At 49.2% G+C, this 136,482-nt stretch overlaps 39 protein-coding genes across 39 annotated transcripts; 17 read left to right on the top strand and 22 right to left on the bottom strand.

Annotated features, from left to right (window-relative positions):
* Positions 1-6,276: 6,276 nt before the first annotated feature.
* Positions 6,277-7,014, top strand: FTJAE_9704 (subunit of the Arp2 3 complex ARC15; the record flags this gene model as incomplete). The annotated part of the gene is made up of 3 exons (XM_037356652.1): positions 6,277-6,531; positions 6,611-6,738; positions 6,792-7,014. 3 exons carry the CDS (start codon positions 6,277-6,279, stop codon positions 7,012-7,014), a joined length of 606 nt encoding a protein of 201 aa, XP_037203175.1.
* A 140-nt stretch (positions 7,015-7,154) lies between these two features.
* Positions 7,155-8,280, bottom strand: FTJAE_9705 (methyltransferase; the record flags this gene model as incomplete). Its single annotated transcript, XM_037356653.1, has 2 exons — positions 7,155-7,976; positions 8,026-8,280. The coding sequence occupies 2 exons, from the start codon at positions 8,278-8,280 to the stop codon at positions 7,155-7,157; spliced, it is 1,077 nt and encodes a 358-aa protein (XP_037203176.1).
* Positions 8,281-9,110: 830 nt separating this feature from the next.
* FTJAE_9706 (ap-2 complex subunit alpha-2) lies at positions 9,111-12,226 on the top strand (the record flags this gene model as incomplete). Its single annotated transcript, XM_037356654.1, has 4 exons — positions 9,111-9,607; positions 9,663-9,997; positions 10,050-12,010; positions 12,062-12,226. The coding sequence occupies 4 exons, from the start codon at positions 9,111-9,113 to the stop codon at positions 12,224-12,226; spliced, it is 2,958 nt and encodes a 985-aa protein (XP_037203177.1).
* Positions 12,227-12,619: 393 nt separating this feature from the next.
* Positions 12,620-13,515, bottom strand: FTJAE_9707 (family pyridoxal phosphate enzyme; the record flags this gene model as incomplete). The annotated part of the gene is made up of 3 exons (XM_037356655.1): positions 12,620-13,128; positions 13,182-13,353; positions 13,426-13,515. The coding sequence occupies 3 exons, from the start codon at positions 13,513-13,515 to the stop codon at positions 12,620-12,622; spliced, it is 771 nt and encodes a 256-aa protein (XP_037203178.1).
* Positions 13,516-13,785: 270 nt separating this feature from the next.
* Positions 13,786-14,910, top strand: FTJAE_9708 (uncharacterized protein; the record flags this gene model as incomplete). Its single annotated transcript, XM_037356656.1, has 1 exon — positions 13,786-14,910. One exon carries the CDS (start codon positions 13,786-13,788, stop codon positions 14,908-14,910), a length of 1,125 nt encoding a protein of 374 aa, XP_037203179.1.
* A 670-nt stretch (positions 14,911-15,580) lies between these two features.
* On the top strand, positions 15,581-17,265 carry FTJAE_9709 (nif-specific regulatory; the record flags this gene model as incomplete). Its single annotated transcript, XM_037356657.1, has 2 exons — positions 15,581-15,988; positions 16,045-17,265. 2 exons carry the CDS (start codon positions 15,581-15,583, stop codon positions 17,263-17,265), a joined length of 1,629 nt encoding a protein of 542 aa, XP_037203180.1.
* A 378-nt stretch (positions 17,266-17,643) lies between these two features.
* FTJAE_9710 (7alpha-cephem-methoxylase P8 chain) lies at positions 17,644-18,492 on the bottom strand (the record flags this gene model as incomplete). The annotated part of the gene is made up of 1 exon (XM_037356659.1): positions 17,644-18,492. One exon carries the CDS (start codon positions 18,490-18,492, stop codon positions 17,644-17,646), a length of 849 nt encoding a protein of 282 aa, XP_037203181.1.
* A 1,102-nt stretch (positions 18,493-19,594) lies between these two features.
* On the top strand, positions 19,595-21,602 carry FTJAE_9711 (ars binding 2; the record flags this gene model as incomplete). Its single annotated transcript, XM_037356660.1, has 2 exons — positions 19,595-20,020; positions 20,076-21,602. The coding sequence occupies 2 exons, from the start codon at positions 19,595-19,597 to the stop codon at positions 21,600-21,602; spliced, it is 1,953 nt and encodes a 650-aa protein (XP_037203182.1).
* Positions 21,603-24,221: 2,619 nt separating this feature from the next.
* Positions 24,222-26,376, top strand: FTJAE_9712 (sorbitol transporter; the record flags this gene model as incomplete). The annotated part of the gene is made up of 4 exons (XM_037356661.1): positions 24,222-24,256; positions 24,350-24,418; positions 24,480-25,063; positions 25,136-26,376. 4 exons carry the CDS (start codon positions 24,222-24,224, stop codon positions 26,374-26,376), a joined length of 1,929 nt encoding a protein of 642 aa, XP_037203183.1.
* A 4,115-nt stretch (positions 26,377-30,491) lies between these two features.
* FTJAE_9713 (mechanosensitive ion channel family) lies at positions 30,492-33,245 on the top strand (the record flags this gene model as incomplete). The annotated part of the gene is made up of 2 exons (XM_037356662.1): positions 30,492-31,977; positions 32,029-33,245. The coding sequence occupies 2 exons, from the start codon at positions 30,492-30,494 to the stop codon at positions 33,243-33,245; spliced, it is 2,703 nt and encodes a 900-aa protein (XP_037203184.1).
* A 338-nt stretch (positions 33,246-33,583) lies between these two features.
* FTJAE_9714 (dienelactone hydrolase family) lies at positions 33,584-34,716 on the bottom strand (the record flags this gene model as incomplete). The annotated part of the gene is made up of 5 exons (XM_037356663.1): positions 33,584-34,009; positions 34,063-34,188; positions 34,246-34,397; positions 34,456-34,496; positions 34,628-34,716. The coding sequence occupies 5 exons, from the start codon at positions 34,714-34,716 to the stop codon at positions 33,584-33,586; spliced, it is 834 nt and encodes a 277-aa protein (XP_037203185.1).
* An 857-nt stretch (positions 34,717-35,573) lies between these two features.
* FTJAE_9715 (SEY1-like protein) lies at positions 35,574-38,347 on the top strand (the record flags this gene model as incomplete). The annotated part of the gene is made up of 4 exons (XM_037356664.1): positions 35,574-35,665; positions 35,745-36,188; positions 36,243-37,990; positions 38,049-38,347. 4 exons carry the CDS (start codon positions 35,574-35,576, stop codon positions 38,345-38,347), a joined length of 2,583 nt encoding a protein of 860 aa, XP_037203186.1.
* Positions 38,348-38,528: 181 nt separating this feature from the next.
* Positions 38,529-39,548, bottom strand: FTJAE_9716 (ribonuclease H2 subunit A; the record flags this gene model as incomplete). Its single annotated transcript, XM_037356665.1, has 1 exon — positions 38,529-39,548. The coding sequence occupies one exon, from the start codon at positions 39,546-39,548 to the stop codon at positions 38,529-38,531; it is 1,020 nt and encodes a 339-aa protein (XP_037203187.1).
* A 917-nt stretch (positions 39,549-40,465) lies between these two features.
* On the top strand, positions 40,466-42,597 carry FTJAE_9717 (centromere associated protein; the record flags this gene model as incomplete). The annotated part of the gene is made up of 4 exons (XM_037356666.1): positions 40,466-40,539; positions 40,617-40,822; positions 40,875-42,419; positions 42,476-42,597. The coding sequence occupies 4 exons, from the start codon at positions 40,466-40,468 to the stop codon at positions 42,595-42,597; spliced, it is 1,947 nt and encodes a 648-aa protein (XP_037203188.1).
* Positions 42,598-43,078: 481 nt separating this feature from the next.
* FTJAE_9718 (mitochondrial escape 2) lies at positions 43,079-45,807 on the bottom strand (the record flags this gene model as incomplete). The annotated part of the gene is made up of 3 exons (XM_037356667.1): positions 43,079-45,192; positions 45,239-45,484; positions 45,540-45,807. The coding sequence occupies 3 exons, from the start codon at positions 45,805-45,807 to the stop codon at positions 43,079-43,081; spliced, it is 2,628 nt and encodes an 875-aa protein (XP_037203189.1).
* Positions 45,808-46,894: 1,087 nt separating this feature from the next.
* Positions 46,895-47,551, top strand: FTJAE_9719 (early meiotic induction 1; the record flags this gene model as incomplete). The annotated part of the gene is made up of 1 exon (XM_037356668.1): positions 46,895-47,551. The coding sequence occupies one exon, from the start codon at positions 46,895-46,897 to the stop codon at positions 47,549-47,551; it is 657 nt and encodes a 218-aa protein (XP_037203190.1).
* Positions 47,552-48,434: 883 nt separating this feature from the next.
* On the bottom strand, positions 48,435-50,460 carry FTJAE_9720 (heat shock 70 kDa; the record flags this gene model as incomplete). The annotated part of the gene is made up of 2 exons (XM_037356670.1): positions 48,435-50,325; positions 50,393-50,460. 2 exons carry the CDS (start codon positions 50,458-50,460, stop codon positions 48,435-48,437), a joined length of 1,959 nt encoding a protein of 652 aa, XP_037203191.1.
* A 2,900-nt stretch (positions 50,461-53,360) lies between these two features.
* On the bottom strand, positions 53,361-54,176 carry FTJAE_9721 (uncharacterized protein; the record flags this gene model as incomplete). The annotated part of the gene is made up of 1 exon (XM_037356671.1): positions 53,361-54,176. One exon carries the CDS (start codon positions 54,174-54,176, stop codon positions 53,361-53,363), a length of 816 nt encoding a protein of 271 aa, XP_037203192.1.
* A 510-nt stretch (positions 54,177-54,686) lies between these two features.
* Positions 54,687-57,130, bottom strand: FTJAE_9722 (multidrug transporter; the record flags this gene model as incomplete). The annotated part of the gene is made up of 7 exons (XM_037356672.1): positions 54,687-54,701; positions 54,905-55,147; positions 55,201-55,652; positions 55,705-55,762; positions 55,812-55,850; positions 55,897-56,809; positions 56,859-57,130. 7 exons carry the CDS (start codon positions 57,128-57,130, stop codon positions 54,687-54,689), a joined length of 1,992 nt encoding a protein of 663 aa, XP_037203193.1.
* A 3,327-nt stretch (positions 57,131-60,457) lies between these two features.
* Positions 60,458-63,146, top strand: FTJAE_9723 (carnitine o-acetyltransferase; the record flags this gene model as incomplete). Its single annotated transcript, XM_037356673.1, has 3 exons — positions 60,458-60,893; positions 60,943-62,934; positions 62,995-63,146. The coding sequence occupies 3 exons, from the start codon at positions 60,458-60,460 to the stop codon at positions 63,144-63,146; spliced, it is 2,580 nt and encodes an 859-aa protein (XP_037203194.1).
* A 1,122-nt stretch (positions 63,147-64,268) lies between these two features.
* Positions 64,269-68,678, bottom strand: FTJAE_9724 (uncharacterized protein; the record flags this gene model as incomplete). The annotated part of the gene is made up of 5 exons (XM_037356674.1): positions 64,269-65,671; positions 65,726-66,623; positions 67,022-67,193; positions 67,688-68,136; positions 68,439-68,678. The coding sequence occupies 5 exons, from the start codon at positions 68,676-68,678 to the stop codon at positions 64,269-64,271; spliced, it is 3,162 nt and encodes a 1,053-aa protein (XP_037203195.1).
* A 5,545-nt stretch (positions 68,679-74,223) lies between these two features.
* Positions 74,224-77,860, top strand: FTJAE_9725 (DNA-directed rna polymerase iii subunit rpc2; the record flags this gene model as incomplete). The annotated part of the gene is made up of 4 exons (XM_037356675.1): positions 74,224-74,350; positions 74,400-74,412; positions 74,477-74,578; positions 74,629-77,860. 4 exons carry the CDS (start codon positions 74,224-74,226, stop codon positions 77,858-77,860), a joined length of 3,474 nt encoding a protein of 1,157 aa, XP_037203196.1.
* A 233-nt stretch (positions 77,861-78,093) lies between these two features.
* On the bottom strand, positions 78,094-79,413 carry FTJAE_9726 (DNA repair RAD57; the record flags this gene model as incomplete). Its single annotated transcript, XM_037356676.1, has 1 exon — positions 78,094-79,413. The coding sequence occupies one exon, from the start codon at positions 79,411-79,413 to the stop codon at positions 78,094-78,096; it is 1,320 nt and encodes a 439-aa protein (XP_037203197.1).
* Positions 79,414-80,257: 844 nt separating this feature from the next.
* Positions 80,258-82,547, bottom strand: FTJAE_9727 (60s ribosomal l15; the record flags this gene model as incomplete). The annotated part of the gene is made up of 7 exons (XM_037356677.1): positions 80,258-80,625; positions 80,688-80,844; positions 81,138-81,229; positions 81,341-81,575; positions 81,732-82,182; positions 82,233-82,455; positions 82,508-82,547. 7 exons carry the CDS (start codon positions 82,545-82,547, stop codon positions 80,258-80,260), a joined length of 1,566 nt encoding a protein of 521 aa, XP_037203198.1.
* Positions 82,548-83,527: 980 nt separating this feature from the next.
* Positions 83,528-86,333, bottom strand: FTJAE_9728 (suppressor PSP1; the record flags this gene model as incomplete). Its single annotated transcript, XM_037356678.1, has 3 exons — positions 83,528-84,158; positions 84,212-84,884; positions 84,944-86,333. The coding sequence occupies 3 exons, from the start codon at positions 86,331-86,333 to the stop codon at positions 83,528-83,530; spliced, it is 2,694 nt and encodes an 897-aa protein (XP_037203199.1).
* Positions 86,334-95,370: 9,037 nt separating this feature from the next.
* Positions 95,371-98,659, bottom strand: FTJAE_9729 (WD repeat WDR6; the record flags this gene model as incomplete). The annotated part of the gene is made up of 2 exons (XM_037356679.1): positions 95,371-98,595; positions 98,651-98,659. The coding sequence occupies 2 exons, from the start codon at positions 98,657-98,659 to the stop codon at positions 95,371-95,373; spliced, it is 3,234 nt and encodes a 1,077-aa protein (XP_037203200.1).
* A 602-nt stretch (positions 98,660-99,261) lies between these two features.
* Positions 99,262-100,281, bottom strand: FTJAE_9730 (uncharacterized protein; the record flags this gene model as incomplete). The annotated part of the gene is made up of 1 exon (XM_037356681.1): positions 99,262-100,281. One exon carries the CDS (start codon positions 100,279-100,281, stop codon positions 99,262-99,264), a length of 1,020 nt encoding a protein of 339 aa, XP_037203201.1.
* A 2,677-nt stretch (positions 100,282-102,958) lies between these two features.
* Positions 102,959-105,144, bottom strand: FTJAE_9731 (Hsp70 chaperone protein; the record flags this gene model as incomplete). Its single annotated transcript, XM_037356682.1, has 10 exons — positions 102,959-103,233; positions 103,377-103,570; positions 103,629-103,732; positions 103,787-103,889; positions 103,937-104,183; positions 104,246-104,312; positions 104,359-104,403; positions 104,461-104,822; positions 104,882-105,036; positions 105,086-105,144. The coding sequence occupies 10 exons, from the start codon at positions 105,142-105,144 to the stop codon at positions 102,959-102,961; spliced, it is 1,611 nt and encodes a 536-aa protein (XP_037203202.1).
* A 672-nt stretch (positions 105,145-105,816) lies between these two features.
* FTJAE_9732 (uncharacterized protein) lies at positions 105,817-106,541 on the top strand (the record flags this gene model as incomplete). Its single annotated transcript, XM_037356683.1, has 2 exons — positions 105,817-106,224; positions 106,491-106,541. The coding sequence occupies 2 exons, from the start codon at positions 105,817-105,819 to the stop codon at positions 106,539-106,541; spliced, it is 459 nt and encodes a 152-aa protein (XP_037203203.1).
* Positions 106,542-108,924: 2,383 nt separating this feature from the next.
* FTJAE_9733 (phosphatase) lies at positions 108,925-110,622 on the top strand (the record flags this gene model as incomplete). Its single annotated transcript, XM_037356684.1, has 3 exons — positions 108,925-110,340; positions 110,390-110,542; positions 110,593-110,622. 3 exons carry the CDS (start codon positions 108,925-108,927, stop codon positions 110,620-110,622), a joined length of 1,599 nt encoding a protein of 532 aa, XP_037203204.1.
* Positions 110,623-111,283: 661 nt separating this feature from the next.
* Positions 111,284-112,330, top strand: FTJAE_9734 (uncharacterized protein; the record flags this gene model as incomplete). The annotated part of the gene is made up of 1 exon (XM_037356685.1): positions 111,284-112,330. One exon carries the CDS (start codon positions 111,284-111,286, stop codon positions 112,328-112,330), a length of 1,047 nt encoding a protein of 348 aa, XP_037203205.1.
* An 85-nt stretch (positions 112,331-112,415) lies between these two features.
* FTJAE_9735 (uncharacterized protein) lies at positions 112,416-113,282 on the bottom strand (the record flags this gene model as incomplete). Its single annotated transcript, XM_037356686.1, has 1 exon — positions 112,416-113,282. The coding sequence occupies one exon, from the start codon at positions 113,280-113,282 to the stop codon at positions 112,416-112,418; it is 867 nt and encodes a 288-aa protein (XP_037203206.1).
* Positions 113,283-114,975: 1,693 nt separating this feature from the next.
* Positions 114,976-116,676, bottom strand: FTJAE_9736 (UDP-glucuronosyltransferase 2C1 microsomal; the record flags this gene model as incomplete). The annotated part of the gene is made up of 2 exons (XM_037356687.1): positions 114,976-116,577; positions 116,620-116,676. 2 exons carry the CDS (start codon positions 116,674-116,676, stop codon positions 114,976-114,978), a joined length of 1,659 nt encoding a protein of 552 aa, XP_037203207.1.
* A 796-nt stretch (positions 116,677-117,472) lies between these two features.
* On the bottom strand, positions 117,473-120,341 carry FTJAE_9737 (SPA2; the record flags this gene model as incomplete). The annotated part of the gene is made up of 3 exons (XM_037356688.1): positions 117,473-117,856; positions 117,908-119,254; positions 119,304-120,341. 3 exons carry the CDS (start codon positions 120,339-120,341, stop codon positions 117,473-117,475), a joined length of 2,769 nt encoding a protein of 922 aa, XP_037203208.1.
* A 2,018-nt stretch (positions 120,342-122,359) lies between these two features.
* On the bottom strand, positions 122,360-123,700 carry FTJAE_9738 (uncharacterized protein; the record flags this gene model as incomplete). The annotated part of the gene is made up of 1 exon (XM_037356689.1): positions 122,360-123,700. The coding sequence occupies one exon, from the start codon at positions 123,698-123,700 to the stop codon at positions 122,360-122,362; it is 1,341 nt and encodes a 446-aa protein (XP_037203209.1).
* Positions 123,701-125,391: 1,691 nt separating this feature from the next.
* FTJAE_9739 (RNA polymerase II subunit A domain protein) lies at positions 125,392-126,213 on the bottom strand (the record flags this gene model as incomplete). Its single annotated transcript, XM_037356690.1, has 2 exons — positions 125,392-126,049; positions 126,104-126,213. The coding sequence occupies 2 exons, from the start codon at positions 126,211-126,213 to the stop codon at positions 125,392-125,394; spliced, it is 768 nt and encodes a 255-aa protein (XP_037203210.1).
* Positions 126,214-129,666: 3,453 nt separating this feature from the next.
* Positions 129,667-131,178, top strand: FTJAE_9740 (NAP1-binding 2; the record flags this gene model as incomplete). Its single annotated transcript, XM_037356692.1, has 1 exon — positions 129,667-131,178. One exon carries the CDS (start codon positions 129,667-129,669, stop codon positions 131,176-131,178), a length of 1,512 nt encoding a protein of 503 aa, XP_037203211.1.
* An 894-nt stretch (positions 131,179-132,072) lies between these two features.
* Positions 132,073-133,241, top strand: FTJAE_9741 (NADH-cytochrome b5 reductase 2; the record flags this gene model as incomplete). The annotated part of the gene is made up of 3 exons (XM_037356693.1): positions 132,073-132,114; positions 132,236-132,623; positions 132,673-133,241. The coding sequence occupies 3 exons, from the start codon at positions 132,073-132,075 to the stop codon at positions 133,239-133,241; spliced, it is 999 nt and encodes a 332-aa protein (XP_037203212.1).
* Positions 133,242-133,738: 497 nt separating this feature from the next.
* Positions 133,739-136,416, bottom strand: FTJAE_9742 (glutamate carboxypeptidase II; the record flags this gene model as incomplete). The annotated part of the gene is made up of 5 exons (XM_037356694.1): positions 133,739-133,854; positions 133,905-135,280; positions 135,333-135,877; positions 135,931-136,285; positions 136,406-136,416. The coding sequence occupies 5 exons, from the start codon at positions 136,414-136,416 to the stop codon at positions 133,739-133,741; spliced, it is 2,403 nt and encodes an 800-aa protein (XP_037203213.1).
* Between the last annotated feature and the right edge of the window lie 66 nt (positions 136,417-136,482).

The following is a 136,482-nucleotide window of genomic DNA, read 5'->3' on the forward strand; positions in this document are numbered from 1 at the left end:
GAAGTTCTGAATGGAGGACGAAGTGCGAAGCAAGACGCTTTTGTACAGAGCACACCCGTCGTAGGAAGAGGTAATAGGGAAAATCTCAATACATACTCATCATCCATGACAAGGTGAGGCTTGCAGCGTAAAGCCAGACCAGGCAAGGGGTGTCCTCAATGTGCCATTCATTCAGTCAGTCAAATCAATCATTATGACCTTTAGCTACCTGAGAATGAACCTCATCAAAAAATTGCTGTGAAATTTCCCTAGTGGCCCACGCTCCAGGGGGCCAGGGGGGGCGTACCAGAAGGGGGTGACAAAATCCCATGAGCCACGTCCCCATCGTTCCAAAGCAAAAAAAGGAGGGAACAGAGCAATACCTGGCTGGACCATGTTTCATGGCTCTGCGTCCAGGGCCTGTGCCTATCTCCACGAGGGATCCGTCCGTGGCTGATTAGGGTCAAAGAGAGAGAGCTCGGGCTTCCAAAACTCAGGGCGCGCTTCTCTCAACCTTCTCTCGCTTGCTATCAGCATGGGTTCTACGAGTAGTCCTTCCGGCATCCAGGGCCTTGACTCCCCAAGAAGCGCTGATCCGAACAGCACCCACCCATGCGTTGGGCATGCATATTACGGTACCTTGCAGTGTACATACATCCATACATACCTTCACTTTGACAGCGACATTGACTCTCATTCTCGCCTCTCTGGGACACCCAGGCCACCGGGTCGCAGGGGTCGGAAGCCGCTGGGATCTGCCTTTTGCTGCAAGGCGTGCAATGTCTCCGGGTGGTTGGAAAGGCGTCGCAACTTAGCCGTGACCTCTCAGACCGTTTTCTCACACCCCAACTGTAATGCGCTCACCACACCCCCAGATCCTCTTGCCCATCCCTTGGCAGGCACCCACATCCATCTTGCAGTAAACAGTGCTCTCCTTCTGGAACTGGGCATGTTAGAGCGTTAGCTTGTTGGTCGTGACGTTGACACTTGACAGCCAGTTACCGTCCGCTTCAAACCTAGGGTACAAAAAATTGGGTGTCTGTAACCCATGTTTGCTGCTTTATGTATAGGTAGCTCCCAGCAAACCTTCTTCATCCAACGTCTTTTGCTACCGTAAGGCAAGGCAGGTAGCCACGCGCACGCTGAAATGGACGGGTAAGCCCTTCAAGGAATCAATGGTTTCCCGGCGCCCCGTACAGAGTAGTGGATCCGAAACTGTCCCCAATGCCCTTGCATGTGAGGACAATCCACGATGGTGGTAATTGGGAGGAGATGCGACTGGCGTCAAGCTCAGCGTCAAAACGGTACTCCGGGCCGTGTTTCTGCACTGTGTAATACCCTCCTGCTAAATCACGGGGTACCTCTTTTTAGTCAGGAACCAAGTTGTCGAATCGACCTCCTCTTCCATGACATGGCCAGGGCCCTCCATTCTCTCGGTTCCCCCAGTACCCTTTCGTCGTAGCTCCAGACCCCCGGCTTGACTGTTCCAGCAATTGCCATCCTGCCTACTGACATATTTGATTTCCCGTTGCAACCTGATGTTTGACTTGTTTCTTGTCCCTGCTTTCCTTCTGAGACAGTTAGACTCGGTGTCGTAGGGGCTATGGGGGGGGATTGTTGTAGACATGACACCAGTTGCATCGGACATCCTATTTCTTGACATCTATAATCTTTTGTTGGCCTCTGAGGCCTATAGGAGCTCCTCCGATAGAAGTTGATGGCCCTCAGAACAAGAAGGTCTTCATATCCCTCACGCTCGGTGTCTCATCCTGTTGGGGCATAACAAAGCAATATCAGAACGCAGCAACATAATGCGTCAATAAGCCCGATGACATCTTTAGGAGCGCATAGTCCCTCGACTTAGAATTCATTCCATGAAGGAATACATAACTCGATCCCAGTGTCGCAAACTCCTCGCGAGAGCTGAAGTATCGTCGATACTTATTGATAAATATCTTGTCAGATTGTGCTAGGGGCAGCTCAGCTGGCTCTCTGACCACTTCCCGCTTGTTCAAAGAATCTCAAGTTGTATGACATAGAATCAAGAGCTATAAATAGCCCAAGCATGTTATGAGTTAATCCCATCACTGCATGTGAAACTACACTGAAGCCTTCCCGCCCTTCTTGTTTGTTTCCGTGTCCTGGCAATGATTCTGCTAACAGCTGTCACTTGGTAAAATGAAGTGGTCCTTGTCTATATGACAAGGAGGCCTGATCTCGAACTATGCGCGATCCAGAATTAGCGATTGACGATTGAGTGGTGGGCTCAGTCATAGCCATAGTTCCGAAATGGTGGGTTCCCAAACCGGCAGCTGGCTACCGAGCTTGGGTTTAGTTGCTAGAGGACAAGTCGTTATCAGGGCTATGCTTTTCGTTTAGTATGTGGTAGTCTTGGGTACCGGAGCTCTCGCAGGCTTCTTGCTCACGTGCCGAAAGTGCATACTTGTAGTATCTCAGAAACAAACGAAGATGAGAGCGGGCATCGCTAGAGTAGCCCCATTGAACCAAAATAATTGATTGTCCTGTAAAATGGGAGTTCCTCAGCCCAAGTACACTGCCGCTTCTCAAGCTTAAAATCATGCCGCCCCGCTATGATATCGGATACCAATCCCAAGGACACGGAACCGCTGGGGCATCTCGGCTGATCAGTATCTTGCTTGAGCCTTGGGTCATATGTGGCAACAGCGAACGTTGCACAGTGATGGTACACACCCAAGGTATGGATCAGAGGCGCTCTGGTGAGTAACGAGGACAGTGTCTCTTGTTTGCCATTAGAAATCCCAGTCTCGTGTTTTTTTGCGAAATTATCAAAGGAAAAATGAAGCACAAAGCTAATAAAACTGTTTCATATTCAGCTCTTACCAAATGAGACGTCGTAAAGTGCTTGATTCCATCTTTAGGAAACCCTCTTGTCACGAGGAGCCCTATCCATGCGTGCTGCCCGTACATAATGCAACGGAAGTATTGCCGGGTTCGCCTAACACTGGGTCAACGTCTCTTAGATTGGCAGGTCGATGTTGTATGCCATATTACCGCAATTCGCCGAGAAGCCGTGTAAAGTATCGCCAGACTCTTTATCAACAAGTCAACAGACAATGATCAAGCTTTCGAATTTTACAGCCATAAGACAGTAAACACGAGTATTGCGAAGCGTGTCATGGATTCCGTTGCAGCTCAACGTCGGGGGACTTGCTTTAGACACCTGTGACGAACTTCTGGAATGTCACACCATAATTCTTGCGGCGAGTGTTTGGAGTCAAGGTGGGCCGGCCGATGGGGCTTCGTAGAAAGCTTCCAGAAGCCTGTCAACCGACGGAACTCCACATCACAAAGCTCTATGCACGATTCTTTCCCATGGTGTCAATGGCCACATGCGGTAATAGAACACTGTGCGTGAGACTTGAAGGCGTGCGTGTCATCTCTTGCAATATCTCCATCAGTATGTATACTCCTTCTCGTCCTAGCTCCACTTGACCGGGCAATGTTGTAAGCGTCGTCCTGTGGAGAGGTTGATGGATTGGGATGAACTGCCAACTCCCGTGCTGCAAGTTCAGGGGTATCGCTGCCACATCCGAGTTAGCGTGACCAGCTACACGTTGTGGCGGTTTGCGCATTGCGGTAGCGCCGCATAAAAGCCCCAGAACTTCGGTGTTCCTGCATTAGCCAAGTTCCAAACGCCATTGACATTTGAAACAGGGGTCGTTTACTCCGTACTGCTTGTTCCAGCCTTCGTCAACCACTAATAAGCATCCCTATAGCGCATCACCATGGATGATGACCTTTCCCAATGTCGGGTTGTCCCAGTTGATCGGTTTAGGTGCTCCCAAGCCAACCAAGGCATACTGGATGGATCATGTGACAATTCCAGCCTGCAAATGTCAGCTGAAAGGATTCTGACCAACACTGGCAACCATGTGGCAGCTAGGTAGCTTAGCTTCCGGCCATTTCGATCCCTTCCTCTTAGACATCTTTGGAAGCGAACAAATATCATGCGCCGTAGGCAACCCGCCTGGTTTGAGATGTGCCCTGTTTCCGGTCCTTTTTTTGATCCGCCTCAGATTCGTTAAAGCAACCCTGGCTCAGGAGCTTGTTTGCCATGCGACTGTGTACAAATGATGATGAGGCGAGACCACCACACATGTGCGAACATGACTGTGGCTCATGATGAAGCCGTAATCGTATGCTCAGACCAACTCGATGCCACAAGGAATGGTGCTATCGATTCATCCCATCGCACTATCACAACTGGCCTTGTCGAGCACGGCAGCTGCTTGTAGATCGGACTGCCACGTCTAAGCCAGTGACATCTGGTTCGAGACTATTGCAGCTAGTCAAGGAGCAAATGTCACCAGTATCTCAGTTTGATGCTGTTGCTGATACTTAGTACGTATCTGCCGGCAACGGATATGAGATTAGGACCCTTCGTGGCTGCATGTGTGGTGGGGCAGTATCAATATCCACCTATCGGATCCAAGGGATTTTCGCTTCGAAGACCACGCTAAACTGAATGATCGCTTCTTACCTTCCAGAAGCCTCAACGAACAGTTTTGCAGATCACAATTGGTCTCTTGCTTGTTGAGAAGACACCCCGACATGAGCTTGCGTAGAACACGCTGACACGCCATGTTAGGCAGAGGTCTTCAGTGCAAACTTGGGGGGTTTTCCTTTCTTGATCAAGCCTTCCATACCAAGGCTGAGTATATATCCGCAGTGCTACCCAAATATGCACCACAACACTCTGCCGATGTGGCCAGCCTTGGTGGCTGTCCATTTTCAACCTAGAGCTCTGTTGTCAGTTCAGACATCTCTGCTTGATTGAATCGTGTTCGTTGAGTTGATAGTATTCGTGTCACCGGGGAACCGCTTCCGCAATTGTAGTGCGTCCGTGCCGGATCCGCCAGGTAATTTCAAAATTTCGTCCCAAACGTTCATGGTTCCTGGGCTGTTTGTGTGGAGACATAAGAGGCCTCTCTTGACTAGACAAGGTAGGCAAGCTTCTGGAAGACCGATCTATGGGGCCAACGAGGAGTGTTTGTTGTGGTGTGTGTCGTTCGTGCCGGGTATGCTCCCCGAACGATAGACCAAGCAAGCCACGAGTCAAGCTTCTGGTGGGATGGATGCAAAGATCCATCGCCTTCCCACCGCGCTCCTCAATGTTGATCTTTATCGAAATAGTAGCTATTGTGCCCAACCGCACCAGCTCTTGCGTACAGGTCTGAAAGGGTCCCTGATCATGTGCCTCATCTCAGCCATGAGTCGTAGTCGTCTGGTTATTGATTGGAAAAAGCCAGAGCCTTAATAAACTGACTCGAACAGGCTGACCCTTAATACTCTATCATGGCGTCTTCTCAGTCTGGGGATGCATTGCGCGCCGCGACGTCTCCAGAACAACCGTCAGGCAGTTACTTCAGCCGCTTGATCGAGTGATGGTATACCGGGTAAGTGTCCGTGGTAGCTCAGGTAACGCAGAGCCAACTATTGCAATTGGTAGTTTTTTTTCTTTCATCTGAAATGGAGTAATATGCAAGGTCGCCTGTTGTTTATGATACCTTGAAATCTGTCTGTAGTTGTAAGGTAAGGTATACTTGGTGACCGAAGGAAGGTGAGCGGCGTCTAGTTGTTTAGGGTAGCTCGAATTTGACTTGATTATTTTGAACAGTCCTCTCCACTACCTACCTTGGATTTGATATTAATCGTTTACTTCCTGTACTATCAACTTGATTGATTTGAAGCTTTGAGTCTCCCGCATGGAAATCAGTACTTTGTTTCCCGGTGTACATGCCCTGTTTATTCTGGTCATTCGAAAGGATGTGCCAAGACAGTTGCGCCTGTAACAAGAGAGCAGGGCTAATTCAAAACACAGAAACAATTATTTGCAATTCAGTTTGCCTTGTCCAAGGGCGCGATTTCTTTTAAAATTACGCACCACTACATAGTAGCGATACAAAGGGTGTTGCATGAAACTGTGAAAACGAAGACATCAGTGTTGACGGAGAGGTTCATAAATGGCACACGATAGGTTAGTACCTTGAGCCAGTCGGGAGACAGCGAAACTTCACTATATTCCTAGGACGTAGGCAAGGTCAGGCCCGGGTGACTTATTGAAGGGCCCCAAATCAGGCAAGCTACTATTCCACAAGCCACAACTCCAGCCTCACCTCCACCCCGCCATCGCTGACGCAGCTTGAACGTCCACCAAAGCCGACACCGATATAGCTTCCAGTTAATACAGGAATACTGCAATACCTCGAGTCGCACGTAAAACCACCAGAACGATTGATAATAACGAATACAAAGATGTCAATTATCCAGCAGCATACGAGCGCGACGCTCGGTGACGCATGGCGCACCATCAACATTGACGCCCTGAACGAAGACTCCAGCGTCAACTTCGACACCTCGACTCTGCATCCCCCACAGCCCGAGATCGACGAGGCGGAAGTGCGCCAGCTTTCTGGGCAGATCAGGCAGCTTCTGAGAGGCGGTGATGCGGAGGGAGCTTTGAGGGGCAGCTTGGAGACCCCAGTATACAACGGAACGGATGCAGCCAAGGTATGTCAACAGAGAGTTGAGATGAGGCGACGTATATTGGCCCTGCACTTGTGGGATCTAACACGACGTTTCTTCTTAGGATGCTCATCTGCACACTATCATCGAGGTCCTCCAGTCGATTAAGGCAAGCGATATGTCACCCTTACTGAAGAGCATCTACGGATCTGAGGGAGGCCCTGAGTGCCTGGATGTCCTGATGAAGTATATGTACGTTTGATGATGGAACGGATGACAAGTGCGCAAACCTAACGATGTAATAGCTACAAAGGAATGGCTACGGTTCACCCTGGAACAGCTTCGCGATCACCAAACAAGGTTACACCTCAATCGACGGGAGGTTTCAGCCAGATCGCCGGGCGGCCTGGCTCGAATGAGCCCGCCACTGCAGCCATGAGTGTGCTCCTGAGCTGGCACGAGAAGGTCGTTGAGGTCGCTGGTCTGGGATGCATCGGCCGAACAATGACCGATTGGCGAAGGGTTTAGGGCACAGAGACGTGTTAGCGATGATGAGCGGTCAAGAATACATAGAATCATGAACCCAATTCATAACCCGCAGAGTGAACCTCCGTCCGCGAAACATAGCTCTGATGTTACATTATTTACACTATACAATCATCTGCCCTCTACTTTTGCTCCAAGACATGTTTCAAGTTTAGGTCACCACTTCCTCTGGCCAGAGGTTGTGGCTGGTTTTCACCTTCGCGCCATCCGATCATATATATGATTCGGAAAGTTGCGGGAATAGATCCATCTGGGTTACCGTGAAGTTCCTTATAGATAGCATCGCCAGCGAGGAGAACATCACGGGAAATGGCACCCATCTCTCTTCCGAGGACAGCATTACCCTCGCCCATGGCCTGAAGATCCTGCATCAAAGCAAATGTGTCAGGGTAATCAACGATGATATCATCGATGTCGACAGTCAGCATCTTGAAGCCAGCTTTTTGAAGCAGACCACCTATATCCTTGACATCAGCCAAAGGAGAGACACGAGGAGACATGCCACCTCGTCTTTCTGTCTCTGCCAGCTGCAGTGATGTTCTCAACTCGAATAATGTGTCTCCACCAAGCATAGCACCGATGAAAGGAGAGTCAGGTTTGAGGACATTGTTGATCTGAGTGAGGATACCGGGTAGATCGTTGATCCAATGGAGACTCAATGAGCTCATCACTAGGTCAAAAGAAGCAGGCTCGAAAGGGATCGTTTCTTCGTCGTCCACAACCGTTCGCGTGATGCTAAGTTTATTGTTGAACTCATGATCAGCATCACGGTGAAGCAGTGAATGAGACGAATCAACAGCAACCAATTCGTCAATACGAGTAGCCAGTGGTGGTGACTCAGGTGTGTTAGGGTCAGGGTCAGGATTCTCCTGGACCAAAGCTCGTGCGATGTTGCATGAATTTGCGCCGAGATCCAACACTCGAGGAAATCTGCGTTTGATGTCCTATTGGTATGTGAGAAGCGAGTGTTGCTCCAGGAACATGGTTACTTACTAGAAGTCTTTCTGATACTCGAATTGCAACCTCATCCTTGAGGTAATCAGCTTCCCGGCTTTGTTCAGAGTTGACTCCAGCTCGCTCCTTTTGTAACCATTTTGTGTGGCGATTGAAAACTTGGAAACGAGGTGCTCCAGCAGCTTGAACAGCATAAAACCGTTGATTTGAGATGTGACGATATAGATTGGCTGGCTGTGACAAAGTCCGTAGACTACAGCGCATTGCCAATCGTGAAACCGCGCAAGACGGCATTGCGAACTATATTCAATCAAGCTATCTTTGAGCTTGAAAAGGAATATGAAGTTTGTTTATGTAGAATAACGATAGCCCTCGAATATTGATGCAATTGAAGTCATGATGAATTTGATAGCTCCATGGAAGCAATCTGGCACTCTACTGGCTGCAATGTTAAAGTGCACGAAGCACGGACCATGCGCAACCATGAGCGGTTAAACCCTTTCTGGCCATTATTGCACCCGTAGGAGGCAGGAGGCAGGAGGCTTCTCAGAGGCTACAAGTTACTGGCCTCCACTGGTTATGGGATGACAGATGAACACGCTTCTCACCTCTTCCACCAATTTTGCTATTGATAAACATATCTTCCTTTTCTTCTTGTGCCCTTTTGTGTCACTCGCTGTAGGGACTCTCTAGTGCTCTCTCATCACCGTCACGCTTACAATACAATCCCCTCTCGCCTGTCGTAGCCCTTGTCATTCCCCGACTCATCCGTTCCCTAGCCCACGGGCCTCTTCCGCAACTCCTAACTAAACCATTAGGCCGCACCAACAGAGCACCGCCCACCACCGCATCTCCATCCGCATCTTCAGTCTAGCTCGCCCCTCCAGCGAGCAATCTCCCATCACATCGACATACAATCGATGTCTGGCGCGTGAGCCGTCTGGACAATTCGAGCCGACTATGCGATTCTTGCGATAAGGCGCGACCATACTCTGTCTTGGAGATATTTTGACATCACCTTCCACCGTACGAATCTATCTAAGCCGAATCCCCCATTTCGTTCCAAAAATCAGGGGTCTTCAACGACTTGACCGCACGAATACCTCCGCAGACCACCGCCCAAAATGTCGAGCTCAGGCACAGGCTTTCTCGGCCGCTCGAGTAGCAGCAATGCTAATATGCGTGGACTGGTTCAGTTCATTGCTGATCTCAGAAATGCGAGAGCGCGTGAACTCGAGGAAAAGCGAATCAATAAGGAGCTGGCCAATATTCGACAGAAGTTCAAGGACGGCAGTCTCAGCGGTTATCACAAGAAGAAATATGTCTGCAAGTTGCTCTATATTTACATACTGGGCTGGAATGTCGATTTTGGACACCTCGAGGCTGTGAATTTGATCTCAGCAAACAAATACTCAGAGAAGCAGATAGGTTATCTGGCCATGACACTCTTTCTCCATGAAAAGCACGAGCTTCTGCACCTTGTCGTCAACAGCATCCGCAAGGACCTACTCGACCATAATGAGCTTTTCAATTGTCTTGCTCTTCATGCGATTGCCAATGTTGGAAGTCGAGAGATGGGCGAGGCCTTGAATGGAGAGGTTCATAGACTCCTGATTTCGCCGTATGCGCTCATATCCCTTTAGTGCGATGGAACCACACTGACCGCTGTTACGCAGTACTTCAAAATCGTTCGTCAAGAAGAAGGCCGCTCTGACGCTCCTCCGATTATACCGCAAGCACCCAGATATCGTATCGCCGCAATGGGCGGAGCGCATTATCCACCTTATGGATGACTCTGACCTCGGCGTTGCACTTTCTGTCACATCACTGGTCATGACATTAGCTCAAGATAATCTAGAGCAATACAAGGGAGCGTATGCCAAAGCAGCAGCTCGTCTGAAGCGAATTCTTATCGACGGCGAATATACGACCGATTACCTTTACTACAAAGTCCCCTGCCCCTGGCTGCAGATCAAATTGCTTCGTCTTCTGCAGTACTTTCCACCTGCAGGTAAGTGTGGCAGCGCAGTTACACAGGAAGCAGTTACTGACACAATGTCCAGAGGATACTCATGTTCGGGAAATGATTCGCGAGTCCCTGCAAAAGATCCTGAACCTAGCCATGGAGACCAATAAGAACGTTCAACAGAACAACGCTCAAAATGCCGTGCTCTTTGAAGCCATCAACCTCATCATCCACCTAGACACTGAGCATGGTCTGATGAAGCAAATTTCAACGAGGCTGGGCAAATTTATCCAGAGCCGGGAGACCAATGTCAGATATCTGGGCTTGGAAGCTATGACACATCTGGCTGCACGCGCTGAAACTCTGGACCCCATTAAGCAACACCAGGAAATCATTCTTGGCTCGCTCAAAGATCGAGATATCAGTGTTCGTCGTAAGGGTCTGGACTTGCTCTACAGCATGTGTGACGCCACAAATGCTCAAGTCATCGTTGGTGAGCTACTGCACTACCTACAGAATGCCGACTTTGCTATCCGAGAAGAAATGGTCCTTAAGATTGCCATTCTTACGGAAAAGTACGCTACTGATGTGCAGTGGTACGTCGATATCTCCCTCAGACTTATCGCCATGGCTGGAGACCATGTCAGCGATGAGGTATGGCAGCGAGTCATTCAAATCGTGACGAACAACGAGGAGCTACAGGTTTACGCAGCTCAAAATGCGCTACAATATGTCAAGGGCGACCACTGCCACGAGACTCTGGTCAAAATTGGCGCCTATATATTGGGAGAGTTTGGTCATTTGGTTGCTGACCAGCCTCGCTGTAGCCCTATTGAGCAGTTTATGGCTCTTCAGGGCAAGCTGACGGCATGCTCTTCGAGTACCCGTGCCATGATTCTCTCATGCTTTGTCAAATATGTCAACTTGTTCCCGGAAATCAAGCCTCAGCTTATCCATGTGTTTGAGTTTCACAGCCACAATCTGGACTCCGAGCTTCAGCAGAGAGCTTGCGAATACTTGACTCTTGTGAATATGCCAACGGATGACCTCCTCCGAACAGTTTGCGACGAGATGCCTCCTTTCCCTGAACGGCAGTCTGCACTTCTCTCGAGACTACACCAGAAACATGCTAATACGAGTGACCGACGGACCTGGGTAGTGGGAGGAAAGGATGCCAACGCGGACGCTCGGGAACTCAGCATGGGTACTGGAGCACTCAAGAGGACTTTCAGCTCGAATGTCCCACTGAACGGCAAACCAAATGGCCAGGCTGCAACTGGTACAAATGGTCATGGCAATGGAGTTGCCGATTTGGCTGGGCTTGACCTCAACGCACCCACACCATCTGAGCCAAAGATGCTCAAGGCCCCTAACTTGGCCAGTGCAGCTCATTTGTCACCCGGATGGGAGCAAGGATTCAACAGACTTCTTGTTAGATCAGATGGCGTTCTATACGAAGATGGCCAGTTACAAATTGGTGTTCGATCGGAATATCGTGGCCAGATGGCTTGCTTGATCACATATTTTAAGAACAAGACACCAGCAACTATCAGTTCCTTCACAACGACATTGGATCTAGACGAGAATGAGAAGGAGAACCTTACCTGGGACGTCAAAAACCTCCCTGATAGTACCATTGTGCAAGGTGGGCAGTCCCAGCAAGTTGTTATGTTCGAAGCAAAGAAGATTTTCGAGAAGAGTCCGACTGTACGCATCAGTTACCTGGCAGGTGCACTACAGGCACTTACTCTGAAGCTTCCCGTGTCTATACACAAATTCATGGACCCGGCAGAGTTGACTGCTGAGGACTTTTTCAAGAGATGGAAGCAGATTGGAGGTGCCCCCCGGGAGGCGCAGGCCATTTTCGGAGTCAGTGGTAAGGGCGACAGAGAAATCACAGAGAGCTTCGTTACAAAGACAGTCGAGGGCTTCAGATGGCGTGTGCTGGACATGGTTGACCCTAACCCCAAGAACGTTGTTGGTGCGAGCGTGCTCCACACATCTCAAGGAGGCAAGTTTGGTTGTCTTATGAGATTGGAACCAAACTACGGACAACAGGTAGGCGCAATCATCCCGCTTCAGATATTGCATATTCTAACTGCTCAACAGATGATTCGATTGACTGTCCGTGCCACAGATGATTCCGTGCCAGCGGTCTTGCTGAAGTATATGCAAGAACGCCTTGCTGCAGGAATCTCAACGGGGCCGGATCGATTTGAGCCACCTTCACGGGAGCAGATTTCGGATTCTTTCCGTAATGTGATGGTGACTTGATGGGAGAACATGATGTTTATCTTCTATATATTCGCCGGGCAGGAGTTGTTATAATACCACAGAAGCATATGGGCGTTGGGGAACTAGCATGAAACCGGAGGAAGCGCTCAATTAAAGCCAACCGTTTATTGGCTGAAAAGTTGCCTGCGTCTATCCTCCTTGTATAGTCCCTCTTTACCGCACAAGGCGATGAAAGCTGTGCGGAGTGATCTGATCAAGGAGGATGCAGTTACTACATACCACGATCTCTCATTGTAAATTGAATGAAAATGATGCAAAGAAGAAACACGTAATCAAGCGGTGAAGACGATAGAGCAGGTCAGGCATTAGAGAGCCCCATCAACTTGGCGAAAGTAGGCTTGAATAAGGTTGAATTTTGTGTTAATTCACTGTTTACTCCTTGATCTTTGCATCTGCCTTAGCTGGCCTCTGCCCGAAAATAGTGCTGCCTACACGAACCTCACTGCTTCCCAGGCGAATTGCACCTTCAAAATCCTCACTCATACCCATGCTCAACTCCAGGCTATCCCTATCCAAATTCAGCTCCTTAGCCACAAGATCTAGCTGCTCCTTGAGGGCAACAAAGTCCTCGTTTTCAGTCTCAGCGGTCGTGGCTTTGCTGCGAGCAATAGCCCCGATGGTCATGAGACCGAGAAAACGGAGGCTAGGGCATTTCTCGATGACTTCACGGCATAGAGCAACGGTCTCTTCACCGGGGGCACAGCCAGACTTGGCTTCCTCTCCGGATGTGTTGACTTGCACATGGACACCAATCTTGTCAAGATCAGGCTGTGAAGAAAGAAGATTTGTGCGGGCAGTGTTGAGGAGCTGGGCCTTTTTGGAGGTATCTATGCTTGAGACACAGAAGAGATTTGGGATCTTTCCCAGGGACTTGCAATGGTCTACACATCAGATCAGTATGCGTGGTTCCACGCGTGCAAGTCAGGTCTCTTACTAGACTGGAGACCACCGATAAAATGCCACTGAATAGTTTTCGGGAGCAAAGCTGCTTTTTGAGTCAACTCTTGAGAATAGTTCTCACCAAAGTGAGTATGGGAAGTAGGAGCCTGATGAAGTGCTAGAATGTCATTTACAGGCTTGAGCTTCGAGACAGCAACAAGTCGGACCTGATATAGATGTAAGCCAGGTTATGTTCATTGGTGTTTGAATATGAGAGTGAGAGTGAGTGTGATGCATACATTTCGACCGTCTGCTACGGCAGCAATACGCTCTTTGACGGACTTGAGCTGAGAAACAAGTGCCCGAGCCCTTGAGGGATCAATTCTCATTTCTTCTTGAGAATCACTCATGCTATGAATGTGGTCTTGTAAGTCGGGCTGTTGCTAAGAGAGTGGTGATTGTTGTAAGTGGGCAAAGTGATTTTGGGCGACCGGGTTATCATCGGTTAGGTCATGCATTCAGTGCCAACGACCCAAAGTGGCCACCATAGCTCAGTCAGAAACCATACCCCTTGGGACTTCTAAACCATTTTTATAACGACAAATATTCATGAATTCGAGAGAATAGAGTGAACTCTATACATATGAAGCTTATCGGAGATGGCCACTGATCTGAAAACTGGCCGCCGAAGGGCTACCAGCAGCGCAGCTACAAGACCAGGACACATGAGACGAAAGTCAAGAGCTGTTATCCAGCCAAAGTCAACACATACATCAGATGAATTTCTACAGGACTTCCTAGACCCTACATTTGATCCCGCAACTTTCCTCAACTCAACTCTTCCTCCACTGCAGCAACGCTCTATACCTGGCCGAACCGGAGATGTCGCACCCCTTGCTGAGCTGTCCACGCAAGCTCAGACTCTTATTTCACAACTTAACGCCCAGACTTCACGGCTATCAAATACTCTTACGAATCTTACCGATGACATTCTGAGAAGCGGGAGTCGCCTGGCTTATGAGGTGGAGCTACTACGAGGCGAGACGTTGAGCCTTCAGGAGACTATGAATGAGACTCTTCATGACGACATCAAGAAGTTTGTTCCCGAAGGATTGCGGGAAGCCATTGACGCAAAGAATGCCGCTGCGGCCGCTTCTAAAGAAGATCGGAGTGCGGCACCGTCGACAACTGCTGCAGCTGTCACCAATGATGGAGCCAATCCAGACGACCCTGAGTTCATCAGACAGTTACAAACATTAACTCTGGTGCGAGCACGCCTGGACTCAGTTATCAAGACATTCGGAGATGCTATGGAATTCGTCTTTCCACCATCAGAGATCTCCGTCAGCTCCGGTTTCCTCTCAGTATCAGCACCCGAGCCAGGTTCAGCACAGCAAAGTTCCGAGGAGAAGGGCAAGGAAGTACTCAAGAACATCAGAAACGAGATATCGGATTTACTGAACAAGTCTGACGACCCTGTTCAAGGCATTGAGAAAGCGGCACAAAGAATTGAACAACTCAAGGAGCTTAACCGTGTGTGGAAGGACACAGCAGAGGAGAAGGGACGAAATAAGTTTATAGAGAGTCTTGCCAAGACGGTCGAAGACAAGCATCGGGATCTAATGAAGGAAATGGAGCAGACCAAGGAGAAGACTAAAGTGGAATCACGGTCACGGAAAGGCAGCGTCACTAGAGATGCTGCAGCGACTGTGGTAGAGGATACAAAGGCACCGGGTGGGTTTGGACTGATTAGCCAGTTGCACAAGCTTCGAGGCGGTCTGTGAACCAATGATAGAGACTCATAAGTTGAAAGCTATAAGATCTTTTTGTTTTCACTGAACGTATTGATTGTTCCCTATTGAAGGTTAAGCTCTGTCGCTGACCGTGTAAGCACAGTATCTCGCACTACAGCCGTACAGCCAATCACTCAACTGACTGGGTCGCATGACAAGATCGGCCCGGGGCACTATTTTCTTATACTGCCGTTTGCAGTAGGCGGTGAGGTCACTAACAAGCGCCCCGGCGAGGTCATGCCTCTCTGGGCCTGTGTCTCTCCCAGTTTGAGCCGAGACAATAGAAACACTTCCAGGTTGCTTGCTTTACGTACTTCCACTGCCACATTGTTCTATCATTGCGTTGCGTTGCACTGGCACTGACGCTGGCAATTGTTCGTTTGCCTTGCTCTATTCTCCTTTTATTAGCCAAAAGTACCTAACTTGCTGTGGAGTAGACGGCCTCTCTGCTTTATTGTCTTGGCTATCTCTTTCACTTGCAGTCAGCTCTTTTATCCCAAGTTGCATGGACTCTTTACTCTCCCAACCCTTACAGCCCCAGCCTTGAACCCATAATCACGAAGATAGCACGGGTCTCAACCTTCTGGCATCTTTTCTGAAGCCTGCAGAACCATTTTTGTAAACATCAGACACCACTTACACACAACCGCAACTATTTGCAATGGCCGCCAACGAAGCAGCGGCCCTTGCAAACATGGCCAACCGACCCGACCGACGCTCTCCTGCTCCCGCTTCCCAATCAAAAAGAGATCGCAAGCGACAAGCTCTTATAGAGAGACTCTCTAGCATGACCGATAAGTTCCATCGGGAAAGGGACATGACATATCGTGATCAGCTGCAGAAGATCCAGTTTGACATCAATCTCGTACAGCGCTTCGACCCTTACGATCCGAAGGTCCTTGAGGTCATCTCTGGACTCCAGAAGGAGCACACCAACACACAAGGACCTCCTGTCAACGCCGAAGATGCCCGAAGCTTGCTTGACATGGCTGGTATCCGATTCTCTGACTTCGTTGACGAAGTCGAGGATTTGGTGGAAATTCGTGATTTTCAGCTGGCGCAGTCAAAAGTAAGAAACCCTCACGCCACACGATCAAGTGTCTTGCTAACCATGTATCCAAACAGAATGAATACGACCGACGACGAGAAGAATATAGAAACACTTACGATTACAAGGTTGAGACCGCCAAGCGCGAGCACCGAGCCCTTACCAGCACCCTTCGAGACCGATTGGTCAATACCCTCACCCACAAGAAAAACCGGTTGAACCGCGAGAAAGAGGTTTTGGAGATTAATGATTCCAATGCCTTGCTACTCAACCCCAATCAGTTCAGCTTGACCAATCCTGCGAGCCCCGGTGGTCCTCACGGAAAGCGAGCCACACGTCTGCGCAAGGACGCCGACGATCTGCAGATGTACTCCGACAACAAGAAGCGCAAGCGAAACGCCGGCGATGACGACGGCTCACCTGCCCCGACACGACGAGCCCTCGATAACCACAACACTACACCTCTATGGCAGTCTGAAAAGGCTCGTGCTGCTGCTAAGCAGAACGGACCTATCTACAGCATTGACAAGCTTTTCACCGACAAGGAGCTTTCGCTCAATTATAACACTGCTGCCCTTGCTGCGCACCAGTACATTCTTCGCAATCGTGTTAGCGGCGGCGGCTCTCCCGAAGACAGCGATTCCGGCAACGGTGAAGTCAATGGCGACCAGGACGCCGATTCTCAACCTTCTGCCCCAGCTATGGAACGCTCCGTCTCGCACGCCACCCGCAGCACTCGTGGCGGTAATTTACTTGACGACAAGATTTTAGGTCTCGAGGGCATCACCAATTTCGAAGTTCACAACTTGGATCTCCTCCACGCCCACGAACCACCCAAGATGCCTCCTCCGGTTCCCCAGCAATACCTCAAGCCCTACCCTCGTACAGCAGACCAGAACTTCCCCGTGCCCCTGTCCAATGACGATATCACTTCTGATCTTACGATCATGGGTTTTTTCAAGCAATACGACGCAGCGCACAAACCTGGAGCTCACCTTGATCGCCCAACTGGAATGCGCCGGGTTCTCGCTGCTGTATCAATACCTTACCAGCATTCACGATATGTCGCTTTTACTAGCGCCCCTAGAGAAGACCCTGAATTTGTTCGCGATTCATTGGGTCTACCAGCTCTCAGCAGCCTTCGAGATCAGCCAAGCCCAGCACATGCTGGCGCAGCTACTTCAGTGGCAGCCCTGTCCAGCGCCGCAGTGCCTATGAGTCGCCAGAGCAGTGCCGGCGGAGTTGCCATGAGCCGCCAGGGTAGCAGCAGTACGCGTGGCAAGGGACGTAAGAACTAGAGATTCTCGCGGCGCAAATGACCTCCTTTTAAAGTATTGCAAGCGCGGCGCAAGGCGTAGCATCGATTTGGCTTTACAGCGGCACCTGATTCAATGGAAGTCCGAAAGACTACAGCAGCAGTCGGTGTGGGGTTCCGTTAATGGGCTCGGTTTACTCAAGGCTTGTGGATAAAGAAGCGACCTGAATCATCAGCAATGGATATTTGTTTTTATGTTATGTTTTTTCTCTCTCTTTTTTATTAGCAGGCTGAGACTTGATGAATAGAACTAGAAATGTCATGCTTGTTACATCAAATTGACTGCGACTGGATCAACACATGATAATATCATAAACTCCAATGCCATGCTCTCTCCCTTTCCCTTCCAAACAACGCATCTTCAAGGACCAAATACCAATGCGCGTACCTCGATACTCTCACGACCTTCCGCATCAGCCCGGGTCCTAGGATCTTCAAAAGCAGTATGCGGCACACGACCCTTGATATTAGATCCCGGCTTCAGAGATTCGCTATCGAAGCACTCCAGCAACAGCCTCTCGCTGCCCGTCATACCACTGAGGTAGTACCACTTCTGCTCGGGATTGTGCTGAATCGCTGCAGTCCAACCACGGTACCCATCTGGGTATCGGTGCTCAACAGGGATGACGTCGTCGTCTTCGACAGAAGCAGAGGATGCAACAGCCAGAGGAAAAGACTCGAGGGGCTTCTTATTCAGAGGTCGCCAGACGTTGACGAGACGATAGCGACGCTTGAGAAGCTCATCTGCCTCATCTGGGAAGTATTTGCGAACTCGCTGAGCCACAGCCGCAGCTGTTTGATCAATGTGTACACGGGTCACAGGCGCACGAGGAGCATTGGGTGTTTGACGGCGAATAGTGTGGTCAAAGAAGAAGACCCTGTTAGAGCCAGGAAGGTTGTTGAGGAGAAGCTGTTCAAGCTCTGGGTAGTAGTTCTCCTTGATAGAATCATCATCAACAAAGTCGATCTCGCTGGAGGGCGGGACGTCCTGTATGACTTGGAAAGCATCACGGTCTAGGTGATACTCGGACTCATGGCCACGGATGTCGTGTATGACAGTTGGTTGAGGGTTGTCTGTGAAGTTGCGTTGAGGAAGACCCTTGGGGGGAGTATCGACGTGGTTATAGGGAGTTGAATTGTCGGAGGGAGGATTGAAGAAGTTCAGAGTTGCTGTGACGTCGCCACGGGGAATACTTGAAGAGACGGCCATTGTCAAGACTTTTAGGACTTGGTGTGCCAACTGGAACAGAATATAGAAACTGATGCGAGTTTGCACAATAAGAATAATGGTAGAGAGATCAAATGTGATGATTTTGAATTGGGGTTTGAATCAAGAAAGATGCTCTCTGCAACAAGTCGCTTCCTTTCCAGCCCTTTATACTTTTCATCTACACTTAGAGATGCTACCATCATAACATATGGATTTCAAATCAGAACCGAGTTCACTTCACCATCTCATACCAAAATTGGCCATGAGGCCGTATGTGCTTGAGCACGCAATTCCAAGATGCACAACCGTTGGCTGGATGTCGGTTAATTGACATCCATGGCCGCAAGGGCGTAGGTACAGTCGATTTGATTAGTAAAGGGTTTTGATTACTGTACACAGCTCGTTTCTTTAAATGACCATGTTAGTTGAAAGAACCAATGAGAATCACAGAGTGAGTATGTCGGGAATTATACGGGTTTGTTAGAGTTGGGATAGATTGGTTGCATACCTTAGTAGCTTAGGTATGTACCGAGTATAATGGCGTCAAGAAGTATGAATGTACTTACGTTGAAAGAAAAGCATTTCGCTTGGTGAATGATGACGGCAAATCATGACTGTGCACGGCCGTCTTACTGTATACGAGACGGATAGGTATAGACATAGACATAGATCTACAGTGGCAGTAAGCAGAAACTCCTCATCCTGGGCCAATTGCTAAATTTAGCCTCTTTTGCTCCATCGCTTGGTGACCTAATTTGCAACTTGAATCCCCCTTTCATATCTGAAACGCGTAGAAATACTCTTCGCTAAATGGTATCTGCAAGGCTGTCACACTCTTGAACTGTCTTGAACTGGAATACTGTTGCTCTCAAAGACAGTCCTCGAGCCTTGGTTCGTCTGTTCTTCTTGGTCGTTGCCCCGTTGGATCAGCCGGCGAGTTCATGTCTCAAATCTCATCCTTGAGACTCACCTCTTGTCTGTCTCTGTTTACCCCCAATTCTCACATGAAACGAAACACGAAACAGCAAACTCGACTATGTAAAAGACGTGGCGTGCTGAAATAACTCACGGCCAAGAAAAAACTTGAAGAGATGAACTCGAAATGCCGTCACCTGCCTCTGTCAACAACTCTCCTCCGGTTCCGAGTCCGGCCCAGACTCAGCCTCCACCTCAGCCCGGCGCATCGGGGGCCGGATCCGCTGCGCCTCCGACCACGCGCCCGGGCCTTCCGGACCGTGATGTTTCCGAGAACACGGTAGAGGACGCTTACGTTGACTTTATTCTCTTTTGCAATCCGGCAGTGCCGCTCTCTACTGAGACGACAAGTCTGAGAGAGGCGTTCCGTAATCCTCCCCGCAGCGGCGGCAAGTCCTTCAACACATTCGCCATCTATGAGCTCGTCCGCAAATTTTACAACAGTGAGATACGGACGTGGACGGAATTGACTACGAAGCTTGGTGTTGAGCCCCCAGACCCGAGCAAGGAGGAGAGTGCCCAGAAAGTTGCACAGTATGGCGTGAGATTAAAGGTATGTGATGTAGAGCCACCCAAACTCAAGGTTTACCCACTAAAGACCGGCCTAGAAGTGGATGAATTCCATGCACGTCAAGGCCTTCTTCGAGTATCTGATGGACATTCCGAATGATTACTGGACAAGTATCCCTACTGACAGTAACCCTACGAGCCAGCCTATCCGCGATGGTGTGGCTCTCGAGGATGACATGGCTCTGAGGGCTCTTTTCCCACACATACGGCCAAAGAGAGGGAGAAAGCGTCCCGTTGACGATGACACAGCCACTTCTCCCGCTCAGAGATCTCACCTCGCACCGTCATCGGCCGTTGAGGCCGTAAGCGGTCCTATGTCCATGTCATTGTCAGCAGATCCCACGAGGCTAAGCGCTGCACCGTGGACTCCGAGTGATGCTTCTCAGCAGACGCCTCTGTTTCGCTGGCCGCAGTCTGCTATCACACCGAACTCGAGGAAATCCTTCTGGGACGATGCTCTTGAGCCACAGTCTGCTGTTACACCGTCCAAGCCGAGACTTACGACACAGCGGAGAGGGCCTAAGAATGTGTCTTCTGCCTGGAGACCTGGAGTCCCCAACGGTGGTGTCAAACCACGAGGACGGCCACCGATGAATAGAACTCCTATAGATGCTTCTCTGCCTCCATTTCCTACCACGACCACCACAACAGCCCCTGAGGAACCCGTAGCCCCCATTTGCACTCCGCCAGTCTCAGCTCCCGGGGTAGACAGTGGACAATCAGAGAATAGTTACTCGATCCCCTCGATAACATCACAGCCGCATCCTACCCCTGCTCCACCGAGGCCCTCTCGCCCGAGTATATCTTTACAAGTTCCCGAAAGACCATCAGGCAGTGTTAGACTTGCAACTCCTCCCCCAGTCGTGATCATCAACGGCCCCGGTGAAACTCAGGCTCCTCCTCCACACACATACGTCGGAACATCATCGAACTTTGCAAGAGCTACGAACGAAGTGACTACGTCACGACAGCATCAAGCTGAGGATACAATGTCACAACAAAAGGACGTCCCAAGGTTGTATTTCGAGAGGCTTGAAGAACGGACCAACGTGGATGAGGTTATCGGTTATATGATGCGCAGCCTCTTCGGTGCAAATTGGCTCGATGCTGAAGGAAATCCAACACATACATGCTCAACGACTGAAGCGATGGCGATCGTCAACTCGGTTCTCGAAGACTTGTACAGAAAGGCAGCATCACCGGACATGTTTTTGATCAACCTAGCTGCCATGACAGGGGGCGGGTACCTCCTGGCCGGGACGACGAGACTCAAACGCGTTGGCGTGCAAGACGGCGCGATGAAGTATACATGTGAATGGATATACGGCCTAGGTCATCTCAGGGGCCAGTATCAGATGGAAATTGCTGTGCCGGTGGAGATGCTTGACGATTCTAAAGAGCCGAGTCCCGAAGCTATGTCCGCGGAATCAGCATCCAAGTTATCTGCGGATGAGTGGCAGGCCAAGTACGAGAAGCTGCTTGAAGAGTTGGATAAGAAGGATAAGACGTTCATGGACCTGAGGATGAAGGTGACGGATATTCTGAGGGGTGTACCTAAGAAATGATGCTTTGTGGAATACTGTCGAGGTTTGAAATGGCGTGCATTGTTGAGCGGAGTTATTCAGTTGTTTCTTTCTTCAGGATGGTGTTGCTTCATTTGGTTGATACTTTGCGAATTGTCGCATATATGTATATGGTCGCTTATATTGGGCACTTGTTTACTGAGAATAATATGTGGTCACCTCGGAAATCGTGTTCCAAATAGCGGTGAATGTGAACCTCGATATAATGCAGTTCTGTGCATTCTGGGCACACAAAATGTAAGATGGTGTCACTGAACATTTACGAGAGCCTTGTTTGGTGTATAATATTCGGATCTTTCGGAGGCTTACCATCCTAATTAAGACAAAGGCGAGGAAACCACATCGGCGACTCCGAGAATGTGTAAGCATCTACACGATAGCTAGGTATTGCACTCTACTACTATAGTGGTATTTTCTACCATGTGAAAGCCCAGCCTTTCTGGTAGGTGTGGATAGTTGATCTTACGACCTCACGATTGGACAGATTTACGAGCGGGAGGATCTCAGAAACCACGGGGAATCTGGGGATCGCACAAGAACATGTCGGGTATCATAGTTGGAGCCAATGAGCTGGGGTTCTCTGGGGAAAATGCGAGAAAGAACGGGTATCAAGATAAGAGTCTGTGGTGTTGGTGGAGATGAGGCTACCCTGGGGATGTCCACTCACGATGCAGGAAATTCTGCTGCCTTGAGCTGAAGAAGAAGCCAGGGAGCCCAGGAGGGAAGCAAATGAGGTCATTCTTTGGAATTCTGGGGTAATTGGGGAATTCAAACGAAAAAGTGTTTTATTCAAACGATATTATTCATAATAGAGACTAGAAACAATAAACAAAATTAACACCGTTGGAATCCATGTAGCATCACGTGTAACCCTCAAACGTTGCACATTAGTCGGAGCCGGTCCGGAGGGTGTAAGAAACGGATAAGCCAAAACGGTTAACCGAATAAGTAATGCGATGTAGATCCATGCTGTTCCTAAGACCCGAGGAATCCTTCACGACAGAACTGAGTGATATTCCCTACCTCTCTTGCATCCGGAGGATTTAATATGTGTGATTGCGCAGATCATTGACTGCTATAGACAGTTCGCCCGGGGAATTATAAAATCCTTGATCTTCATTGTCTTGGATTATGAAAAAGTACACTCCCAACTTTTGGGTTGTCATTTTGGGTTTGATCATGAGACATGCATGGTACCTTGTGATTACATGCGTTGGTTACAACAACATGCTATTTGACTCTGACTTGTCTCTCGGGACAAAAGTTCGGCACGTCAAGTAGGGTTGCAGGGAGACGGCACAGAGGCTGAAAGGATGGGGGGATGTCAGACACTTTGGACAGTGACGATGGAACAGAGACAAGGGGGCCTTGTCTGAAGATGCTCTTTCGAGGTAATGAACATATTGACTTTGAATTATCAGAGAACTATGTGTTTGTATGAAAGTTCCGCGGTTTACATGGTCAGGAAGAACTAAAGAGGACAAAAACGAATCAACGAAGCTCGGCATGTCCCTTGGGCTAAGCTATGAAGACGAGGAGGATATGCAATGCTGTTAACTGACATGAGTAAACATGGGACATCAGACTCTCTACAAGAAGAAGAGACAAGGAGGAGATTAACTTGAACATATACGCAGCTTGGCAAGTCAGTATTAATATAAAGAATTGCCATTGTTGTTACGTCCCAAAGACAAGTCTTGAAGCTGATAGATGATCCCTGCAAATAACGAACCGAAGTAAAGACCCTTGTCCTCTACCCTGTCTCCCCCATGTTGGTCTTGTTCTTGTCCTTGTCCTTGGGTCACCGGTCAAAGCCCGAATAAAGCGCAGCGTCTTTCTCGTAAATCCATTCAACCAAATATTTGCTGTCTTTTTCGAACTTTGAGATTCGATGCAAGATGGAGGAGTATCACCACTCTTAGTGCATTATCCCCGTCACTTGGTATTCAAGAAGCTGCCATTATAGTCTTAGGTCCAGTACAACTTAACTTTAGGTAGTGCCCGGACCAAGCCTCGTCGTCTCACCCCAGACTCGCCTCGACTCGACTCAACTCAACTAGGCTAATCAAACCAACGGCCTGGATCCTTCGACTCAACTCATCAACTTTGCCTCCTCCAAACTCTTTAACCAGATCCACGACAATTCATTCTCAGTCAACTGCTCGGTTGATTCTTATATATTATTAATCCTCACATCACGTCTAATCCCCCCCAGCAATTGCGACAACTAAACAGTCATCGATCACTCTCTTTTCCTCGGCTTTGGCGTTGACTGTGCCTCATTCTTCTCATCTCCCCAGCTTCTAACCCCACATCTTGAAGCGATCGACCGACGACACCCGCTAGAAACGGTTTGAAAGGACTCATCAATCAACTGGGCTCAACTCGACTGTCTCTGTATTAACTACGCCTCGTCTCATTGTCAACTAACCCGCCCACGACTTGCTCACCCCCAAACAATACCATTGGTGTTGTCTTGTCTCAATCGGGCAATCGCCAGTTTCTCCAACCAACCTCATCTTAGTCTCTCACTCTCAACCCACCGGCCACAGTCCCTCCCTCACTCTCACTTTACCAGTCACTGGCTTTCTCCAACACAAGATGGCGCCGAATCGCGGCGAAGACGACATAGAACGGTATATTCTACCCTTGCTATCCCGTTGTCGATCTACATGCATGCTGATCAGTGCTCTCAGTCTGTCAAGGACCACCAATGAATATCCTTCTAGTTCCATGATAGAACATGCACGGCGTCCTTCAGAGGCTTATGTCAACCTCCATGCAAACGTTGAAGCCAAGTACGCTCACTGAACCTCGGCACGCCCGCTCAGTCCTTATGACTAACTAACATCGCCCAAGAATCAAGAATCCCCTCTGGGGCCTTCCACGAGCAAGACTTCTAGCTGATGTTGATGACTTTTGTCGAAAAAAGGAACTAGAACAGTACCGCCCACTCATTCGCAAGGGCGCTCTAGTTGCGCAGGACCCTACTGGCTATGAGGATATCGACGGAGACGAAAAGCTTGACGACACAGAGATACAAGCGCTCAGAGACGAAATCCTCCACAAGTGGCGAGTCCCTTTTGTTCTGTACCTGACCGTTGCGACATGCTCCATCGGCGCCGCCGTACAAGGATGGGATCAAACAGGTTCAAATGGAGCGAATTTGGAGTTTCCATATGCTTTCGATATTGGCAGCGAAAGTATACACGACAAGCTCCTCGTCGGTCTCGTCAACTCTGCCCCTTACATCGGAACAGCTCTGTTTGGCTGTTGGCTTTCGGATCCCCTGAATATCCGCTGGGGTCGCCGCGGCACGATATTCTTCTCGGCCAACTTTTGTCTCTGGCCTGTCATTGGAAGCGCTTTCTGTAACAACTGGAGACAGCTTTTTGCGTGTCGTGTATTACTTGGTATTGGAATGGGTACCAAGGCTTCAACAGGTGAGTTTATTCGTCTCCAAAACCACCACCACCACCACGTCGCCGGGATCTCGTAGCTGACATGTGATACAGTCCCCATCTTTGCCGCGGAAAACTCGCCCGCCCCGATTCGAGGAGCCTTCGTCATGAGTTGGCAGATGTGGACGGCTTTCGGTATCTTCCTAGGAACGTGTGCGAATGTCGCTGTTACGAAAATCGGCCATAACGCATGGAGATTCCAACTGGGATCAGCGTTCATTCCAGCTGTACCCTTGATGTGCTTGATTTACTTCTGCCCAGAATCGCCTCGTTGGTACATGAAGAAGAACCGTTACCAAGATGCGATGAAATCCCTGTTACGACTACGAAACCATCCGATCCAGGCCGCTCGCGATCTATACTATATCCATGCGCAACTCGAGGTTGAACTGGACTTTATTGGCGAGGCACATTATGCCAAACGTTTCATCGAACTTTTCACCATTCCTCGCGTGCGCCGTGCTACTGTGGCCTCATTCGTCGTCATGATTGCCCAACAGATGTGCGGGATCAACATTATCGCGTTCTACTCGACTAGTGTGTTCCGAGATGCAGGTGCTGACGATAACCAAGCTCTGCTGGCATCGATGGGGTTTGGACTGGTTAACTTTGTCTTTGCCTGGCCTGCAATATGGACCATAGACACCTTTGGTCGACGATCTCTGCTACTCTTCACCTTTCCTCAGATGGCATGGACACTGCTTGCAGCAGGTCTGTGTACTTTGATCCCAGGCACAGGCGGAGCTCACATGGCTTTGGTTGCTTTTTTTGTCTATCTCTTCGCGGCCTTTTACTCACCTGGTGAGGGACCTGTGCCTTTCACATACTCGGCTGAAGTGTTTCCACTGTCGCATCGTGAGGTTGGCATGTCGTGGGCTGTGGCAACCTGCCTCTTCTGGGCGGCAGTATTGTCTATTACTTTCCCACTGATGTTGGCTAGATTGCATGCCATTGGTGCTTTTGGCATGTATGCAGGCTTCAACATCGTCGCGTTGGTCATGATATTCTTGCTGCTACCAGAAACAAAACAGCGAACGCTCGAGGAGCTGGACTACATCTTTGCAGTACCCACTCGTGTCTTTATGAGATATCAAGTTACGAAAGTGCTTCCCTGGTGGATTAGACGATGGATCTTGTTCCAGCGAGAAGCAAGACTGGAGCCGCTGTATCAGTTTGACACCGTTGGCGAACCCGAGGATAATCACAGCAGTGACTTTGGCTATGAAAACGACAAGGCAAAAGTTGAGTTGAAGGATACAATTGGACTTACGTCAGGAGTTCAGACGACACGATGAGGTTGACGGTGGAGATTGTGATATCATGACATTTGGCGTTTGCTTATGGGAGACTTGATTGATTTGGAGAGTTTTGTCTGTACTGTACTCTTATGATACCCTGCACGAGAAAGTAGCAAGCGAAATGGAATTGGGCCTTGTCTTTAACTAAAGAGGAGAAATGAGTGCATTAGTTTCTGGCCAAGTGACGTCAGGTGAAGACTAGTTATTGTCTGTAGGATATGTACCTATGTAATGGTCTGCATCGTCTGTGCTATTTACGTCTCTGATCGTTATTCATCCAAACCTGACGCTGAAATTCGCCGAGCTTTTTAGTTCAATGTGAGTGACGTCGTGATAGCGGAAAGTGAAGCGGGCTTCCTCAACTGAACCAGTCTTGGCCCAAGGTGGGAATTCCGTCATTCTCATTCGGGGCCTCGGGAGATGATCACCATCCCCACTTGATCAACATTCGGATGGGTTGGAAAGAGATAAATGCCCAAAAGGCGTTGATGCTCAGTAACAGAGCTTAATTGGGAAGTGAGACGATGACGCCGAGGCCGACACGGGCGTCTACGGTAAATCAACGAGGCACACCGTCTCCCCCTACAAGTTCTCATTCTTTCAAGTTTCAACGTCATGGTGTTTGCGCGCGCTTAGCTCAGTGAGTGACGCACATACTGTGTAGCTTCTCCTCGTTTACGATACCCGACGATACGAACTGGGGGAGTGAGAAGTCTTTGGGCGTTTCTACAGTAGAGCAAGAGCACGGCCAAGCTTTTCCGGGGATGTCTGATCGATCAGATCACGTTGCATTTTCTTGTTGTTGCTGGTTGAAGCGGAGACTGCTGATCGACCTACGTGGATTCCTCGTGAATAATGGGATCGACATTGCGTTGTCGAAGGTGGATGGGCACTGTGGGTGAGGAGTTGACATGAAGGGTCCAGTCATTAGCAACTGTGATAATGATCATTGAAGATGATAATAGCAAAGTGTTATAGCAGCAGTTGAAGTTTAAAGAGTGACAAGAGGAAATGCGGTTGGCGGGATAGTAAGCCAAGCGATGACCCAAACTGTCGGTCCTCTCGAGTTCCAGTTTCGACGTCGTCCCATAGTCCCAACGCCCAGTGTCAGTGTAGGTATGGTTACACTCCATCAGGATATAGCAAAAACACAATCTTGGCACCGGGAGATGAACCGAATTTAATGTCGCCTTGCGAAGAAATAGGGGGACATAATTAATATTAACGTTTCCTGGTCTCGTTTCATATATCCCGCAAACTCTACCATTTCAATCCACGATGAAACCCAAAAAAGAAAAACAATTCATGGTCTCGACTTTTTTGAAATTGAAATTTTGGCTTTGACTTCCATCACAGTGGATGGAGGTCAAGGCGTGGACTAACTAGCGAGCGTTTTTTCCCTTGCCGTCACCCTTATTCTGACACGTTGACACAGGCTAATGCGGGATAGCATGACTTGAGGTCACTTCGTGTCTGCAGGGGTAAATATCATGGTTCGTTTTGTTCGTTCTGAGCCAGTGGCAAGATGAGAGGGGCTTGAAGCAGGAAATAAGTCTTGGTAAGGTGGCTGTGAGCCGAAGATGCATCATGGAGTAGAAGATGAAATGGCCAGAAGGATATATCCATAGGCAGCGTCATAGAAAGCAGCTTCAACATGCTCGCCAATATCAACGTCAGGATCTTTGATCAGAGTACGCAAACTCGGTCTAAAGATACCGACAGCCAAGGGCTGCGGCAGTTGGCGGCTTTCAATTTGAACAACACCCTCATTCTCTGGTGGCGTAGACGCTAGAATTCCCGGGAATGACGAAAAGAAAAAGTGGTTGGTTTCGTCTTGTCTTCAATGTCTTAATTGCGCGTCAATTATCCAAAGGTGTGCTAGTCGGGGATCAACAACACAAAAGGAAACTCAGCCGTTGAAGGCACGATAGGCTAACCGTTAGCCTACGACTTGTTGAGCCGCCATCGACCCTTTGTAAGTCCTCATCGAATAAGAACTTTTCGTAATGATTCTTGCCATGTGCAGCATGCCGAACTCTTTCAACAACATTCGAACCATCACAGATCAGGGAGAACTCGTACCGTGTTTCACTGTGGCAGTTGTTGGCGTCAAAACGTCAGCTCCCGATGTGGGATCCGTGTATATGGACCCATTGAGATCTCTGGTGTAAATCTTTGCCATGAAGGGACGCCTCGAGAGCTTGAAGCTTTCTTGGTGGACAGTGCTGGGTGGAACAAATATGGAGAAGATATGGTTAGATGTTGACTTTTGGTGCCTTGCATCGGTGATTGACTGATCTCTCGTATCGAGAATCGCCTCTAGCCCCCAGTTTTTGCTATGTTTCTTCCCTTACTTGGGTATGTGTGTCTTCTGATCATGGTAAAGATATTCTTCTTACGGTGTAAACGGGTGGCCTGTTGGTGGCCGGGGGTGATTTGAACATGCAAACCGAGACATACACAGACTTTTGATTGTCAAAGCTGTGAAATGTCATGCATTTGCCTGCCAAAATCACGTTCGTATAAGCCCACGTCTCATCCTTGGTTGAATCCTACATATTTCTTGTCATAACTGCACTGTACAGTGCCTATTTCGCGTATGTGTTGAGTTTTCGGCCGCGTAGCACCCCAGCCCGATTTGGAGACGTGAAACAAAGGGGTATCTGAGACCAGCTTGTCAATGGTTGTTTGTGGCTGCCGGGGGGCGGCGCCTCCCCCTGGCCCGGCGTTGAGAACCGCTTCCGTTCTGAAATATTACTGGACAAACGCCGACATTTGGGGGGGCCGGGTGCCCCTGAAGCCCGGCATACAGCCAGATGGAAAAAGTGAAAGAGAAAAAAAACTTGCAGAGGTGCCCAGCGTCTGGGGACCCTGTCGCGGATCCTTTTTCAGCTGGTAGGGCTCATGATCCAGCGAGAGGGGAGAGCCCTGAAGGCCCTAATGATCCAGGACCCAATTGGACTTGGTCCATACCTAGAGAGAATAACTTGAGAGGGTGGTTGGCTATTCGCCATAACTGAAGACGCGCTGTTGGTGGATTCACGGCCCCTAAGTTCTCCAGCAGAGCCATGACCCGCCTGTGAGTGGGAAGAAAAAAAAAACAATCGGGGACCCCTTTTGTTGCTGACGGTATCTGAGTCCCGGCTTGGTATTTCTAGGATTGTGCTTGGATGGCAAGGCGGACAAACCTCAAATAGCAACAAAGCCTGGCCTAGCCTAGTACATAAAAAAAAAAAAAAAAAAAAGGGAAGCACACCATGGTAGTGGATGTCACAGTGTAATTTTTATATATCTCGCACTCACACGAGCTTGAGCAAGAGCCAAGTCCGACAGGGAAGTAACAAGGAACATCCACCCAATCCATGATCCCCGAAACCTCGTTCGTCAATGATTGACTTCAACCTCTCTTTCTAGTCGTTCCCTTTCTCTCTCTTCTTCCTCTTCATCATTTCTCCACCGACTCTCGTTCCAGTCCCTATTATAACCACGGCCCTCCCACCCTGGCCTAGGCTTGCCCTTCTTTTGAAAGCTTCCCATCTTTTGAAAGCTTCCCATCTTTTGTTTGTTTCCTAGCTCCTAGGTTTGATCTCCCTCTCTCTCTTGCTCATTTCACCTCAGGTAGCACCAACAACCATCACCTTATTCCTGTTCGTCTTCGCTGGAGAAGACTGCAGATCACCTTCGCTCTTTGTCCTACCTGAGAAAAAAGAGGAGGAGAAACACATGGGATCGTTGTAGCGTTTTGTCTGCATTTATTTCCTTGAATCTACTACATCATCGGCATACAGCACAGCATTAAGCCGAGCATTGGCATATCTAGCTTGGAGCAAGTCTTCAGCAAAAAGATAATCAACCCCATTCCTACCTGACTCCTAGACACCCTACGAGCGCAAGCAGATCATTGCGGCTAAGGATTTGATATCCTACCACCGTCTCATAACCTGCTAGCACTGCCCGACCTCCAATCTTCAAACGCCTATCGGTTTCATCATCGGCCTCGACTCACGCCAAAGGGTCGATCACCTCTTAAATCGAAGGATTCGGGCCACCACATCGAATACTCCCACACTTTCACTCCCTGGCTGGAGTTTGATATATAACTGCACACGAGAATGGTTAATCGTCACGTTTCTTTGTCTCCCCGCAATTCGCGTCACTCTCACACAGGCTTCGTTCCCCTTGGCGGCACCAACAGCAATAACGAAATGGGCGACGGTATTCAGCTCACCCCGGTCAAGAGCAATGCCTCTGCCCGGAGTGGTATGAGGAAGGCCGAGATGCCTCAACCCTCTACCATGGATAGCAACTCTCCTACCGAGGACGAGAAACTCACCGGTCAAGGTCACCGTGGCCGTCGAAGGAGAATGGGTGATGGCCTCTCTCGCAGCGGTACCGGAGAGGAAACCACATTGAACCCAATGGGTAGACTCTACTACAAAATTATCGGCTTCTCTGTTGTCACCAGATACCTTGTATATGTCGTCCCCGTCGGTCTTCTCTTGGCCATTCCCCTGATTGTCCTCGCCGCCATTGGCAAGAAGGATGGCATCCCTGTCGGCAAATGGAACGGAGATGGTGACAGGTCTGGCGACGATGGCCCTCCGCTCTTCAAAATCTTCCTCTGGGTTCTCATCATGTGGCTCTCATGCTGGATCGCAAAGATTGTTGCTTGGTTCTTACCCTCGCTCTTCATGTTCTTTACTGGCGTCGTCAGCAAGGGTACTCGCAAATACGCAACTGTCCTGGGAAACCTCATCCTCCCCTTCTCCTTCTTCTTCTGGGCCTTGGCTTCTTATGTCACTTTCAAGAACCTCTGGATGGAGGAAGATAGAGGCAAGAACTACGTCCCGTGGGTCCGCACTATGGGCCGTGTCCTTGGTGCTCTTTTCGTTTCTTCAGCTGTCTTCCTCGGTGAAAAAGCGATTGTCCAACTGATCGGCATCTCCTACCATCAGCGATCGTTTGCCAACCGTATCAGGGAGTCTAAGCGTGAGGTTCACTTGCTCGGGCTTCTTTTCGATGCCTCTCGAACCCTCTTCCCTCTCCATTGTCACGAGTTCGCTGATGAGGATGCCATCATCAATGATAGCATTGAGGTGATGCTCCGTGGTAAGAAGGGACACAAGCGCAACGGCTCTGCCACCCCCATGAAGCTCATTGGAGAAGTTGGCAAGATCGGAGACAAGGTTACCTCTGTTTTCGGCAACCTTGCCTCTGAGATCGCCGGCCGACAAGTTTTCAACCCAAACTCTGCTCATTCCATCGTCATCGAAGCTCTTGAGAAGACTAAGTCATCTGAGGCAATGGGTCGACGTATATGGATGTCTTACGTTGTCGAGGGTCACAACTCACTTGTTCTAGATGACTTCCAGGAGGTTCTTGGACCTGCTTACAAGGAAGAGGCTGAGGAATCATTCTATATGATCGACGGTGACGACAATGGTGATATTAGTCTCGATGAGATGGTCCGAAAGGTTGTCGAGATTGGTACGGAGAGAAAGGCCATCGCCGAAGGTATGAAGGATATTGGTCAGGCTCTTCAGGCTTTTGATAAGATTCTTCTCGTCGTCGTCCTGCTGGTCGTCATTTTCGTTTTCCGTAAGTCTCACCTCGAAAGTGTGTTTTGAACTTTACTGACAAGCCCCTCAGTTGCTTTCTTCCAGAGCAGCTTTATTACCACCCTCACCACTGCCGGAACTACCCTGCTTTCTCTGTCTTTCATCTTCGCGGTTACTGCCCAGGAATTCCTCGGTTCTTGTATCTTCCTTTTCGTCAAGCACCCCTACGATGTCGGTGATCGTGTCGACATCAGTGGCACCAGGATGGTTGTCAACAAGATCTCCCTCCTCTACTCTGTATTCCACAGACTGGACACCATGCAAACAGTTCAGGTGCCCAACATTCAGCTCAACAACATCTGGATCGAGAATATATCTCGTAGCAAGGCCATGCACGAAACCGTCGAAGTCAACGTTTCTTTCGATACCTCATTCGAGGACATTGAACTTCTCCGCCTCGAGATGGAGAAGTTTGTTCGACAACCCGAGAACGCTCGTGACTTCCAGCCTGATCTTAGCATTAGCGTTGGCGGTGTCGGTAACCTCGACAAGCTTCTGCTCTATGTCACCATCGCTCACAAGTCCAACTGGCACAACGATTCCGTCCGCGCCAGCCGCCGTTCTAAGTTCATGTGTGCACTTGCCCTGGCTCTGAAGAAGGTGCCTCTCATTGCTCCTGGTGGTGGCGGCGAGCCTCTTGGTGGACCTACAAACCCCTCTTACTCTGTTACTGTTACCGATGAGTTCGCCAAGAACAGCCGTGAGGAGGCTGCTAAGGCTACTGATGAAGCTCGCATGGTCCCAACCTCGAAGCAGGAGAACACCGAGGAGAGCCAGGCCCAGGCCGCCGAAGGCTTCAACTCGCGGCCCCCTGCCGCCGGCCTTGGTGTCTGGGATAATAGTGACAACCACACACTAGGCTCTCATGATGATGAAGTCAACCGCAACCGCGACATCGAGCATTTGCGGACTGATCTCAAGCGTGAGAGCACTCGGGGTCGGCGCAAGGCGGGTGAGGCTATCCCCTCACTTTCTCTCGAGACGGCTCCTCGCGCTAGCATCACGTTGACGCAAGCAAGCCCTCGCAGCCCTCACCGTGGCCCCTTCGATGAAGAGGCTGAGGCTGGCATGGGCCCAACGCCTTACCATTCTAATCTATCCGCCGGCCCATCTCAGGGTTCTCAAGGCTACCAGCCATATGCCGGCTCCAGTAACCAGTATAATGTCGCCCATCCCCTACAAAGGCCTGGTCAGGGACCGCCTCAGGGGCCACCTCCTCAAGGACAACCACCCGCTCCCCAGCGCTAGTGGACCTGGAAGTGAGACATACGAACTGTAACGGCTGATCAGTGTGTATTGAAAGTAGTAATATTGGGGTGGTTATTTGGGACGGAACTGAATTTTTCTATGTTGGTATTCGGTTCACTCGAGAGACTAGAACAGTCATCTCCTTTCTTAGAAATCAGACTGGGTCATCCGTATAAAAAGATTGGTCGTATGTATAGGTTTATGAAACCCAGCCAGGGACTGCAGAGCAGCAGCCCTCAATATTCACGAAGTAAAGAATCTAGATTATTATTACACTTCAATCAAACATTTTGAGGACAATTGTTTCAAGGAACTTTGCGTCTGAGGAGGCTACTAATTTAGCAAACGTGCTCTGGAGGTGGGACATCGCCGTCCTTTGCCCCCAACTCAGTCTTGAGAACACGACCGAAGAGTTCCAGCAGAACCTCGAAGCAGACTTTGGTGATGGCAGGATCATAACGTCCCTTGCTTAGCTCGTCACGGATGAAGGCGTGCTGAGCCCACGCAAACTCATAGAAGCTAGTAGGGACACCAGCCTCGCGAAGCTTGGCACGGATTAGATCGCGACCAGCATCAGGGACATGAGTGTCCTTTACACCGAAGATCATGGCAACCTCTCCCTTGAACTTGTTGAAGAGATCGATGGTGTGGTTGCTGTCGGGAGGAGCGGTCGATGAAGTGTTGGGCGCATCATAGGGACCGAGTGTGCGGGAGTGAATATCCGTTGCGAAGTAGGCCACGCACGCAGAGATGCGAGGGTCAAGCTGTTCCGAGCTGTTGAGTGATATGAAGGGGAAAAGTTAGGTGAAAGACTTACAGCAGCGCGAACGGCCAGATGGCCACCCAGACACATGCCTGTAGCTCCAATGCGGCCTGTACAGGTGGGAAGTGAGAGGAGGTAATCGACGGTGGCATATGAGTCGGCATCATAGGACTCGAGGGTCTATGACAGTTAATTAAAATGAGTTGAAGTAAGCAGTGCTGATTGTCGAGTGAATACCTTTTCGACCTTGAACTTGTTGCCACGATCAGTGTCCTCGGCATCGTACTTGAGGGGCTCAGGGCCGGTGAAGTCATGGTAAGATGAAGGTGCAGCGACAATGTAGCCTTGACCAGCGATCTGACGAGCGAAGCGGGCAACAGGGCCAGTGACTGGAGAAGTAGAGTGAGCTTGCTGTGATGTTGATGTGATTATAATATTAAGACTTACCTTGGTAGATCTCGCTGAAAAGACTCACACCAGGGAAGCGTCTGAATGAAGGTCAGAATGATGCAGCGCATGAGGGCTCAGGAGACTTGCGCATTAGGATATCCAGGAATAGTGGGATGAAAGACAAAGATGCCTGGTCATGAATGTAAGCTTCTTATAAGTTATATCACACATGATGAGAGTTGAGCTGGACATACGCATAGTACCCTCCTTGCCATTGGCAGAGGTAGGGACATCGACGTGAGACTCCTTGATCAACATTTTTGCTTTCCTGAGACCTGATATTTTGAAGGTTCAGATTTGTAATATTGGAGGTTATGGATTGTAGTTGCTTTTATCCATTCAACCTCATATCATTATCAACTTCCCCTCGATGCCCCTCGGCGGGGTGTTACATACATCCTTCGAGCGAGACGCCTCTGATTGGCCGAGAGCAACACCATTCAAGCTTCATAGGTAACTTGATCCGTCCGTTGTGGCACCCGGACCGATCCCGCCAGCAGCCGCTATAGCTAGAACCAGTCTCATGAGTAAGCAGTAGTAAGTTCTTATTAGCAGAACGCAGCCGATGTCATCCATGTCTTGGACACCTACAGTGCGTGTCCTACGGCAGCTGCTGCAGTACAATGTGACCGCTTTTTCGAACACCGAATCACGGGCAGAAATAAACGTGTGGCAGGGGGTATAGCTAATTACCGTAGAGCACCTGCATATAAGGAGTGATAGGGAGGTGCTTCAGTGGGACCTCGACTGCTAATCCGCCTTCGGACCGTCGAATCCTAGGGGAGGAGCAGATAAGTACGTACCTCACAACCCCATCATTCGTCGTCACAAGGATCTTTCCTTGTCTCTGTCCAGGTGGTCACAACTTTTTGGTCGTTCGACTGCTTTAGTTATTTGCCCCAACAACTCTCGATCCTGTTTCTGACTCTTTTCTCCCTCTGTACGAATTAACAAAGGGGACACTTCCTGAAGCATATATTCTCACGATAACATAAGCTCATTATATCGAGGGTCGCCACCCGTACTTTATCCACGGATGCACGCCCCAGCTCTCGAATAAATCACCTCTACCTACATCTACTACGTTTCTCCTTGATATATATCAATCGCATACCATGAACGGCCATTTCTCTGCCGTCGGCGAGGCGCCGGGGGCTGGAAGCTATGAGCATGGCGTCCAGGTTATTGACGAGGATAAGGAGTTCAAGTATGTACTGTACAGCTTTCGAGTTGTTCCCCGCCACTTTGTCCATCATGATGTCCTGACTAACCCTACTACACTACAGCACCCACCTCAATGAGTATCTCAACGTTACCGATGTTGCCGCCTCTGGGTTCAATTACCATCTTATCTCCGTCTTCGGCTCCCAGTCGACCGGAAAGTCGACCCTCCTAAACAACCTCTTCGGCACCGACTTTTCCGTCATGTCGGAAACCGAGCGTCGACAGACCACCAAGGGTATCTGGATGTCCAAGAACAAGCGCGAGACGAGCGCAGGCACAAAGATGTCCGACAACATCCTTGTCATGGATGTTGAGGGTACCGATGGTCGAGAGCGCGGTGAGGACCAGGACTTTGAGCGCAAAAGTGCCCTGTTTGCGCTGGCCACCAGCGAGGTCTTGATCGTCAACATTTGGGAGCACCAAGTTGGTTTGTACCAGGGTGCGAACATGGGACTTCTCAAGACCGTTTTCGAGGTCAACCTGCAGCTGTTCCTCAAGGACAAGCAGTAAGCCGAGCTCTACGGTAGCCCATTGCTTGCGCGATTACTAACTCTACCTAGGTCAACCCCTAGATCTCTACTCTTCTTCGTTATTCGCGATCATCTTGGCACTACACCCTTGGGCAACCTCCGAACCACCCTGATTCAGGACCTGACTAAGATTTGGTCGTCCATCTCCAAGCCTCAGGGGCTTGAGGGTTCGCGCATCGAGGACTACTTCGACTTTGGCTTTGCTGCCCTGCCTCACAAGATCCTTCAGGCGGATAAGTTCACCGAGGAGGTCCAGAAGCTTGGATCGCGGTTTACGGCTGGACATCGACACGGCAAACCTGGTCTGCACGGTGACCAAGAGCTCGAGGGTGGCCTCTTCCTCCCCGAGTACCACCGACGAATTCCTGCCGATGGTTTCTCTGTTTATGCTGAGGGCATCTGGGACCAGATTGTGAACAACAAGGATCTGGATCTGCCTACCCAACAGGAGCTTCTGGCTCAGTTCCGTTGCGACGAGATTTCTCGAGAAGTTCTGATTGATTTCGACGTCGTAGTCACGCCCCTCGAAGAGAAGCAGAGCGAAGCTTCCAAGCTCGGTGTCCCAACCGTTCTGCCCGATCTTGGCCTGGCTGGTAACGATGCTCGCCAGAAGTGCATCAAGGCTTTCGAAGTGCAGGCAAGCCGATACCATAAGGGGGTCTACGCCCGCAAGCGACACGAGCTCGAGGGCAAGATTGATACTCGCCTGAAGGCACTCTACCAGGGCCAATTGGCCGCCGCACACAAAGCCGGTGTCACTGCTTTTGGCGAGGCTGTTGCCAACAAGGTGAAGGCTGGGCAAAAGGCTGGTGGTAGCTACGAATTCGCCGAAATTGTCGCAAACGAAAAGCGGAAGACGCTGGATATCTTTGGTGTTGAGGCTCAGAGCTTACTCATTGAGGGTGTCTCATGGACTAACTTCGAGTCGCAGCTCAAGCTCTTTGAGAAGGAGCTTGACGAAGAGAGCGCTAAACTACGAAAAGAAGAGATGCGACGACTTGCGACCCGTGTCGAGCGCTGGGTCAGATCTCGACTTAGCGATGCCGTCGGTCTCGAGTTCAACAAGTTAGGCAGCGGCCGAGCCGGCGGTGGTGCCCCCGAAACAGGCGAGAAGCCTGACACCGAGAAGGATCTCTGGGACAGAGTATGGAAAGTCTTCACGGGCATTGTCAAGGAAGCCGAGGCTCGATTTGCCGAGCGGGCTAAGAGCTTCGACGCTACTCAGGAAGAGGTTGAGATCGGCACATGGCGATTGCGCCGAAAGAGCTGGAACGCCCTCCGGGAAAAGATCGAGGAAGAGGTTATGGAGGGCAATATTCTGCTGAAACTTCGAGAGAACTTTGAAGATAAGTTCCGATACGACGAGGCTGGTGTACCCAGGATATGGCGTCCCAGTGACGATATTGAGGGTATCTACACCAAGGCGCGAGAGTCTACTCTCACTCTTGTTCCTCTTCTCTCGAGATTCCGGCTGTCGGAGACATATGGCCCTCCTGACTTGCCAGGCTTCGTTGGACCTCAGCCCAACGGTGTCCAGGCTAGTGATGAGGAGGACCTCGCACCGATTGGGGGTATTGACGAAGAGGATGGCAAGAGCCTCGAGGAGGAGATGACGGTGCTCAGCGAGGGCAAGCGCCAGGATCTTGTTGTACGATTCAAGAAGACTGCTGATGGAGTTTATGTCGAAGCTAAACGAGGTGCTATTGGTGGTGTTGCTCAGGTTCCTTGGTACTTTTATGGTTTACTCCTTGCCCTTGGCTGGAATGAGATATTGACTGGTAAGTTTTATCCGGCTATGATCGGCCTTTCTGCTTTGGCTAACAAACGGCGCTTCAGTTCTGCGAAACCCCTTCCTTTGCCTCCTTATCCTGGTCATCGCTGGAGGTACATATGTTGCATACACGCTTAACCTCCTCGGTCCTATGCTCTCAATGGGCAATGCTGCTATGACCCAGGGTGTCGAGATCGCGAAGCAGCAGCTCCGCGACTTTATTGCCAACTCCGATACAGCACGTCAAGCGGTTGGTATGCCTGCACGCGAGGACAGCGATAACATTAGCATGGATACTTTGGATAGTCGGGGCAAGAAGGCCAACACGACTTCTACGGAGAAGGATGACATTGACGACATTTAAGGTATAGGGGGTTGTGTATAAGTCTGAGCAGTGGCGCAAGGCCTTCTCGAGTATGATTAGCGAACAGGATATAATGTCTACTGTAAAAATAAAAGGAGAATATGTTCGATTCACTTGGCGCAAGTGATAACCAAAATTGACTGCTTCAATAAAATCGTTCCCAAGTAGATTATAGGGGTATCTAGAATGCTTCCAAGCCAGCCGACGTACCAAACCAATTACCCAGTTCCGATGAGTCCTTATCCTTGTCCCCCGAGGTGAAATAATCGGTGAGCCTACTCGTCTCACCGTCATCCTCGAGTGGCCACTCAACCTTGACACCATTTCCCTTGGCCTCAAGCATGTCCTTTGCTGTCCCCCAGCTGAACCGACACTCCGGTCCCCATCCGAAAACAGGATGCATGTTGCCCTTCATCCATCCAACGCAGCGTCCGTCAGATGGATATCCTGAGCCCCATGCCATACCCTCGCCATCCTTCTCATCCTCATCTGCCCTCGCTTCAAAGAGAACCTCGAGCGCGGCATCACGAGTGACCTTTGCGCATACTGATGCAGCACTGACGCAGGTGTACAAGCTATCCGCCTTCTTGGCAACCGTAATTTTGGCTGTGGGAAACACGCGCTGCAGCTTTGCTTGATATGCTGCTGGTTGGCCAATTGTATCAACGTAAATCTCCTTGATGTTTACGCCAAGTGCATACACGGCCTTTATAAGATCGACCGTGGCGTCCATAGCTTGTGCATTGAGGTTATACGCATTTGTAGGTCGGTACATGTTCGCGCCGATATCTCTAGCCGACAGCGAGGCCGTTGCCCAGCCACAAGAGTCGTGGAGATCCGAGCCAGGTGTGCAAAGTGTGCGCATAAGGTCTGAGCGAAAAGCAGGTGTGAGGACCTTGGAATCGTCAAAGTGATGCTTCTCACGAAGTAGAGAATCAGAGAGATCTATGGGGAGAAAGAAGACGCCGTAGACCATGGGGCCGAGAACAGGGCCACGTCCGGCTTCGTCGACACCGAGACAACATGGAGTTGCTGAGGAGGGATCAGAAGGGTCGCTGGGAAGTAGAGAGGAGGGAACGGGGGAGAAGTGGTTGAATGATGAGCCTGAGAGAAGGGCTTCACGATGGACTGAGGGTGGGATATAAGTTGTCGAGGAGCGGGCGACTGTCTCGGGGACGTCTTCGGCTGGTGAATCCGTCATTATGAGATATTTTAAGGATGGTGAAAGGTTGAGTTTATTATGCTGCAGGTTGAGTTTTTGGCAACAGACTTGTCAATTGATCGTTTTGACGACTCTGGTTGTCATGGAAGTTGAAATAAAGAGAAAGTTGGTGGTGAGGGTCCAAGGAGACGCGTCTAGACGCGTTAAGCACCCAAGCCCCATATTTTATATAGTGGCCATGGAGCTAGCTATACCAATAAGCACTTGACTACGGAGTACGACAACCGGCCTAAAGGCAGGTATGGCAAGCTCCATATTGTAAGTCATGGGAGATATACGATTGGCTTGGCCTAATTCGAGTGGTAAAGTTGTTTTTGATTTTCTTGGAGTCATTTTATCTGATATTGCTGTTGATGCCCGTTGAAAGCAAGTAAACAAGCCACTGCAGGCATGTACTCACTTCCACGACGCCACTCTAAGTAAAGCCACATGCAGCGGCAAACTGAACGTATCAAGTCAACCACCTCAAAGATGAACACAACAGATTGATCGAGCTCTTGACGAAGTATAGATCAACAAAAAGTGAATAATTTATCTGCAGCAAAGCTCTTCTCTCATTATGAACACGCATACAGTTAAAGGACCGAGCAGTTTATGACCCATCGTGCAAAAGGATACCTATGTAAGCCCACTGTGCTCATGTAAGATTTCACTGGTCAAATCAACTGTGACCCTCTAACACCCCCCCAGCTACACGGGGACCACACGATTCCAATTACTTGGGCGCGCCGCTTAAAAGTCACCACCAAACAACATTCACAACCGCGTCACCACCAGTCGCGTCCTTGTTTCCAATTCTCATTGTATCGCACCCATACATTTTGACGCCGCGATAATATATTCTTTCTCACGAAAAGAAGAAGACGCAGCATACATTTAGGTGGAAAATAAACAAAATGGCACCTCGAGGCGCAAGGCGCAGCGAAGTTGCTGAACCGCAGGCTATTTACAAGCTCGGCGAGCGTGGTCGGTGAGTTGATATTGCGCGCTTGAAGCGCAAGATTCTATCTTTGCCTATATTTATGCAGGGTCTAATTGTCTCTGTAGCAAAACTGGCGTCGAGTTGATAGACACGGGTAATCGCGATGAATATGGCATGCAACCTTTGGACGACCTTCTTTCTTCTCCGCTAGAAAAAGAAACCGAATCTGACCAAAGGTACGATGACGAGGATGAAGCGCCAAGGAACGACCAATACGAGAGCGACGACGAGGAGGACGAAGCTGGCAGTGAAGATATGGATATTGAAACAAGTGCGATCGCAAATGCCTACACCATATGATGCATTAACTGACGCCATTCTAGTTCCTGGGCCGGGACCTCAGACTGTGCTTAGGGAAAATAGGCAGTATCCCATCCCTCGAAGTCGATCGCCCGTGAAGACTACATTAATGTCTTCCCCTCGACGAAATCCGAATCTCGAACATCTCTCCTCGCCCACGCGCCCACCCTTTTCCAACGATCGCGACGCTACTGTGACCCGGAAAATCGATTTTGGAGCAAAGCCCTCTTTGCGCGGGCAAGCTACAGCGAATGGAGTCAATGGCGGCACTCACGACGAAGAGGACGCCGATGAAACGGAAGATGCGCCAGAAGCCAGTGAAGCGGGCGACGTTGGGGATGACATGGACCTTCTCGATAAATCTCTTGAATTGGTTGACGACCTGACTAGACACTCTTCAGAGCACGAGTCGGAGCCGGAGCCTGTCAAGACCAACAAAGCATCAGCCAAAGACAAGTCACAACGTGCAGAACCAGAACCCAAAAAGCCAGGGAAACGAGGAAGGCCAGCGAAGGCCAAACCAGTAGAAGAAGAGCCCGTCGGGGAGGAGCCTGTTGAAGAGGAGCCCCAAGAGATCCAGGAGCCAGGCAAGGGCCGAAGGGGACGGAAACCGAAGCCTGCTGTTCAACCTAAGAAGTCAGCTGCTCCCGAATCACGGAAACGACCAGCGCCAGAGGAACCAGAAGAAGCTGAGGAGCATGAAGAGTCGGACAAAGAAGCCTCAGATCCCGAGCCTGAACCTGAAGAGTCCCCCAGACAGGCCAAGAGACCAAGAAATGAAGCCTCGAAACCCTCAAAACCAGCCAAGTCGGCGCCAGCAGCCGAGCCAAAACCTAGGGGAAGACCTGGGCGAAAACCGAAACCACAGACCACAGGTGATGTTGGAGATACATCAATTGCAGCAATTCAACATAGACCTCCAATGCCGAAGAAGCGAGGCCTGGTATCTGTTCGTCATAACCCCGACGAATTTAAGACGACAAGATCTGGGAGACACTCATTCAAACCCCTAAATTGGTGGGCAGGCGACAAGGTGGTTCAAGAGGAAGAGGAATTCAAGGACGTCTCCGGCCGTGACCGCTTTGTGTTGTCGACCATCAAAGAAATCATCCGCGCACCTCAAGAAGAGCCGCCTGCAAAGCCTAGGACAAAAGCTCGTGGAAGGCCGAAATCCAAGGCTGTGCGGGAAGTTGAAGTGGTTGAGCCTGAAGAGTGGGAGCTGAATCCTGGTGTTGTCAACGCTGAGGTCATCTTGTGGGAGCCTGAGCACGAGACGAATCCTCCTGGAGACGAAGAACCAGTCGAGGTTATGGAGGATCGCGTTGCCATATCGGGGGAAGCTATTCAGACTCGTGTTGTTCAAAATGTGTCTTTCCGCATGGCCAAGACACTCACAACCCCTTTCATGGGTGCTGGTGTTGTTGATCTACCTGCTGGCTCTGAAAAGAGGCCAAAGAACTCGCGAAAGATGCACATGGTCTTCTTTGTACATACTGGAAAGGTGCTCGTCACTGTGAACGAGGCTTCATTCCGACTCAGCGCTGGAGGCATGTGGTTTGTTCCCAGAGGTGTGTCAACTTGCTCCCCTTTTTTCTCAACAGCTGAGTGACTAACCGTGAATTAGGAAACTACTACAGCATAACAAACGACTACGATACAGATTCTCGCATATTCTTCACTCAAGGATGTGAAATATCAGCTCAACCAGCGGAACCCGATCAATCACAAATGTCCATGATGGCTTAGGGCTAATTAATATAGAGAAGGCCGTGGGATGTCAGTGGTGAACTATTGTCGCTTTATTTCACCATGATAAAACAAAGTTGACGAGTGTACTTTTTTTTAAGCAACTGTTTACTTGTGAGCATCCCTGGAAGTAAAAGCATGAATACGGAGGTTCATTATGTCGTATTTGCCTTGGAGGAGACGCCCGTTGACCGGCTTCATGATTTATGTTCGATTAAGGGCTTGTTTAGTTGTATACCATTCATGACAGATGAAATCTCAATTTTACTGCAAGATTCTTACAACCATACCCGAAACGCAATACCACTGCTGCGCTATTATGAGATGATAAGTATTGTTCATGAGCACCTTGCCGGGTCTTAGAAAATTCTAGTAGACTTAAATAAATCTCAGATATTCCTATTCTGATACAGTATGGCAATAGTTAGAGAGGAGTCGTTACAAATCGAAATAACCCTTCCCAAGCATATGCAACTCATGATCAAAACTCCTCGCTAAGAAGCTTCTTCAAAGTGGTCATTTCTTTATCCCATTTAGTGATCTTGGCTTGGCTGTCTTCCAATTTGCGGAGCAAGAAGTTGATACGTCCTGCTGTCTCTGCTGTCTGGCGAGGCAAGCTGCCCAGAAGAGATAACTCGTTTTCAACCTTCTCAATTGAGCGAGCTTCGGCCTTGGATGAGTCGTTGAGCACATCATAGTCCATCTTTGCTCTAAGGACACGGTCCTGTAGAAGGACCGAAAATGCAGCTTGGTGCAGAGGCTTGCTAGCTGTGATTGTCATGGGTCGGCCTTGGTGCGTCTTAACCGCGATGAGCTCGGCACTGACGAGGCTATCAATGGCGGCATCAGCATTTGAGGCAGCCGCGGGTGCTGCGGAGGAGAATGGCGCAGAGAGTGTAACTTCGTTATAACGTAGATTGGGGGTTTGAGCAAGCGACTTGATAAGATGCCAAGCCTGTTGAGAAGAGAATTTCTTGTCCTCGATCTCTGAGGCCTTGCCAAGAAGGTAGATACGAACAATGTCGGTAGCTGTCTCGGAAACGATCTCTTCCATAGCTTGTTTGGGAGATTGCCCAGTTCGTAGGCGCCGGGCGAGGAACTCCAGATCTGTGAGACGGCCACCAAGAGTGTCGATACATTGGTCAAGCTCAAACATGTTTGGGCGTGGAATAGGTGATTTTTCAGTTTCTTCATCCCCTTGCTCCTTTCGTGCTTTCTCGTCAGCGGCGAGTTGATCCTTGAGTCGGCTAAGAACAAAGTTCTTTGCTACCTCGGGCGCCAAATCACCAAGCGAAACAGTACGGAAGAGTCGGTCGGGCAGTGCTTTATCCAGAGGCTTTGAGTAGGCCGAGTCGGTGGTAAGGAAGATAACATGTGCGACGTTGTTCTGCACGACAGTCGCTGCCCACTCAGCTATCTTGTCGTAGATGATGCTGTTTTCCTCGCCCTTGTGGAGGAAGTTATCGATAACGACAACAGGTCTACGCTCAGGATGAGCTTCCAGCCAAGCGTCCTCAGACAGCCTGTAGTCGCTATCTTTCTTGTTACGAGAGCCAACGGCAACATCTTTAAGGGCGCCGGTAGTGGTTTGCATGATCTTGGTCAACTGAGACTCGAGAGTTTCCGAGAAGCCAGCCTTGACTCCCGTTGTGCTCTGAACAGCAAGATCGATCATACTGCTCATACTATTGGCCCATGAGAATACAGGACGATAGCCAACGGCTGTAGCCAGACGTTTGATAGTGCCCGCCTCACCCCTGGCCTCTACAATTCGTCTGCAGTCGATCTTGAGCACGTTCTTTCGACCTTCCAAAGCTTGATCCATGACCATCTCAACCTTTCCTGAACCCTTGGGTCCAGTAACAACGATGAAAGTGTCAGATGTTTCATCAAGCCAGCCTTGCACTTTGTCAATTGCATCTCGTCGGTGATTCCAGACTTCCTCAAGGCCATCTCCTCCCTTGGGTTTGGTTGATAAGCCAAAGTTGCCAGACTGTTTCTTGAACCATTTGTAAATTCGAGAATCTTTAAACTCTAGAGAATGCTGAATATGAAGCTTGATGAAGAATTCCCGAATAGGGTCGAAAATCAGAACCGAAAGACCAGCTACGAGGGCAGCAAAGACGGGTATCACAATACGTGGATGGTTTGTCAGCCAATTCCAAATACTATGAGCCTTGACGCGTTTCTCGAAGGACAGGCGAAGCTTAGTTCCGTTCTTGCCACCTCCCAAGACCTCGTTGACAATGAATCCATGCATGCAGTTGCGAGCCATAATTGCGTCTCTTGTTACAGGAAACATGACATGGGCATATCGTGGCGTGACCTTTGAGTCGTTTGGCTGTGGTATAATATCTGCGATTTTTCCATATTTGCGGAATAAAGAGTACAGCGTCTCTTCGGGAAGCTCTTCAGGGGTGGTACCAGGAGTTGGAGGAACAAATTCGATTTTGATGAAGCTTGTAGGATATCTGTACAGGTCTTCTAACCATGGCGTGCCCTGTACGAGACGGGCGTTGACAGGACGGAAGATGGAGAACCAAGGTTTTAAGGGCTTCTCTTTCAGTCGAGTTGCTAATTGAGCTGATAGATGAACTGAGTAAGTATATGCGTTGGTGAATCCTAATAGGGCAAAATATACCTTCAATTTCCGCAGGGTCTATGTTGGAGTCATGCATGAATTTGACATATGCACCTCCATCCTTGAGCCGTGGTAAGATCTCGGTCACCTTTATCGGTAGGTCTTCTGGAATAGCTGTCTTCACAAGGCGAATTGGGTCGAGAATGCCTAAGGAGGAAGATTCAAATCGCCTGAGTAAATCCGATACGTCGTTGTCCGACTTCCAAGGACGCATGAGAACGCTGCTGAGTTTGAGAGGAAAGATATCTGAGTTCCATGTCAGGTGACAAGCAGGCGATGGTTCGTTTATGGGGAGACTCACTATCGAAAAAGAGAATGGCTTCGTTGGATTGTGTAGTGATATGACCACTCTTGTCAGCACCTTCTTCGGGTGCAATTGGGGGAACCGCCTCCTCGGGGTTGATGATGGTGCTCTCCCACACGCGACTAACAGGTCGGTTTATCGCATTTTGGCCGAGCCGTTGTCGAAGAGAAGCTGCTGCGAAGCCACACCCGAGGGATCTCGATGATATGAGGGGCCGGCGGGCTGCGAAAAGTGCCGCCGTCGCAAGACCTCGGCTTGGAATCATGATGCTTCGATCCCAACAGCGCGCATACTGCAACAGGTCAGGTTAGAAGAATGGGAGGATCCTCAAGTTCGTGAAGAGATCAAGTTTGTTGATTAGGGTAGAGAATTGTTGGCAGGAAGGGCTAGCTTGGAGCTGTCGCATTGCAGCTAGCTTCCTCCAATGAGGTCATAAGCTGAGAATGGCAGTTGAGTCTCGACTCGACCTGGACTGCCTTGAGATAAAGAGCTACTATGAAGCACGTTTATATGTCTAACAATAATATTATTCCCTTGAGGCTTAATCTAACACTTAACTACCTACCTAGGTATGCTACTATGATGGAAGTCATAATATACATATACCTCAAAATAAGTATTTGTTTCCTCTTTGGCCAGTCGCTGATATGCCTACCCATGTGAAGATCAACCCCACCAAGCAATTTATGATCCGATCCATGATGTAGAGATCACGATGATGCTTCAATTACCTCACAAAACTCGCTAATAGATAACCCTATTTAATGATTAACATGCCCAGAAAGGCTAATATAATTACTGTTTAGAGCTTCTTATTCGTAGTAGTCTTTGTTAGTCTCCCATCAGAGTACAGCAGACAGCTATGTTGAGAAATGAAGCCCGGTTATCAGGGCAGACATCAAACCCTTCACACTTACATATGTTAGATCACAGTATAATAATATTTGGGCCCGAAAATCCATATGCTACGGCCTAGAATAGCACATTGATTCTTTTTATAGAAGAATTACGATATGATAACTCCGAAGTCCCTTTGAGCAGATCTCGTCGGGGATACGGCAGATCTATTTTTCCTCGACATCCCTCCCAGCGTCGCATTTCATCACCTAAAACTCCAATATCCAGAACAATCTGCGCTCCACTAAGACTCAGGTCAGATTATATCATTCAACAACTTCAATTGGACAGTCGGTTCTTTATCAATCAAGATTCAGGCTTCAACCGCGCCACTCCCCTTGCGACATCAATATTTTCCTTCAATCTCCACGAAACTCTAAGCTTTTTCGCATCAACCATCACGAGACTCAAGCGAGATATTCAATTGAATCCGCGACCACTTATAAAACGTCGCAATGGGTTGGCTATGGTCTTCTACACCTCCTAGTGAGGGCAAGTCAGCTGCGCCAGTTAAAGAGACCTCTCCTGTCGCATCACCAACAACCGCAATCACATCCACAACTTCGGATCCTTCAACAACAGCCCCATCCAATTCCAATACCGATCCCGAAATCCAAAAGTTCATCGATCTCTTTGAAGCTGAGAAGAACGCAAAACCCTCCACAACAGAAGACCAACAACAACAAAACTCCTCTTCCAAACTACCATCATGGCTCACTCTCAAGAAATCCACACGCTCATCCACCCCTACACCCGCCGATATTCCTCCCCGCGACGCCCTCTCTGAAGCCCTGCTCCCAACAGACATGTCCTGTCGTCAGGCCTTCGACCAAGCATGGGCATGCAACTCGATGGGTGGACAGTTCAATGCCGTGTATCGCTACGGTGAGATGAGATCATGCAGCGAGCATTGGGATGACTTCTGGTTCTGCATGCGTACCAAGAGCTACTCTCCTGAGATGCGGGAGAAGGCCATCAGGGATTATTATCGTGCGAAGGAGTTCACAAAGTATGGCCCTGGGAAACCGAGTAGTGAAGATGTCTGGGAGAGCAGAGAGGACAAAGTACCAGAAGGGACAGTATTTAATGAGCCTGTTGAGCCACGAAAGTGATCAACTTACTCTTGTATTAATGGAGAATTCCAATTTCGTAACCAAGTTCTGTAATCATTCTCTGCTGGCAAAGATTGCTCCCCTTTCCTAAGAGTATGTGGTCCGATTCTTGCGGGCCATTCAAAGGTTTCTCCACGGCGCGGTGATAACACATAAATTAGATATCTGAAGCAAGATAATGGATCCCCCTGTAGAGATACGAGCTTTGGGTCCTCCTTGAACATATTTATGTGAGCTCAGCCTCAGGGAGCAAGAAGACATCGGACCTTGATATAGACTGTTGAAATAAACTTAGCAAAGAAGTCCTCTAAACTTAGACTAGATTTACCTAAACACTTTTCTCGCTTAGGTTCGAGGTCTTGGGTTTTCTTTCCTCCCCTACCAGGCATCACCTTGACCATACCCTCAGGGAGCAAGAAAATACAAGACCTAAATTTAGGATAATAAAATGAACTCCATAAAAGATATCCTAAACTTATCCTAAATTTATACTAAGCTACTTAAGTCTTTTATCTCTTAGGCTTAAGATCCTGAATTTTGTTTCCTCCCCTACTACACCTCCATGAAGATGTTGTGTGACAAGCCTAAAAGCCTCTGAGAGCCGGGATTAGTAGGCGCTGCATCAATCGCAACTTACGAGAAAGACATGTCACAAAAGGGAAGAGGCAAAGTAGTAGTTATTGTGAATATCTTGATTCATCGATTCATTAAAATACATTGGGTAAAAACCACCGAGCTTTTCATAACCGTGAAAGTCGCAAAAACAAAACAGAAAATCTAATCTCATCATATCATCCCATGAAACCCCTAGCCTCCGCATTGTACCATTGGACGCATGACAACTCTAGAAGTCGAGACTGATATTGTTGGGGTATCAAAGAATTTAGTCGACCTCCTCGACGGTGGGACCATCGTCACCACCGGCACCGGGAGCACCACCAGGGCCGCCAGCACCAGGGAAGCCGCCGGGACCACCGGGCATGCCACCAGGAGCACCCTCACCACCAGCTCCGTAGAACTTCATCATGATGGGGTTGGCCTTGCCCTCGAGCTCCTTCTGGTGCTCCTCGTACTCCTCACGAGTAGCCTGCTGGTTGTCATCAAGCCACTGAACGACCTTGTCGATCTCGGCAGTGAGGGTCTCCTTGTCGCTAGCCTCGATCTTCTCCTCGACCTTGGGGTCGGAGAGGGTGTTGCGAAGAGAGTACGCGTACGACTCCAATCCATTCTTGGCAGCGACACGCTTGCCCTCAGCCTCATCCTCCTCCTTGTACTTCTCAGCGTCGTTAAGCATGCGCTCGATCTCCTCCTTGGACAGGCGGCCCTTGTCATTGGTAATGACAATCTTGTTGGACTTGCCAGTGCCCTTCTCGACAGCGGAGACGTTCATGATACCGTTGGCATCAAGATCGAAGGTGACCTCAATCTGGGGAACACCACGGGGGGCAGGGGGGATACCAGTGAGCTCGAACTTGCCCATCAGGTTGTTGTCCTTGGTGCGTTGACGCTCACCCTCGTAGACCTGGATAAGAACACCAGGCTGGTTGTCGGAGAAGGTGGAGAAGACCTCGGACTTCTTGGTGGGGATAGTGGTGTTGCGGGGGATAAGCTTGGTCATCATACCACCAGCGGTCTCGATACCGAGAGAGAGGGGAGCGACATCGAGAAGCAGGATCTCGTTGGTGGCCTTGCTGGAGGTGTCACCGGAGAGAATGGCGGCCTGGACGGCGGCACCGTAGGCAACAGCCTCATCGGGGTTGATGGACTTGTTGGGCTCCTTTCCGTTGAAGTAGTCGGTGATGAGCTTCTGGACACGGGGGATACGGGTAGAGCCACCGACGAGGACAATCTCGTGGACAAGGGACTTGTCGATCTTGGCGTCGGTAAGGACACGGTCGACGGGCTGGATGGTGGATCGGAAGAGATCCTGGCAAAGCTCCTCGAAACGAGCACGGGTGATAGAGGTGTAGAAGTCAATACCCTCGAAGAGAGAGTCGATCTCAATGGAGGTCTGAGCAGAAGAAGAAAGGGTTCGCTTGGCACGCTCGCAAGCGGTTCGGAGACGTCGCAGAGCGCGGACGTTAGTGCTCAGGTCCTTTTTATGCTTGCGCTTGAACTCGTTTACGAAGTGGTTGACCAGACGGTTGTCGAAGTCCTCACCACCCAAGTGAGTGTCACCAGCAGTAGACTTGACCTCGAAGATACCCTCCTCAATTGTAAGGAGAGACACATCGAAAGTACCACCACCAAGATCGAAGATCAGGACGTTGCGCTCGCCCTCAACCTTCTTGTCAAGACCGTAGGCAATGGCGGCAGCAGTAGGCTCGTTGATGATTCGGAGAACGTTGAGACCGGCGATGAGACCAGCATCCTTGGTGGCTTGACGCTGAGAATCGTTGAAGTAGGCAGGGACAGTAACAACGGCGTTGTTGACAGTCTCGCCGAGGTAAGACTCAGCGGTCTCACGCATCTTGGTAAGGATCATAGCAGAGATCTCCTCGGGGGTGAAGGTCTTGGTCTCGCCCTTGAACTCGACCTCGATGTTGGGCTTGCCACCCTTGTCGACGATCTTGAAGGGGAAGTGCTTCATATCGGCCTGAACCTCAGGGTCGGCGAACTTGCGACCGATCAATCGCTTGGCGTCGAAGACAGTGTTCTGAGGGTTCATAGCGACTTGGTTCTTGGCGGCATCACCAATCAGACGCTCGGTGTCGGTGAAACCGACGAATGAGGGAGTAGTTCGGTTACCCTGGTCGTTGGCGATGATATCACATCTGGGGTAAAGAGTTAGTGTCATGCTCCTAATGCAACTCATAATGGCTTTTTAGGTGAAAAACTTACCGGTCCTCACGGAAGATACCCACGCAAGAGTACGTGGTACCCAAATCGATACCGACGGCGGGAGCCATTTTGTGTGATGTGTGTGGTGTTGTGTGTAGAATGCGTGAAGATTATGTCGTAGGGTAGGAAGAAAAAGAAAAAGAAAAATCGCAGTTGCTTCAATGGAGTATCGTGGTTATTTGAAGACTTTTGAGAGGGTATTTGAGTGTGATGATGTTGTGAGAAAGAAAGACGGAACAGAGCGAGTTGAGCAAAAGGATCTAAATAAAGGCGGGTGCCAAGGTTCGATGCGGTTCTGCGCTGTTCCAAAGGAGCCCACTTTGGAGAGCTTCTCTGGTGTTGCAGGGGGGTCTACCACTTTCTGGGCGCTGCTAGGTGTTGCTGGGGGGCGTGCTTTGGAGGGGCGAGGGGTCTGAAGAAGCGTCTAGCAGCTGCGTGCACCTGGCAGACAGGCAGATCTGGGTTCGCCCCACTAAAAAAACTGCGTCTCCCAAACGATGCGCAACCTGAGATGGATCTTTGATTGCTTCTGACTGATTCCTGATGAGGTATCAAGACACAAGAGCTCATCGTGTTTATTCCCGTAGCTTCCGTCTATTCTCGCTATATCTCACAGCTTCTCCTTGTACCCCATGTCCTGTGCCTGATTGTCCTGTGCTCTCATCTTACTGATGTCATGTCCTCATAAACTTTTTGCTTCCCAAATCTTCCAGCGCGGGGCATCCGGGCAAGGATTAGAGCTTGATGTTCTGACTACATCTCTTGTAGTGCAGATATCACCTAAACATATGTCCTGACTACCTTACCTAGGTACTTTGCCCCACCAATCGACCTCATGTTGGACGGGTAGCTCCCCTCTTCGTGCCCCTCCTCAGACGGCGCTCCCTCATCTTCTGTCGCTCTTCTCTCCCTGGGGTTTAGCACTGCGAAAACTCTAGGTTGCCGCTTCATCATGGAGCGTCATAACGGAATCTGGATAATTTTGTGGCAATCACTGGGAAAATTCTGATAATCGAGGCTTTGGCAAAGTCGGTTTATTGAGATTTGCTCCGAGAGAGTCAAGAATGCGCCTGTCTGTCCAACCAGAGACAGGTCAGGTCTTTTGATGCCTTGTCATGGTATCCAACAGCGGATGTCCATGTGTTGGCTACCGCTACTTGAGTCAGCTCCACTGATTGGATTGCACAGCGTGTATTCGCAATGCAGCAGGCCTGTTTTCCTGCTTGGTGATGCTTCAATAGTGTGGTCCACGTATCTACAGTAGTATTCATACATTATTTTATCACCATGTCATGGCCATTAATTGAATCTCACGGCGTCTTTCAGTCAGATGCCTGCCTCCCGAGCCTGTATAGTGACCAATGCTTACTGCGGGATTCATCATCACCGACAACCCTGCCTGTACAGTATCTCGATCGTGAACTAGTCTATCAGGCTGAAATCGATGACCTTGTTGGTACCAACAAGCCAACATTGAAGCTCAATTGTTCGCCGTATGTCGATAACCGGCATGAAAGCATACGATCTTTACGCAGTTGACCCCATTATTTTTTCTCCATGTGGATCCAAATCTCCAAACCCTTCCTTTGTTGTCTTTCCTTTCCGTTGCCTCCATCTTTTCAGCAAAGCAAACTGACTTCGTCTTCCTAGCGCTTCCACGGCCCTCTGTGCATCCACTTGGGCTCGTGAGACCCCAGGGCTGAGGCGTGGCGTAGGATTTCGAGGGCCCCTCTGCCCAGTCAGCTTTTTATCTACCTTAGGCATGCTGGTTGTCAGGCAACCGGCAGAACCCCTGAGGCCCATTTCAAGTTATTGCATGTGTAATCAGTCTCGTCGTTGGGCTTTGGGTTTCACAGCGGCAGCCTCATCAAGGCACCAGCTGTACCTAAGCTGTAAGGTACAGCTAGTAGACAGGTAGCTCAGAGCACAACAGCTCATCCTGGCAGGGCAATCGTGGTTCCAATTGTTGTTTACACTCGCCTCATTTCATTATCTTCTTTATTCTTCTGCCTTCTCTAAAACTACTGTATGGGTCAGTTGCCTCTCGGCTTCTGTTCTCGCTTGGAGGCGACCCCAAACAATTGGATCGTATGTGGGGTTGCATCCAATGTCGTGATTAGTTAGCTCCATCTGGAAACGGCTTGTCTATGTGCTTGATTAGCTGGCTGGCTTGGGGAGCTAGAGGGGGGTCAGAAAACTTAAGGCATTTATGCCAAGTGATGAAAAGACTTAGGCATTTTAGTCTAATTTTAGGGGAGTCTTTACTGACTTTATTTTAGTGACCTCTTCTAAAGTCTGTGTTTTCTTGTTCCATGAGGTCTGGATCCTCGCTTCTGACCTGCATTTACCCTAGAGTTTTTGACACCTGATTTTGAGGCACTTGGACAGCACTATGATGAAAGATTTAGGTCTGCTGGATTCCCTGTGATAGATCGAGATGGGACAGATAGACTTTTGAATTGTTGTTGTAGTATTAGTGATGACTCTTTCCGCATGTGCTTCTTCAGGCTGCGATTATCGCCCGATGTTCGACATGACGTCTCAACCGTGATACTATTAGATAGGTACATGTTTTCGTCGAGTCCATCACTCAACGTCAAAGAACAGCAGGACTGAACATAATAGGGATGTAAGCTCAAGGTATTTGCTAAAAGTTAACTTGACATGGTAAACTGCCATCGAGCTCTTGATCCGCTCCACCACAAGTAACCCACATATTGAAACAGTAAAGGCAGATGCAATGCAACTGTTATAAGTCTCTAAAGATCTATTCTAAATATAACTACCTACCTACACCATCCCCACACGTCAAGATCCATCTAAAACACATAGTCTTCCCGTCCCCTGTCAGTAATTGCTAGGTAAGGACATCCAATGGGGGTAGAGCTCATGTAAGACTGCCTATAGACTGAGGTATCTACGTGGTTCTTCTCGCCTATTCACTTCGCTTATAATCAAGACCAGGCTACTACTGCCTTGCAATGAACCCCGGTAGATCGTGTTCTTCGATCATAAGCATTGACTTGTCCGCCATCCTCGAACTCGTCTCGGTTGCCGATCCACCCAAGAAGCCATTCCATATCTTCTGCATCACGTTATCTGTGCTCAACAACTTACTTCCTTTCAAAGCCTCCTCATCCTTTTCACCCACTACCAGCAGGACCTTCTTTGCAGCCGGAAAGCCATCGACAACGTGCCACAAGCATCCAAAAACCTGATCACTTTCCTGCTCCGCGTAGCCGAGCTCCGAGAGTACGCAGGCGAGATGCTTGACCCTGCGGGTGTCCTCCCGTCGTAAGAAATACACCATTGCCGAGTTGAAACCGTAGATGTCATACGCCTCTAGTTCACCTGCTAGATATACAGCGTCAAGGTCGAAATTGAACCACACGCGCGGTGGTTCAGATACGGGCGTATCTGAGAGGAGCTTGGATATACGCCAGCCAAAGGCAAGCTCATAATGTTGCAAGGCTAGATATCGCGCCTCGCGGTTGATGTGCAATAATACAGGCACCGATCTTCCGTGCGACCGCTGATTTAGCTCATCAAGTCTTTGATCAAGCCGTTCGTCGCGCTGAAGACAGCAGACGACGGTGATGCGGGGTTGAATGAGGCACGACCATATTCGTAGACGCAGCTCAGGCGGTAGTTGTGCGAATTGAGGAAATTCGGTGAGAGTGGACGGCGAGTTGACTTGTGATGAGAGACCATCGTCAAAAGTGCGAAACTCGAGCCAAAACGTTGGATTCGGGCTTTGCTCTTCCTCGGTACTGATATCGCTCATGTTTATTATTGGTTACGATGGGTGTCGGTCAATTGGTTGACAGAGGTGGGCTATACGATACGATATGAGCTGATCATAGAGGATCCAAAAGAATGACAAAGCGAATGATCTATGATGGTCAGTGGGGTGAAGAGAAATGAAGAAAAGAGAGTGTTTCCCTGCATGGAATATTCCTAGATTCAAGGTCAGGCGATTATCTCCGCCAACTTCCACTATCTATCAGCGAATCACTGTTTGGTTTCAAATTGGATCCAGATACGCGCAAGCCGTTGGTGATTTGCGGATATAAACATTCATCTTTGTCCCTCGGTAATTTCAAAGAAGTTTGATTCTGGTACTCATTGATTCACATGGCTCTTCGAAAATCATCATCTTATACAATTTCGATTTATTCGGTTATCTCCTTGCCGAGAGTGATGCCGCTCGGGAACCTCACTTACCCCTTCACCAGCAGCTGGGGTAAAGAATCATAGTTTAGAGAAATCCGAGATACACTTCTATATTCACGGACTAGATAGAATTAATCTGGTAATTTAGTAGCATGAATCATGTTCTGGAATTGTTCGCAAATACGACAGTGATGGCCCAAGACACTCAGAGGCATGCTCCAGAATGAGGATGATCGAGTCTAATCCAGTTCTATATTCGCTCAGGAAATTCTAAACGCTAAGTCATATCCAACCGTGGAAACCTTTCTACCCGCCTTCGTCCTATCCTGGGGTTCATACCTGCTGGGAGCCCTGCAAAGGTCTCGTGGCGTTGACGCCCTGATCAGAAGCTACAGCTTCTGACCATGCTCCACTGTGCGAGCTGTTGAGCCTGTATGCATTTTTCTCAATCTTCAACTTTTCCTGGCCTCGTACTAGCTTGAGGAGATATGAACCCTTCACCACAATGTCTGTAGGACCATCTTCTCCAGGGGGACCTTGTCCAAGCTTGACGTTTCCAATGAACCAAGTAACTGGGAATGCCTGATCCTGAATTAGTTCCTGTCCAAGATATGAAGAAAATCCTTTGAACTGACCAGTGCGACGAGAGGGGTGATGGCGACAAACGCCCAGACAACACCCATCTTGGCTTGATGAACAGCCTGTTCATTTGCTGCACCATCAGAGGAAGAATGCACGCTGCTGAAGTCGCTATGGGAGTCCAGCCCAGAAGTGTTGTTGAAGACTGTAGACATGATAGTCAAGCCGATAGTACCACCAAAAGGGATGGCAACCGCCATGAGCCCAATGACGGAGGCGCGCAAGTGTCGAAAAAGACCGATGCCGTGAAGTGGCGAAGCCATGAAACGCATACCACTACCACAGCCAACAAGGGCCATCATTCCATAGATGACGCTCAGCCTGTTCGCGTAGATGGCCCATGCAAGCACTCCCAGACCGACAGCTTCGGTGAGTGTCCCTAGAAAGATACAGGGAAACGTCATGCGAGGCCATTTGTTGCACATGAAGGAGCAGATATAAACACCGGCTGTGAAGGTATTAATACGTAATTCAAGTCACAAATATCATACGAAACGAACCTCCAAGACCAGGGACAAAGTAGAGAAGCTGGACACCAGCCTCGTCAGAGTCGTAACCCTAAACATCGTTAGCAAGGAGTTCGTGTGTCAATTTGAAAAAGACTTACCCTGACTGCAATAAAGTAGATGTTACAGAAGTAGAGTACCTGAACAAGTCAGAAAGGGAACATCAAAAGTAAACGATAGCCTTACAGCATACATGCCAATTCCTGTGGCACACTCGCAATAGAAGAGAAGTCCAATATCACGATTTGAGATTAGTTCCCAGGGGAGCATTGCTCTCTGCCAGGGCAGCTTCTCGGCCATGGTATTTCCAGGGGCAAGGAGATACTCCCAGTAGCAAAAAACGCCAGCAAAGATCATACCAAGCACCAGAGGAACAATGACCGCGGGTGATGACCAAGAATATGTCGCGCCACCCCAAGTCAAAGCCAGAATAACGAGACCAAAGCCAAAGATGAAAAGAAGCTGGCCGCCAACATCAACAGTCTTGAGACGGGCGACGAATTTTGTTCGCCGGCCAGTTTCAGCTGTCTCGTTGAGCTCAGGGATGGGCTGAGGACCGAGAAGCTCCTTGCGTAGGACAAAGAAGACTATGATCAGAGCGACAGCGGCAATAGGGAGATTGATGGCAAAGCACCATCTCCAGTCAGCATTTGTGAGATATCCTAAGCCGATGTTAACTGTATTCAAATAGCAGATGTGGTTTGGAGTAGTCTCACCACCGATGACTGGGCCGAGTCCATATGAGATACCGCCGACGAGTGAGAAGATGGCCCAGTTCTTTGCGTTTTCTTGCAAAGAAACTCTATCGGCAAGAATAGTGCGAACAACGACATTGAGGCCAGCCGCAGCAAGGCCTTGAAATCCACGACCCAGAAGCAGAACTGGGAAGGCATTTGTTGGGGCCCCAGTACAAAGGGCACTGCCAATGAGCATGAGGATAATGGCTGCATTGATAGAAGCATTGCGGCCAAATACATCAGCCATTTGAGCCCAGAAAGGGATGAACGCTGCAGAAGTGAGGTTGAACGCTGAGACGATCCAGTTGAGCTGTGAGATCTCCCCAAAGTCCGAGGCAATCCACGGAAGAGCACTAGCGATGCTGTTTGAAAATGTCAGTTTCATTCTGCAATTTTCAGATCTTTCCATACATTGTCGAGTCAAGTGCTTGAAGAGCAAAGGGTGCCACTAGGCCTAGGATAATCTTCCATCGGTATATCCTCGCGGCCTTCTTTTCTGATGCACACGCAATACATTTCACAGACGAAGATTCATACGCTTCCATATGCCGACATTGTGGTTGTTGAGGTGCTTGCTTGGTAGCGTCACGTCCTGTTTCTTGCAATTCCATTGGCGCCGAGTTTTTTTGCGCTTGTTTGCGCTGCTGATTGGCCTTGATGGCCTTTCGAGCCAACGAGATCATGGTGCTATAGAAGATGTAAGAGGAGCTGATCGAGAGATGTGCCAGTTAAAGACTGAGGTATGGTCCACAGTTGAGGCGTTTGGGTATCTGAGGAGAAAAAATTATGATGATGAACCCTAGATTGCGGCATGAAATCTTCTGATATTTATCCATCTTGGAGGCAGCCTGAACAATATTGGAATCTCCATAATTGCTGATTGTTCGCATTCTCTCCTATCTACGTACGTTGCAGGTTGCGTAGAGCGTGGGTCGAGAAGGCGAAGCATGTAACTCGCAAAGACAAGCAATCGAATGAGGTTTCCTATTCAAGAGGAATACGAAAAACCAAAGCCAATAAGAAGTGCTAAAATGTCCCAACGCGGTGGGATTATTTGTCCGTAAGTTGATGCGAGATGAGGTTCGTAGGGCTGTGTTGGAACCGAGATGTAGTCTCGAATGGCTAACTAGAATCGGTTAGTGCATTGCTCGAATCGCTAACTCTTATGGGATATATTGTTCAACAATGTTATGCCGACTCACTTGAGCATCTCATTACGACAGCTTCATGATGGATTTTACTAATACAACTTGATTGTACTTGCGACGGCATTTGAAAAGCTATCGCACTCGGAAAAGAGAGCCTTCAATCATGATGGCTGGTTACCAAGTTATGTGTTCAATAATTCAATTTCAAGACACATAGGATCACAAAACATCACCATGTAGGGGTTTCCAAACTTCCATCTGGAGTAAACCATATGGATTGCGTTTTCAAAAGAAATGTGCGGCTGGCCAAACATTAAATTGTCGGCGCCGGGCCGATGCCTCTGACGGAGCGGAGCCGAAGATGGAGGACGGATCCGTGCTTTAAGGACAGCCGAAACGTTGAATGACATCATATCATATGGCCGTCGGTCGGTACTAATCTTAGAGGAAATAACAGTAACACACTAACGTCAACTCATCCTCAGAAGAATGCTGCAATGGCTAGTGCAGAAAGACAAGGACCGAATACATATTAACTGGGACTTGGGTAAGGAGCAAGAAACCCTATTGCCTTTTGACCAGGTAACTACCAGTACGGAGAAGGAAAGTACGGTTTATCGCAAGACAGGCAGGGTTACCCCACGAGATCCTCCATCTTTCCCCCCCCAATTGTCCTCCTCAAAAACTCGCCTCAGTAAATGTTGAACTAAACCACTGTACCAAAGACCTACAAAATGTAAGGTCCCTACACTAGGGGCCTAAGGCAACAGGGCTTATATTTTCTGTACAACAGTAAATATACATCTACAAGCCTTTTCAATACAACAGAACGTCCCTACATGCCACTCAAATCAACTCAGGTGTTCCTATTCTACCCACTCGCACTGGAACTTCAAAAGTCTGGCGTCTGGATGCGGCTGCGGCTGCGGCTGCGGCGATCCCGCATTTGATGTGTTGCTCTCCACTGCGGGAGCGAGGGGGCCAACGTGTTGGAGCATGGGTACCTAGGTAGCTATGACGAAATAAGCTCTATCACTGCCGTCCTTTGGACCGAACCGAAAATAGGCCCTGGCTATCGAGTGCCAATATCTCTCCGTTATTATACCCGTTACAGATCCAGACTACCAAAACCATCGACAGCCGGGCTCCGTTGGCCCTCGGGAATGCCAAGAGTCCCCGGAAAATTACACACTTAGCTTACACAGGCAATCGTAGGTTTCCAGTCTGTCGTTTGCCTACGGCATGTGCTCTCTTCTTGCCGCACACCAAAAAGCATCACAAGCTCTTTTAGGTAATTGTCTTTCTTACCCATGGATGGGCCCCCAAGAAAAAGCAGAAGAATTCTGGAGGGCAACAGTTCGAGTATCACAGGCAGGCCACTTCTAGAAGACGCAGCAGTGTCCTTGCCCAGACAACACAACTTCTTCTTAACTATTTGAGAAGCAAAGAAATGATGAAAGAATGAGCCTCGCCAACCATCGTCAGCCCAGACGACAAGTGCGGCACATGATGCTGCGATTTGCTGCTCTCTACGAGCTGTCCACTTTAGCCCACCCATGACACCTCTAACCATGGTGCACCACATACCTCCAAATTCGATAAAGGACACCAGATCATTAGACACAAGCGCTTGACTGTCCCTTCGAGACCTCACATCACCGCGTGCATGCAGAAAGAGAGACAGGCAAGCAATCACACAGTACAATTGCTTTTTTTTTATTTTTGCCACGTGAAAGGACCCCAACTGAGCGGTTTCCCCTCATCATAGCCGCTTACTGAAATCTGGGGTTTGGGGTTATCATCAAGGCTTTTTTGCCTCTTTGATTGCTGGTCGGCCACTCCCCGTTACGACGGTTGTGGAAGCGTTCAAGATATGGCATAATTCAACCAGTCAGAAGCAATCCATTTAACTCCAACTGCCCTTTGATAGTGGATCCTTTCCGGTCTAGGCTTCGATCTATCAGCTCGACTTTGTCGTCACGGTTGTGTCTGGCAACCATATTCTGAACATCCCGTCGTCCGAACCACCAACCTTTATCACTTTTATTGTTCGGGAAACGTCCGTAACGGTAAACTCACACTCTGAACCGGCGACGCCTCGCGGCGAACCGTTCCTAGGCTCTAGTCTAGGCACTACGTAGCCAGGCACTGCACCTACTTCGCTTCTGCACGCCACCCGGTTGTCCTTACAAGATTCGTTACTGGGTAGCCTCATTGTCTTCATCCCGGTCTTATCCCCTTATAACCATCACGATACGGGCTCCAAATCCGGCACCGATTTCATCGCTACCGGCTCTTGTCTCTCGGGGATTTCTCGCTTTTCCGTACTGAACATTCTCTCCTGTTCTGGGTAAGTTCTATGCCAGACCCGTTTACCTCGATGTCCCCTGATCCCACGTTTCGGCACTGAGCACCTGTGTTATCGGACTTGCGGAGGCGTTTCATTACTGTCAAATCCTGTCCTGGGCCCTCTTTGTCCTATCATAGCCCTCGACTGTTTTTACTCCCCAAGATGCTCTCCCTCACGTTCGGCTACCCCCAGTATTCTTTACGCTGAGGGTGAAGTCTAGAGGGTGTGCATGGGGTGCATATAGGGTCCACTTGACTCTTGTCTAAGCCAGCTCGGTCACAGTACTCTGCTTATATCAGAGCCATATGCCCTCTCAACTTGGGCTGGTCTTGGCTGTTGTATTCATCGCTCATCTTCTCCCATTCAAGAAAGCACTTCGTGTAATGCCAAACTACTTCCTTCAAGAGGGCTGTCATTACTTCTACCGAACCGCTCTCCGCGGACTCAACGTTAGCACAAGCGTGTCACCTCTCTACGCCTAAACTTCGTTTCCATCACCCCCGACTAACACCATGACTCAAGTCCGCACTTTCACTCCTCCTCAGCCCCTTGGAGACAGGCTCTCTGACTCAAATTCTGCTCCAAAGCCTGCTGGTTCTACCGTTCCTCGAACTCTTCCCGATATTCCAGAGCTTGCTCAACCACGACGCAATTCTCCCCCAAGACTTAGCGGCGACTATACTCGTGTTCCAATGGCCAACTACAACGAGTCACGGAAAGATGGTGGCATCACTTTCTCTGGGCAGGACAAACTACCCAAGCTGCCTATCCCTGAACTCGAGGCCACCTGCAAGCGGTATCTTGAAGCTCTCAAGCCACTCCAGACAGCCCGAGAACATGCAGAGACACAGCATGCCGTCAACGAATTCCTAAAGAGCGATGGGCCCGAGCTGCAGGAGAAATTAAAGGCATATGCTCAGGGCAAGACGAGTTACATTGAACAATTCTGTATGTCAGAACATACCTCTGATTTATAACAAAGCACTAACTTTCTTAGGGTATGATTCTTATCTCAACTTTGATAACCCCGTTGTTCTCAACTTGAACCCTTTCTTCTTGCTTGAAGATGACCCAACTCCCGCTCGTAATGATCAAGTCACTCGTGCTGCTTCTTTGGTTGTCTCATCCCTTGAATTCGTTCGTGCAGTGCGAAAGGAGGAGCTTGCTCCAGACAAGGTCAAGGGAACTCCACTTTGCATGTACCAGTTCTCGAGACTATTCGGCACTGCGCGAGTTCCCACTGAGGAAGGATGCCAAATCGAGCAAGATCCTGAGTCGAAGCACATCGTCGTCATGTGTCACGGCCAATTCTACTGGTTCGATGTCTTGGATGACAATTCAGATGTCATTATGAGCGAGAAGGATATCTCCATCAACCTGCAGACCATTGTTGATGATGCAACCCAAGTTCCTATCCAAGACGCTGCCAAAGGCGCTGTGGGAGTCCTGAGCACCGAGAATCGCAAGGTATGGTCAGGCCTTCGAGATGTCCTGACTAGCGAGCCTGGCTCCAACAATGCGGATTCACTCGGAATTGTAGACACGGCCCTCTTCGTTCTTTGCCTCGACTACACAGAGCCTGCAGACGCTGCAGCCCTTTGCCAGAACATGCTTTGTGGTACCAGCGAGATTGAGAAAGGTGTTCAGATCGGCACATGTACCAACCGATGGTACGACAAGCTTCAAATAATCGTTTGCAAGAACGGAAGTGCTGGTATCAACTTTGAGCATACCGGTGTCGACGGCCACACAGTTCTGCGATTCGCTAGCGATGTTTACACCGACACCATTCTTCGATTCGCCCGCACAATCAATGGCCTGGCTCCTTCGCTCTGGGCATCTTCCAGTCCCGACCCCTCCAAGCGTGATCCCGAGAGTTTTGGAGATGTTAGTGTCACTCCTCGAAAGCTGGAGTGGGATATGATCCCTGAGCTTAGCGTCGCAGTTCGCTTTGCAGAGACTCGATTGGCAGATCTCATTGAGCAAAATGAGTTCCAGACTTTGGACTTCGGCCACTATGGGAAGAACTTCATCACTTCCATGGGCTTCTCTCCAGATGCCTTTGTTCAGATGGCTTTCCAAGCGGCATACTATGGGCTCTATGGCCGTGTTGAGTGTACATATGAGCCAGCCATGACCAAGACGTTCCTACACGGCCGAACCGAGGCGATCAGAACCGTATCGTCAGAGGTCGTTGATTTCGTCCAAGCCTTCTGGGCTGATAATCCTGTCGACGCAAAGATTGAGGCACTCAGGAAGGCGTGCCAGAAGCACACCGCAAATACCCGACAGTGTCTGAAGGCCGAAGGCTGTGACCGACATCTCTACGCTTTGTTCTCGGTATGGCAGAGGAGTCTGGATGATGGCCTTGATAGTGGTTTCAACAGCAACGGTTACTCGAGCCCGGGAGATGGATACTCCGACCCAGCAGGATCGCCCGTGGGAAGCCCAGGTAACGACTCACTGCCCTCTGTTGACGGCGTTGAAGTGAGGCCTACACGAGATCGTGGCTACAGCGTCAACTCGAGATCGCGCGACCAGAACCCACTTCCCCTCCTGTTTGCTGATTCTGGGTGGGATAAGCTTAATAACACAATCCTTTCAACTTCCAACTGTGGTAACCCTTGTCTACGCCAATTCGGTTTCGGTCCCACATCAGGGGATGGTTTCGGTATTGGGTATATCATCAAGGATGAAGGGCTCGCTATTTGTGTTGCTAGCAAACACCGTCAGACAAAACGCTTTGTTGACACCCTCGAGAGCTATCTTCTTGAGGTTCGTCGCATCCTACGTATCGATAACCGCAAGATGTCAACTGGAAAAGTGAGCCGCGCTCGCGAGGTGGAATTCGAGAGACCCAAGCTGGTGAGCCGCATCAAGTCAAGAGGTCGTCCTATCACCGCTGTCGAGAGCCTGCGATCTGCGACTGGCACAACATCCCCCACCAACGAGAGTAGCACCTTTAGCGAAGATGACGAAATGGGCGGGTGTAAGTTTCTCCCTCCTACCCTCAATTCCCTTCAACATAATATACTAACTTGATAACTAGATGGATTCTTCGATGCTGGGATGCTGTTGCAAGCACTCAAGGCTCGCAACGAACAGTTTGAGTCGACTGATACGCGCGCTTCAGACAGGGCTGCAGCTGCTCAGGCTCGCCGCCGTGACATTGGAAAGAAACTGAGACTGAGTGACTATTAATGATCATACCATATCATATAGTACATATTTCATTGCATAGCGTGGTCATGGATCTTGCATGGAGTTAAAAGGAGGCTCATGTTTTATATCAAGACACCTAGGTGTAAGCATTGAAAGTAGTGATTTTACAGTTTTTTATGTTTATAAACGAAGTCATACACATATGCGCTTTGTCCAACGTTAATTGCTACAAGATGTTCTCACAAGTACCAAGTCATCGGCTATCGGATAACGTAGCGTTAACTGCCCCAGGAAAACTGAGCACCGAAAGGTTGGCCTGCCTTTGGAGCACGTATCCTAACATTGTAGATAGAACAAGCGATGGGCCCTTTGACCAAGATCATGCACCAGCCGAATATCGTCACATTGCACGGAGCCGTGTAAACTCAGTCGTATCTTGTACGGATCTAGCGACTTGGTTTTGTATCGTGGAAAAGGAGAGCATAACCTGCGCAAACCTGACTGGCATTACTGACGAGGCAATCACAGACACGGCCAAGACATTCACGTATTGGAAGTCATGCAAGTTAAAGCAACCCTGATTCAAAGACCTAGTCAAAATACAGGTAGGGGTTCCCTCCTCTCCCAGGCCAGCAGACTGGCACCTCCACAAGGACCTCTTATTCTCCAGTAGAAAGCAATAAATCATCGTTTCCCTAAAGTCATACAACCCAAACATGGATCGTTCCCGAGTCGAATTCGCAAGCAAATGTGAAGGGAAAAGAAAACCAATAGGTCCGAAAAGAATTGAGTCGTCTATGCCGATGTCTGATGATTGTGATCTCGCCGATCCAAATACATGTACACGCCTTAATCGTGATACCCATACCCTCATGTGCGCAGCCATTCTCCCCGAGCGAAGCACACGAAAAGCAGTGGCCCCATGATAAGCGGCTGTAGTCCTATAGCGCCCTTTTGATAATGTACACACGGCAAGGCCCTGAAGGCCGTCGTGTCAATCGATCGCGATGGGCCTGCGCCCTTTTGGCTATGCTTCTGAGACGTGGTGAAACAGATCAAAGGAAAATCGTGAATCATGGCGGTGCCGACCTTGCGGTACCACTGAGAGCCATAATGAACGTCATTTTACAACCAGGTCCATAAAAATGTCAAGACACAAGTCTAAAGCCACTGGGGCTGTTCGCCCTGACCCGTGCTGACATTTCCGTTGCCATTGGCAGGGCTCGTAGGGACGCTGTTGCCACTGGCTTGGCCACCGAAGTTACTGTTACCGGCGCTGCCATTAGCTGCACCGTTGACAGCAGCATTGGGAGTGAAATTGCCAGGAGTCATCTGTCCGTACTGAGGCTGCTGAACAGGTCCACCAGGAGTAGGAACTTGTCCGTTCATGGCGGGGTTAGGGGAGTAGATGGGCATGTTCTGGCGCATAGGTGCCATAGGCCCACCGTGCGGCATACCATTGCCCTGGAGAATAGGGCCACCTCCAGAAATACCTCGAGCGTGAGTAGCGCGCATAGGAATTTGACCCTGGGTGTTGTCGGCTGGTGTCACTTGCCCGCTAGAGGCAGCGCTTCCACGGTTGTCGAAGGCCGAGATCTTAGCTTGAATACGACGGCCGTAGGGAGTGGTTCGAATCTGGGGAAGAATGGGGCGGATGGCCTCTACAAGGCGATGCTTTTGATGAGGAGTAGCATACTCAAGAGCAGTCTGAATGACATAGTTGGCGAATGAGTCCCGGAGGAGGCGCTCCATCTCCTGGTTGCGTAGCAGCTCCTCCACGATCAGATCCTTGGAAGGTGCCTTGGCGCAGCGCAGGCACTTCTCGATGACGTTGGAGCTGAACTTATGGCGGGACAGCTGAGTGATACAATCCTTGAAGGTAAGAACGATAGGCTCGGTGAACAGAGGTTCGTTCAAGTCAATAATGTACTGAACGACGTAGTTGCCAAAGGGGTCCTGGACAAGGATTCGTGCATGCTCGGTGATTCGCTGGATAAGCCACAGCTTCTGGTCGCCAGAGGCATGGTCGATACAGCGTTGAAGAACACAGCAGCCGTGTCGGTGAGTGCCCACTTCGACACAGCTGCCGCCAACAGCGTCAAAAATGAACTGCGCATCAGGGGGGGTAAGTTTGTTGAGACACTTCTGAATGACATGGTTGCCGTTGAGGTCCTGGATAAGCTCCACAACCCGGTAGCGAAGAGCCTCGATGATGATGTGGACCTGCTGAGGGGTGCTCACATACTCGATCATCTTCTGGAGTGCGCGTGTGCCGTGCTGGTTGAGCGCGATGCGGACCATATCCTGGGAAGCATTTTGAATCAAAGTAGTCCTCTCATCGTCATTGCAGAACTCAAGGAGCTTTTGGCACAAATAATTACCAAACGGGTCCGTCATGAGCTCAATGACGTGCTGGTTGGTTTCGGCCCAAATCATGTGAACCTGATCGGCGTTGCGCTCCTCAAGCTTCTTCTGGAGGTAACGGCAGCCATGTTGGTCCTTGCAAAGCTCATAGATGTTGCCCACGAAGGAATCAAGGGGCGTGTTCTGGTAGCGAGACATGGCTGCAAAGCTAGTCAGTGTGTGCTGATACGGAACTACTCTGGAGGCAGACTCACCTTCATTGTCAAGCTGTCGGCGATGCTGAATGACGCGTGCCTGGCTGTCTCGAGGCTGATTACCCTGGTTGTACGGACCGGCGTTGTAGCCGTTGTAGTTCTGAGGCTGATACATGTTGCTGCCGTTGGCCCCATTCATGTTCATCTGCTGCATACTGTTCGCGAGCATATTGACGTTGTATCCTCCTGGCTGATGGGGTGCTCCCTGAGGCATCACCTGGGGAATGCCGCCTTGAGGGATGCCTTGAGGAGCGCCGTACCCGTTGGCGGAATAGAACACATTGTTGTAGTTGTTCGCGGCTGCGGCCCCGGCGGAAGGGTTCACCATAGCAGAGGGTTGCACTGCAGCTGTAGTACTGGGCCCAAAGGGAGCGGCACTGGCCTGCAGGGCAGACTGGATCGAAGGATAGTTGTGCTGCTCACGGCTAACAGCAGGGTTCTCTGAAGAGAGCTCCCGACTGTGGCCACGATGGACCGCACCAGCTGGGATGCGGCCAAGGCTGGCATTGTGGTTGTGGAAATGCTGCTGTGCATGATTGTTTGTCTTTGAAGACGAAGCCCCAGGGCTCTTGACCGTGGGAACCTCACTCGAAGAGAACGAGCTCTGCAGCTTCGGGGGAGTCGCCATGTTGGGAGTCGCACTAGGAGACATGATGGCACCAGTCTCAACAGCGTTTTCCGAGATATACTTAAGATCCATAGAATGGCGGAGGGAAGTAGGTCGAGATGCTAGGCCAACAAGATCGCTTACGACGTTGGAGCTTCCGTTGATCGAAGAGAGACTCTGCTGAGGGCGATGACGGTTAACAACACGGCTCCAACCTCTTGAAGAAGGTGTCGACTCGGGATTAGGAGACGGGGATAGGGCAAGATCTAAGGCGGCCGAGGACGCTGAGAGCTGAGAGTAGAGTTGTGGGTCAGAATTCGACGCAACAATAGTACAACAATATAGGTTCTGTGGTGGGGCGCTCGAATAGATAGAGGGCCAAGAGCTCAAGATCTTATTGCGCCAAAGGAAAAACAGTAGGGAAAGGAAACCGACTGGGCCTTATGCAGGAGAGTGGAGGAGGGTTCTATGCAGAAGAGCAAATGCTGAAAGACAATGGGTGCGTGGTTCATAGAGAGCTCGAGGTGAACATGCACCACTCAGAGAAATGTGGAGCCCAGTTGTAAGTCGAGAAGCTGGAGCAAAGCAATAACTTCCTGAATGTAGTCTCCGCGGAGTTGGCTCCGTTTGATAGGGGTGAAATGGCGAGATGAAAAGTTGCTGAGATGAAAGAACGTGAAAATACTTACAATCTGATCGTCGTGACGAACAAGAGTTGGGAAGTTTGCATCAGGACCACTATGGCCTCCTGCATTCGTCTCTTCGTCACCAAAAAGAAAACGAGTAGTGTTTGTTTGATCAAGACCAACGTCATACATCCCCGTACGTGAACGCGTCACAGGCATCGAGTATCGATTGATTCTATCGTCGAAGTTCATAGTTAGCTTTTTATGATTATCCTTAACAACAAAGTTGATGCTAGCGTTTGCTGAGTTGGATGAGGATTCTGGTATTGCAGATGGAGTTGTGTTTTTTGAGGAGGTTGAAATAATGGGAGTCGAAGCAGAGATTTACAGAGAGGATTATATAGTCCTCCCGAAGCTTTCTGTTCCGAGAGTGAATCACTGTTTGACTTTTGCGAGGTTTTCGCCTTCTCACTAGAGAAAGTCCTCATACAAAATCAGAGCTCTCATACTTTGGCTCGGAGTTAAGATTCACCCACTAATAGCATCACGCTTAGAAGGTTCCAACGCAGGAAACCTAGTAAGAAATTATAACCAGCTTGCTTATGTGGCAATTTACAGCAAAGCCCGAAGCTGGACCTGCAAGAGCTCTAAAGAATGGCAACCCTCACTTGAAGAGGTGCGCGCTCAGGAATAGAAAGGCATGGACATGCAATAGGAGCTGTCACTTACGCATTACCAGAGCGATGACTGCTGGGATCTTGTCGAACAGCCTCCTCCTTTTCATCATCACTATTTCTTCGAGTAGTTGGCACAGAACGAGAAGGCATTTGGGTCGTAGTATCCTCAAATCCAAAGCGTGCCTGTCTGATACCGGATTGGGGAGAAGCGAGTTGCGAGCCGGATCTAACAGGGCGGTTGAATAGACCTGGAGGGGAGGTCAAGCTAGACATAGAGTATCGGCTCGGCCGCGATAAAAACGTAGGGAATCCAGAGTTATCTCGGTATTCGGGGGGTGTGGTGGGCTCGGACTGGTGGCCGCCCATTCTACCAACTTCCTCCTCCATCTGAGCAAGTTCCAAAGCCTCTCGTCTTTGTTGTTGATCCAGCTTTTGCATCTCGAGCTCAAACCTCCGCCTTTGCTCACGGATTCGTTCATACTCCATCTTCTTCTTCTCGATCTGAGTCTATCATTAGTTAACGGCCGTATCTTGGGTCGGTTGGTGTCGCATCGTTTCGGAATCGAGCGCTTAGGTCCGTCCGACTTGGACAAATCGGCAAATACGAAGACAAATCTGGGCAGAGAATACGAGCATCAGAACGTACCAATTGCACCTTGTGCATTGCCTACCATCACACATGTCAGTACTTGCTGTTATTAGAGAGATTGGCAACTTTCGTAATCCATCACGAAACGAAGCCACCCGGAGCCCTGTCGGGGTTTCCAAGCAAGCGACAGATTCGTCATATGTTGATTACTCACATTATAGTCCTGGGGAGGTTCGGGCACCCGTTGAGCACCCAGAGAGGAAAGTGTCGGGACTCGACCAGAATCGGTGGTAAAGCGACGAGGCAGGCCAGATCGATGGTCGTGGGCGCCGGCATGAGGGTTGACCTGGGAGGCAGGCATTCTGGAGGCATTTCGAGTAGGTGAGACAAACGAATGCATGGACTGGTCGTTGCCCCGCGGGGACTGCTGGGAGCGAAAGCGTAGTTCATCCATGATGGATTAATAGATACAGGATAAAGATAGTACACGCCGAATTGGCCAGCGGTCTCAGCCTATAATACTAAAAACATGAAAGAAACAGATGAGCATCAGTTACCGCGTTTGTATAGACGATAAGGTGTAGGATGAAGCAGAGGAAGGGCAAAAAGAGACGAGGTAGGTAAGTAGGTTAGGTAGGTAGGTAGTGGATGGAACGTTGTTGAGAGGCGGGGTGGACGTGGTCAGTGTGGGTAAGGCCCTGAGAATGGGGGGTGTCTTTTGGGGCTGGCTTCCTGAAGCAACAACACTGGGGTGTTGGTGGGAGCTGAGTTTGGTGCACCTCAGACTTGACTTGGAGTAGCCGGCCTGTGTGCTCGAGGCAGTGTGAGCATACCTAGGCAGCCGGGATTGAAGGCGAACTGCACAGTATACAGAACCCATCAGGACCCATAGGAGCTCAGGATATGGAGAGGATAGACGAGGAGGACTTGCTGTGATGATAGAGCTTCAAGCCACACGGGCCACAACGATGTCGTGAACAAGGAGGCAGAGACAGAGCTCGGAGTTGAAGTGTTGAATTCGGAATGGTGCAACTAGGATGTGGTATGAAACGTGGGATGACAACATTTGTAGGAATGACCAAAGCCAGGAAAGAGAGGAAGGGCACACCAAGGGATATAATCTTCATACTCTGTCTGTCACAGTTCCGTCTGTCTTCTATATTCTGAAAGCAAATAACCATCGCAAGAACAAGCGGGGAGTAGTTGTTTGCTTGGCCGTCTTGTCGGAATTAAGGTAGCATGGGCGCGCGATCTATACCAAGTTGGCGTGCCGTGCCGCGATGTGAATGGATATCTTTCTACCAAAGTGAAATATGTATGGATGGGGGATATTGCACTATGTCGCCGGCGGCGGTGATTCGTGGTGCGGTGCGGGATGTCGGGTTGTGTATTTCATGCCCGCCGCGCTATGCTCGGTACCTTTGGCTGAAGACGGGGCGATAGAACCCACAGGACAGAACAGAACGGAACAGAGTAACAAGATGATATAATAACGATTGTGGTATTACAGACAACACGCCTTGAAGCTGATGGTTGTCTTTGAGAGAGGGTAGGAGAGCGAATGAGTGACAGGGGTGGAGAGACGGGAGGTACAAGTTCCTTCCTTCTGGGAGGTAGGTTGGTTGCCTGCTTTGACAAACCAGAGATATAGAGATAGACTCTAGACAAAAAAAGTGAACCAACCTGGATTTGAAATGGCAATCAATCAATGCACGGGAGTCAACAATCAATCGTATAATAGACACTTGGCACGTGTCTTTGGTGGTGATACAATCGATGATCCAGTTACAGGCTTTTCTCTCTCACAGCGCGCCCTGGAAGCCAGGAGCGACAAGCTGGTTTGGAGGAGAGGAAGCAAGTTGCGATCAGTAGGCAGACAAATAGTCGAGGTTGGCGTGAGAGTGAGTGATCAGAGGAGAAGAAAAATAGGTCAAGCACGGAGTATCCAGTGGACAATGGGGACCTAAAAGATTGGCCTAACGCGGGTGTTTGACGCTCGGCTTAGAGGTCGGCGCGTGTATGTGGACACCAGACAGGGCCTCAGAGACATAAAGGCAAGTCGCAGGGTTTGGTTACAGGTCAAGGATGAAGCAAAGAGCAGCAGGGATATATACCAAGTTTCCATTGTTTGGGACCTAAAGTTTTCCATATTCAACACCGAATATTGCGTTTTATAAACTATATTCTTTGGATTACATACAAGCCAACACACAAACAATTTGATGATATAGTTACGGAACGAGACAAGAAATCATGTTCAATCAGGGGTTGTCTTACTCAAGAGTGAGGCTGACTGTTCTGGTCCAGATCTACATATACACCTCGGCTTACCTCTATCCTGGGAATCAAGAGCCAGCGTCGTACTGAAGTTTGTTAGACCAGGCGGGTAACTTACATGACATACACACGCACGCACGCACGCACGCAAGACACCTCCCTCACATGAAACTTTTGTCAAGAACTGCTTTCTGGTCTCAAGAAACCACTAACGAGACCATCAGTGGGACCCAAGCCAGGCACCATCAGAACAGAAAAGCAAAATCTCCAGGGGACGGGAAGGGAGGGAGGGATAGCGGATGGATACCTCAATGTCCACTTCTTCCAACGGCTAGGCACATCAACTAGTGACGGCCGAGTCCAATTGGTGTGTCGGCTTTATTCCAGAAGCAAGTGAGTGTGAAGGGTCCATTTGTGCTTATAAATTTGCATATAAAAGCTCAGTAATTCAGGCTTGTCTGGATCCAGTAGAGTAATAGTCATTGTTGCGGATGGTCGAATAAGCCTCGGGCTCTTCTCGTCCGCACGCCTTTAGAGGTGGGCTATGGCATGAGCAGGGTGTTGTACAATAGAATGCTTGAATATCTGCTGAGGGATGCATCGTATGTTGAGACAATCATGTCAGCTGAGACACCAGATATTTATACACAAAACGCATTTATATTTGACTCATGTTTGTAGAGGAGATTGGGCCGGTTATACACATTGTATCGGGCCTTGGCCATAACGGCCTCGGATCTAATCGTGCATTTGGAGCGCAGGTTGACATGAGCATGGAGGGTTGCAAGGATTGTGCATCATGGCTTGTCAAGGTCCCTGGCAGCGGCACATTAGCTTATTACAATGATAAAAACCCTCCACTGTTGCCGTCGTGAGTGTCTCTCAGCCTGCGAGCATTTATCGGAGTATTTATCCCTCCTGACCTGTGTATATGTTGCACTAGACGATAATTCGTCCATGTTCTGCGCTACTCAACAGGTTCACACTACGAATTGTGAGACAAGCATGAATCTGCAGGGTGAGGAGGAGAGATGCGTGTCGAGTTAAGGCTCCTATTGGGTCATGCACTCATTTTCCCCTCCTACAACAGCAAGCTTCAATCTGCATCTAGTGCATCTACCAGGATTAGGATTCGGCTGGTTCGTAGCAAGACTCTAGCCATTACTGGAATTCCTTTTCAATTTCGAGTCAATTTCGAATCAAGTAGAAAGTCACTCCCAGAGACATTCAGGAGCCTGCAACGTGGAAGAGCTCAGAGACCAAGGCACACAGGGTCTCTAAATGCCGGTTGAAAGAAACTTGCCTCAATCGTGTCAACCCACCATAACCTCTTCTCGTGAATGGACAATGATTGATATCTCGAAGCCCCCGGTCTCAAAGAGGCACGCAAGACCTGGACCAAGCGCACATCCCCGTCACTTCAATATGATCCACCGATTGGTTGGTGTTTCTATCCTTCCTGCACGTCACCCAAAACCCGTCCCATCCTGAACTGCAAAAGCCAAACTAACATGTCCCCAGATTGCCCTTGATGCATCGACCAGGAACGCCCTGACATGGGAGCTCTGCTTATATCAACCTGACAGGTCCGTTGCAGCACAAGCTGTCAATGTTAAGTCGGGCCTCATATTGCCACTCTATCTCGACAGCATCTATAGCCGTCAGCCATCCGCCACAGACAGTTGACACATGACGATCCATAGCCTAATTTCGTTCACCGCTTCCAATAAATCCTCCACCTGGCGCTTCGTGGGTTTTAAGCTGATTCGCACCTCTGACTGGCATTGCTAACAAGAGGCCAATGACACGGAAATCGTGGTGGCTGACCATGAGATACAAATGATGGATTTCGTATCGTTACTGGTTGATGGAGCCTGACCAGGAACCGATCGATGGACAGTCATGGCCTTGGTCCGTGGTGCGACTTGCGTCATGCTTCCCTTTGACCTCACACAGTAGCGTCTTGGGATGATGCCATCAAGGCCAATCATTATCAACCGTTCTGAAATAAATACAAAGAGGCCATGGGGGTCACAAAGGCCCTCGGCCTGGTCGGTACGAAATCCACCCTGAGCAGCGCTGTTGCACATGGGGAATCCCTAGTTGAGCCACTGCCGATGGGGTTAACTATGGCCTTGGGACTTCTCTATCAGGCACCGTTCCCACACAACTGCGAATAACTTCGTTCGCCATATCGACCATCTCATAGCCCCAAAACGATAAGGTCACTGGCTCGAGTCGTGCTGGGGAGCTACGACAGTAAAATTTCTGGCGTTGAACCATTTTCACCAGTCCAAGTAACCTGAAGCATTTACTCCTTAAAGGCATCATCGATGGGCTTGAGTATGACAGTACATACGGAGTACACATTCTTCACTACAGCTTGACGAAGCACGTCGAGATCCACCGCCTGCTTCTTCTGCATGTCCCTCTGGCTGGTGCCCCTCACTCTCAAAAAGACTCAATCCCTTCACCGACTTTTACAACCTGCCGCTACAAGTGGTCCATCAAGCTAGTCAGGTTGCCGTCCCACCCTACTACGTCGCGACTAGAAGTCAGGGTCCGATCAACTCACACTAGGGGGCTAATAGCCAGCGCCAAGAATCATGTCTTTGCTTCATTCCGCTACGATCACAGCACATGAGCCAGGTGAGCTAGCTTTCGTGGGCTACGGAGTGGTCTCCTCACTTCAGAAAATACCCGTCAAAACCCCAGTGACACACATCGATGCTAGGCATGAACAGATAGACACCTTGCAGAGGGTTACCTGCCTATGTGTACATGCTCATGCGGGGGTGTGATGTTGTACAGTCGATCCCGAAGCCAAGTCTGTGAGCAACTTGCGTTGAGCAAAGTATCCATGCTGAGGGTTCGGAAGTGGCAACCGCCATAACGATGAGGATGAATTATTCTTTAATATACACATCCTGTGATTATTACCTTGGGTAGGTAGCGATTAATTGTAGAAATGGCGTTGACGCCCAATATAACATCTTTCGTCGGTTTCTTTGACAGAACTACTGTTGCGTTTAAGCATCCAACTCTTTGTGTGGCTATTCTATATTTCAGCCGGATAGTCCCCTGTAATCGAAAAGGTATTTGGGCCTTCCATTGGTGATGATGTGATGCCAGTCTTACATTTTACGAGCCTCTGCGAGCCTATATGCTAGACGCCATCCCATCACCACTGAAAACTACCTTGCATCTCCGATGGAGGTTAACACTGCTGAATAGTTTGACACTGTACTAGGTCTAAATGCGACCATGTCTCAAATTCAGAAAGTATTGCTCTAATACCTTTAGAAAACAAAATCAACCATCAGAAGCATAGGGTAGGCCAGATCAAGAACCGAAGACGTCGGTTTCGTAGTGAATACATTAGGTAAAATTGCTCATTTCTGAACAATACTATGAAGCTCAGAGTAGAATGATATACAAAATGGAAGTCGGTGCTTTCTATAAAATGCCTGTTTTAAAAAGGAGTCCAAGACGTTTCAACGTACACGTTTGTACTGAAGGAGAAATATATCACGTGACACATATCACCAAACTCTCGTCCCCCACCGTGGCGCACCCGATCAAGCCGGCTCCACCTAACTATGACCGCGGGGCAAGAACTTTTTGCGAAGCTATCGCAAGCTGGTGCAGAAAAAAAGTAGTCGCCGCAAACACGCACCCAAAAACCATCCTTTTTAGATGTGCGCTCTTAGGTGACATTCAAGATGCCTACGGTCGACGATGGCTTTGAGGCTCTCCTGGAGCCATTCTACAATGGCAAGAAGCTCACGGATCCTATTTCCACAAAGGAGGACAAGTTCCAGCTCCTGCCAGCCTTCTTGAAAGTCAAGGGTAAGGATGTCGATCAGCCCGGTGAGCCTTCTTGCTAACTTGTTTATAGGTCTCGTCAAACAGTATGTATCATGATAAAGCGCGCAGAGCTTGCGATTGTACTTCGAAGTTTCTGACTGGAACTAGGCACATTGACTCCTACAACTTCTTTGTGGAGCAGGAGATCAAAGATATCGTACGCGCCAATCGAACCATTCGAAGCGAAGTAGACAGCAATTTTTGGCTAGAGTATGTACTGGGATGTCAAGTAAATTAGCCATGCTAACATTACTTTCCAGGTTCACAGATATCCGAGTAGACAGTCCTCGACGTCAAGATTGGACAGACAACAAGTCACATAGCGAAGTGACTCCCATGGAGTGCCGCCTTCGAGATATGACTTACGCCGCGCCAATTTTTGTCGACATACAATACATCAGAGATAAGCAGCGAATTGTGCGAAAGAATGTGCCTCTTGGACGCATGCCAGTCATGCTCAAGAGCTCTAAGTGTCGTCTTGCCGGAGCCAATAATACGCAGATGGAGGAGATGAACGAATGTCCACTTGACCCTGGCGGTTACTTCATCATTGGTGGTACCGAGAAGGTCATTTTGATTCAGGAGCAACTGAGCAAGAACCGCATCATTGTCGAAGCCGACGAGAAGAACAACATTATTTCAGCATCGGTCACCAGTTCTACACACGAACGAAAGTCGAAGACCTACGTAACTCTGAAGAAGGACAGAATTATGCTCACACACAACGTCCTGGTGGAAGGTATTCCGATCGTTATCATCCTGAAGGCTCTGGGAGGATTGTCAGATATGGAAATTATGCAGCTTGTTGCTGGATCAGATGGAAGATACCAAGATGAATTCCTGGTAAACTTTGACGAGGCCACAAAGGCTGGCGTTTTCACTCAGCACCAGGCGCTGGAGTATATCGGAGCAAAGGTAAAGATGGGTTCCCGAAGAGGCACATTCGGTCCTCAGGTGCGCCGTAACCACGTCGAAGAAGGCCTCGATGCCCTGGCCAACCTGGTCATTGCCCACGTGCCAATTGAGGGACTGGATTTCTACCCCAAGGCCATCTATGTGGCTCAGATGACCCGAAGGGTTCTCATTGCCGCCCACAACCCCAAGTTGGTTGACGACAGAGATTTCGTGGGAAACAAACGGCTTGAGCTGGCTGGTCAACTTCTCTCACTTCTATTTGAAGATTTATTCAAGCAGTTCACATCTGGAGTTAAGATGTCAATCGACAAATTCCTGAAGAAAAACAACAGGGCAGTTCCTCTCGATGCGGTTCATATGATTAGCAACCACGCCAACAACATTGGATATGGAATCAACCGAGCCATTCAGACTGGAAATTGGACTGTCAAACGCTTTAATATGAACCGAGCAGGAGTCACCCACGTTCTCAGTCGGCTGAGTTACATCGCCGCCCTTGGTATGATGACCCGAATAAGCAGTCAGTTCGAAAAGACCAGAAAGGTGTCTGGCCCTCGTGCACTTCAACCATCACAGTGGGGTATGCTATGCACGTCAGATACACCTGAAGGTGAAGCCTGTGGTCTGGTGAAGAACTTGGCTTTGATGACCCACATTACTACCAACGTTGATGAAGAGCCTGTTAAACGGTGGATCTTTACACTAGATGCTGGTGTTGAACCTATCCGCAATTTCTCGGGTGCCGAGATGCACCGTGAAGGAAGCTACATTATTCATATCAACGGTACTCCGTTCGCATTAACTCGATACCCCAAACGATTTGCGCAAAAGTTTAGAACCATGCGAAGGAGAGGTTGGATCTCCCCTTTTGTTGGCATCAATATCAACACACACTTCAACGCCGTCCATATTGCCACTGATGAGGGCCGTATTTGTCGACCTTATATCATCGTTAAGAATGGTAAGCAGAAGCTCAAGCCTGAGCACTTGCGATTGCTTCAGATGGGCAAAGCGACATTCGACGACTTTCTGAACCGCGGAATCGTGGAGTATCTCGATGTCAATGAGGAGAACGATGCCCTCATCACCATTTATGAGGACCAAGTGACACAGAGTACCACTCACTTGGAAATCGAACCCTTTACAGTCCTGGGAGCTGTCGCAGGATTGATTCCCTTCCCCCACCACAACCAATCCCCTCGTAACACTTACCAATGTGCTATGGGTAAACAAGCCATTGGTGCAATTGCATACAACCAATTCAACCGCATTGATACTCTTCTGTACACACTCGTATACCCCCAACGGCCCATGGTTATTTCAAAGACCATTCAGCTTATCGGTTACGACAAGCTTCCTGCAGGACAAAACGCCACAGTGGTTGTTATGTCATACTCAGGATACGATATTGAAGATGCTCTGGTTCTGAACAAAGCATCAATCGACAGAGGATTTGGTCGTTGTCAGGTTTTCAGAAAGTACACGACAGAACTGCAGAAGTACCCCAACGGACGCAGAGAACGTATCGGAGACCCCGAGAATGAGGGCGATGGCAAGATTAAGCGCCGGATCGCTAAGCACGAGGCATTGGATGACGATGGTCTTGCAATTGTTGGTTATAAGGTAAACAGCGGCGAGGCCATGGTCAAGAAGGAGACACCACTTGACCAGACAAGCACTGGCATTGGGCTGGACCGTGGACCTGCCGAGTTCCGCGACTCATCGGTTTCATACCGAATCGCAGATCCCGCATACATTGATAAGGTCATGATCTCTCAGACAGAGAAGGATACTACAGTAATCAAGGTTCAGACGAGGCAAACTCGACGCCCCGAGTTGGGTGACAAGTTCTCGTCTCGTCACGGTCAGAAGGGTGTCGTTGGCATTATTGTTGAGCAAGAGGACCTGCCTTTCTCTGATAGTGGATTGAGCCCCGACATTATCATGAACCCCCACGGTTTCCCTTCTCGAATGACAGTCGGTAAGCTCCTTGAATGTCTAACGGGCAAGGCTTCTATCGTCCACGGCCGTCCTGACTATGGCTTTGGAGATGCTTTCCGTTCTCATCCGTTGGAAGAGATGAGTCAGGTGCTTGTAGACCATGGCTTCTCGTGGGAGGGCAAGGACTACTTCACATCGGGTATTACTGGAGAGCCACTGGAGGCGTACGTCTTCAACGGACCTATCTACTACCAGCGACTCAAGCACATGGTGCAAGACAAGATGCACTCTCGATCCAGAGGTCCCCGAGCTATCCTCACTCGTCAACCTACAGAGGGTCGTTCGCGAGATGGTGGTCTACGTCTGGGAGAAATGGAACGTGATTGTTTGATCGCCTATGGTGCTTCCCAGCTTCTGCTGGAGCGACTCATGATCAGCTCGGATGGTACTGAGATTGATATCTGCCAGCAGTGTGGTCTGTTCGGATACAAGGGTTACTGTCACACATGCAAGAGTACAAGGGAGGTTACAAAGATGACGATGCCGTATGCAGCGAAGCTGCTTGTACAGGAACTCATCAGTATGAACGTCGGCGTGCGACTCCAGATGGATGACGAGTTTCCTCACCCCAGATAATTAGGGTTACTTGATGGATATGCATAGATTGGAGTTTTGGAACTTGTATACCTTACATATAGCATAGTCATTTATGAGGCGCTTAGGTAGTCTAGAGGTATTGTTTTGGTTGCTTCATGTTTCTCTCTATGCGCATATCTACAGTGAGTCTTTTAGCCTGTCGTGACTTAGATAGTACAACTTTTGCCAGTGGCCGATACACAACTTTATATACGCTCTTACTTCCACTCTCGTTATTGCTTCTTGGCCTTTTGAATCTTGATTGATCTTAATCCTCCCATAGTAACTTCGAACTCGACCGCCCCGTCTAAGCCTTGACCCGTTGGAGGCGCGTGGGGCGCAAACACAACTTTCATCCACCTTCGCCATCCTCTGAGTGTGGGTGCTGCCAAGTCAGAGTCGTCCTCTGCTGTTACTGGCGCAGCTTGTCTTATACGGCCATAGACAGGACGCTTGAAGAGTGCAATACGACAAGCAATCTGCGTTGACCACACGAGGCCCAAGCTTGGGGTCTTGAGTGAGTAAGAAGCGTGGGGATCATCGCCCCATCCTGTGAACCAACGTTGTTGATGATCAAGCATTAGGGCGGGCGGAGGCGGAGGACCATCGGGATCTTGTAAGGCAAAGGGTAATGATGACGAGGGAGTGCCAGGAAGGTTTGTAGATGAAGGAGGAGGCATACTCCTTGAAGCGAGGGGACTCTCATAAGCGACGCCACTGCTTCTAGGAGGTGCATGTCGTGGTGTAGAGCTGGATGCGAACCGATCAGCGACCTGGTTGGCTACAACAACAGCGAGATTATGCCGTCGAGCTAGATCGCGAAGAAGGGCACCGAGACGAACGAGTTCAGCACTTCGAGCGGCCATATTAGAGCCGTGAGAGCCCTGACGTTCGAATTCAGCACGATAGTTGGCGGCCACTGAGTCGAGAATGATGAGGCCTATGTTGTGACGGGACAGAAGTACGGGGACTTGAAAGTCGAGGATGTGATCTTGTGTCTCTAGATCAGGTGTGACTGCGCTGCGAATAGCATCAAGTGAAGGGCGAGTTTCAGGATCATCGTATTGTTGTAGAATGGGGTTTGAGTTGAGCATCTGGGCAAGACGGCTTGTGGCGAGAGCTGCCTCAGTTGAGATGTAGAGTGCTTCACGGCCCAGGCCATGAGGCGGAGGAAGTTGGACAGCAAGACATAATGATAGAAGAGCTTGTGTCTTTCCAGCACCGCTCTCACCAGTGATTTCCGTTATCACACCGACAGGCACGCCCCCTCCCAATGCAGCATCCAGACCCTCGTCCAGAGTACTGATGACGGTGGGGTCTTCAGCCGGTTGAAGCAGCGGCTGCTGTGGACTGAGATCATCGGAGAGAGACGCTTGTATAGCAGCTATAAGACGCTTGAGATCGAGGATAGGGAGACGTGTCTGCTTTGCTATGTCTGCGGGATGAAGGGTGAGCAGATCTGTTGTTGTGAGAGCCTGTTGCTCAATTGTCGGTATCAGAGCGGCAAAAGGGCGAAGGGGAAAGGAGGGTAGGATTTGGAGGAGGTCTGTCATGAGGACGGCTGAGCAGACATGAATGTTTGTGAGTGAGCGAGACGAGAGTGAAGCGAAAAGTAAGGGTGTAAGTGAGTGTGAATAAGTGAATGAAGAAGTTGGCTTGGTGTTGACAGCAAAAGTGTATATCTCTTTCTTGTGGATTTAAAGTCAAACTCTATGGTAATAACAAGTCTTTACCCTCACAATCACTTTTGTTCTCTGTTTTGCTCCGGTCTAGTTGCTTTCTATCAAGAGAGTTGAGGTTGCACTTCACGCGTTAAGTGAATGAATGGGATAGACGCGGTTACATACATGACGCGCTTAATTGGATTGGCTGAACAAGCCACAATATCAACGCCACATCAAGGGTGAGAAGAGCCCACTGAAAAGACTGCAAATTTACGGAGTACTGGCCTGGGTTCAATTCAGTAGCTATACAGCACTACCTAGGCTCGAGAACGAAAAGTTTTGCTAAGCGTTCAGAAACTCCTTGAGCGAAAAGAATTTTCAACACATCCAGAGCAGTCAAATGTTTGGCATTTTGGTAGTAAAACAACCCTGAAAAATATCAGTGCTGTTATCCAACACTTCAGGCAACGTTTCATAAGCGTATTGGCTTGAATCACGGCACAGCACCAAATCACAAATCGGTAGGCAAAATTCGGGAAACCATATTCTTAATCTTGATCATGAAATTGGAATTGCTTTTGATTCCATTTTTTGTGCTACCAAACAAGGTTCCCGACTCCCCAGAGTCCAAGCATGCAGTGCCAAAACCAGACCCTCCCAAATCGCATGTACAACCGAACAGCCGCGTTGCGAATAACAAAGCCAGCTCCTCCCGAAGCAGGGGGCGAGCTGTTTATCGGTATCGCCACAGGGACAGGGTGTTGTGGCGCTTCCAGGTCTTTCTGCGGCCAGCCTGGGTCTTGTTGTAGCGGTGGCCCTTGTTGAGACCACGGGACTTCTTGCCGGTGGCGGTGAGACCACGAGACTCGCGGTGCTTGTGGACGGGGTTGACGATCCAGTTGATGCGGGGGTCGATGCGGATGGCCTTGTGCTGAGGGTCGACGAGGATGACCTCGTAGTACTTGTAGGTAGAGTCCTGGTTGATCCAGTAGGAGTTGAGGACTCGGAGGTTAGCGCATCGGCGGCCGACACGCTCCTCAGCGGTAGCCTTGAGAGATCGCTGGTACTTCAGCTGGTTGATACCCTGGTTGGTGGGCTTGCCTGTTGGGTCTGTGTTAGATACTGACTGACGTCCCCCTGTTCTCGAGAGAGTAAAAACCTACCATAGGTGGCACCCTTAGGAGCAGGGCGCTTGCGGCCACCACGGCGGACACGGACACGGTAGATAACATAGCCCTGCTTGGCCTTGTATCCGAGACGGCGAGCCTTGTCCAGACGGGAGGGGCGAGAGGCGCGGTGGATGACGTTCAATTGACGGAGCTATATTGATGCACTCTCAGCAAATGTTCAACGAGTGTATAGCACAGACGGCGGTTAATAAACAGCCTGCTCCGTCTCAAGTTCTCTCTCGGTGGTGTCCAAGCGTACACAGTTTCTGTGTTGATTCCGTTGTTGGGAATTTTCTTCCCAGTGCGGAGTATCCAAAACTCGCACGAAAATTTCGACCGCTTCGGACAATTCGAGAGAACAAGAGAGCGAGAAGAGGTTGAATCCGCCGTCCACATGGGGAATTGATGTTTGTGCTTGTGCATATTTTTGGTGGTTTAACGTACTTCCCAGCAGCGAACTCGGAGGAGGAAGGCAACGACATCCGACTGCTTCTTCTTCTGAAGCTCTTCGACGTACTTGAGGGCACCCATCTTGGCTGTTTATCGCAGAGACGACAGAGGTTAGCGAGGGAACAGGAATAAAGGGAAAATGAAGGCCTTGGAAGAGAAGAAGAAAGAAATTCTCGAGGAGGGGGGTTTTCACATACCGGCTTGGTCGAGGTCCTGGTGGTTAGTAGGAGGTCGAAGATTTTCAGAAAAGAGAAGGAACCACTGAAATCCAACTTTCCGTGGGAAAATTGTGGCCTGTGGGTTAAGCGATGAGCTAGCCCTCGACGTGGTCTGTGCACGGTCACGTGTCGCATCCTTTGGCTGTGACAGGGATAAGTCATCCGAGTTGGTAGCAGAATTGATGAAAGACATGGAATAGATGTCTTCGTAAAACTGTGTATCTGTAGTACTACTCAATTGGTTTATGTCTTTGGTGCTGCACTCCTAGAGACAACTAAGTCATTCATATGATCTCTTCCAAACCATCAAAACTGATCATTAATGCTGTTAAATCATCCTTCAGTTTTCAGCTGATAGCACTTTCAATACCCCAGTAAACGCCTTCAGATGACCCTGCGCAATCTTCCCCCATATATCATCAGGCATCTTTGGTAGAGCCTCCTCAATCAGATCCCATGCTACATGCTCAACTCCGCCGGCGCCCTCAGAAGGTTTGGGAGGAAGTTCATGTGAATCAGGCATAATGAAATGATTTATCATCTTCGAAGCTATCGCAAGACTGTGCTTGCTCACATCCTCCAGGTCATTGATATCTTGTTGCCAGCGCATCCAGTTCGGTGCTCGGATCTTGTTGTCTTGTTTGACTAGGCCTTCGTAGGTCCTAACATCATTCTGTAAATTGTCGAGTGCTTTGAGAATCATCTTTGGGTAATGTTGGGTGCTCTGTCTCTGGAGAGCCGAGGAAGAACTCGTCCAGGGAAGAACGCCTGCAAGATCTGGAAAGATATCTTTTCTCAAAATTTCGAGGCCAATTCGAGGACTGTTGGTATTAGAAAAATTAAATCGAACGAAGTGCCGGAAGCGACATACGCCAGTGTATGAGTCTCCTTATCGATGAACTTCACAAAGTCGGAACAGTGTTTCTTGATCCGGCTCTTGGCTTCAACAGAGAAAACCCTTCGCCTCTTGTTGAAAGAAGCGTTCGTTGCGCGCATAAAATTCTTGCCCCTGCGTTGGTTTGTTCCCCTCGCATCTGGTTTTCTGGGAGCCCTGGTTGTCTTCCTGGGAGGTGCATCTTCGGTACCGTTGCTCTCTCATGTACTTTTAGCTTCTGTAGGCGAACTCGTGATTGTATCTCCACTCACCCGTAGCAGATGCTCTTCTCTTCCGTGCTCGCGGGGGCATGATATGATGATGGAGTGCTTCTGTTGAGAGGTGACGAGGTCGAGGGGATGAATATTCAAGAGTCTTGGCTCATTCAGAGGCGTTTTCTCTGGCCACCTACGAGCCAAGGAAGCCAGGTACCGCCCGAGTGTGGGAAGCATCCGGGCACGCAGAGAGTGAGGAAGGTACAGGTTGTTGCAAGAGTGGGAAGGCGCTTTGGATACTTTCTCAACATGGCAGGAATCCGGATCTGCCTGAACCACCAATAAAAGTTATTCTCCAAGTATCATGGCACGAATCTCTAGCTTCACTTTATTTCACTTTCAGATAGCGTATAAGCAAACCCTGAGCTCGAATTTAATCTATCACATAATCTCATTTTCGAGCATTGAGCCAAACAACCCCTTAAAAACAAACTCATTTGCCCGCACGAATAAGCAAATGAGTAAATCAAGTCTTTGTCATACATGATTCCGGATATATCTCCCGAATGTGCCCCTTTTTTGACTGCGTATTAGTTACAGTGTTAGATGCGAAGTCCTTGGGTCTTTCTGTCTATAATCTCAGCCTGTAAAAGAAAAATCCATGCCGTCGAATGTTATCTTGTCTTCCCTCCCTACTCCCCGTTGTCGTGAAATCGGCCGTTGGATCATGGACCCTGAACAAAGCGTTGGCGATATGGAATTCGAAAAGCAGCTATTGAACAATCTCTTAGTACTCAAGGATCGAACGAGAATTGCCAATTAACGCCAAAGAAGATGTGAACGAAACGACGAATCATTATAAAGGAATGGAAAACGAAAAATGAAATCACACAATCACATAACCGCACCGCAAGCCCAACGAGGGCTGGTTCTGTATATGTCAGTCCGTCGTCAACTCAATCAACAAATGCCAGCAGTTTCTCCGTCATGAAACGAAGTCTGCTGTGCCTGCTTGAATGCAAACGAGTGTCCTGAGATGAACTTCTCATGGTCGCCAAACGTATGTGATAACACACATTAATGAGTGTTGAGAGACAAGCCCTGGAAAGATCCAACCCAGTCATTCTGAGGAGCCAGAGGTGAAGTTGCTTGAGAGTGAGGTGCCGGGCTGGGACCTGACTGTGGGTTGGGGAACCGCTGGCGCATCGTGGTGTATTCTCCAAGCTGGGGAACTCCAACGGGATAGCCCTCCATAGCGCTCGGCATAGCACCGGAACTAGCACCGTAGCCAACATTGCTACGAGGATTGCTATAAGGGTTGGCGAACTGCCCGTAAGGGTAGTTCGAAGGAGGGTACCCAGAAGGCTGCGCGAGGCGGCCCTCATTGCCAAATGGTTGGTTGAACGTTGGAGGAGGGCGGAATCCGCGGCCATCTCTGGCTCCACCGGGAAAAGCAGAGGTTTGGTGAGGCTCTTGGATCTGCTGGTTCTGGCGTCTGTCATTACCACCCGCACCACGGTTTGCGTTCACTGCTCCAGGACCAATGCCACTAGGAGCCTGAATGCCAAGAGTTGGGCTAGCGAATGAGGCTGGGTTGATAGCAGACATCCAGATTCGAGTCTTGTAGATCTTGAACAAGTCGGTGACGAGAGAGTTGAAGTTGATGTACGAATCGGCAAAGTAATAGAAGGTCAACTTCTTCCAATCCCTAGCAGAGAGGTTAGTCATCTTATTCTGTTGTTAAGTGGCAAATATACTCACATCTGAAACTCGGCGTCCAGAATCTCCATATTGAGAGCATGCTCCTTGACCTTTTGCATACAAACACGCTTCGCCTTCGCCTCTTGGCCTTCCTTGTCCCGCAGGGCTTGGATCTCGTGGTTCTGGGCAAGACGTTTGATGAGCTTGGGTCGAAGCTCGCCAGCATTGGGCTCCTGCGCATGGTGCTGGCTTGGAGGACCCATGCCTCCAACCGCGCTTCCCTGAAGACCGGTAGAGGAGGCGAGAAGACCTGCGCTAGAACCCTCCTGCGCGACGGCAGCATTTTGTGAGTACATCATCAGCCACTTGTACTGCTCTTCAGCATAGTGCTCTTTGAGTTCTTTAGCAGCCTGCCATTCAACGTTATCCTTAGCAACGGTTCCAAGGTCAGTGCCGCGATCAGCCTCGACTATCACCAGATCACCTGGCTTGACATTAAGACCAGTGCCCTCTTGAATGTAGAACACGTCAGCTCGAGCGCACTTGAACAACACAATGTGAAGAAGCTGGTTGTGACGAGGCTGAGCAATACTGTAAACGCTACGATGAGGAGATGGTGCGCGGTTCCCATACGCAGTGGGCAATCCGTAAGGAGATCCGTATTGATTGGCAAACCCAGGTTGGTAGGCATTTCCGATGTTGGCACCTCCGCCAACGCCAAAGTATTGACTTGCTGTTTGCGTCCGTTAACAAATGATCAAACAAACAACGTGAATTTTGAGGCCAACTTACCATGAGAAGAAGCACTAAAGGCGGCAGGGTCGGGGTACCCGGGGGGGTATTCCTGGGATTGCTGCATATCGAGTGCAGAAGGCTCTAGTGCGGCCGCGTCGGGAATAGAGCTGATAGAACCTTGGCGAGTAGGCATGTTGGCAAAGGAGTGTCGCCGGCTTTGAGAAATATCAGAAGGATTAAATCCAAGGGAGCTTGACCAGAGCGCTTTCTTGAGGTTGGCGTTTTCAGGTTTGCGATTGTTCTCAAACGGAGAGCGTAATGACCCCGCTCCGTACTCGCTCATGCGCCTGCTCAGCGCCCGTTTGGCCAGCATATCGCCAGATTCGTTGGCTTCATCAAGCTCATCAATAGCATAATCAGATTCTTCAGGAACTGTGTCTCGTATCGGGTAGCCGTTTGCAGGATAGGAGGAGCCAGTAACTGCGCGGGGTCGAATTCGGGCATTGTTATACTGTGTTTGCTGCTGCTGCTGTTGTTGGCGCAGCATAGCATTTTCGCGAGCTAGCATTTCAATTGTTTTCGCATCCGATTGATGAAATGAACCTTGCATCGACTCGCTTGGGCTTTCATCGTCGTCGTCCTCGACTTCCTTGACTTTTCCAAGCATCGAGCCGTCGTTGGCCATTTCGCTTAGCATGCTAGGTCGAGAAGGTCGATGTTGAAGCGCGGGATAGCGAGCGCGACCCATGATGGCAGACGAGCTCATCGAAGGCGGGGCGGCCGTTGACTCAGGATCCAGCTGCCCAACAGAGTACGATTGAGACCGGTATGTTTTGGGAGTGGGATGAAGCGGAATAGCGAAAGGTATTTGCGAGTTAGGCGCGGGATCGCGCGAGACCGGAGACGTCTGCATGTCCGAGCCAAAGAAAGAGTTACCACCGCCCGGAGGCATGGTCGATGTGGGAGAAGGCAAAACTTCGCTGAGCCTCGATGGAGGATCTTTGCGTTCATTGTTCCAGATAGCCGTACCCCATGAAAAGCCAGGTGCGCCAGATCCACGACCCATCACAGATGAAGCTGAGTGAGACCCCCACGCTCCACCAGCCTCTCCAGAGGGGGTGCTGGGATGAGAAGTAGTTGGAGACATCGAGTTACTAGCGATAGATCCCCTACGGGGACGGCCCAGTGTTTGAGAAGTCTCGTTCAACCACGAAGGTCGTCGGACAGGTCTAGGAGGTTGCGACGCAGAATGTGATGCTGCTGTTCCGGACTCGTATCGGTGCTCAACTTCGTCGTCTGAACTAGCGAGAGCTTCTGAATCTGGTGTAGATGTCCTCGCGTGTAGCTTCTCGAGGAGCAGTGACTGATTGTTACCCGGGGCTGTAGGATGAGATCCCTGGCCTAGTCTGGAAGACGGGCCTGTCTTGAGCGGACCAGAACTCATCATCCAGGAAAGACACTACTTGGCTTCTTTCAATCTAAAATCTACAAGACTGCTGATTGATAATGTCCTGCGAATGGGGGATTTGATGTTATATCTGTGATACGTGAAACGGCTAGCACAAGCTGTCGTGTTACGTGATAACGGATAATAAACAGAGTTGGGGGGTAAAATAAAAAGTAGGCTGTAAAGATCTTTTAAGAATGAATAGAATCGAAACTGTAAATGGCTAGTTAGCTGACTGGTCTCATGATGCACAATGAATGATATTATTTGTGAAGAGAAACTTTATTCGCCCCACGACACCTCAGCCATATTGGGGAATGTAACAAGAGTCAGGGCGAACAAGTAGATGAATGAGGACTCGATAAATAAAGCAGAAGACTCTTCAAAGCATCCAGATTCGCTGCAAATGGACTTACCAGAGATGGGATCTCAAGGATATCTAAAGACTATGTCGTCACACGTGCCAAATTCTAAGTCGTAAAAACAGACGGAACGTAAGAAAAAGAACGCTGATGCTGTAATCAGTGTCGAAAGATGTGGCTCTGAGAAGTGGCAACTCTGATCTTATCGCAAATGTTAAATCGCGATATCAGAAGTCGTTACGGCGTGAGCCAGTGGTTGATTAGTGTTGAGTGAATACGACAGAATATCTAAACACCAGCGCGTCTAACCCAAGGCGCAAATAGAAGATTCAGGTTGTCGGATAAGAGGAAAGGAGACTGGGGACCCTGTCATAGAAGGACCTTGTTGAGAGGGACTGATTTGGGCAGACGAAGATGTCCAGTGCTGTAGCGACGAAGGAGACTCAATCGTGGCCCATTGTCAGTGAAAGGCTCGAAAGCAGGCGCGAAATCCGACACCAAGAGATTGACGCGGGGTTGCTGCTACACTTGGAGCGGCAACAAGGCGGGAGAGACGAGCGGCGGTGGCAAATAGTCAGTGATCAGAAAACCTGTCTCCGAAAATTCGAGTATCAATCTGCAAAGACCACGGGAGCGTCAACGACGATGTGGTGAACAGGCAGGCGAAAAGTGGTTGATCGCGAATAACGTCGTCGGGCACACGGTGTGCAAGTCGAATGAGGAGGACGGAGAGAGTTTGCGAAATGCAGTCGGAAGGCGGGGGAGCACAGCGGCGCGCTGCAGAAAGTGATGATATTGACAAAGAAATGCAAGCAGAGGGAAAGCTTGGCAGAAGGAAGTATGTCGCGTGTCGCGGAGCAGCGTTGCAATGTGCCGTGTTGTGTTGCGAACCGTTTGCTGCTTGTCGTGGCTGCTACTCCTGTTGGATTTTGCGATGCAATGCGCCGAGTGTTCAGGTTGTGTCGAGATGCGGTTACCACACGAGACCAGGTTCTAAGTGGTGCTGGGGAGAGTCGCGGGCGGTATGAACCTCCAACTGATACTGCCGTTCCTCTGCGGGTACTAGGGTGGCGCGGGAGCTTTCAATGGGGAAAGCTGGTGGGCGGCGCAGCAGGGGAGGGGGTCCTAGATGTAAGCGCACCGTCGCGAATTGTTTGACTTGAGAGAGGGAGATTGATCTCGAGTCGATACAATGCTTTATGATAAAGAGATAGATGGGAAAAGGGACCAGGACAGACAGGCCCGATGAAGAGAGTAGAGTGGGTGGAGCGAGCAGAGAGTTGTGGAGAGTCCCAAGGTGGAGAGAGCCTCAGAACGAGAGGGAGCTGGACAAGAACGCAGAGATCCGAATGGAACACTGAGAGGTGTGATGTGATCTTCTGATCAGGGGACTCAGACCAAGCGTGGTAGACTGGCGACTGGACTGGCTTGAGAGAGGGGTCGGCGAGGTAGGAGACTCTGTCCCTAGTTCATTTGCCAGCCAAACCTGGAGAACGATGCGTTAGCGAAAGCCCTAGAGCAAGGTACCGATACATTTGGCGAGGTGACGAGCCAGCCCAGAGCTTGCTTGCGGAAAGCTTGGGAATTTTGGTGGCTCGAGCACCGCGACGAGAGCTCTGCTGTACGGAGTACTTTGAGGAGCGCAAGCGTGCCACATGGTAAAAGGAAGCGCCTTGACCTACCTGAACAAATGAAAAAGGTGAGTACCTGAGAAAGAAATATTGTACCAAAGCACGCTGCTCGGTGAGTCGATTTGAGGTGCGCCTCAGACTCTATGTGTTGGAAACAAGGTAAGTAGGCTAAGTGAGGTACCTAGCTGTGTTGATGGAGGTCTCAGAAAGCAGCGGGGACCCGACGTTGATCTGGGGAGAGCTACTAGCTCGGGTCGGTAGCTGGGCGATTTAGTTTTTGTCGCCTCGGCAGCCCGGTAGGGTAGAGGAGTCGACGCTAGAAAACTTGACCCGAGAGCATGCGATGACCACGATGCTCTGCTCTGCAGGCTAGGCTAGAGACGAGAGACAAAGGGATGTAATTTGACGAGGGGATCGGAGTGTTAATATGCTTTTCCCTTGAGGCAGAAGAGGGGGGGCTTGATTAGAAAGATGGTGTCGGCCAAGTGATGTTGAATGGTGATACAGTAACGTGGTGGTGATGATGCTATGGATGTGAAAGCTGGGGGTGATGGAGCCTAAGGCAATACTGGAAAAAAGCGGGTACTTCCAATTCCAGAATGAATGCGGAGGCCACTGAAAAGAGAGACTCGAAAACTACTAAGGTACTGGTAGGGCAGCTAGGGGACGGAGGCAAAGAAAACCTAGGACCTCTATCCCGTGTGACTAAAATACCTGGAAAGATTTGGTGTATCTTACCATACCTTTTTACTAATCTATTTTGGCATCTTGGTATAACGTCGGAAGTTTTTATTGCCTGAGGACCGGCCAGGCCTTGTGCTTTGGCTTTTGGCTTAGGTTTGCGTAGGCTTGCGTTTAGGCTGGGGTAATGGGCGTTAGGGCACTGGCGGGTTGGCAGGAACATGCAAATCATCCAATCAATGTTTTTGTGTTACCTTGACTCTGCTGTCACGGTGGGCTAATCCTACCTACCTTCATCATCTACAGTATGGAGTATCGTGAGGATTCGCCTCCGTCATAAGGTTGAGAGGGGAAAATAGGTCAGGCCTAGACTTTGCAGTACACTGTGTAGAATATGTGGTAGCTGGCCACGGCGCGCCCTCCATCAAACCTTACCTTAGTAGCTATCATCTCCTCCACCAAGACCGGACAATAATTGGACCCTGAGAAAAAAAAAGGAAATCAGATGTTATTCTGTCCGGCATATTATCTCGAAAGAAGCAAGTATAGAAGACCCTGTTTATTAGAGACAAGGTCTGAAGTACCCAGGTAGGTAGACATCCATTGAGTAATTCGATAGGTCAGAAATGCTCCTGAATGTCCGTGAGCTTTAACCGTTGAAGTCGTAGGCCAGCGTCAGACCATTGGATTGGGCCCAGGCCAACTCACGGCAATCGTCGATGAAGTGCTGCTTATTTTCCGTATGTAGGTGACTTTGAAGCCGGCAAGCTCGTGATGCAGAGTGTCAATGGGGGCTGGGAATTGCAGAGAAGAGAGACTTGGGTCTGTTGCATGCATCAACCGGATGCGCATAAGAAGCGCCTCTGACGTGATGTTACTGAATAGCCCGCACTCACACCAGAGCTGGAGTCTAAAGCGTAAGAACGAGACTCCGTTTGGTGGATAGGTAACTAACCGACCGAGAAGAATCAGATGCTGGTCGATTTAGCTCATCTATCGTTCTTACAGATCTCGAGGTCCATCTCGAGGTCATCTCGATGAGATGATCGAAACTGCCGAGCACAGTCACTCAACACGATACCTGACTTCATATTCGACCTACAGACAGACTCAAAAGAATCTGAATGGAAAGGATGGATGGCTGGTGGTGTGCATTGTCCCTGTACTTACAGGGCCTGGGTCCAAGTTAGTCGCAGTTGCAGTGAAAGCGGATTGGCCGCTCCACACTCGGAATCGATATGCTAACGCGGATGAAGCTTCATCGGCCCCACCGATGTATCCCCGACCAACCGAAGACTGATATATCAGAACATCCATGGATCACATCAGGTGAATCATAGCAGGATAGGGATGAACAAATAAAACAGGATCAGGGTTGCAGTGATTTCTTCCATGATACGACAGCTGCAATATTTGTACTATACGGAAGGAGAATACCTACCTTTGTACGCAGACGACTCCATGTCATAACAGCCCGCTCAACTACATCCATGGCTAGGTACGGAATACCTAGGCATGTAGTTGATGGAAACCCCGCTCAACAGGCCCAATGATGATGCCCTCGGCAGTGGAGGATTTCTTTGTTGAATTTCTTCCACTGACAAGCTGCAGCGTCATCGTGTGTCGTAGCTCAACCAACCCAACTCTCCTCGTGACCTTGCTTGCTAGGACTAGGATAGACCCGTTGGTAACACGATCCAAGGGACTCGCGGATCAAGATCGACTCCGCTTAACCCAGCCTTTGACCCCGCTTTTTAGCTCTGTAGTAATTCAAGCTTTCTTACTTGCGGCTGCTCACGTCACTTTCCGACCCTCAAGAACTGTTCTTACTTTGCTGTGATGATCTCCAGAGCTTGTGAGACCTAAGACGCGAAGATACAGTCCACGCACTGAGTAGCACGGAGAGCTAGAACTATAGTGTACTGGTGTCTTTCTTCACCGTTGAATATCTCCGAGGATGACCTAACCGTAATTGACCATATGTCAACTCGCGAGTAAATCTTGAGATGATGTCTTTTATCCTCCTACATGTTTTACTCTAGAAGCAAAGAAGTTGAGGCCAGTTTTAGAAACCATATGCAAGAGACGAGATGCCCAATTAACTAACTCTTATTCGACACTGAGCAGACATATCAGGCAGCCGGTTTCCACCGAGTGTCGATCCTCACGAGCAACAATCTCAATTCTCATTCGTCTTTATATTCCGAACTTGCGCCAGGCTCATTGTATATTTCATGTATGTTGATCACGAAGTTTTCAATTAAAATGCCTTGAAGCACATCATGGTTATTAATATGGAGCATTACAGTAGTCCTCACAGGTGAATGATTAAAAGTGAGATCACTGTAAGAAGATTGTCTAATCATGAAATACTTCAGAGCTTCAGACATAATAGGAAATATGCCATTGAGAGATGTCTCACTCCACTCCACTATAAGTCATACTCGATGTTGCTGCGATACTGAGGGCCGATATCGGTCCGTTCGTGGTAGGATGTTAGCAGTAACTTTCCCAACGTTGTCGACCTTGTAGGAGTTCACACAGATGAAACATTCTGCTCAGATGGGATATGATGCGCGTATCTGCTAAGTTAATCAGGGCTTTGTCGATGGTGAAGCGTCTCGAACTCCTCCCCCTTCGACTACCCCAGCATCTCAATCAGGCAACAATATATTAGGCCAGGACCGTGGTTAGTATTATCTAATTCTCGCTCAAGTATGCATTTTTTAGACGAGAAATAAGGTCTCTTTCGAAGGGGGTATCAAGTTAATCGGCAAAATTATGAAAAGAATTTCTTTGTTTGGCTAGTCTTCGTCCAAGTGACGATAGCTTCAAGACCATCCCGATGAAAGGAATCGGCCCGGTTCTTCTTCACTGCATCGTGCTACCTTGAACCAAATCGATTGGGCCATTCGTACTTCACCAACGACCCGACTGTGCACAACAGTGAATAGTGACCAAAGCGTCGGTGAGAGTGGATGAACTTTGTAAGTCGGGGATTCCGTTTGCGGAAATAGTCGAGATCCACCTATACGAGCCCTGAAGTGTTGGGCCAGAACACAAAGTAGAGTTTTGTACACATTAACAGTAACTTGAGGGATATTTCACGACTCCAAACCAATGCATATCCGAGATGCTACTCTGGTATAACAAATCATATGATATTCGTTTCAGATCCTGCCTGATATATGACAATTGTAGTTGATGTTTCTCGTGATTCTTCCAAGCCAGCCCATCTAAATCATTTCTCCTTCCGTTGCAAAACATGCTCCTTAGGACACTAGGTTGAGTTCTCCTGTATATCATCAAGCCCAGGATGACAGCCACGTGCCTAAGCATCAATGTATCTTTGTAAGAAAGAATCAAGAAACGAATGTGGACTCTGATAGACTGAACGTGTTGGTGGTTCTGACAGAACTTTGGGTATGAAATCCGTGGAGTGTAGGAACAAGAGCCGGATTCTCTCTTGTAGCCTGTGTTGAGGTCGTTCAGATAAGGACTGTGTATGCTCGTATGCAGTGATGTGTTCGTAACGTCGTTAAGTTCGAGTGAGTGTGTGAGTTGAGGGGATAAAGTCCTATTCTCCAACCGAGATGACTACATCGCCCTTGCATTTGCCGTATGAGCAGCATTCGGATGCATCCATGTCGCCTTTAAGGATAGCATCGACTTTGTACTAGAACCAACTGTTAGTATAGGTGATGTCTTTACAGGAAATGGTTACTCACTTGAGGGCAAGGCCCATTTGGTGAGATAGAAGAGGTTGGAACAGGTGATGCCATAACCAGGGTAGCAGAGGCAGCCAGAACGAGCGTGTACCACTTCATGATGAGTATATAAGGAAAGGTTGGTAAACGAGGGAAACTACTAGAGTTGAGTAAAACGAACGTGTTGGGTGAAAGAGTGACTGAGGAAACGAGTGACAATAGTTTGAATAGAAAGAGAGTGTGTGAGTGAGTGGAGGAGCAAGTGGAGGGAGGAGAGGAAGCTTGTCTGGTTTATATGGCCTCAAGGTCACTGCGCAAACTCAACGTTTGACCATAGATTCAAGGGAGATTCGTTGAAAGCAGGGAATCACTCACTGACAGTGGAGTCACTGCCAAGATTGCCTTGGGTCGCAAAAGAAACTGCATGCGGCACTAACATCCATTTCCCAGGAGAGTTTGCAAGGCAGCGTTGAACTCTTTTTGACGCAAACGTTGAAAATGTCCATTCATTCCAACCAAAGTCCCGTCGGATTTGGTGCGCACCTCATACGCTAATGCAGGTACACTACAGGCGACTTACAAGGGGACAGGGGCCCACATGCGTCATATTCTGGGGGTCACAATCGCTAATGAAACCTCGTAATCCAACTTTTTACATTGGATTTATCTGCCGATATTGAATGGTCTGGGAGATCAGCCATGACAATTGTAATATTGCACCAATCAGTACCTGATCTCTCATATCATACAGAAATAATGATGAAATTCGGTTACAGGCCAGAATCTACTCCCTGAGTAGATTTTAAGAATGGTCGAGACTTATTGCCAAGATAGAGAGACATGAAGAAAAAGAAACAGGGCTGGACTTGAGAGCAGGAAAACTTGAGCATCGTAGGGAGGGTGTCAAAATTAAAGAGTTTAAAGTCCACTGCATTAATTCTCCATTCGTCCAAGACTTTTTGTCTCTTGTGATGGTGGTCTCAAGTATTCTTACCTCCCTCAACCAGGATGACAAGTGGGATGAGAAACCCTGATAATAAGACAAAACAAGGGAAGCAATAAGCGGCATTCTTAGCGTTGCTAGAGCATTGTCATCTCAGCCCTACGCTTTTCTAATTGCAGTACTTTGAGTTTAGAAACGGTTTCAGCAGAGTCATTGCGTTAATGATTCGATTGTGAGGTGTATCAACCCTCCGAGCTTGCTGGGGGGATAGATAAGAACACCTTATCATCAAACATTGAGCCAATGGCTTCGGAAAAAGCCAGCATCTGCCGGTTGCGACCGTTGAACAATCTCACGTCATGCAAGGGACTGTGTGGCAATCGAGCAATGTCTTGGCACTTCTCAGCCGCTTCCGAAAGTCCGGGTTCAGACAATGTCTCATACACGGGCAATGCTATCGGGTTGGGATAGCGTTGTTGAGAGACAACAAGAACATGAATCAGGATAAGAACTAAGCAAGATCCAGTGACGTAGGGAACGCTAAATTGGAAAGGCAACACTGGCAAATTTGCTATCAATGGGCATTCCTGAGGGCGGCGATACTCTTTCAGCACCTGATGATGCCCATTCACAACGCTCCTTGGTGCTGAACCATGTTCCTTCACCCTTTCAAAACTTGTACAAGACCCTGATGCTGACAGCGTGCTGTCATCCTAGGCGAGGCAAATGCCTCCGCCTAGCTTGAACCCACGATCTTTTTGCTGTGCCTCTTGCTTGGTCTCCTCATGAAGCTATTTTCAGTACCAAAAGAGGGAATTGTCTGCTGAAAGAGGAGGTTTTCTTCAATGTTCATAGAGAGGTTATCGTATGACTACCCTCCGGGGGGGCTGTAGCTGGCTTGCCTACGGCTCAGGAAAGACCTTCTAATTAGCTGCTGACCTCGCTGAAGCTTGTTAAGTAGGTCAGTAGGCCAGTCAGTCAGTCGGGCCAATTAGCTGACCGGCTGATCGGTACTTTGACCTTTTGCCTCTTACCCTGGAATCTGGTGATAGCTTCACTTAAGGAAAGACCCTATAGGGCTGCAATTAGCCAGATTAACTAAATCTAACCAATAGCTAAAGAGCAGATTCCCCAGCAAACTCCAATTCCCTTAATTTAAAGAGGTAAAGCTGGAAGGTCCCTTTCTTACTACATTCAAAAGTCACTCTTCAGTTCGGCTTTGCCTAATTACTAAGTGATCTCAAGTGGCCAAGTTTTGGAAAACCTCAAGATGAACTATAAATTCTGAAGAGGTCACTATTTGACCCTGAATTACAATGTTGCAAATAGTCAAAGAGGCTCAAAGCCTACCAGGCTCGGTATGAGTTGTCCCGCTATAGTATCTTCCTCAGGTGTTGTTCAGCTAAAGACTTACCTAGAAGCTGCTCTGGATCTATGCGAATCCTCGGACAAGTTGATATGGTACCACGTACCTTATCATACCCAGTGAATTTTATTCTTTTCCATAAAGAGCAACCTTTCTCTAAGGTGTCAGCACAAACAACATGTAGTAGATCAAAAGGAGTTTGCAGCCTAAAGAATGCATTTATGCTAGGTACCCTAACAGTCCGACTATGTGTCTTGCTACCTTATGGTCAAACTATCAAACTTTTGATCCTTAATAACTTAGATGTTCTATGTAACTCTGATCCCAAGCGCCAACAAATCTAATAACTACCACGACCAAACCTCAGCACCCACTCCCCCAAGCACAACACTGACCTTCTCACCATCACTCTCCCCTATAACAGCAATATCACCAGGGTCAGCAACACCACTATACGAGTCGGCCACCAGTTTCACATTGTTCACTTGAACTCTCCAGACCTTGACCCTCTGGTCGTTGCTGACAGTAATGCCGAATGTCTCTCCCCCACGTTGCACGAGCACCAGACCGTTGATTGCTGCTGCATGGGCCTTGCGTACGATTCCACGACTTGAAGTTGTGTACCTACGTTTGTCCGACTCGTCTGACATAGGTCCAAGTGTTGTCACACCAAGACCGTTGTCATCGCCTCCTGTGAGAACTAGAAACCCTTCGGGCGTTGGCTGGAGATCCAGGCATTTGATACTGCTTTGGTGCACGGGAGCCACCTGAACGAGAGCATGGCTAGCCACTTCCCCTCCGAAACTCACTTTCCAGGTTGTCAAATGTCCATCCGTAGAAGCAGTAAGTGCCGAAAGGCCGTTCTCGTCCGCCCCGAGATGGCGAATCTGTGTAAGACAAGCTCCCGTGTACGACATGCGAGCCAGGAGGTGGAAACCGTCTCCTGGTGTGTAACGATATGTTTTCAATGTTGAGTTTGACAGAACCATCGTGATAATGATGCTTCCATTGCCAACCTTGCATGCGTCGAAATCCATGATGCGAAGATCTGCGGCAGGACTCTTATCCTCTAGGATTGCTTCGCACAAGATTCCGAGGCCTTTGTACTGTGAGTTCAGCCTTCGGACAGACCATACGAAGAATTCTTCGAATCCGGCACTGCTGAGAAGGTAGTCATCTCCCACCCAGTGAATCTTTTGTAGTCCTGATATGTGAAGCTTTGTAGAGGCAACACATCGAAGGCCACCACTATTCTTCGTTCCACATTGTTCATCCTCATACTCCCAGATACGAACAGTTGTGTCCTCAGCGCCGGTTGCAATATACCGACCACTGGCACTCAACCCCCGAATCTCTCTTCCGTGTGTTCCATATCTCAAAGGGCGGTGTATCGGGTTGTGTTGCGAGAAAATGTAAAGCTTCGTTGCTCTGGTATAACCAAATCGCACACGGTTGTGGTTGATGGAATCATGAGCAATGGTAAATGTCCGGTGCGCGCCTCCACAATCAACTGAGGCAATTTCTTCCCGGCGTGTTTCGTTCCATACGATAAAGTTCTTACTTTTAAAGCCGTACAAGATCAATTCGGGAGATTCATCTTGAGTAAACCATCCACCTTCTATATCGGCACCAGAAGGAGCAGCGACCTCATGCTGGAGGTGCAATCGTACTTCCTCGCCGAGATCTTCAATCTCGTATATTCTGTATTTTGTATCTCTGCTCGTTGCCAGGAAGTACAGGGGAGCTTCCTGTCCATCGGTTGTCGGAAGAGGTACCAGACCAGTAATTGCATCGCGTGTGTTGAATCTGAAGTCCAGGATAGGGCGGAACTCGTTTCCTGTCTGCCTCAGCAGTGCAAGAAAGCCATGGCGCGATCCTATGGCAATCAAATCCTTCCTAAAACGAGCAGCAGATATAGCAACAAATCTCTTGTCGATGCCGCGAATATCTGCCGTTGCTACAACAGCTCCAGTGCACCAATCGATTGAAAAGTACTGGGAGTCTGAGGTTCCATGAATATGGACAATGAGTTCCGTGAGACCTCCTACGGAACTAGACAGGATCGATATATTGAATATCTTGCCCGGCACAGAGCCAAGAACCTTCACCCCTTGAGATTCAGAGAAGTAGTACAGCTTGCCGCTTGTCGTACCAAGAATAGCGGCACCATCACCTATCGTCTGGAGAGTATAACAAGTTTGAAATTCGACGTTGAGCTCATCTTCCAGTTCAATCTCTCTCCACTCCAAAGACGGTCGGAACGTGCCCAAGAGGAGTCGTCCCCAATTTGTTGTAACGAGCATACGATCATCAGAAATGAAATCATAGCGGCTGAATATCTCTTTTCCACGAACAGATCTCAAGGTTCGAAGGTTAGGCAGAGATGCAACAATCTCATCGAAACCAAGCCCAAGCAGCTCGTGGGTTGATACTGACGGAGTAGTAGTCAATGAGGCAGGTTGTGTGATGAGAGAAATCTTGCTGTCAGCGCCTCCAGTTGCAATGAGGGTTTGGTCTCCCTTGTTGACCACAGCGTGCGCCCATAGATGCTTGCCATCATGAACGGCGTATGTCTCGATGTGCTTCAAAGAACCAGAAACTTTCTCAGACGAGATATTGAGGTTCAGCTGCCACCTCTGTGATGTCGAGTCTTCTCCAAAAGAGTACAAAGACAATGGGCTTTCTGGTATTGTTTCACCTTCCGTGAGTTGGGCGAACTTGATACCCCAGATTCTTGACAAATGCCCCATGATGGTAGCCACAGGTCGTAGTTCTTCCGCCCTAGGCCCATCGTCTAAGCCAGCCTTTGATCCGAATCCTGTCTCTCGTGGTGCAGCGAAGTCATGCTTTTCGTGGGACCCATCTCGTCCCGTGATGTTCCAGATTCTCACAGTCCGATCATCACTGCAGCTTGCAATGAGCCTCAATTTGGTTCCATTTTGACAGGGGAGTTCTTCTGAGATATCAACACCAAAAATGGATCCTTCGTGCCCGTTCAAAATGGCTAGAAGTTCCGAGCGACTCTCTGAAACATAACATCGCCATACAAGAATCTCGCCAAAGATTGTGCCTCCAGCCATAAGAACAGTGTCTTGGTCTAACCACTTGAGTCTCGCAGCGTAGAGAATTGGCCGTGAAGGTGAAATAATAGACCCGACGACCGGTGCATCGTCTCCATTCAGATGTAAGTGGACGACTTCGTTGTGAGCCGTTGCGAGCACCGCAGAAGCGTCATCGTATGGTGACGGTGCAACATCGTAGATCCAATCTGGAGCTGCTGCCTTCTTTACAACCACTTGATTATCCGTCGTGTTTGAGATAAATCCCTCAATATTCGACACCACTGCAATTTGTGCAGCACCCCAGGCCAACACTCGCCCATTACTCAACAGGCGAAGTCCATGAATAGGCTGTGCAGAGAAGACACGAACGCTGCCTATACGCAACGCATTGCCGCTTTGAAGATCGTAGAGCGTCAAGTGAGTATCCTCTCCAGCGAGGAGATATTCCGCATCATGGAAGAAGGCGAGTGAAGTGATAGGACCCTGGAAGAACTCCCGAGTGAGGGTTGACTGGCATGTGTGAGCTCATGATAGCGGGGGAGGGGCATTTATGATCATAACTCACATCTGCCATTATTGATAACGGAAGATTAAAATTGAGAAAGTTTAAAAATGCTCATTTACTTATTCACGACAAGGAAAATATTTATCTGCCATAAGAGCTCTTGCGTCGAGTCAGGTGTAGAGTTGAATTTGTATTATATGAATGAGGTTTTGTGTGGATTCTCAGTCAGCCATGAAAGAAATTTTTTGGACTGGCTCTATATACCACCAAGGCCCATCCTGATGAAGCATCACTAAACTCTTACTTGAACCATCACAACAAATCGGATGAGAAGTAAATGAATTGTATATATTTTTATGCTTTAAGGGCGAATGTTTAGGATAGCTATGTATGTTCATTCATTGCCCAATTGTCTTAAAAAGAAAACGTTTGGGTATCGTGCCATCCGGCATCTTCCCGTTGCCAATATCCACCAACTTCCTTTGCAACAAATAACATAACCAAAACTCTTTCTTTCATGACGGCGTGAGTGCGATAGCAAACATTACCCTGCCATTCGATCCCGGATACCAAAATCAAACCCGAACGCCATTAATGCAATCATCATCAGATGTCAAGGTCAAAGGTCAAATAGACCTAAGGAATCATGTCATTGAGTTACTCGCAGCGGTTTAAGCACGATGAGAATAAGGCTCATAGGCGAGGTCAGAACGGGCAGTACCGCTGGGGTAGCGAGGAGCACCGTACTGAGACTGGGACTGGTTGTGGTTGTAGTAGCCGGTCTGCATCTCGTGATCGTCACCGAGAGGAGCGTAAGAGCCGTGCTTGTTGGTGGCACCACCAAGGAGCTTCTCGCCATCGGATCGGCGGTTCTTCTTGTCGCGACTTCGGCTCTCAGGCTTGCAGCAGCAGATGGTGAACATCCAGAAGAGACCGGCTGCGATGGCGAAGGCGGCTGCGATAGAGACACAGGCGAAGAATCGGCCGTTTATATCACCCTTGACACCATAGAACTTAGCTGTGCCTTCGACAGCACCGACGACTGTACCAGCAAAGACACCAGAGAGGACAACAGCAGCGATAACGAGAGTGGAGGCAATACCGGCAACGATCCATGTCAAGCATGAGAAGATGCGAGAGCAGTTGGAGAAGATGCCAAGAATAATCTCAGCGGCGAGAGCGATGAAAGCGGCAATGTAGACAACTTGTGTCCACTTGGTGACAGTCTTGAAGGCCTTAAGAGCATCCTGAATCTCATCAGGAAGTTCAATCTGGACATTCTTGTCGGCGCCAATGAGATAAGAGGTGTTCAACTTCTTGTTGGCCCAGTCAAACTCTGGCTTCTCGCACTTTCGCTTGCCATCTGAGTCGGTCTTACAGAAACCCCAGAGGTTGATGTCGTAGTACTTGTCGAGACCGAGCAGCTCGGCGGTAATGTTGTCCTTGACCGTGTCGGCACGCTCCTCAATAACAGGCACATCGCGGGTATCCAACTTTAAGTTCTTGAGGTCGAGGTTGTCGATAATGTTGCCGACATCAGCAGGGCTGATGCTGAGGTTCTTGACATCGATTCGGAAGATGTAGAGAGACTTATCGGCGACACCAGCGAGAGCGCCGACTAGTAGGAAGATGATGGAGCCGACTGTGAGCACGAACGGCAATAGTACGCAGAAGAATCGACCGACGCCCATTGTTGCTGTGTGTGGTGTAGGTAGTTTTTGGAGGTAGTTTTTAGGTATGCGGCGGATTCGGAGATCGAATCGGAATATGACGTAGAGTTAGCAGAACGAGTGCTGTGCTGTTATAAGCGAGTGACTCTATTCGAGTGAGTTAGAACGAAACGCGACAGAGAGGAAATGACGCGAACGTAAAAAAGGGAAGGATGAGATGAGGCGAGATAACAGAGGAGAAAAGAATATTACCAGAGGGAAGAAGAGGATGGTTTTATAAAAGCTGAACACAGCCCAGGACATAGGTAAGTTCCAGGTTGGGCTGGGCGTGAGCACTAACCGTTGTGCTGCAGCACAGTTACGCACTAACAAACAGATGAGGGGGGTTGGATGTTGGTTGACGTGGAGTGGCGCAGCGAGCCCCTGCACCCCGGACAGGCAAGATCCCGCGCTCAGCTCACACTGTGACCGTAGAGGTGTGTTATGTGGTACTGTACAGTGCGTAGGTATCACGTTCTGCCTCGTCCGCCTGGAGGCGTTGCGCTTACGACTCCCCCCAGTTACCCAAGCCCAAAAGCCCAAGCCTGGTTGTTACAGCTTGAGGTCAGGTTCCCACTAAAGAGGTCACAGTGGAGAGATAGGGCGCTCAGCCACTCATCCACGCTTTCACTCTTTTTGATGAAGCTGAGCTCGTTCGCTTTTCGCTTGTCTAACCTTGAATGGGCGCAGCTCACGTTAATTTGCTCTTTCAGGCTGTGCTAGTTGAAGCAGCTGAAAAATCAACGTGAACTTGGCTTGTGGCTACAGTGAGGTTATGTGCACTCTTCAGCCTGTTGTAGGAGGAACTGCTGTAAGCTTTGGATCTCCCCATGATCAGCATGACGATCATGTCATTGGCCCGGCAGCTACATGATCTTGGTGGCTGGAAGAAGCTTGAGTGGTGACAATTGATACACTGATGAAAGTCTCTGTTGCGGAATTAACAGTCATGATGACATTGCTCCGCAACTAATACACCTTGGATCACTTCCTCCTCCTCCAACATTTTACGATTATCGAACCAAAATATGGATCCATACCCTTACAGAGTCAAAAACGCAGGGACCCTGAGCTTTTGGTGCTGACGACAGCTGCTAGGATAATGATCCACCTCCAGCACCACCACTTGATTTTTTTCTCCATGATCAACACGGGAAAACAAACAAGAAAAACAAACGGAATGACTTGTACGACTACGACAACTGGGCGGGATAACGCAGACGACACCACTCTATTATTACTGAAAGGTCGCACAGTTTAAGTTTGTGCAAGATTGAGTCACCGTTGTCAAAGAGAGCGGGTGTGTCAGATGGAAACACCCGTTGTGCTGACAACGAAGAATTAAAGCATGAAGCTGTCAGCCTCTGTTACGTCAAAGTGCCGTGCCCAATCTTTATCCACCTCACAATCGCGATGTGGGATAAGAAACTCGCTATTCGATCAGGTAAACGCAGCCTTACGGGGGAGCATACACAATAAGACATTTTTCGCGATATTATCGATTACTCCCCTGTCTGTAGGAACTGACATGCAAAGCCTCCCCTCCATCTTTAAAACACAGCCTTTGCTAGTCCCGGGTATCGAGAGTGTGTACGTAGACCGCGTCTAATTTTAGATTTTGCCGCGTTTTTTTTGCCTCGCTCAGCCCTCCCTCAGTCTCAGTCTCACTCGCTTTCTAGGGTCCCCCCACATTACGCTGGCTTTCCAGTGACAACCTGGAAGCTTACAGACTCTGCTGCACCGCCTTTCGGCCCACGCCGTTACCGGCACATGGGAACTGATTGATAATTTTGTTACGGGGGAGCCAACGAATGATGAAACTGCGGCATCTTTATTTTGACATCCAAACTCAATTATCAATTCATCCCACTATCAACCCCGAAAAGAGACATATCCACCGACTTTTCATCTGCGTTCCGTCCAATTTATTGTCACCGGTTTGGGAATGGTCAAGCTTACACATGCAAGGGCCAATCTCTGAGCCTGAAAGATGCTGACTTCAGCTGCCACGGCTTTGTCACTTATCACCAAAGTCCTTCTTCCACATGCAGCTAGTCGTTGTTTTTCGTACTGACCGATGTTTTGACCCTACATCCACGGTGCTGGTATCAATGTGGTGAACTCCATATTGGCATATGATGGGCGCAGCAGTGCGTATCCTGACATGTGTACAGCTTCTCTCAGATGATTAGAGGTATTCCAGTCTAGTATTATTGACGACGATAGTATTTATTGTAATGCATATTGCTTACTACAAGTTAACATAGGGTAAATTTCCCACAGCGGGTTATTCACCTGGGGTCATCTAATAGTTCAATGGGCTAAATACTAATAAAGCTTCATTGTCTTGACAAACATAAATTCCACTCATTACCAGGACATGCACTAGACACGCAAAAGTCATACATAATCTTCCGCATTTATAGAAAGTACTCTAATCTGTGCCCTCCTTAGACAAATTCTCTAAAGTGGGTTTCTCAGAGTAGCTATCGAGGCTAGGTAGTTCCCATCACTTTGCCTTTGCCCACTGAGCAAGATGCTCTGCTCATCCTACATGCACATGATATTAGAACAGTCGTTTCCCGAGCCAGATTTCATGTACACAACATGACGTAAAGGAGCTCGACACAACTGACACAACAACAGCGGCCTGGCCAAGCTAGACTTCGAAGTTTTGTTCGCCGACCCTTGCCCCCTTGTGAATGATCTTGAAGTTCACAGTTCCGTCCTCACAATCCATCTCAATGCGATAGTTGAGCTTCGAGAAAGTTTGACCCTGGCGATTGGCCCACTTGGGAAGCTTCCTGGCATTAATGGTTTTGTTCCAGGTGACAGTGCAAAGTTCTTGAACACTGGCTAATCCCTTAGGTGCTCTTGCAGGCGGAGGGAATGTCGCTGTGCAGTAGATTGTGTTGGAGGTCTGGACTGCGCTACCTGAGAGAAGTTGATAGTAGTCATGATGAACTGGACTCTTCTCCGAAAGAGACTCGCCCTGGTAAAAGATGATATGTTAGCAGTGAGCTGTTGTCCATCCAGTCATCCTCTTATCTCCTTTAGAAACCACTCCATCTGGTTACCCGCCTTGTGTTGTTGCTCATCTTCATCCCAATACTTGTCCACTTTCTTGTGTTTCCCCACGATGAAAGGAGTAGAGTATTTGACACCATAGCTCATTCGAGCGACGCGTGCCTCAACATTGAGTCCCACGCTCAAAGAGGGGTCGTGTCGGAGCAACCCTTGTACAACAGCGCCGCGGCAGATCGCAGTCCATCTATAATAGTTTCAGTATGGTGATGCTAAATTCTTTCATTCAAGCCATGAATGCTTACGGCTTGGTCCCACGAGACTGGAGGATGGTGTCTTCACCAAATCGTTCTTCAAGACGATTGAAGAGGTAGCGACTACGGCCAAAACCTCCGACGAGAACGATGTACTAAGTGTCAAAGTTAGTTATACACCTCGAAAGGACTTTGGGTGACATCCATACCTTGGGCTCTTTGTGATACTTGGTCTGAATGGCATCTACTTGGCGGCTGACCAGGGTTTCGATCTTGTCTGCGATCGGGCAGAACACCGATGATATCTCATCACTGTATATAGAGTTGGTCGAGAAAAGTTATCCCGGATGTGTACTCACGAGGTGAGATCAAGTGTCGCGCGGCGCTTCAAGCCCGTGGATAAGTCGCTACTGCAACTTTCCGGCAGATCGACTGGCCATGTCCGAGGCTGATTCTCGAACTGGGGTTTAATTCCGTGCTCCCATTGATCGTTTAGGAACTTCTTCTCGTCGGAATGGCCGACAAAGTTCCATGTACCCTTGGGAACTTTGTTCTTGATGAGTTTGATGAAAGCCTCGTCAAGAAAGACGCCACCACAAAGACCACCTAGCTGTGAGTTAGTCATTTCGAAACTCCCTCAGTAGGATGGCATATGTTCTTCTACTCACCATCGCCTTTGACACACTCTTTAACGACGAATGGATCAGTAGATTCGAAGACATAGCTTATGAGGTCCTCCAAAAGATTAGCAGTGTACAGTTCCACCTTGAGATGGACTTACGACTGTGCCTCCGCCTGCATCACAGACAACAATAGTGTCACCAGCCTATAGGTATTACTATGGTGAGTTGCGCTACGTGTAGGTTAGAATTTTAGCTCATACCTTGATTATTGACCGTTTAGAGAGATCTTTGATGGTCGCAGGGGCGGCAGCTTCAGGCTCAGAGATAAAGTGCAGGGAGGTGGTACCAGCAGAGCGCGCATCCAGAATACCGGACTGTTGAGCGGCTTGCTTCATCCGCCGCTGGGCATATGGAGGCCAGATGGCTGGCAACGTGATTACGACTTGCAGTTTGCATCGCCGGACTAAACCGGCGCCAAGGGTACGCTTGATAGAGTCGGTGGAGTGAACCCAAAGGTTGCGAAGGAATGTCGCAATAATCTCGATGGGATCTTTCATCACCTTGTTCTTAAGGCGGTGAGCTTCCTGCAGCTGAGTTGAAGCCGCAACCTCAACAGGATGTCCTTGGCCTCAAGAAGCAATAGCTTGAACCACTTCAGTGGCTCATTCTCGGAAGGGATACCATAGCCCCATTTGACACCCTGGCCTTTCTCATCGTATAAGAGCTGTGTGGGCGCCTTTTCGACGTCCGAACAATGGTTAAGTTGAGAGTCCCAGCTTGTGACTATCTCGATCTCATCAGGCTGTCCAGAGTATGCCCAAGCAACACCTGAGAATCTGAGGACACGTTCAGTCACCAATAATAATACACAGATGATAAACTCACGTAGTTCCAAAGTCGATGCCAATTATAATGGCATCGCCTTGCGGTTGGTTGGCAGTCATGATGCCCGAGTTCTCCTCGCAAAGTCAGATGATGATACTAGGAAGGTTGTTAAGAGGAAGAGAACGTTTGTAGTGAAGGGAATATAAGCAGAGAAAAAGAGAGGGATATATAGTAAGGAGAAAGAAATGCCTACCTATACACGTGCCCACGCTTTGCTGATTGCCTAAGGTAGGTATATAAACAGTGGAGTGAAGTGTTAACAGTGCTAGCCAGGTGCCAACTGACAAACAGGCATATATCAACAATAAAAGATGGCAGCGTATGATTGGGACGGTGAATCATGATAACAAAAGAACAGGGAGTATTCACCTGCAGAAATCCGTTTACTTAAGCTGCACGCTTTTCTTTTATGGCGAAGTGGCTCCTGCTCCTCCCATCAGCACCACTCCGTTTATGGGGAGAACTTTAAATTTTACTTCTTTCTCTACCTCTTTCTATCTCGCCTCCATCATTTAACAAAGGTTCTTACACCAAAAGGCTTAAGAGGAGACACTCCTTCTTATTGACCTTAAGCTTGAGGGCCAGGTTCGTGCGATATTCCTGTAAGTAGAAACCCCCTTCTCCATGTTTATTCCCTTGCGCTTGCTGGGAACTTCTCCAATGCTCACAGGAGCTGCTCCCGAGGGAGATAAACCTTCAGGCCGTGGCCCAACTCTCCGCCATGTTGCACGATGGGCTGCACAGGGCGCAGCTTTCTTTGGACATTTTTTTGTCCGCAACGAGCAGGCATTAGGACCCGAGCAGCTTGGGAGATCGGGCAGCTGAAAGCTTTCGTGACTTTCCCCAAAGACAAACCAAGCGCTGATCTCCTCCAGGAGATGAAAACCATCATTGATGCTGCGCTGGAGCTGGACGAGATGTTGATGAACTCAAAAGCAATATTCACCGTCCACCGGCCTGAGAGCGACGGCTCGAAGAACCAGCGATTCGATGCAACTCGAATGGATGCCTTTATACAGGGCAAAGACTTGTCATCAAAGACTGTTGTTGAATTTGCCATCTCGCCCATGCTCATCAAGATGGGCAACGCCGATGGCTGCAACTATGACAGCTGCATGGTTGTTTGCAAATCTTTGGTTGTATGCCGTTAACTGTCGTTGACACGGGAGCAAGATATTATGAAGGGTCACCCTCATGGACAGGAACAAGTCCTTCGAGTAGAACTGGCAGTGTTCCCTGGGCGGCAATCCCACGATTTTATAAACGTATCAAGCACTGGTGGTAGATATGGTTCTATGGTAATTCTGTCCGAGGCTAGTACGCCAGATTAGATGCCTGTGGGATACAGAAACCATAATGCCAGAGTAGTTTGTTGTGAACCATGTTTTGTCTTACATCGTTACAGTGTGTGATGCTCCTCCTCGGTGTTGTTCACCTTTACACAGAAAAGGAATAGCGTGCACTAGACCAGCTGCAACCTGGCAAGCCAATGCGGGGATGTCTTCGGTGAGAGAAGCACGAGGGATAGTCAGCTGTCACTGCACAGAGACTGTGTTTGGTGTCTAGTGTGACAAACTATTGGTACACTACGGAGGCGAGAACGGCGGCCTCAAAAGAGCTGACTGATAGATTGTGATTCGACACATCATTATGCTTTCGTTTGTGGTCATGGTAGAAAGAGGGGTTGAGACTTGGCCTTTTCGCCATTAGGTATGCAGCAGCTACTCTGAATAGTTGATATAGTGGTTGTTGTTATATGTGAACTGATTTGGATCGAGAGTCCGACTGTTTGACCGAGTTTCTCGTTTGTTTCGAATCAGCGAATGGTCGAGACAGAACAAGCTCTCGCACGTGCCAACGGTTGTCTCTAACTTAGGTCAGTCTGAGTGTCAATCTCCAGGGATTAGGGTTAGTTATCAGGGGGTCCGGGCCTTGAAGCCGTTGCATTTCGTGGTCTTCGGTGACGAATCAATCCATGTTGATTTTTATAGAGGTCCGTCCAGATTAGATCTTACCAATCCGAATCTGTCTCGAGTCTCCGGTTCAGGTCCCGAGACCCAAAGATAATGAGACGACTACCGTGGAAAACCGCCATATGACAGGTTTATGCGGAGGACGAATGCCGAGGATATCAAGTCAGAGGGAACAACAGAGAATAGACAGCTTGGTGAGAATCTTTGCCTCTTATCAAGTCTTGTCAAGCTTGGCCCTCCCACATTCTCACGTATCGTCTAAGCAATCGCTTGATACCCCTGCTTCACGCCCAACCTCGCATTGCTGAGCCTCCCCTCCATTGGGCGCCGATCAAGAACCACCCCGGACGAACCAGTCTTGGCTCCAGTGCTTGTCATTGAGCTTCTGTTTCAGTCTCTTTTTGGCCGCTGTCGTTGTCTGTCTGTCGTCTTGTCTTGTCTTGTCTCGAGTGACCTCAATACGACGAGGTCAGCTCCGTCCAATGATCCTCTCAAGACGTCAACTGAACTGTTATCACTAACCACAAGACGCCCTAGTTCGAAATCACTGAACTCTGTCCGACAAACAAGAGAAGAGGGTGTGGAACCTTAATCCATAGCATGCGCCTGTCCAAGCATGCCTGTCCTGCACTGCCTGTTCATAGCCTGAGCCTGAGCCGCCACTTCGCTTCCAAATTGACCTTATCCGGCTCCGCTCCGTTGCTCTACTACTCGCTGTAGGCTCAACTTGACTCCTCATCTCGTCTTGGCTTTTTTTTTACTTTTGTTTTTTTTTCACTTTGCGAGGGAAAGTAAGAGACTTGGGGTAAGGAACAAGGTCCAGGTGGAGGTGTTAGTTAGTGTGTACATACCTTGCCGAGACGAGACTACCACTAATACCACTACCTCTACCTCTAGTCGACTTATCTTTTCACTTCTGCAACACACTTGATCCCGTTGTTTCTTACTCTTTCACAACAAACTCTAGCTCCTCGTACGCTACAATTGATAATTGAGCCTATCATTCTTTGCGTCAGCGTCTGATTCAGGCACTCGACTTATCGTCCTCTCTACTCTATCGACGTCATCGCATGCGAACTACTCCGCCCGCTGTATATCTTGCTCCATCGCCTCTACAGCACTGTAGCACCTACAAACTGTACCTATACCTATACCTATAACCATACCGATACCGATACCGATACCATCTTCCACCAACACCTGACACTCAACGTTTTGCCTTTAGACGCCTTGGCAATCTGATTTTTCATTCAATCTCACCTTACGATTACTTCACTTGCTTCTGCTGTTAGTTTGTCTTGCCCAGTACCTCTGATAACTTCCTCCACTCCATGTAAGTCGACCTGGTCCTCCACACTGTGGCTATACCTTTTTTTCACCTGCGTCGTCAACACTTGAAATGCACCGCAACCCTGCCATACGCAATCTTCATTCAGCGTCTGCCTCTTCAAGTGTGACTCAGCCTAACGTGGACTCTTTCCAGATTCGAACTCGGCCTTTGCTATTTCAGCGTTATCTCCGATCTCGTTCCGTTCGCCTTTTGTATCGTCTCCGGCCTCATCCCGGCGTTAACAAGCCTCCCCACGACGTCATCACGCCGCAAAATCCACCCGCAGACTCACTTCAACATCTCGTGCTTCAACTTGAAGCATCTTCCAAAACTGCCCAAAACGGACGCATCAAGGGGTCGTCGTAGCCGCTCCTCCTCCTTCTTCTTAACTCTCGATCGCTTCTTTCATCCTCCCTAACATATCCCTTGATCCAAGCTCAATCGAAGCTGCGCCGAAGGGAAGCGCATCGAATCGAGCCGCCCATCACCAGTGCAGTTTGGAATAACCACTGTTGATAGTCGCGGGAAACAATACCATGGGAAACAACAACTCCACTCCAGGCGGATCCAACTCCAAAGGCTCCGGCTCGGCCGGGCCTGACGGACCTCTCCAGTCTTACCCATCGTTCAGCAGATCTGACACCAAGGAATCGTCCCGCTCATTTCGATCTCTAGGCTCAAAGATCCGCGGTAGCAAGTCGGATAGTCCTAGGAACTCACAGGTCTTATCCAATGGTGACACTGCGACCGAAACAAAGACTGAGGAACGACGATCCAGTAGGCATGGACGTTCAAGCTCTTCTCGACTGAGCCGCAGTGAGCTTCCTCCACTTAACACCGCTGCGTCAGACATGTCAGCACCCGAATCGGCCCTCGCAGATTCGGCTATTGCAGACGATCAACCGCCTCCATCTCCCGTTCAAGGAAACACCAAGGGCGGTGCCCACGATGTGAGCGCTGCGCAAGCGTCGGGAGAGGTTGATCATGTTTCTGACCAGCCTCCGTCTGTCAACGCTGGAGCTACTGCGCACATGCAAGCTCCAGGTCAGTCTATCCTGGTGAAGCGAGAAAACACCATCAACCCAGTCAACAGCCCCTCTGCCGAATCCAAGACAGAGGGAAACTCCAATGTCGCCATGTCTGAGATCAAGGATATCGATCTCGATGACTTTATTAAGCGGCTCTTGGATGCGGGTTATGCTGGGAAGGTCACCAAGAGCGTCTGCCTCAAAAATGCTGAGATTGTGGCCATTTGTCAGAGGGCTAGGGAAGTTCTGCTGTCACAGCCTGCTCTCTTAGAGTTGGATGCCCCAGTAAAGGTCGTGGGTGATGTCCACGGCCAGTATACCGATGTTATCCGAATGTTTGAGATGTGTGGTTTCCCCCCCAACTCTAACTACCTTTTCCTCGGTGACTACGTTGATCGAGGCAAGCAGTCTCTAGAGACTATCCTGCTACTCCTCTGCTATAAGCTCAAGTTCCCCGAGAACTTTTTTCTCCTCCGCGGAAATCACGAGTGCGCCAATGTCACGCGAGTTTATGGCTTCTACGATGAATGCAAGCGAAGGTGCAATGTCAAAATCTGGAAGACGTTTATTGACTGCTTTAATACTTTACCCATTGCGGCCATTGTCGCGGGCAAGATCTTCTGCGTTCACGGAGGACTTTCGCCTGCGCTAGTTCACATGGACGATATTCGGAACATTGCTCGACCGACAGATGTCCCTGATTATGGACTATTGAACGATCTTCTTTGGTCTGACCCCGCAGACATGGAACAAGACTGGGAAGCCAACGAGAGAGGTGTCAGTTATTGTTTTGGCAAACGAGTCATTACCGAATTTTTAGCAGTGCATGATTTTGATCTTATTTGTCGTGCGCACATGGTAGTCGAGGATGGTTATGAATTCTTCAATGATAGGGTTCTGGTAACAGTGTTTAGTGCACCCAATGTAAGTTACCCATCTCCGCGTCTCCTCGGATTACGGCTAACTGTTATAGTATTGCGGTGAGTTTGATAACTGGGGTGCTGTTATGTCAGTATCTTCGGAGCTCCTCTGCAGCTTTGAGCTCCTCAAGCCTCTTGACTCGAGCGCTCTGAAGAGTCATATCAAGAAGAGCCGAAACAAGCGACAGCACATGCTCAACAGTCCGGTATGTTTCACAAATAAGCACCTTTAAAACTTGTCTAATCATTGTCACAGCCCGCTATGGTCCAACCTCAGAGCGTGTAATAGTATACATTGCAAACACGAATCCGATTTTTATGCCACTTCCTCTATTGAGACATTCATTTAACGAACTACGGCAATCCGAGGGCGACCCGGGCATTGCTGTCCAATTTCACCAGAATGAGCGGCGCAGGCAGATCGACTCTTGAACCAGAGTATGAAAAGGTCAGAATGGGTTAGGGTGCCGAGAACAAGCACACTCAGTATCCAGTTGCCAGTACCACGGTGTGACAGCCGCAAGGTCGCGGCTCTGTTCCGAGTGACGGACGTAACTGTCCTGATCAAAAGACCTGAAATGGTTGAATCGGTACACAAATCCCAATAAAGCGCCGCTGTGTATATGCTTTGGAGTTTGGGAAAGGTTGGCCTATACGTGAGGCGCACTTGTAAATGATCGATTGGAGGATTGGGAAGGATGGCTTATAGAGTATTATGGGCTTGTAGCAAGATCCGAGATCTTGATTTGTGCATAGCACCAGGAATTGAGTATAGGCAGTTCCTATAATATATTTATGCTTTTCTGTATGACTTGCACCTAGATAATCGAATGTGATGTTGATGATTGGCCAATGCGGGGTGATATGCTTAGTCATTGAGTTGCGACGAAAATTGATCGTCGAAACCACGGACAATCAGCTTCACCACATCAGACAACCACCCCAAAATGCAACGCCACGCCTTCCGTTCGGTGTGCAGCCGGACAAGGCCAGAGCTCGAGCAGGTCTCGGATGCTTTTCGAAACTACGCCCGCCAGTTCTCGACAACGCAGTTCCTGGCTGCCGATGGCCCAAGCCCCAGCACTCCGAGGGCACCTCGAAGCCCGGCTAGTGGTCCCAAGGTTATCGATATAAAGAGCATGCCCCTGCGCGGACGTGGGGGTTTCAGAGGGCGCGGTGAAGCTCGTGGAAGAGGAGGTCTTATGTTCAGAGGTCGAGGTGGACTTGCCAGGGGCGGATCATCAGTTCAGGATCGATCCGCCACACCTGTTCGAACCTCTTCACCGACAAGAGGCCGCGGTGGTTTCGGTGCGAGCAGAGGACGAGGCGGTCGCGGAGGCCGTGCTCGTGGCCGAGGTGGAAGAACCAACGGTCGACGACCAATGGACGAAGAGGACAAGGATAAGAAGAAGATCGACCGAAACGAGTTTAACACATTGGATCCCGATGAGAAGTCCTTTGACGACAATATTCGATTCGGCATCACCTCTCAATACACACCATCTCTCACACTCGAATCTATCAACGAATTTGCGCCCGTCGCACCAAATTCCACCTCTGGAAAATCGGCTGCAGTTCTCCAGAACCTTAGTGTCCTCGGCACAGCGGATCATGTCGGCGCACCAGACACCTTCCAGCCCAAATATTACGCGTCTGAGATTGAGGCCAATGGTATTCGCTTCTTTGCCGACCCGAAAGATAAGGAGGCTACCGAAAAGTACCTCCAGGAGAAGCTCAAGGCTGAAGGCAAAGAATCCACAGGCCCCATCATCACAGACACCGAAGAGGCTATTCGTCAGGTCATCACAAAGCGTGCTATTCAAGGCCAGCATGAGACACCCAAGTTCGCTTCAGACCCTGTTGGTCTCTCTCGCTCATGGCATCTCAGGGCCGAAACTTACTCTACCAACGATGTCAACTCCTTTGAGACCAAGTTGACGTCGCTGCTGGCTAAGAAGCCTGTTGCTGGAAAGGGTGCCAAGGCGCGTGCTTGATAGATTAGATCTTAGGATCAGTGTACACTTGTCACGATATGTAATACTACAATATTCTGCATCTATCCTATCATACAATTACCATCTATAGTTGACGGATGGTCTGTGCTTCTTCCTGGTCGATCTCCTTCATCTTCTTGTCTTGTACCTTTTGAAGCTCCTTCTCGGCCTTTTTAACAATGTCAGGAAGGACAGTGCCTGACTTCTTCCAGTCCTTGAGTGTCTTTTCATGTCTGGACCTAGCATTGCGAATGCGGTCCTTCCAGTGCTGTACCATCTCTTTGATTCGTCGCTCGACGTCGTCCTTGCGCTCGAGCTCCACCTTGAGAAGAAGCTCAAGCTCGTTGTCCTCTGATCGCTGTGGTTGCTGGTTGAACTCACGACTTGCTTGAACCGCTGACATGATAGGCTTGATGTACTCTTTGTCGTTCACAAGCAGTGAAATAGCTCGACCAGATCGAGGAACGACTTGCGCCAGCTCTCGTAGAGGGAATGTCACATCATTGCCGTCATGATCCTTCATGGGCACAGGCAGCGACCCCAAATTGGTAGGATTGAATCGTCCGCCATGGATCATACCAGCCAGCTGGGTCTTGAAGTGCGCATCAATAGGAGCATAGGCAGCAATAACAGCTGTAAAATCGAGGGGATCTTCCGGATCCGGCATCGGCACCTTTGCAGTGTCGTACTCGGCCTTGTTCATAGAGCCTGCAGCTGCCTTGGCATTGGCGCTGTTGGGGCTGTTGCTAGGGGCTGTGATCTTGCGCTTCTTGAGCAGAGAGGGAGACGTGCTGAAGGCGCGGGGTGTAGCGGCTATCGATCGGAGGGGAGCTGGGCTGGTTTGGTCAGTCAATTGCATGATGAGAAGATTGTGAGAGGGGTTGTACCCCTCTGAGCGCACAAGTTGCCGCAGGCATGTTCGTAGAGGGCCATTGGCTCTTGACATTGCCATTGTGGTGAGTTCGTGTCGTGAGATGTCGTCTCTAGTGTAGGGAGTTTAATAAGTGAGGGTCGAAATTCTTGCACCACGTCAGATCAGGACCTGGTTGTGAGTGATAAGATAAGCACTATGCGGGTACCTCTGGACATCACCCGAATAGTAGCTGCCGGCTAAATGAGATTTAAATAAGTCATAATGGAATTGTATATATAATAAGAACTATACAGCTAATTGGGAGAAATTCATATATGTCAGATATAGAGGCGGAAGTAAGAGGTAGGCAGCTTTTGTTTAAAGCTGTTGATTAGTCTTATAGCTCTACTTTTAAAAGACCGTTGACTAAAGGTGTTAGGTTCCCTTTCATACTCCTTGTTCATGATACTCGGGTGGTCCAAAGGCATGAAGTTTTAAAGATAATAGTTAACTTGATCCTTTTCTCACTTTAGGAGACCTTTGTCAAACACTTTCAGTAGGCATTTAAAGCATAAGTAGAGCTATTTATGCCTATAACTTCCTCTATTTACACCAACAGGCCTTGATCTAACCTGATTAGGCTTAGTGCATCTCGCAGCAACCTTCTTCCAGGTAAGCTCCAATTTCCCTGGATCAATTTCGCGATAACCTCAATAACGCACACATTCATCAACACCAAGCAGCTTATGCCTATACAGCTAGAAGGTCCTTCGCGATAGCTTCATTTTAAGCCTCTTGACCGACACACTAACCGACCGACCGACTGGCTGTAAAGTCAAGTGCCTGAAGCCTCTTGCAAGACATAATCTCGATACGATCTTTATCACGATCATCCCAAAGTTCGGGTTTTGGTAGCAATACAGTGTCACAGGGAACCATCAGTCGATCGGGCCCCAGGGCTATTGCAGCTACCGTAGCCTGATTTTGCTTTATTTTCGGTTATTATAATTCTGCGATTTATATAAGGATTTATATATATAGAAGGGAAAAAGTTAAAGTCTCCTTAAAAGTCAGAAAGGAAATTATAGTTATGTAGCCTTGTTAATATAAATAAATAAAGTTGTTGATAGAAGGTCACTCAGCGGCCTGTCATGGTGGACATTTTTCAAACTGTGATTCAAGTATTGCAATAAGACATCAAATACCTTAAACCCGGTCGTGTGGTGTAGTGGTATTATCATGTTTCCTTTACATCGCTGATTATAGCATACTATCGGAAAAGGTCGCAGGTTCGAACCCTGCCACGATCAACGTGAAACACAACATGTCGGTATTACAATATTGACATAAATATCATTTTTGGCTGGCGGCTCGAGACTTGCGCTTTGCGGGGGTAGTTATACGATCTGTGTAGGGCTGGCGCAGAACGAGTTCATTGGCTAATAGACTTGAAAACTAGGAGTAGCTTCCAAGGTAGAATTGTTTATTTCAACCTTATGTAAACTATATAATAGTAGACTCTATCCGTAGATGCTAAGTATTGCATTTGCGAGGTATCTTATAGCACCGAGGAACTTGAATAGTTGGCAGAAATAGAACAGCGCTACAGAGCTTACCTTTAATTCATAGAAATCAGGTTACAGAATATCACGCTCACTGTAGCAGGGTAAACAGGTGAGGGAGGACACGACGATGTCAAGAGAGAAGGGATTTATCAGGCAAGGCCTTAGCGTAGATCATTCTACATCTATATTACATCATTACATGTTCTCTGCCAATATGTCTAGAATCGTCATGATTTGGGACTATCAAGTATTCCCCTTGCAAGACCTCTACCGAGTCCTACAGATCGTGCCAGTATGGTGGGCAACTTTTTCCAGCCATGTGTTGCAATCCACCAACTTGCCACGCCACCAACTGCGAGACCCGTGAGGCTTATGGACCACATGTCCCAATTCCTTGCCTTCCATATAGGCATACGCATATCTGCTGTCTGCAGGTGCATTGGTCGCAACTCAACACCTTTCTTGAGCCGAAGTTCTTGGTCTATCATAACTTCCTCGATGAGATCAGCTGCAAAATGTTTGCGCTTGGAGTTGAGAGCTGCTATGCCTTGCATACGACGGACATTCAGGGCAAAGGAACCGTCTTCATCACTTATGATGTTTGCAATCGCGGAGGAGATGGAAGATGGTGTGAGGTAGGATTTGTCGAGAGACATACCTACACCGGCGGCTTTTAGTCGGGCACTGTTGCAGAGCTGGTCAAAGAAGTATCCGATAGCGAGGACTGGTGTCCCATGGAAGAGAGTTTCGTTGGCACTCGAGCCGCCCCCATGAGTGAGAAAGAGGACTGTATTAGGGTGTGCTAGGATGGCGCGCTGCGGTGCAAAGATGGGAAGCCGAAAGTGCGGGTGGGAATCATTCAGAAGATCCGCAATGGATACACTTGAACCATCAAACAGACTATAAGACTTGAGGGTGTCGAAATTGACGCGAGGCTTTTGGGGGATAGACCATATGACTCCATTGATCGAGCCATCGTCGAGAGCTTGGATGAACCCAAGGAGATACTTTTCAAGTTCTTCGCCCGGAAGGTTGACATGCGTCCCCAGGCACACATAGATTGTCCTATCATGGCTACTTAGAAACTGAGCCTGGTCTTCGTCCAAAGGAAGGTATTCATCACTCAATATAGGTCCAACAGGTGCCATAAGAGGCGGCAATTCCTTCGGCGCTTCAAGGCCCCAGAAGGAGTTGACCAGAACAAGATAATCAGGCTTTGATAGAAGAGAGTGGCTATAGTTGACGCCAGCATCAACGCGCATTCGTTTGGTCCATATTAACCAGGGGATGATAGTAGGCAGCGCGGCGAGAACCACAAATTCGTTCAAGAACCGTGATGATAGAGAAGCGTGCTCCGAAGTCAAAGCCCCATCGGCTTGGAACCCAGGCTGCCCAGGATGATAACTGGCAGGAGCCATGGCATAAGGCATTTGAGGCCAGACGCTCGCTAGTTGGATATTGAACTGCTTAAGCATATCCCTCGCAGCGCTATCGGCGAAGAAGTCTGCAACAATAAAGTCGGGCCTCGTAGAGTCATTTTCGCATAAAGATCGAAGAGACTTGTAAGTATCAGTCCAGAAGTTGTCAAAGAAGTATTTTGACTTCATCATGGGACCGAAGCCGTGCTCATGACGCCAGAGACGCATTGTTTCGTAGTGAATATCCAAATCATCTTCTGAAGCGGCGGGACCAACTGTATATACGGTTTTTATGAAGGGATAATTAGCTGTCCAATCTTCCTGGCCTGCGCAGGTAGCGAATTGAATATCATGGCCTCGAGAGGCGAGGACAGCGCCTATTTCGAGAACCGGAGCTATTTGTCGTCTTAGCTTTAATGTGTGTAAGTTAGCGGGTTCTGGAGAGGTAGGTACCTGCATGAGTAAACCCGCCTGTTGTGGCAAGCAGAAGGATCCTTCTGCGGAATTCATGGCTGTCAGCCATTATCTCTATATTTAGGCTTAATAGTTTAAATTGGTATGTGTGTGTTGTCGAATCGAGATGGGTTGGTTTGTGTCGGTCAATGTATGACGCTTAGTTCTAGTGGAGGTTAACCAATTAATGCCTGACAAAGTACATAGGAGCTTGGTTCTATATAGGGCCGAAGTTTGATACCCGGCAGCAGAGAAACGAAGCCTTTAGGTAGCCCTGCCTGAGTAATGTAAATGTTTAGCCAAATTTAGGATGTCATTTCGAATAAACTTGGAAGACTTCTAGGTCTTCCATCGACCAAAGCTTCTCATAAACACGGCACAGGAAAGGATATCATAGATAGTCGATAACGTTCCATTTCTCGTCTATCTCTATTATCGTCGTCCATCGTATAGTCTTGTCTGAACTGGGGGACGTCGTCTAACTCGCTTTGAACAAATATCAAAGCCATATTCAATCCTCCTCTTGGTGCTCGGCATACTTGTAAATATGTACTCAATCCAGGGCCAATGTCTGTCTGCACAATACAATGCATTACCAACAGCAATCCTAACGCCGTTCCCATGCTTTCCACGTGCAGCATTACCCAACTAATGTCCCTTTTCATCTCAACCCGCTCATCGTCGAGATACGTTCAACGTCGTCTCGACGTTATCGACCAATCCAAGACAAAAAACTAGGACAGCATCAAATAGCTAATCCAGCCAGCGTCAAAACTGGCGTTCAGGGGGGGTATAAAGCGTTTTCCGGTTGCAAAGACAAAGTCCGGAGTCTCAGAAATGAAGTGAAAGGTAATTACGAAAAGTCATCAGGTCGTCCGGGTCTGGCCATATCGTCGGCTGCTTGAGCCAACTCCTTGGCCTCACGCGCCAGCCCAAACGCGATGGGTGGCAGGGTTTGTACCCACATGCGCCATTCGTGAGAGTTGGTATCCATGCCAATGTTGGCCATATCCTGGCCTTGGTCAGCAGCCTCTAGTAGTCGTGCTCTGCAGTTTGCCAATGAGGCTGCCATTTCGCCTATGCCATAGGCTTGTGTTTCTGAAATGATATTGCTAACAACGGCATTGATAGAGCCAATCTCGCCAGTGATCTGTCGCATCTCAGCATCACCCCGGATGGTGTTCACAAGCTGCTGGATGTCGGTTGAAAGGAGGGCATTCTGATCCTCAAGGTAGAGCTGAATAGTTGGTCAGTGATGTTGATGAACTAGCGTCGAAGGGTAACTGACTTTGAGGTCTTCAGCGGCTCGGGGATCCAGTTGACGCGACCCTTGCCCATTGGCTTGATTGTTCGCACTGGAGTGCCCGAGCCCGATCGGTACCGCGCTTGCTTTGGACATGGGCCTTCCGGAATATGGCTCCGCGGATTGGCGAGGTGAGCCCAAAGGACTGTATGCCGAAGAGTCAATACTTCCTCGCATACCACCGAGACCCTGAAAGGGCGGTGGAGGAGGGAGTCCGCCTTGAGTAGTCGAGGGATGCTCGGTAGCTACAGGAGAAAAGAGTCCACTTGAATCCGCAGGGGTTACAGTTCCGTCGTCATCGTCCAATTCTTCAGCGGGAGTTGCCCGGATTTTGACAAGGCCAAGAAGCTCCACGATGGCCGCTGCCAAATGTGAGGCAGCCGTATCGAGCAGTGAGACTGGGGACATTCCAGCACTATGGGCAAAGTTCTTGGAGGCTGTGATGAGGTTGTTTGCGGTAGAAGATACCTTGGACCTGATCTTGGCCTGTTGCTGTGCGAAATCTTCATCGTTGTTCTGTGGGACCTCGATGTCCTTGGTAATGCGGCGGACGCTGACAACAACCTGCTTCATTGCGTCGATAACCTTTTCTGGGTCTTCGGTTCGTGCTTTTTGCAGGAGTTCGTCAATGGCGATTTGAAACTTAGTGACGTGAACATCTTTGACCAGTCCACGGTCATCCATGAATCCCTTTTCCCGGACATGCTTTGCTGCATCATGTTCAATTCCAGGACCAGCGGAAGATGCGCGCATGTGTCGCAATTGCGTTTTTGCACCCGCATATCGGTTCTTCCACTCGTGAACCTCGCGCTCGAGTCTCTCAATTGTCTGTTCCAGCTCTGCGTGTCGTTCATGTGTTGAGCCACTCTGTTGGGAAAGTTGGCGCATCTCGAGCAAGAATTCTTGCGCCTCTTTGCGAACCTCTTCTGTAACCTGCTGTTGTTCTCGGAGTTCCTGTCGAAGCTCATCATTTTCCCGCTGAAGGTCTGAATCCGATGCAGCGGGCCCAGTGCTGCGTGCTGATTCATGTGCTGCGGCCACGTCGTCCCTGAGCCTTTGAATCTCAATATCGTAATCCTCTCGCACGCGCTGCAATTCTTGCTTCATTGAGTCGTTCAAGTTTTGCGCCTCAGCTAGTTTGTTCTCAAGATTGAGTCTTAGGTCATTCCATTCCTGTTTCTCCTGGTTGGTGGTCGCAGATCGAGAACGTTCCTGATCCAACGCGCTGTTCATATCGTCTTCCTTCTTCCTCATGGCATCCTCCATGCTGTCCAGTTTCTCACGTAATTCTCGTACCTGATTTTGATAGTCTTCGATGAGCTTCTTATCGGCCTGTGAAATGTTAGGGGTCTTGTTCATCCCTAGATGTTGCAGCACAAACCTCCGAAGTCACACCGCTTCCAGCACTCCGTTTGCTCTCACGGTTGGGGTCCGGTTCTGTAAATCCTTCACCTTCGTCATCTTCTTCGAGCATTATACTTTTGTTCGGCACGATCGTGTTATTCTGATTGAGCTGTTTCAGGGTTGGGCGTCCGTAATCGCCATTCTGGGCACCTGGTGATGCTGGCATACCGTAAGCATCTGTCGGTCCAGGACCTCTCATAGATGGTGCATCAGAGGGTCTCCTCATGCGGCTTTGACCTCGAGGGGGAAAGCCATTACCATTGATTGGAGTACCTGGTCCCCTGATTGACATGGGGCTGCCGGTGCGGGCGAGATCGGCTCCTACAAATCGAGGGAATCTTCGTTCTAATTCGTGATAGACATCGGCGGCTAGATCTCGGAATCGTGGTGGGCCAAGAGACGATAGCCTTTGGCGAGCCTGGTTTCGCTTTGGGTGAAAGTTCTTCTCGGGCAGCAGAAAGGAAGGAGGACCATTTGGAGCATTTGGGGGAGCCCTGGCAGTGGCCTGTCGTCTTATCAATTCGTCAAACACATCGGTACTCAGCTCGTAGAATTGAACCGAGGAAAGGCGCAAAAGCTTGTCGCGGGCTTTATTGGGCTGCTGCTTGTGATTGGGGTCGCGAGTATTGAGAAAAGCGCGCAGAGCAACATAGTGCTCGCTGAGGACGGACTCGTCAAGATCGCCGCGGACGCTGTTACGACCGCTTTCGCTGCGAGCATAGAGCTGGGTGCCGTTACTCGACCGAGCAATTGAAGCAGGCGGCGAGGGACCTCCAGTGCTTCTAGGGCCAGGCCCAGGCCCGGGACCAGGTCCTGGACCGTTGATGGGAGCGCTGGGGAAACCGTTGATACTCATGGTGCTGTTGGAGCCACCCGAATTCGGGGGCGATGCGAGATTGGAGCGACCGTTGGGATAGGGGCCGTCTTCGGGACCTTGATACTTTGAGACAGAAAACTCGCTACCGCCTAGAGAGATGGGGGACAACGGCGCATTGCGTCCCAGGCTGATGCTCATGATGCAGAGAAGAAAAAACAGAAATGCGAAACCGAGATGATGCTGGAGGGAGATGGAACTGGAACAGCACCAGCCGCCTGTCTCATATGGACGCCACACGGGGACAGGGTCGAAATGAATGCAGGCTACGGATACCTGTAGCTAACCTAATGGTTGGAATCTTTTTAACCACTGGAAGGGCTCCCCCACAACTTTGGCGACCTTTCAGGGGGCGACGGGCGATAGAAGCGCCAAGCTTCAGCAAGTGGCCGGAAGCGACGAAAAGCGGACGGTTTGGAGTGTGGCTCAATGGCAGGAATGAATGATGGAGGTGGTGATGTTCAGATACGGTGAATTGAAAGAAAGGTTAAGTAAGAGTCGAAGAGCAGTGGAAAGCAAGGTACTGTATGTAAGGTATTTCTTGCCAATGCTTGTCTATTTGCCTCTTCTGATGGATTAGGTAGTTGGATGAAAGAGAGTGAGTCAAGGGCAATCAAAGAAGAAGGACAAAGTAAGAACGAAAAGAATGCAACGCAATGTAGATCAACCAACGATCGACTCAAGTCAATCAACTCCAAGTGAATTCATCAACTGACCCTGACCGACCCCAATTCCATGGATCCAAAAGGGGGTTCAAGTCGAGTTGGGTTTAGACCGGATCGGGCGTGGTGGGAGCTTGGATGAATGGATGTTCAGGGGACAACTCCACCATCATCACCAACCGGACCTGACCTCACTCACAGCTTAACTTGTTCTAGAAAATAGCGTACGTACTGTGCAGCTAAAGCCAAGGGCCCCAAGTTGTGGGTGTACAATCCGAGGCGAACGAGTGGACATCGGACAGATACAGTTCAGATATAGCACAACACAGTGAGTGAGATCTTTGCGGGAAATGAGTTCTCGGTCTCTGTCTTCTGGGGTGAGCATCCAGAATGTCCGGGTGCCCCGGTCTGGCAATTTATTAAATCGTTCAAGACGGAGTGTTAATTTCATGAGTCCACCGAGACTCGATAAGGTATTGTTCGGAATTGGTTTATCGAACAATAGTTGATAGTAGTTGGTGCCAACTTTGACCTTCCAGATTAGTAGGCAGTCTACCACTTTGGCTTGGTTGAGATTATCGAGAGATCGAATTGGCTTCTCGCATCTGCCGCTCAAGTATAAAAGCACCAGATGGAATGATATGACCCCATGCAAGGGGACGGACGGGAAATAAGCAGAACAGCCAATCTCGATGCAACCTGGGTTCAAGCCTGGGCACCTTATTCAAGGTCCGGTCCACTGAGCACACTGCGCTTTGCTAAAGAGCTCCAGTCAATGCACCCGTCAACCGCCCCAGGGCCCCCCCTGCCCCTGAACCAGCAAAAGCGACTCTTTCTTGCGAGCTCTGATTTGACCAACGACCCTGGTCAGGCGTTCAAAGCTTAGCGGGTTGCCGAGCGAGGCGCTGGGGATAGGCGGGTCTTGGTAAAGTCGGCACGTGCTTGGTGCGCGGCTAGGCAAGGTACTTGTACAGCCACCCGGACCTACAAGCCGGAATAAGTTGATAATGGACAACACTATCATAAGATTCATAAGTAGGATAAGACGTTATAAGTGGAAAGAAAATAACACCAAAAATCATCTTGAAGATCTAGTAGCATTCCTGTATAGTTGATCGATCAAAGGACTGAAAGATTCTGATTTGTGACCATCCAAATTTGGACTACGTATTATTATGAATGTCTCAGACACTACGCCGTACTAAATAGAAGCATAACATAACTTATTAATTATAAGTTGGTCACTACGGAGTATGTACTTGACCTCATTTTTCTCCATATCATGTCATTCATGACGTCCTCAAACATTCCAATCCAACGTTCCTCTTCTCCTATTTCTCCCACATCGGAGGCCACGCAACTTGATCCTAGGGTACAAAAACATTCAAGACACCGTTAGGATAAGCTCAGGCAACTTGAGGACAACCTTGGAAGACCCTTGATTAATTATTTTCGACCCCTTGGTCCAATACCCTCAGCTTTTCTGCCGGTCCTTCATCATTCCTCTCCCCCGGCGCCAAGGAACCTTATCCAGGCCTCCATATCGGACGCGAGTGTGTCTCCAATCTCAGCATCGATGATACCCTGTTGCCAACTGACATCAACGCACATCTCTTTGCCCTTGACGCTAATCGAGCTGATATGGAACACAGGCGAAGTGAGTTCGCAGCTCAGCTGAAACACAGCTCTCTCGATCTTCCAGCCTGAGCCTTCAACAGCCCCATCCAGTATTCCTAAATTGGATACACCCCAGGCACCTTCTCGGGGCTTCTTGAGCTGCTGCTTCTTTTGAACTCGCCAGTCTTTGACAAAGTTCATCAAGCCCGAGGGGTCATTTTCCATGCCCTTGTCGAGCTTGCTCTGAATATCCTCTCTAGCTTGCACAGCGGCTACCCAGACAAATTTCTCGAGTTGAGTCATGGCATGCGATTGTGATGGTATTCCTTTGGCCTTGGAGCGGATTTCTGTGACTAGATCCTCACCAAACAGGTGGTTAACAAGTGTCATCTGGTTATCCATGGTCGTACTGGGAACATGCCAAGGGTATGCCTCAGAATTGGCGGGGATGAAGCGACGGGTATCCAATGCGCTGATAGCAAACATCGACTTTGACTCTTGTTTGTGATGCTTCTTGCCCTCGTCTAATTGCAGGGCAAGCGATACCAGCGGTAGGGCATGCAAAAGGCCTGTAATGGTGGTATGATGCGCTCGGCATTTGCTCAGTACCTTCTTCAGCGTTGCATCTTCAATCGAGAAGGTTCTGAACTCGGTTTGGTAAGGCTCCTGGCGAATAGGGGCCCAGTTGGCCTGGGTTGGATCGTTTGATACCACAAGGAATGGAGGCCTCAGTTCTTTCCAGATTGTTGCCAAAGCGAATCCCCACGAAACTGGGATCTTGATAAGCTCTTCTGGAGGAGGGGGGAACCTGTCTGCAGTACTGCTAAGATGAAGTACGCTTCCATCCAAATTGAGTTCATGATCAGTCTTCGGGTCATTGAGGTTGCGTAACAGGGTCTGGTGCAGAATCTTGCCCCCTACACCATCGAAGTTGGTATGGTTCCAGCAGAAAATAACATCCAATGACTGGATACTACCCTCTGGCCATAGTACAGAGGTCCTCCACCCTGGCTTCGTTTCGACATCTGTAAACCAAGTATCGAGCTGGTTTCGAATCTCATGCTTCAAGGAACCCTCATAATCATCCGAAGCTTTAATCTCTTGCCAGCTAATATGCAGACCGAGATCGACAGTTTCCAGCTCAATCCATGAAGGTACAGCTGAGTTCTCGTTTAGGATACCCACTTGCAGCATGGGGTGTTCCCCTACTGTAAGTGCCATGGCCCGATGGAAGGCATTTCGGATACTCTCAAGTGAGCGGCTGACAAGATGACTCGGGAGACCAAAACGGCAGACTACTGCAGTACCACAGCTATGACGCAAAGTGTGCAAGGCTGAGTGGTACAACTCTCTGGTTCATAGTTAGGCTTGGTTCAGCTGATAGGAGTTGAAAGAGTCCATACAAGTTGCTCATTGGTCGAATAACTTTTGGCTCTTCTCGTAGTGCCATTTTAACGTATATGCTGCTCAGAGTGCCAGGAAATCGCTGTTGCTTTCGAACTCTATTTCATTCACGAGTATTACGGCGATTGGTTTTTGGCTTTGTTTTATCTGGTTTCCGAAGGATGCGGGCTCCGCGGGTCACCAGGTGAGCTTCCCGCGGATGAGCGAGTAGGATTCAGTTGCATATTCCTTAGCGGCAAAGGAATGCTTCTTACGGCCAAGGATAAGAGAGCTTATAATACTAACTTACGTAGGTAGTGCAGGAGAAGCAGCAAAACTTCAGGCTCCTCAGTAACAAAAAGACTTTGCTAAATTTATATGCTTATTAGACCTTAGATTATTATTTTTCTCTCCACCTCATGACAGTCACAAGTTTTCTTAGCATACTCTCAAAGTCATAAACATCCATATGCATGCCGCCTTTGCCATACCCTATGGCAAAATTGTGGTAATGGTTACCAGCAGGCGAATCGACGTTCACACCACCAAACAGCCCCTGAGATAACGATCCACCAAACAAAGCTGTGGCGTTCGTACTAATTTAGATTCCCGTCCTGTTCGTTCCCATTACGCGGCTTCGAATGACAAGTCGAAGTCCATGTCAACTGGTTGCCTCTTAAAACCCCCCTGAGCCTATGACAGGGAGTTCCATGCTAACTTAGCTACTGAATGACAGCCATTGACCCATCATGTAAGCTGGTTCATCAGACGGATAGGACCTCTCATGACATGTTCGTCGTTGGAGACATACTCCGTATGGATTGGCCAATTGTACAGAGTACCAGAGAGTTACATATTATCACATCAACATCGATACCACGGTCACATATGCCGCTTCACATGAATTGTACAAGTGGCTGTGCTAAAGTGATCACCAACGCCATCTATTTTGTGATCGAGTTTAAAACCCTGTCCGATTTGAACTAGATCAATCTTGATCAGTCTTCCCTGAAACATTCACTATTCATGCAGGCTGGAAGATCTTCATATAATTTCGAAGCCGGTTTGTGATCGACACTTCTTATCTGCCTATGAAAGGTATGCGCCTAATACACTGTGGGTGTCCCTCAAGCAGCCGTACAGTATCTCCTTGATCGCGAAACTCCTTCGGGGATAGTAACGGAATGGCCGGCAATGAGAGGCTTAGGTGACGAGGCACCGGTGTTATTCATATTCAGCTGCCCATGGATTTGTGATGATAGTGGTGAAGGGCTGAGCCCTCCCGGGGATAAATCTTCACCCTGATTATACTGGGGTTTGGGTCTCTACGATCGAAAGCTAGGAACGAAACTCCCCTCACAAGCCACTCAAGTTCGTCCTACTATCCATCCCGGAGATAGATCTAAAATTTTGCAAACTTGCGTATACCGCCTGTCGAGTTGCTGCTAGAGTTTAGCACTCAAGGCCTTTGTCGTATATAATTGCAGTCGCGTCACATGGTGTGTAGTATGAGTGTGGTTTTACGCGAATTAGAACCAAGCCACGGTCCAGGTCGCTGGCAGTTTGGGCCATCTTTCCTGCCATGAGGCCAGGATATCAGGCACTCGCTCATCAAAAGAGGCTCTGCTTGAGGCAGAACCATTGTCAAAGGACGAGGCACCAACAGCTTCGCGCTCTTCACGAGCAGCCGCGTTGAGGGAGTTTGCGAGATCCAAGATACCCTGCCCACCAATGGCGGCCTCTTCGTGGTTATCCTTAATCTCGACGTTGATGACATGTACGGGTCGGTTGAGCGGTGAACCCCTATTAAGGAGATCATCGACAACAGCATCCCAGCATCGCTCTTCACAGGTGATGACAACATCGACTAGACCACCTTCAGTACCTTCGCTGCCACGGTCCTTAGTATGTTGCAAGCGAGGTACACCGACTTGCCAGTCTTGCCAGCGTTCTGGGCCCCATTTGACGCCACGGTTACGGTTTAACATGTTAAGTATGCCGTTATTCCTATACAGCCGAGCATCCTTGGATTCAAGCTCCTTGAACATACTGTCATAAGAAGTTCTGTTAAAGTGATACACATTAGGTTGGCTGATGGAAGGTCCGGGCAGGCGGACGAGAGAACCAGTGCCGAAGGAGATGACAGGATAGTCAGCCTGAGACAGCCGTAAATGGGCTTCCATGGAGCTTCAAGATGAACATTAGCACAAATGTGTCAGAAGGAGACACGCATCTACGAACCGATTGTTGTTACTTGCACAGACAGTGCAAAACTTGAGTTTGTATCCGCCGTTGCTCTCAGATGAGCCATTCTGGCTCTTGGCCGAAGAGCCACCGTTGGCAACCTCCATATTTTTGAGTTTCTAGCCGGGCGAGAAAACGAGGTCGTTGGCGGGAGGATAGCCGCGTGGCATGCTTTGAAGAGACAAGACGATAGACTGTGCAGCACTGCGTTAGTGCATTGCATTCAAAAAGAGGCAGGTTACAAGAGAAGTGCAGGTTGATCATCAGATAAAAAAGCGTATAAAGTGTCTTTTCAGCAAAGAAATTCAGACAGCTCCAATATGTTAAACTCATCATGAAAGAAAAGGAAATCGCGCATGTTCCTACTTACCCGGCTCTTTAAGTGTCAAGTTGGCACACCAATAGCCACCTCATGTCATTGTTGTCCCGTTCCCTTTGGTACGCGACACAATCTGGTGATGTTTATTGAAAGAAGAGGTTGAGTTTTGAACTGTTGTGAAGTTGGGAAAGTTAAGCTAGGGCGAGCTGACGCTAGCTTACGGCTAAACTCCGGTATGATCTGATGAGTCAGCAAGCGACAGCTCCGATGCCAACGTGTGTAATAAATGAGCCAATACACCGGTCTAAGAACATTAGATCAGGGCCTTAGGTATTAAGATCATGAGCTTGTCTAATTATCAAGTTACCTAGGTTACAAAGCCATCACAGTGCGTGTTGGTAACAAACATGAGCAGTCACTTGGTCACGTGTCGCTCAGAGTACTGTAGTACAATATTGCCTTGCCTTCTTTTATACGATGTTGACATTGAGGAGGGGGGGAGGGGGTTAGGCTTGGTGTACTCTGCAATCAGACAGTTGATATTGATTCCTTGTGATTCTTGAAGCGACCAACAGAGAGATCTCCACCAGCGAATTTGATCTGCAATGGCTATTGGCTTTTAAACGCCCGCATAACCTGAAACAAACGACGCTTTGGTGTAGCCAATCAACGAAGACACCAAATTTAGCCCAGAATAGAAACCTCACCGGTCACCTAAGGCACCGGCTGGTCCTTTCTGTTCACGTTATACTCTGTATAAAAGAGCTGGACCATGAAAGAAGAAAGTAGAAAGCTGGGCGGGGTCTTGAGTTGTTGAATTTAACTCTAACTTTGAAATTGTACCAAATATACTATGTTGACATTTTGAGCCTCATGCCTGGATAGTATGGAAACAGCAGGTGGTTGCTATACTGCACCTCTCTTCCACCTGTGATAACCCTGCAGACTCAATTACACTACACCAACTTGGCACCAGATGCAGAATTGGATCCGTACTGGACGGATTTGTGGGCGGGACTCAGAAGTCATCAAAACCTCAGCCGCCGGGAGAGATCGCGGATCGTGACCCAGGTAAAGAACCTAGAGCGAGATCATCGAAGCACCGTAAACAATTAATTAAATAATAATAACATACATACGCGTGTATACCTGGCAAGAGGATCACTACATGACATGACGACCCTGTTCGTTTTTGCCTTGCTGCCAGCTCGCTACGTAACCAACATCGATCTAGATACCCCTGCCATCCAACCTTGGGGGTCTAGTTTCATGATCCTGCACACCATGATGATAGTAATTTCCAGAATAAATAGAGAGGGTTATTTCATTGCGACAGCAACGATGCAATAACCGGAGATTGCATCCATGGCAGCCCGGCCTGATCCATCTGCCAGCTGAGTTTACTTTCCTGTATCCATCCATACCAAGAAGAGATGAACAGGGTCACCTTTCCAGATTGAGGTTCCAACGGCCCGGGTGGGTATACAGGGAGATCCTCGCTCAGAGTTGTCGTACGTCTTGTTGGGTTTACCGTATTGTGTGTGCGTGTGCGTATGCGCATGCGCATGCAAGACGACGACAGTCATCTTTTCGGGATGAACACGAGGGAGGGCGAGAAAGGATCAAGGCTTCAGAGGGGTTGAAGACAAGTGCAAATGATTGTGTGGCGCCTTTGGTTGTTACAACCCGAATTTAATTAAGCAGATGGGCTGGATGAGATGCGGCTCCTCCAGCGTTGGTTGGGATAGAGGCAGGCGCATGCTTTGTCCAAAAGATATAAGGTAAGAAAGTTATTAACCTAGAGGTAGGCTTAAGGACCAGTTAACAGCTAAATCTTAACCATAAACTATTAAAATTACCAGTGAACGCCTAGGTACTTAGAATAGGGTATCAATGTACTCTCATCATTGGATTGGATGGACAGTTTACAATGACTTTGATCTTTGATCCTAAATTTAGGTCTAATAAATGCTGGAAATTTAGTCAAGCATAAGGTACCCCTCATTTGGGAACTGCCCGACCGTTGGATGTCACATTGAGCCAACAGGAGGTCTCTTCCATTACCCTGATATCTCTTCTCACTTGCATATCAACTCGTTACTAACATCATCCCACAATATACTCCTGCTGGCTAGCGCCCAGGGAGCAAGCGGCGACAAACTGATAGAAATATTCCATTCATATTCGAGTCTCATTGGGCTCCTTCTCTCCGACTTACAGGCGCTGACTCGCTTGATCTAAGACCCCTGACCAGTCGGATTGGTGCGTAAGGCGCTTGCTTCAGTGGTGTGGTGCGCTATTGCGCACAATTGTGCCCCCCCCACTACCTTACAGCCTCCAGCTCCCGGGCCCGGACGTGCCAACGGGCGACCTTACCGGGTACAGTACTGTCTCCCCCAGGTCGCTTTCTCGCGAGGATTGCTAAGGTGGGCAATCCATCGATTGATGGCCTTCCTCGCTCGCTTCTCTAACCCAACTTCACCTTACACTCATCACAATCCATCTAGGGATCATCCTACCCTAGTTCAGTTCAGTTCCGTTCAGCCCAGGCCAGGCCCTCTTTTGGTTTCTCGCCTCGCCTAGAGCGCAAGCGCAGGCATTTTTGATCAGACCCGACAGCTACTGTACAGCGTGGTGCCCTTGTTCCCGAGCACCGGCAGCAACCTAAGACCAGGGCATTGTTTTCTCTTCTGTTCTTGTTTCTGTTTCTGTCCAGTTGCTCTTACTTCTGCTTCTGCTTCTGCTTCTGCTTCTGCTTCTCTACGCTCCTTCGCACTTCCACTCCACACTTGTAACCGAATCATCTCGTGCTTTATCGCTCGACGACTGGTCGTCTGGCATTATCTGCATTAGGGCTTGGCTCAGCGTTGACTATTATACTTGGAACTCGACTGGAGCCCTTGCTGGCTCACGCCTTAGCGCTACGGCTGACTTGACGTCCGCCTCGACAGCTCAACTCGAACGAGACCAACTTGGAGCGTCTAGCATTACAAAACGCAAATCAAAATATCGCATCGAGCTCTTCAGTGCAGAGATCGCCTCCGCTCATCATTTTTGCCGCTTCAATCCCGCTGCCGATACCTAGTTCTTCTAGCGCACCCGTCTAACTGTCAGTCTTACTGCAGCCCCGCGAGACCTTCTCTGCTGCACGCTCATCCTTCGGCGTTTGCGCGGCCGCGTGCGCCAGATCGCACGACTGTCGCTAGGCCTTTTCCGAAAAGGCATGTCGACAACGGCAGTTATGTCTACGGCTTCTTCTCCAGTGACCTCTCCTTCAGCAGCCGCATCCTCTTCTCCGAACCCTAATCACCCCGCGCTGCCACCTCTAATCACCTCTCCGCCTTCGCGCCGAAGCATGCAATCGCGACCAATGTCCCACGTTTCCCGAAGCCGACTTTCCCAATACTCGACGGGCTCTCTGCCTACGAGATCCCGTCCGACCTCACATATGTTCCCGATGTTCCCCTCGACTCTCTCATATACCCAAGTGCGGGACTTTGCGTACCCTGCTACCCATCCTCTGCACTACGGGCCGCCGCCAGAACCTTCGGGACCGCCTTCCGGTATGACAACACCCGCAAGCGAGCATCGTAGGTTATCAGATCCCCCAGTGTCGTGGGAAACCCGTATGCCTTGGGAGTCGTGGGGTACAGATGGATTCAACCGTGGCCATGATTTGGCCCCCATCCAATTCGACGGTGGGCCCCCATATAGCGAAGACGAGGATCTGCAAAGCCCTGTTGTAGCTACACGCCACCGCAAGCATAAGTCAACCTCGGCGGCGACAACCCTGAGGGGGAGGACAGGTCGCGATTTTGATATGCATTCTACCAACTACGATCATGAGCGGGGCTACTATATGGGAACTAGCGGAGACGGTAGCGAAACATACTATGTCAATAACGGCGGCGAGGCCAACGGCTCTGGTGGAGATTTTGTTACATATCCTCCGGAGCAGGCAAGACACAGTCGGGCATATCACATTGCCCAGCAACCCCGGGCTGCTGAGGGCGGTGAGTACTATCAGCCCGAGTCTGACAGTTCCCCATCGTCTCCAGGCTACAATGACGAGGACCAGTCTCGCTATTCACGAGATTACCAGTTTACTATTACATCGCCGGACGAGGAGTTCCACGGCAAAGCCGTCGCCCTGTTCGATTTCGAGCGGGAAAACGAGAACGAATTGCCTCTAGTTGAGGGCCAGATTATCTGGGTGTCGTACCGGCACGGGCAAGGTTGGCTGGTGGCTGAGGATCCGAAGACGCAGGAAAGCGGCCTGGTGCCTGAGGAGTATGTCCGACTACTTCGCGATATCGAGGGAGGAATGAACAGCTTGGCTGGTCACCTTGTGGAGGGAACTGGCTCCCCTGATGTGGGCACACCTACTCAAGCGGAGCATAGCGGTCAATATGGCCATACTCCATCTTCCAGCAATGCGACTAACGGGTACCATCAGCCAATCGTGTCGATGTTCTCGACCTCGAGCAAAGACCTTGACCCGTATCCCACTGAGCAATTGGGCCTCCACTCCGGACAACCGCCTCCCCAAGTTATTCACTATCACGGGCAACGGGGAGGTAGCCAAGCAAACACGCCGACGATTGCTCAGCCTCAAGATACTGGTATTTTGAGGAGGGAGAGTCACGACGGTGGAACAAAGAGGGACTCGAATGTTACACCAGTACAGACGAAGCCACCAATGGAGTTGGCCGAGCCAGGGGGCTCTGAGGAAGCGAGGGGAGAGGAAAGGTGATATGGTGATTGAATAATAACGAATTGCATGCCATGCTTGAAGAGACGTTCACGATTCGATGTATTCTTCTAACGGAGCGGGCGAATATACCAATAATACCACAGCAAACTCCGACCGCCGCCAACAGGTGACTTGAGATTATGTATAAATATGCCATGTAGGCATGATGGGAGACGGCAATTTTCTCAGTCTTGTTTAAGGGCAAAAGTTATCTAGATTGGCTGTATGGAGTTATGGCGGAGGACAGAGGTCAATGAGTACAGAGGTTTCTTGAGCTACATAATGAGAAAAGGAGTTTCAGGGGGAACCACCGAGAGATTCAGAGCAGATGGAGTGGTGTTGGACGGGGTTAGTGCTATATTGCCGTAGTAAAAGCCGATGTTTCGGTAATCTATATATGAACTCATCAAGACACCTTAGTATCCTAATGCACCTATCATGAGATAACCGAGTTCCCCTTGTTAACCTAAACCTTTACTTTAACAGCCTGTATCCTATTGCCGAAGCTAAAAAGCTTGGAAGATGGAGAAAAGTACATGATATAAGTTGATTGGAGATTGCTTATTGTCGAGTTACTTGTACTACATTCCCCAAGACAAGCCATCACGCCATCGCTACTAGAGAAAAATCTATCGCTCGTCTTCATCCAAGCTTACTATATCACATCATACAACAAGCGAGCGAAGCTACCTATCGACAGCCGGCTTCCCGTAGTTTGACGTGCTTTGTCCGGGATATCACGTGACTCATAACGTCATCTCTTGTTTCGTCGCGATTTCGGAATACCTGGATACGCCCACTTCTCTACCTAGCTCTTCAGACGATACCAGCAACAACCTCTCATTCTCTATTCCTGGCCAATTGACCTTCAATTGACCTCATAATCAAGTCAAGATGTTCGCCCGATCTGCATTCCGCGCTGCTCAGCCTTTGAGGGTACGTTTTTCCTTGTCACGCGCATTTGCGCCCCTCCATCATGGTCTCTGTTTCGGATTATCAATCAGAACTACATCATTCTCAATTGCTCGTCGCGAAGCTTAACTAACTTACTCTCTAGTCTGTTCGTCGATATGCCACTGAGGCTGGAGGTGCTGGAGGATCCAATGCTCTTCTCTACGGCGCTGGAGCTGCTGCCGTTGGAGGTGCTGGCTACTGGTACTTCAGCAAGGGTGGAGCTCCCTCTGCTGCGGCCGCTGCTGCTGATGTGAAGCAGGCCGTTGGTGTTGAGCCCAAGAAGACCTTCACCGGTGGTGACCAGGGTTTCGTTTCCCTGAAGCTTTCAGATGTTGAGCTTGTCAACCACAACACCAAGCGTCTACGCTTTGAGCTTCCCGAGCCCGATCAAGTCTCTGGTCTGCACGTTGCCAGCGCCATTCTTACAAAGTACAAGGGCCCTGAAGATGAGAAGGCTACTCTCCGACCCTACACCCCTATCAGCGATGAAAGTATGTAGTCGAATTAGACCTCTTTAGCACAAGTAACTAACGATTACAGACGAGAAGGGTTTCATCGACTTGCTCGTTAAGAAGTATCCCAATGGTCCTATGAGCACACACCTCCACAACCTTGTTCCCGGCCAGCGCCTCGACATCAAGGGTCCTCTGCCTAAGTACACCTGGGAGGAGAACAAACACGACCACATTGCCCTCATTGCCGGTGGTACTGGCATCACCCCCATGTACCAGCTCGCTCGCGCTATTTTCAACAACCCCAACGACAAGACTAAGGTCACCCTTGTCTTCGGCAACGTCTCCGAGCAGGACATCCTTCTGAAGAAGGAGTTTGAGCGCCTCGAGAACACATTTCCCCAACGTTTCCGTGCTTTCTACGTCCTCGACAACCCCCCCAAGGAGTGGGTCGGCAACAGCGGCTACATCTCCAAGGAGCTCCTCAAGACTGTTCTCCCTGAGCCCAAGAACGAGAACATCAAGCTGTTTGTCTGTGGCCCTCCCGGCCTCATGAACGCCATCTCCGGAAACAAGGTCAGCCCCAAGAACCAGGGTGAGCTGACCGGTGCCCTTAAGGAGCTTGGCTACAAGGAGGACCAAGTGTACAAGTTCTAAGCGAATGATGCGCATGTAATGATAGAATTGAATGATGGCGACAAAGCATAAAGAGAACAGTGTAAGATGTGCTATAGAAGCGATATAGACGACGGGATGCCGTCTAGAATTGATAAAGTCAACCTACATTTCGATTTTGAGCATGCTTTAAAAGGGAAATGTACTTAGCATGCAGGCGCATGGGCAGTATGTGTTTATGCCTAAGCCTCATGATACCAACCCGTAGACTTATGATAAGATCACTAAGCCTTCTGGCAATAACGCTCAACTTATGTTAATAGTCCCAGGCTTATGATGCCATACTTCTTAAATACTTAAAAAAGGGAAGGTAAATTCCCGGTAGACGGACAGGCAACTATGTCCCGTCATGTGGCCTATAAAAAACACAGCATAATTCTCATCGCAATCTCCTAATTAGATGGCACGAAGACTCGCTAACCAGTTTCACATTTGAGCATAAATAGCTGTATAAATCCTAATTCCAGAACCAAAACAGCTTAATCCGAAAGGCTATCAATGGCATTGTTAATAGAGCGTCCAATAATGGCGGACCACTTGAGACCGTTGATGTAGTCCTTGGCGTCGATGCTCTCAACCCAACCAGGGAACACAGCTAAATAATCGTCAGCATCTGAGTAGTGTTCAATTCGTTTAGAAACTCACCTCCAGAATAGCCAGTCCATATACCAGGCGCAAACACAACATGCCTGAACCAGTCTCGACCATCCAAGCCTCCTTCGTAGAGAAAGCTCCTTTCGAGCAGCTTATATCTCCTGTTGACTCTGACGATGGTATAGCCGAGACGAATCTTTTCAACGATGTTCCACCATGGGATACCTTGCTCAAGCTGATGTTTAGCGATTTCAGCTTCAGCGTCGAGCTCTCTAGCCTTCAGGTGGAAGTGTTCAAGGAGGTCACGAATATCCTTGAGGCTCGTCTTGAAATCGTCCTCGTTGCCAATCGGCTCGCCAGGTGAGACGGCACCACGGATATTGAAGATCTCCTCCTCAGTGATAGCGTCCTTGGTAGGCTCTAACTTGGCCTCAACCTGGTCAAGATAGCCCTCCAACGCATCAACGTACTCGGTAGCACTGAAGGGAATGATCACGTTCCCGGCAAGTTTGGCAATGGTCAGACCCAGGATTTGGGCCATGGTTCGGTGGTACTTGAATCCAATGTCACCGTACTCCTTCATCCAGTAGAAGCTGTCATAGTTACTGTGGTAGTGATACACAGCGCTGTTGCCTCTGTCCTTGAAACCAAAGTCAATACAGGGAATACCTGCATGATCCTGGAATGCGGTAAAATCACTGCCGCTGCCCATGGTAGCGATCCTGCCCGACCAGAGGTCATTGACTGTCTGACCAGGGATAGTCTGATTGGGCGAGGGGACAGCGCTTGTGACGTCGCGGATGATCTGATTGAGAAGAGGAGCTGCAGAAGCAGAAAACTCGGGGCCCGAGACACCCACGTCGACATTGACGTAGGCAACGTTTGCTTCTGAGAGCCACGGGAGATATTCTTCAACCCATTCAGTACTGCCGATGAGTGAGTATTCCTCGCCATCCCAGCTCGCGAAAGCGATAGTTCGAAGAGGCTTCCAACCAGCCTCGACGGCCTTTCCAACTGCTCGGATGACCTCGTTGATGACTGCAGAGCCACTGTTGGGATCGCCAGCCCCGCCAGCAATCCAAGCGTCTCGGTGGTTTCCAACGACGATAACTTCATTTGGGATAGTACCATTGACGACGCCGATAACGTCCCAGAGAGGAGTAGTGACGTATTTCTGTTCGTTATAAAGATTGATGACAACATCATCTGGAGTGGGTCCGATGTTGTATTTGATGCCCTTGTACTTCAAGCCGAGATTCTTGTTCCAGTACTTGTTAAAGTGAGTGGATTTTGGACCGTGACCATTCAGAGCTTTGAGGATAGGAAGGGCATCACGGTATGATATAGGGATGGAGGGGATAGAAGGGGTTGCATCATCGACTGGTGCTCGGGGAACACCAGGCTTGGAAGGATATCCAGGGGTAGATCTAGAAGGTCAGTCAAATCTTTGCATTTCTCTTCAGGATTATGGGGACATACGGATCACCAGGGCGAATGCTCAGAAACTCTGCGCTTCCACGCTGAACAGAACTGGGGTTACGTGCAGGCCCTTCAGGGTAAGGCTTGTACCCGTTCTCCTCGGTCCTTTCTCCATCATCACCAGGGTCACTGTAGATCAGGATGCCAACGAAACCGAGTTCCTGTGCACGTTTGACCTTGAGGCCTCGGAAGATTCCTCCATATCGAGCAATAGCAATCTTGCCCTTGATATCAATTTTAGCATCAACAAGATCTTGATAGTCTTGATAAGTGCCATAATTGACGTAGACGAAGGAAGCAGTGACATTTCCACTCGCCGAGTAGCCGTGAAAGATGGGCACCCGGTTTTCGAGAGACGTTGTGGGGTCTTGGTCGATTACATCCTCCTCGAGAGAGGCCTTGAAGGTGGTATCCCAGTCTTTCCCATTCTTTGACTTCTTCAGGATGCAAACGCTGGAATCAACGGGATAGTTGAGGTAGGCGTCATAAGCCACAATCTCAGACTTGACACCAAATTCCTCCCATCGATCCCTGGTCCACTCGGCCTAGAAGAGATGAGTACAATACTTCAAAGTGGCCATCTGTTATGAATCCTTACCTGTGAGTAGTTGGCGCCGGCCAAATGGGGGCCCGCTGTATAGTAACGGCTCCATTCCTCAGCCTTCTTGGGGTCCGGCGTATCAAATAGAATACGTTCAAGTTCCTCGTAGCTTAGACGGCTCTTGCCGGGTAACCAAGAGCCAGGGTGGCCGTGATGATGACGAGGTCCAATGAAGAAGGTTTGAAAAACGAACAAGCCAAAACCGCCGAAGAGAATCACGGAGCAAATCAGAGTGAAGAATCGACGCCAGGTCTGGTGAGGATACCTCCTCCGGGGAGGGCCGACCCGAACGGTTTGGATGAGAGGCGTATTCTCGTCTGGCATTTTCTCCTGCTCCTGATGGGAGGAGTTACTGAGGATTGTGGTTTAGTATAAGTCTCAAGCCTTGGTGGAGGACTTGGTCCAGGTTGGATGACGATGTCCGGAAAGTGGAGGGAGATAATGGTGAAGGTCCTGTAGGTGTTGAACTCACATCCGACTCATGATGAAGGCGTCTTGGCAGCTCCAAAGGCTTTTTAGATTTATTTACTCATGTGATGGGAACCTGAA

Source organism: Fusarium tjaetaba (genome assembly GCF_013396195.1).
Source record: "Fusarium tjaetaba strain NRRL 66243 chromosome Unknown NRRL66243_c0000223, whole genome shotgun sequence".
Lineage (NCBI taxonomy): Eukaryota > Fungi > Ascomycota > Sordariomycetes > Hypocreales > Nectriaceae > Fusarium > Fusarium tjaetaba.